We start from the raw sequence: 144179 nt of genomic DNA, 5'->3' as shown, positions 1-144179 counted from the left end.
GTTTTTGCAAAGCTATATGTGGAAGAAAACTGTGACCTAGGACAAGCTGATGGCATAAGATGTAAGTACAACTCCTCCGGTTTCATATGCAAAAAAAATTATTGCTCTAGCTTACGTGGTTGCAGAGCTACCGGGATTTAAAAATAGTTACGCAAAACGGAGCGTGCCCGCTCCGACCGGTTTTAAAAGTAGAATGGGAGGGAGAGCCTTCAGTTCCCCTCTTCTGTGGAACCAGCTTCCAGTTTGGATTCGGGAGACAGACACTATCTCTACTTTTAAGATTAGGCTTAAAACTTTCCTTTTTGCTAAAGCATATAGTTAGGGCTGGACCAGGTGACCCTGAATCCTCCCTTAGTTATGCTGCAATAGACTTTTCACTGCCGGGGATTCCCATGATGCATTGAGTTTTTCCTTTCCAGTCACCTTTCTCACTCACTATGTGTTAATAGACCTCTCTGCATTGAATCATATCTGTTATTAATCTCTGTCTCTCTTCCACAGCATGTCTTTATCCTGTCTTCCTTCTCTCACCCCAACCGGTCGCAGCAGCTGGCCGTCCCTCCCTGAGCCTGGTTCTGCCGGAAGTTTCTTCCTGTTAAAAGGGAGTTTTTCCTTCCCACTGTCGCCAAAGTGCTTGCTCATAGGGGGTCATATGATTGTTGGGTTTTTCTCTGTATCTACTGTACAATATAAAGCGCCTTGAGGCGACTTTTGTTGTGATTTGGCACCATATAAATAAATTTGAATTGTATTAATGTATGAATGAAGCAGTTGTGTAAAGTGTTCAGAGCGGAGAAGTGCAATATAAAAATGAGTCCATTTACCATGTGTTTCTTTCATCTGTTTCTTTACTCAATTGTATTACTGTTCTTTCATTCATTACAGTATAGGGCACAAATAAAAAAAGCATGCACCAACTGCTGCACCAGTAAGATTAAAAAAAAATGGGGAAAAACCCCCCCCAAAACCAAAAGCATATACCACCTAGAACAGAAAAATACAAAAACACCCAGATGCACAAATAAATACTGTTTGTGTGTGTGTGTGTGTGCTAGTACTTCCCAGAAGGAGAAGGAGGGAGACCCATGAGGCAACAGGGCGAGCTTGGCCACCCTGGCCTGTTCTCATGCACCTACTTGGCAGAGAACTGCTGTGGGTGTGAGTATCGGCCTCTGCCTCTGTGGTAACATCTCAGGCCCTCCCAGTCTGGGGGACCTCTCTCCCCCCATCACACTCCCTACCGGGGACTGATGCCCTCAGATGTTGGATCATTGTGTCCTGGGCTGGGCGCTCGGGTGTGTACCCGGTTCACTCCCGATGGCTGCTCGGCAGGGCCCGGCGCCCATGGCCCGGTTGGGCCCCTTCTTGGCGGTGGGGTGCCCTTGGACCTCGGGCCTCTGGGCTCGGTTCACTCTGGCACAGCTGGCTGCTGGCGGGGCCTGCGGGCTTGTCACCACAACCCCCTGTAGCTTCTGCACCATGGCTGCTGGGTGACCCCACGCCTGGGGCTCTCCTCGGCTCTTCCCGGGAGGGTGACGCGGTTGCCTCTCTAGTGGTCCTCCTTGGGCTTTCGCACTCTGGGGGGACCTGAGGCTGGAAAGCCCAGGGGAGGAGTCCCGTCGCACTATAGAGAGGCGGCTACAGCGTCTGGTGACCGGTCTCCCATAACTTTTGCGCTCACTATATCCGTGGGAGCAGGACTTTCTTCTCCGGGAGCTACGCCTTCACCCCCCATCTGCATCCACTTTCAAGCAGCCGGTTGTGGTGAGTGACTGGGACACTTTGGCTTCCCCAGGTTCTGGGACTTTGTGTTCTGGGGCGATTCAGGGTGTGTCTAGAGACAATACGCGTAGCTTACCTACCTTCGTGGTAATGGACCTCTCCCAAGTCGGTATTTTTAAACCTGTGAAACCGAAAGACTGTGTCTCTTCCGTTCCTTCCGAGCCTGAACTTTGTCATTCACCGGCTCAGTTATGTGTTCAGCCATTAGCTTACCTGTCAGTAGCACAACCATTAGCCTCCCCAGTAGATCAATTACCTGTCCAGCTTCCTGCCTCATCATCTGTTTGGTCTACAGTGTTACCACCTATGCAACCACCATCCTCATCTGCTTTTGTACAGAAAGCTATGCCCATACACCCCTTAATGTTTTTCTACCGCTGTTTCTGAACAGGGAGACAAACTGATTCACAATGGACCTGTTCCTCAAAGGCCGGCTGGATTAGAGACTTTGACTCACTCCAGGGCCTCCCCAGAGGCTGAGTTACAGCCCTCAGCTGACTCTGGACCCCTGGAGGCTAAGATGCCAGTTGAGGACTGCACCCGGCTGTTGCTGCCTGAGCAGGGTCAGTGCTCTGTGCAGCTGCAGCATTCCTCATGTGTGCCAGACCACCCTGCGCCTGTTGGCTTTGTTTTGTGTATGCCAGAGGCCCACGCACCTACTGGTTTTCCTTTGTGTGTGCTGGAGACCTCTGTGCCTGCTGATTTTGCTCCGTGTGTGCCAGAGGCCCACGTGCCTGCTGGCTCTGCTCTGTTTGCCAGAGGCCCCTGTGCCTGCTGGTTCTGTGACTGTTTTCTCTGGGGGGTCTAATGGTCCGCTTCAGCCTGCTGCTTTAGCTGGGAGGACTGAGGAGCCCATCCAACCATCACCGTCACTGGCAGCTTCCGCTGAGGGGTCAGAGGAACTGCTTCAGGCTCCTGCTTTCGCTGGGGGGTCCGAGGAGCCCGTCCGGCCATCACCGTCGCCTGCAGCGCCACCACCTGCGGCTCCCACGCCGTCGCCTGCAGTGCCATCAACTGTGGCTCCCACGCTGTCGCTGCAGCGCCACCACCTGCAACACCCACACTGTCGTGTGAAGCATCGGCATCATACTCGCTTGCAGCTTCAGCCTCGCCTGCAGCTTCAGCATCAGCATCATCTTTGTCTGCAGCTTCAGCATCATCCTCGCCTGCAGCTTCAGCCTCACCCGCAGCTTCAGTATCAGCTTCAACCTCGCCTCCAGCGTCAGTGTCAGCCTTGCCTGGTCCAGCCTCAGCATCTGCCTCGCCTGGTACTGCGGGTGTCACGCTGCCATCTGGTCCACGTCTGCTGCCTCAACATCGTCGGCCATCTTCCAGGCTGCCATCATGGACGTCCTGTGGAACCATATCGCCACCGCTGCATTCCGCATGGCCGGCCTCCGGATCTGCTCTGTCACCGCTGCTGCCTTCCACATGGCTGGCCTCCGGACTTGTTTTTTTTGCGGTTTCTGCATTTGTGTCGCCGACGCTGCTTTCTGCGTGGCTGGTTTTTGGAATGGTTTCACCCACGTCGCCGCCGTCTTCCATGCGGTCAACCTCCGAGTGGGTTCTGTGATGAACTGGTGCACAGGCGACCTCCGGGTTCACCTCCTGAACTGTTTCCACGCCGCTGCTGCCTTCCACGTGGTTTTGTGCTGCCCGCGTCGCCGTCGTCTTCCATGTGGTCAGCCTCCGAGAGGACTTCGTGATGAACTAGCGAACTGGCAACGACCAGGTCGAGCCCCTGAACTTTGTTTTGGGACTTTCGGGAATTTGTTTTGGGGCTGCTTCGTGTGTGTTTAGTAGGGTTAATATTTTGTGTTAGAGAAATAGAATTTTAATGCTGTTGTACCAGTGTCATCATGTTTAAAAAAGCATTTTTGCATTCAGTTTGAGGTTTACTGTAAACTGAAGTAAGAAATTAAAAAACAAAACAACATTTGTTTTATGTGAACAAAATTATTTCAGTTTCTTCCATTTTTTATTCATTATATTTTTGCAGGTATTTTCTTCATTTCTCGTGCATTTCTTGGGAATTATTTTAAAACAATGAAAGAAAAAAAATGAAAGAGGTAGAAAAAAATTTAAAGTAGTAATTGACACAGTTCTTTTGTTGTACGATTTTATTTTAATATGTTATTGTATAAGATATTATTATTGTAGCTAAGTCATTGCAGAGGAATTCAGAAAAAAGAAGCTAAATTGACAGTTTTACACATGAGAATCAAGTTTTTGTAGAATTTTAACCAAACGTTGACAATGAAATAATCACATTTTACTGTGAATAAACATACAAACTGCACAAGAAAATGTTTGTATCTAAGAAGCTAAAAGTACTCATGAGCATCTGTAGCGTCTAAAAACGCCACACGATGAGTAAGCTGAGAAAGTCTGAGAAATGTCTTGAAAAATGCTCAGCAGGCCTGTGGTTTTAAACTCTTCTGTGCCTGAGAAAGTTTAACTGCAACCAACCAAGTAAACTGAATACTGCAGGAGAAAAAAAGAAGACAAAGTAAAGACAACTGAAGTTGAAGTTTTTACACGATATGTGGAGTTGCCCTTCATAGTGCATCTAATATCTATCTATTATCGATCAGTTTTCTGTAGTTTCATTCTTTAAATGTTAAAACTTCCAGAAAATTCTCCATTAGTCATCCTTATACACAAATACCATTTATTTCCGTGTGACACTGAGTCTTCCAAAGTGAAGTAATCCCAGTAGCAACAGCAGCAGAAACACCATCACAATAGTGAAAACAGTCCTCAACATTAGGAACACGTGGACGGCAGAACAAGATGAGTAGGTCTCTCTGTGAAATGCTGCAATGATAAAAATGCATCTGCTTTAAAACAAATAAGGTTTAACTTTAAATGACAGAATGGGAAAATGTATTAGCTCTACTTAGTTAGCTAAACTCATACTCATGCTAAAATGAATTTATTTATTTATTTATCTATCTATTCATTTTTTTACCTGTGACAGTCAACAAGCTCTCTGGTGATTCTCCAGTATCAGAGATCTTACACTTGTAGAGTCCTTCATCAGACCTGGAAACTTTGTGGATGCTCATCTCTCCTGTGTAGCTGTTCCCGATGAGGAAGCCATCTTTATAGAAATCAGCAGTGAGGTTAGAAGTCTTTGTCTTGTTCCTGCAGCGCAGAGTCACATTGTTTCCCTCCTCGACGGGGACAACAGGACTCTCTAGGACGACAGAACCACCTGAAAAACAAGACTTTTTATCTGATACTGAAATCTGTAACATTTCAAAGCAAACAAGTAAAACACTGAAATAATAAGTGGTATAATTTTAGTTAACAGCTGCCATGGTAACGAAATTTTTGCCTCATTGATAGTCATTCATTTTACTATTAATTTTTATTAACGGTACATACCAATGAACAAATACTGTGGCTTGATTCATCAATATTATGCCAATGTTTGAATGAATTCGTTCAGATTCATTAAAATATTTAAGTTAAATGCTTTTTGCTATAAATAAATAATAATGACATTTCTGAATGACATTTATAAATCCATCAGGTCATTAATGACCTCATCTTTTCATAATAAAATATTTCGGTCACTCGAGTGTTAAACATACGAGTTATGGTGATGTTGACACTGATGCTTTTCTCTCCTGCTCCAGTCTCACACCAGTATTCACCGCTGTCTGTTGCATAGACTCGATGAATCGCACACAGTAGTGTTGGTGAGCTCTTATCACACACTGAAATGAAGGCCTCAGTATTTCTGATCCCTTTTAACTGAGAAGCTCCATCAAGACCCTCACAGTGAAAGAAGACAGACTCCAGTTCAAAGAACTGCAGTCTTTTTGGGACGATGCGAAACACAGCATCTTAACCAGAAAGAGATCAAATGAAGTTAAAGTATAGAGTAAAGGAACAATCCAACCTTTTCTTTGCTAAACAAAAGTTTGTAGACAAAATCGTGTGATTGCTCAGCTGCTTACCCCTGTTTTCAACACGTGTGGCCAGCAGAAGAAATACAAGTAACGCTGAAAAATTAAAGAAATTATCAGCCAAAGAGATTGTTACTGCAAATATAAACTCAGTTAAAAATGAAATTCTGCATGCGATCTCCTGTTGGATTTTTTATTAAATTATAACATTTTAATCTGTCAGACGTTCAGTGAGTTTTATTTAATGCAAACTGTGAACATACTGACAAAGACTAAACTGACCAAAATACTGTAATTTAATATGTTTCCAATGTTAATGCTGTTAAAACCGTTTGTGGAAGTTTAATTCAAGTACAGAGAAATATGTAAAACCAGAGAACTCACACATTGTGAAGCAGACAGCTGTAACCTTCATGTTGTCCTGCAGCTGAATGTCTAAGCCTGAAATACAGCTGCTCTGTACTGCAGATGAAAACTTCCTCTTCCTGCAGTTTGACTTCAATAACATGAAGCCTGAGTCACTGTGGTTTTACCAGAGAGCAGCTCAGGGACAAAGAGAGCAGTCAGAGGTTTAATACTGACCATGAACTGCAAAAACAAGTCCAATCAAAATAATTCTTTACATACAGATGAGTTACAATATGTCTATGTCTTTGTTTTAGGTTATGAGTGTTTATCACATCCGTTTAATTCAATCTGCAGATTAAACAGCAAATTCAAAGTGTCCCTGAGAAAGATATTAAACCCCACATTGCCCAAATCCATCCACCAGTGTGAGTGAATGTTAAACTGCTTAAGCACCAAGTGCTCTATGAATGTGTGTGTGTGATTGTATCAATGAGACTTGTAGTAAATTTGAGCTATGAGCCCTCAGTCAGAGTAAAAAAGTACTACATAAGAACCAGTCCAGTCATAACATCAGCAACAGAGAATGCATCATCTATATTTATTCAAAAGTATAAAAAAATGTATTTATAAATGTGTCACATGTGAAGTCTATGTAAACCACATTCTCAGTTGTTTTTATTACATGTGGTTAGTTGTTTCCTATGTGACACATCAAACAGTTTTTAAGCCTTGTTTGTCTTCAAACCCTGAGTGACGATGAGTCTAACGGCCTGTGACTGACTGGTATCGTGAAAACAGGAGAACAGTCTATTATACTTTTTTGTGCTTCACAAGATACTTAGAAAGGTTTTTGTTTCCTAGCATTAGTTTTGTTTTGTTTTTTGTAGAAAAACAACAAATCCAGTCAGCCTCTGACCCCACCTCCCCCCCCTTACTTCATGATTTGATTTGGTCCAGGTGCTGCTAGTTGATGCTGAGCAGTAAGATGGCAGGATGGCTCTGTTAAAACTGGAGCCTGAGTTTATAAAAAACAGAGAGACGGGTTGAAATTAAATTCATAGTGAGGTCCACATGAAAGAAACTGCTTGACTTTCCTAGTATCAGTTATCTCACTTTACTTCTAACAGAAAATAATGTGTTTCTGTTATTTTAGCAAACATGCAATTGGTGCAGGCAGACACTTACACCGATACCTGAATAAAAAAAATATTTTTAGAATTCTGTCTTTGAGCTCCACTAATTCTCAGGACAGAGACACATTTTAGTTGGCTTTGCTTTTTTTGAAAACTGATGTACAAGCTGTTGTTTAAGTTATGATTGCCGATACTTTATATTATTTTTAAAAAATCTAAAAAAGTTATATATTAAAATATAAAGATTGTCTTTCACATATCTCATCAATCTTGCACAAAATCAAAGAAAAAATATTTCTCTTAGCACAATATTGATCCATGTCTGCAGAGTGTTATATTTTTAGGGCTGGCATGGTTTGCAATATTAAAGTGGTGGGGGCCCAAAGTGATATGTTTTTTCACAGGGCCCCAGATCCCTGGTGGCACCAGGGATCACTGTAACATGGGGAAAGGCTCCAGCACCCCTGTGTCACTGAAATGGATCATTTAAAATAAACTTATCAGTGTGTACTTCAGAAATCAGTCAGTACTGCCACCTTCAGTATGATAGCTGAGATAACACATAACATGTGAATGTTTCCCCTTTTTTGAACATAGTATGATGATGATGAGAATGGTGGCTAAGCTGTCATCCTTGTTGGACAACATCTCCCACCCCATGCAGGAGACTCTGACAGCACTGAGCAGCTCCTTCAGTGGCAGGCTGCGTCACCCACGATGTGGGACGGAGAGATTTCGCAGGTCTTACCTCTCTTCTGCTGTCAGACTCCACAACAAAGACTTGGCAGCTGATCAAACACACAAACCCACACATGTGCAATAAGACTAAGTGCAATACTCTTTTTCTGACAAAGTTGTATTTTTATGTAGTTGTATATAGCATTTCAATTTTTTTCTATTTTTATCCTATTGTATATATTAATTTATTTTATTCTATTCTCTTCTGTATAGTTGTGTACAGTATCTTATTCTTATTCTATTCCAGTGTTCTCTAGTTTTTGCTATATAACTTTGCACTGTCCACTTTCTGCTGTAACAAAACAAATTTCCCGCGTGTGGGACTAATAACTTATCTTATCTTATCTTAACTGACAAAATTAAATCTGTGTAAATGTAATTAAATGTTTTAGAAATGAACCACAGAGATTTTAGATATTTGACTGGAGAGCAGAAAATAAAGTTTTTAAAGTGAAATTATACTGTATAGGTCTGAGCAGAGTTATTCTATTCCATCCATTCATCCGTCCATCTTCTTCCGCTTATCCGAAGCCGGGTCGCGGGGGCAGCAGCCTAAGCAGAGAAGCCCAGACCTCCCTCTCCCCAGCCACCTCCTCCAGCTTATCCGGGGGAACACCAAGGCGTTCCCAGGTCAGACGAGAGATATAATCTCTCCAGTGTGTCCTGGATCTGCCCCAGGGCCTCCTCCCGGTGGGACATGCCTGGAATAGCTCACCCAGGAGGCGCCCAGGAGGCATCCTTGTCAGATGCTCAAACCGCCTGAACTGGCTCCTTTCGATGTGGAGGAGCAGCGGCTTTACTCTGAGCCCCTCCCAGATGGCCGAACTTCCCGCCCTATCTCTAAGGGAGAGGCCAGCCACCCTTCGGAGGAAGCTAATTTCCACCGCTTCTATCCGGGATCTTGTTCTTTCGGTCACTACCCACAGCTCGTGAACATGTGAGGGTAGGGATGTAGATCGACCGGTAAATCAAGAGCTTCATTTTTACCCTCCTCTCTCTCCTCACCACAACACACCAGTACAGTGTCCGAATGACTGCAGCTGCAGCACCAATCTGTCTGTCAATCTCTGGCTCCCTTCTCCCATCGCTCACAAACAAGACCCTGAGATACTTAAACTCCTCCACTTGGGGCAGAAACTCGTCCCTGACACGAAGTAGGCACTCCACCCTTTTCCTTCTGAGAACCATGACCTCAGATTTGGAAGTGCCGATCCTCATTCCCACTGCTTCACACTTGGCTGCCAACCGTTCCAATGCGAGCTGGAGGCCATCACCCAATGAAGCCAACAGAACCACATCATCAGCGAAAAGCAGAGATGAAATCCTGAGACCACCCAAGTGAAAGCCCCCCGTAACTTGGCTGTGCCTAGAAATCCTGTCCATAAAAGTTATGAACAGAATTGGTGACAAAGGGCAGCCCTGGCGGATCACCCACCAGGAACGAGTCCGACTTATTGCCGGCAATGCAAACCAAGCTCTTGCAATGATTGTACAGGGATCGAATGACCTGTAGCAATGGGCCAGACACCCCATACTCCCGCAGCACCTCCCACACGACACCCCAAGGGACACGGTCAAATGCCTTCTCCAAGTCCACAAAACACATGTAGACTGGTTAGACAAACTCTCATGCGCCCTCAAGTATCCTCGAGAGGATAAAGAGCTGGTCCAGTGTTCCATGACCAGGACGAAAACCGCATTGTTCCTCCTGTATCCAAGTTTCGATTAACGGACGGACTCTCCTCTCCAGCACCCTGGCATAGACTTTCCCAGGGAGGCTGAGGAGTGTGTTTAAAAAGTAACAAAAATGTTTAAAAAGAAATAGAAAAAGAGCGGTCCATGCTGAGTGTCATCTTTAAGTTTTATATGTGTATTCACTCCTGCTGCAGAAATTAAGAGACACATCTTTCTTTCTTTTGTCTCCTGTCTACAGCGGAGTCTCAGGTGGTTGGTCCACATCAACCAGTAGTTGCATTAGTTGATGATGATGTTATTTTACCATGTCACATGAAGCCTGCAGAGGATGTGACAGCTGAGATATTGGAGTGGACAAGATCTGACTTGAACCCAAGATTTGTCCATGTGTGGCGATCCGGTCAGGATCTGGTGAATCCTAGAAATTCTTCATACGGGGGAAGAACATCACTGTTCATCAATGAACTGAAGCATGGAAACATTTCACTGAAACTCTCCAGAGTAAAACTTTCTGATGAAGGAACATATGAATGCAGCATTGCTTTAATTCTTATGTCCTGTTCGGTACTGTAGCAATCAGAATTATTGTCTGAAGGCCAAGAGAAATGCTCAATGGATTTATTTTTCCAAGTGGATCATTATGGCTTTCCTGTATTGGGAAAGGGAAAGACGCAGACAAGAGATTTTAAGAAAAGGAGAGGGGAAAAAACACAGGGGAAGAAGGACAGAGAGAAAAAAACACAAAAATCCGCAAGAGAACAAACAAACAAACAAGAAAACAAGCAAAAAAGACAAAAACACATTAAGGAAACTACAGCAACAACCTACATGAATATAAGTAGCATAAAAAATAATAATAATAATACTAGTGAGTGCTACTGAGCAGCATGTAAGACCAACAATGTACAATATGCATTGAGGCAGCAGCCAAGGCAGATCTAGTTTGTGTCAGAGAGAGCCGAGGAGAGCCCCAGGGGTGGGGTCACCCAGCAGCCACAGTGCAGAAGCCACAGGCAGTGTGGTGATGAGCCCGCAGGCCCCGCATTTCATGCCATCCAGAGGGCACATATGCATATGCAAACAAAGCCTACAAATCTGTGCCTATGTGTACAACGTGTGTGTGTGTGGTGAGGAGGTGGAATTTCTTGTGGACTCAAGAGCCACACACTCCATGTTGCGCTCTGACTCCCTGAAGTTCCAAACTACATTAGGAGCAAGGTACACTCACTCTATCTCTGCAGCAGGGCATGTTCAAAGAGAGAATTTCACCATTCCCCTGTCCTATATTGACGGGCAAGGCCAAACGTTTCAAGATGGTTTTCTATTGTCAGACTTATGCCCTAGTGGATTTACTGGCCAGAGATTTAATGTGTAAATTAAACATAAATTTGATGTCCTGCCATGATGGTATCACAATCACACAGTCAGAATGCGACTATGGAATGGTGAAATACAGCCCTGTGACCCCTGCATTCGTGTATGAATGAAGGCTGGGCACAGGGCCACTCGCTGAAAGTTTTTCTTTTACAAACAGCATGTGACTGCGTGCCTCCAAATGCCTGTTTCATGGCTGCTGAAGGCCTGCACTGCACTTCTTACTATGCTTCATAGGGCCTTGATGAGAGATATGAAGAAGAGTGGTACAGAGTTGAAAATGATTAACTAACTGTGTAAGGTTTATTTTGGAGCTCCACATTTGCTGCGCTTGCGATTTCACTCACTAAGGAACAAAAAAGGTGTTTATAAAGGATGCATCGACCCCACACATTTCCCTTGCAAGGTCTACTGACTGCAGGTGGAAAGACCTGGGAGATTTGTGCACAACTGTAAAAGAGCTCGCGATTGTCAAGTCACAGAGGAGACCAAAGGGGTGTTTTCCCATAAAATTGAAAGCTTATAAAACATCTATGCTGTTTATTGTATTGTGAACTAGTTGTAATCATCTTGTCCTGTCAACTTAGTGAGTTAGGAATTGATATGTAAACTAGTTGATTGTTATTACATCAGCGAAAGATTTCTTGATTATAACACCAGTGAAAAGAATGTTGCAGGGGGTTAAATGAGTGGAGACTCTAACAGACTGAGTTTCCTATTTCTAATGTAGGGGTGAAGCTTGCACCTCGACACACAGACACACACACGATTATATGGGAATAAGCCCGCTTTGTCAAATACATGACAGCTTTTCATGTGTTTTATTTCAAAAGCTAAATAAAACAAATGGGTCTGTGACTTAAATGAGTGCAACAGTACAGATCTGTGTAAGAAAATCACATTCCAGAGATAAAACATTACAATGAGATGTCTGTCAAGCATTAGTGCTGTCTGACTTGTGCAGCTGCTAACAACAAAAAACCTTTTCTGTGTGTATTCAGCAGGAGGAACTAGGTCAGTTGACCCCAGACTCTCCAGAACTGCATGATATCTCTGAGAAGTTGTGGGCAACCAATAAAATATGACGTGGCGGAAATGAAGGGGGTAGTGACACTGAGTCAAGTCTGAGTTCGGACCCAGTAATTATCAGTAACGAATTAAAGCCAGGAGCAGTGAATGCAACACTACATGTTTTGGCATCTGAAGTTCTAATCCTCACATCAATTCTTCCATCAGGAAGCAAAATTTTTCTGTGATTTGTCTGGCTGATTTTTTTTGTTTTTTAGTACCGGGCTGATTCAATCTGTTTATAAATGTGAAGTTTATAATAACTCAAAGATTCTCTTTTTCTAGGTGGAGTTGAACAGAGTTCACATGAAAACCATACTTATTTCATTTCCTAACCCAGTTTTACAGGGTCGGAACAAAGCTACTCCAGAAGAGAAGCTCTGAGATTGTTTAAGAAATGATGTACCTGACTTTTTCTTTTCCTGATTCTCCTAATTATGGTAAATTTTCACATGGGAAGGACCAGGTGTCAAAAGGAGGGATTCCAGGTTTAAAATAAAACAATGTTTTCTAGTCTGTTGCAACAGACTGGCGACCTGTCCAGGGTGTACCCCGCCTCTCGCCCTATGACAGCTGGGATAGGCTCCAGCGCCCCCGCGACCCTGAAAAGGATAAGCGGAAGCAAATGGATGGATGGACAATGTTTTCTATGATTTTTCCATATTTTTTTTTTTTTTTTTTTGTATGATATGTGTGATTAACAATTCATGTACAGGTATTAAAACCCTAAACGTGGTACAGGTAAGCTTTTGATAGCCCATAAGTAAGGTTCACTGAAAGTAAAATGTTGATTGATGATGGTTGACATGCTTTCAAAATGGTTAGAAGTTTTTCTCTCTAGTAAAGGAGATACAGGTGCTGTAGCCAAAGTATTGCTAGAAGAAATCATCCCAAGGATGTAAGCTCCAGACTGAGACTGGGTGCTGATCAGAAATCTTCGGAGACCCAGCAGGAAGAATGAACCTAGAAAGCGGTTAAGGTCAAGAGTTGTGGCGTTTGGTATCCTGCTAGTCATCACAAGAAGATTCCACAGCAACAGCAATAACCACAAAGGTTGAGAAATATCCCTGCGTTAGACACTGAGGAAGACAACAAGGGTGTACAACGTGCTTTGCCCTTCCACCCTACAGCTGCATTAAAATGAGAGAGAGTGAGGGGTGAAACAAGCACCCTGCTCCAACAGGGGCATGTCAAGCTCCAACTTAGTAACATGCAGAGAGAGACTCTGTGTCACCCACAAGGGATCAGCGATAGAACACAGACAACACCTGATAAAACAGTCAGGCAGTTTTGCCTGAGAATTTCAGTGTATTTTTAAGTTATGGTGGTCATTGGTGTGACTTTTCTAATTGTTTCACAAATGATATAAATTTACATGACTCTTCAAACATTGCAAACACAGAAAAGGTGTATATTAATTGCTGAGTTACAAACATTTCTCTAGTTCTGATCTGATTAAAAGTAACTAGTGTAAATATAGTGTGCAAATTTCACAGCTACTTGACTGACAATTATTTGTGTACACTCTGCATGACAACAATGTTGCTTCATAGGGTGATGCCAGCTCCTGACACATAAGAAAGCTGTGCATTAGATCTTAAATACCATAGAAAATATATCAACAACTGTTTGCTAAACAGTAAGTGCCTTTGACATATCTAATAAGTTCTGACACATTATCTGACACTCTAGATAGGATTTTGGGGTCATTACACATAATTAAGGGATTTACTAGGCCTGAAACATGCTTTGAGCATCTAGAGAGTTAACTTGTTCTTTCAGAGATTGATGTGATTGTTTAGGTTTCCCCAACAGGCATACTTGATGATGTGGGGACAGTAAAGATAACGGTACAAATTCCTTTGAGATGTTTAAACTGTTTTAAACAAACTGATTACCTTACAACAACAAAGGTCACATAGCACTGAATAGATAGAAAATGGTGATCTATCACTATGCTACAAGATTTAGATTAGCGGTGTTTGATGTATGGTGGTTGGAAGTGTTGGGGAGTAACGGAATACATGTACCCCCGTTACGTATTTAAAATACAAAATATGAGTAAATGTATTCTGTTACAGTTACCGTTTTAAAAGGCGGTATTCAGAATACAGTTACTTTGTTGGAATGAATGGATTACATGGCGGTATTTTTCTGTTTCATAAGGCTATGAACTCTATATTTTTGGTGTCCACACCAGTGGAAACCCAAACAAAACACGCATTAAGAGGCTCTCATGTCTGTGTGTCAATCTCGCGGCCCATGTCACCTGTACTTGCAGCCCGCATAATGACATGAAGAAATATTTTTAAAAATTTTTCACAAAAATTATTTAATATGAAGGCAATAGTCAGAGGTTACAGGCATAGCCCCAAATAATGTAGCCTCATGGGCAGTGTAGTCCAGCTGCAGGGAGAATGGACTGCTATGTGTCTGTGAGCGCCAGGGAGGGAGAAAAAGAGTCGAAAAGTAAGAGATGTCAGCGACCAGAAAAGGGAGATGGAAGCATCTAAATATATAATATATATATACAAAGTTGAGCCAGACAACAAAGTAAAGCTAGTTTTCGGCTACGAGCCCAACATGGAACCCGACGTATTAGCCAGAGGTCCCTTTAAGGTTTTATGCCTTTACGGTTCGGAGCCGTGGACCGGTTTTATATTCGCGTGGAATAGTTTTCTATACAAGATCTTTGCAAAAAGCGCAGCCTTACCTATTATCCACCCTACTGTTACTCATTTTATATTAACATTTAAAAATCTAGTTGGTATTGGTATGGCGAGTAACCTTCAGTAAAAGTAATAAATCACACAGCAATAGTACATTCATGTAGTTGTAAAAAGCATGATAATATATTAAGTAATCCAAAGTATTCAGAATACGTTACTCTCGTTGAGTAACTTAATGGAATATGTTACAAAATACATTTTGGGGCATGTATTCTGTAATCTGTAGTGGAATACATTTTAAAGGTATCCTTCCCTACAATGGTGGTTGGTAGGGTGAGAAAAATTATTGACTTTTATTTAAAGTATTAAATGCAGCTGTTATTTTATTATATACACAATGCAAATGTGCTCATAGCTGAGTTGGCAGTCGATATTTTGAGAGTAAAGAGCTTCATTCAGCACTTCTGTCTGGACTGATATATTACAGGATGACAGAGTGCAGAGGATTTTTGCAGCATGCTTACACTTACACTTACATGACAGTAGGTTGTGTAGACTCTGGGTCAGGAAGTCCAAACAAGATGTCCTGAGTTAGCAGTAGGATAATATTAAATAATCACAGCTAGACAGGGAGTTTTTCTTTTCTGTCTTACAGAGGGAGCAGATAAGAGTCAAGGTAGAGACATGGATTGCAGAGTATCTGCAGCTTTGTGGAAACACTGACATGGTCCCCGTGCCTCACCGGCTGACCCCGTGTTAGGCAACATGTTTTGTTTTCTGCTCTCTCCCTCTCCCGTCTGCGGGGGCGGTGCTCATTATGGGCTCCCACCCCTGGCCCACGCACCTGTCTTCAATCTCCACACCTGGTGCTGATCTCCACTAATCATGAGCCCTACTTAATTCAATTCAATTCAATTTTATTTATATAGCACCAAATCAAAAACAGCAGTCGCCTCAAGGCGCTTTATATTGTACAGTAGATACAGAGAAAAACCCAACAATCATATGACCCCCTATGAGCAAGCACTTTGGCGACAGTGGGAAGGAAAAACTCCCTTTTAACAGGAAGAAACCTCCGGCAGAACCAGGCTTAGGGAGGGGCGGGGCCATCTGCTGCGACCGGTTGGGGTGAGAGAAGGAAAACAGGATGAAAGACATGCTGTGGAAGAGAGACAGAGGTTAATAACAGATATGATTCAATGCAGAGAGGTCTATTAACACATATAGTGAGTGAGAAAGGTGACTGGAAGGGAAAAACTCAATGCATCATGGGAATCCCCGGCAGCCTACGTCTATTGCAGCATAACTAAGGGAGGATTCAGGGTCACCTGGTCCAGCCCTAACTATATGCTTTAGCAAAAAGGAAAGTTTTAAGCCTAATCTTAAAAGTAGAGATAGTGTCTGTCTCCTGAATCCAAACTGGAAGCTGGTTCCACAGAAGAGGGGCCTGAAAACTGAAGGCTCTGCCTCCCATTCTACTTTTAAATACTCTAGGAACAACAAGTAGGCCTGCAGTGCGAGAGCGAAGTGCTCTAATAGGGTGATATGGTACTACAAGGTCATTAAGATAAGATGGGGCCTGATTATTTAAGACCTTGTATGTGAGGAGCAGGATTTTGAATTCAGTTCTGGATTTAACAGGAAACCAATGAAGGGAAGCCAAAACAGGAGAAATATGCTCTCTCTTTCTAGTCCCTGTCAGGACTCTTGCTGCAGCATTTTGGATTAACTGAAGGCTTTTCAGGGAGTTTTTAGGACATCCTGATAATAATGAATTGCAGTAGTCCAGCCTGGAAGTAATAAATGTATGAACTAGTTTTTCAGCGTCACTCTGAGACAGGATATTTCTAACTTTAGAGATGTTGCGCAAATGGAAGAAAGCAGTCTTACATATTTGTTTAATATGTGCATTGAAGGACATGTCTTGGTCGAAAATGACTCCAAGGTTCCTCACAGCGTTACTGGAGGCCAAGGTAATGCCATCCAGAGTAAGAATCTGGTTAGATATCATATTTCTAAGATTTTCAGGGCCAAGTACAATAACCTCAGTTTTATCTGAATTAAGAAGCAGAAAGTTAGCGGCCATCCAGGTCTTTATGTCTTTAAGACATTCCTGCAGTTTAATTAATTGGTGTGTGTTATCTGGCTTCATGGATAGATAGAGCTGGGTGTCATCAGCATAGGAGTGAAACTGTATGCTATGTTTTCTGCCTGAGGGAAGCATGTATAGTGTAAACAGAATTGGTCCTAGCATCGAACCCTGTGGAACACCATAATTGACCTTAGTGTGTGAAGAGGACTCTCCATTTACATGTACAAATTGGAGTCTATTAGATAGATATGATACAAACCACTGCAGTGCAGTACCTGTAATACCTACAGCATGTTCTAATCTAATAGGATATTATGGTCAACAGTATCGAACGCTGCACTGAGGTCTAGCAGGACAAGCACAGAGATGAGTCCACTGTCAGAGGCCATAAGAAGATCATTTGTAACCTTCACTAAAGCTGTTTCTGTGCTGTGATGAGCTCTGAAACCTGACTGAAACTCTTCAAATAAGCCATTCCTCTGCAGATGATCTGTTAGCTGTTTGACAACTACTCTTTCAGGATTTTTGATATGAAAGGAAGGTTGGAGATTGGCCTATAATTAGCTAAGACAGTTGGGTCTAGAGATGGCTTTTTAAGTAAAGGTTTAACTACAGCCAGCTTGAAGGCCTGTGGTACATAGCCGATTATTAGAGATAGGTTGATCATATTTAAGACTGAAGCATTAATTAATGGCAGGACTTCTTTGAGCAGTTTTGTAGGAATGGGGTCTAAAAGACTCGTTGAAGGTTTGGAGGAAGTAATTATTGAAGTTAACTCAGAAAGATCAATTGGAGAAAAAGAGTCTAACTTAACATTGATGGTACTAAGAGTAGCTGTAGATAATATTACATCTGTGGGATGATAATTGGTAATGTTTTCTCTAATGATAAGAATTTTATTTGTGAAGAAGTTCATGAAGTCATTACTAGTTAACGTTAAAGGGATGGTTGGCTCAAAAGAGCTCTGACTTTTTGTCAGCCTGGCTACAGTGCTGAAGAGAAACCTAGGCTTGTTCTTATTTTCATCAATCAGTGACGAATAGTAAGATGTTCTGGCTTTGCGGAGGGCTTTCTTATAAAGCAGCAAACTATTTCTCCAGGCTAAATGATGATCCTCTAAATTTGTGACACGCCATTTCCTCTCCAGCTTACGAGTTATCTGCTTTAGGCTACGTGTTTGAGAATTATACCACGGAGTCAGGTACTTGGATTTGAGGCCTTAGTTTTCACAGGAGCTACAGTATCCAGAGTCGTCGCATGTTTAGTGAGGAGGTAAAATTATTAACAAGATAATCGACCTCTGTTGGAGTAGCGTTCAGATAGCTGCTCTGCTCTATGTTGGTACAGGGCATTGAAGATGATAACAGTGGGTGGATTATATTCTTAAACTTAGTTACAGCACTTTCAGAAAGACATCTACTGTGATAAAGTCTACTCCCCACTGCTGTGTAATCAGTTATTGTAAATGTAAATGTTAGATTTGTATTGTTATTGTCATTTATGCTTAGAAATATCTACTTATATATGCTTAGAGTTTTATAATTAGGTGTAGAGTGATAGGAGGTTTGATCCTTAATAGTCTGCAAGCTTTGTGTGCATTCCAGGGTGTTCTGGTATTCAAACCCACATCCTGGGAGCATGGGAGAGGTCGTACCTTGTCTTATTGTTTTATGGTAGGATAAACGTATCTATGTCTGTTTTAGGCTAAGTGCATTTTGTTTAGATGAACTGCTGGACTTCCAGGCCAGTAGGTTTAGGAAGTCATTAATGGGTTCACACACACACACACACACACACACACAAGGTATGTTATATGTTAATGAACCTATGCATATTCATGTAACCACAATAAAAGAGCAGTGTTACGGGGGAGCGGACGAGAGCAACTGGGGTCAAGCGAAGGAACGGCGCCTGTCCAGTTCTCTCCCGTGCACGTGAAACATAAAGAATGTTGCCTACTCGTGTCTTGCTTTGCTGTGTAATTACATTGCCTTCAACGTTCCAGCGAATAGGTTTAAGCTACAAACCTATCATTAATTGGTCCTTGACGCGGATCCCTGGAGTCGGCATTCACCGAGAGAGAACCCTGACGTCAGCGAGACGTGAGAATTTGTCATCGGGCCGGTGGATGAGCTGTCTGTTTTCTCTCTTCGATGAATGACGATCGGCGGGATCCGAGGCTGATATTACACGCTAAGCAACGCCGAGTAAGTTTCAAGTCTTTGCCACTGAGTGCGGCAAAGCACGCATCCACTGTGTGAGGTTGCGTAGAAAGTCTTTGCCACTGTGTGCGGCAAAGCACGCATTCACTATGTGAGACTGAGTTGAAAGTCTTCATCACTGTGTGCGTTAAAGCGCGGGATCACTGTTATGCAAGTCTTTGCCACTGAGTGCGGCAAAGCGCGCAGCCACTGTGTGAGACTGCGTTGAGAAAATAGGCCTAATTTTTGTTGTTTGTGAGCGAGGATATTTGTTGTGTTGTGTTAATGACTGCGGAGCAGGCGTGGTCTGTGACACGTTTGTTGTTATCATGGGTTCCCGAGCAAGTAAGACTGGCTCACAGGGAGACAACACATTTTTGTAAGAATTTACTCCCAACAGTGCGAGGTATTTATATTCTCATAATTGTCATGAGCGTAAACTGGTCGCGGGAGAATCTCAAATGTTAGAAGTTTTCAGAAAACACAGCAGCCTTGAAGAGCGTGTGGAGAAGACCAGCTCACATCAGCAGCAGTTAAGCTATGCTCTGGTGAATGGCTTTCCCCCACCCCTTGCTGACATAAAATGTTTAGATTATTTCCCTGATCAACAACAGCCTGTGCTCCAGACCATTAATTTAACCGGTTGTTAAAAGTAATCTGCATTAAGCTTAAGGTTGCTCAAATTCAGTACAATGACATATGAGATGAAGTAAAATAGGCAAATATTCTAACTAATGAAGTGCATAGAGGCACTTAACCTGTTTGTAAGACTGTCGTCTTATTATGAGCCATTGTTGAGATATAGAGCACACCTATGAAAACAACTATTATGCTGAACCCTGTATGAAACAGCTGAAAACTACATGATGGAGAAGCTGAGTTGAATATGAAAGTGTAAGTCTTTGCCACTGTGGGCAAAGCACACAACCACTGTGTGAGGTTGTGTTGCTGTCTCTTCTGAGCTGATGAGCAAGCTACACATTATCAGATCAGGAGCTGCTGAGAACTCATCAAAGAGAGAGAAACAGAACTATGATGACTCGAGTATGTAGCGTATCCGTGAGTTCAGCTTCTTCTTTCAGATGCGCAGCAGTTTTCCTGGATCTTGATTCATGTGTGTAGAGTGTTCATAGCATCAGCATCATGTTTTTGTTTATTTGCTTTGTTGGGTTGAAAAATAATTAAATAAACTTGTGATCATACTTATGGATCACCATGGCACATGTCATCAGCCATATGATTTATTTACGCAGATGAAAAGAGTGAGTGTGAATGTGCCTGACGTCGCTGTGTGTGTGTGCGCTGTGTAAAAGTAATTGTCACAAATTGTGAGAGCGGTGATTCTGCAGGTCACCAGCTAGTGTAAAGAAAGAAAGAGTAAAAAAGAGACGAAGTTTATATTGTAGATGAAAACAATAATAGGAAAAAGGTTTTGTGTTTATCAGCCAAGAACAACTACAATCTCACTTTCTGCTTTTAAGAAAGGAGAGTTCACAAAAAACAGAGAGAGTTCTGTGTGTTGGTTAAGCAGTGATAATAATAATGAAATGTCTTAGTTTTGTCACTTTCAGATGAAAAGCAGACCTGGATCATTTTCCACATGCAGCAGTCGGAATAAAGTTATAGTTTAATATCATTGGAAACATTCAGGCCAAGTTTCTGGCTAACTTATTTACAGCTCCATGTGTCCCTCATCCTCACAAGCGAGCTCTCACTCCTCCCTGAAGACAAGGAATGCAGTTCCAAAGAGCAATAACATGGCAGATAAAGAGACAGCAGCAAAGTCCTGAGCAGAGAGACCCAGCAAGCAGCAGCAGTGTGGACAAACAGCAGTGGAGAAGAAGAGCAAACCATCATCCTGATTGGATGAATGACACTGTGTTTCCAGCAAGCTGCAACTTCACTGTGCCTGTGAAGAAAACTTTTGAAAAGAACCTATGAGGAGACTGTTGGAGTTTGACATTTGCCACTTTCGGAGTAAAATGGCAAGAAGAGACAGTGGAACACAGGACAAAGCTGAAGAAGAACTGCCGGCTGTTGGACTGTTGAAGTGGGAGAGGACAACAGAGTGAGAGGAGGTAAGGACACAGAGGAAAGCTGTTGTTTAATGTGGGAAATCAAAATTTGGGTTAGCAAACCTGGGGAAAAGAAAACTGACTGCTTAAGTGGAAAATTGTGAAGGAATCTGAAACACTGCAAAAAGAAACATATACAAAATCACACACACAAGCAGAACATGCATTAACCCTACTAACACAAACACAAGAGAGCTCATGAAGATTAGGCAGCATCTTGAGCATGTGAGTCTGTTTATCATCTTGTCCAAGTCACTTAGTGTGATGCAAAGATCAGTGGACTCATAGCACATTAGTTGAAAATGATGATCAAATAATAGCAGAGAAGTGTGTAGGAAAGGCAGCTTTAAGAACATGCCCTGCTGGAGATGCAGCTCCACAGGCACATTGATTAAACCTGCCTAATAACACAAACATACATGCAATGAAAATCAGCTTGTTATCTCTCATCAGTGTTAAAATAGTGTCAATTTAACAGACACTGGTTATCAAATGCTGAATTTATCCAATGCTGACAATTAACTAACTATGTTGCAGGACAACAGTTTAATTTTTGTGGGAAAAAAAAAAGATTCTGGGTTGACCAACCAGTGATCAGACAATAAATTTAGTTGGTAATATAGTAAATTGGGGGATGCTTTCTGCCTGATTGATGCAGCACAAAATATTTTACTGTATGAGGGAAATTCTATTTTTGTGATAATATTTTGAACATGCATTTCTGTTGTCCTGTCATCTTAGTGGGTTAATAGCTGATATGCAAATTAGTTGATGGTTCTTAGGTTAATGAAAGGTGATTGAATTCTAGCACGAGTGAATGGGATGTGTTGGAGTTTGTTAGAGTGGAGACTCTAAGACACTGAGTTTCCTGTTGTGATGTGCGAGTGAATCCTGCACCCAAATACCAAACTCTGAATACATGAGAACAAACTTCTTTTATGAAATGCATGACAACATGTCACATGTTTTATGATGATGGGGAAAAGGAAAACTAAATAAAATTTGTGGCCTAAATGAGTAAAAAGTACAGTCCTGGGGATTAAAATTCATAGCTAATAAGACATGAGGCTTATGTTGTGTGTTGTGCGGCTAATGGTTGGTTTGGAGTTAATCTAGCTAATGATTTTTCTTTTGTTGTGAAGTTGAGCCTGCCAATTAGTATGATGGTTTGATAAACCATGCTAATGGTGTGATTTACCCTCCTGAGATGAGGAGCATGTGTCATGACTTAACGAGGCCTTTTTATTTTGATACTTTCACAGTGCACTGAAAGTTTTATTGATAATCTCTGTTTGAGCAGATCTGCACGATTAGAACGGAAGCGCTATACGACGCGTCGTCGAGAAAATTGTTGCAAGTGAGTTTCTCCAAAAGATTACAATGGGCTCCGGAGAAAGTCACTTATATGGGACAATTAGAAAATAGGTCCCTACCCAAAAAAGGATTAAGCGAGATAATCCAATATAAAGTTCTTCTTTTCTTTTTGAAATGACGTCATTTTGCTGAAAAGTGGAAATGAAAATGCGACAATAATTTCCACTGTCAGCAAAGAACGAATGAATGAATGTATGAATGAATGAGTGAGAGAAAATAAAACTGACTGACTGGTAAAAGCGGACAGAAGCTGACAGACTGACTGACATCACTGTGTGAAGTTAACCCCCACCTGACAAAGGTGCAGATGAATCTATGTGTGTTTCTTTTTACAGGAGCAGAAAGATGACGGCAACAATCGAGGTTGCGTGATGATTTAACCTTTTAAATGCCACTTTCTGTGTCTGTGCATCTACCAGGGGTGTTATTCACTACCTTGTGTTGCTCACAGAGGTGACTGTGAGAAAGTGTGTATACACCTGCGCAGCGCTAACTTTTCTACAGCATTACAGTCTTCATGTGATTTGATCATGTGATTTATACCAGGATAGCTGGTTGATGTTTCCTACTACAGGATTTCTGGGTTCATGTGTGAAGAAAACTGTGTTTACAGGTTATGAGTTGGTGATGCTGTTACACTGTGTTGTTGGGGAAATGTGAAGGTTACTTTGATGATATGAATAACATGTGAAACATTCCCTGTGTTGAAACTAGTGCCACTTCTGTCCACAGCTATGGTCTTTATGGTCGTTTTATAGCACCTCTGGACCCTGTCAATTTGTGCCTGACCTCCAGGATTGTCCATGTGTGTTGCTAATGTTTGTTTTTCTAAGAGTGCATGTAGAGGATTCAGCAGAGACGGACAAGTAACATGAGAAAGCAACTAAGAGATGCAGTGTTTATGGAATAGTTTAATATGGGGCTCAATAGCTGGCCACTACTGAGCTCCTAGTGTTAAATACATGGAGTGACTTTGCTTCAGGGAAGTCACTGATTACATTAATGTTAACTGAGTACATGGGATGATCCATGTCTGAGGCAAATTATGCCGATAATTGTAGTTTACTGATTTGAGAAAACCTGCACATGATACTTGTCCTGTTGATGCTTTATTACTCTTATTATACAATTGTTTATAAGTGTGGAGTTTGATTTCACTTCCAGATCTTGTTTTCCAGGCCATGATGGTGTGTATGATGGCTCCAGGCGGAGCCAGACGTTGAGCACACTTATTATGCAAAACACACTAACATCTTTTACTGCAGGGTTATAGGTCCGGGGTGGTGCTGCTCCAGAGGAAATGCCCTGATGTTGCCTGGGACGTAATCTAGCTAACCTTTTTCTTTAAGACAGGAATCTGGGTTTGATGAGTTGACTCATGGGAGTGTCCATGCGTCAAGAGGAGGGGTCCAGAATTATAGAGTTACATGAATGAAACTATCTTTTTTATGTTTTCTAAACTATGTTTTTATGATTTTTGTGTGATTAACAGTTAGTCAGCGGGTATTTAACCTATGCAAAGTGGTGCATCCATGTTCAGATGAGACTTTGATGGTCCATAAGTGAAGCTCACTGAACTAAAGAATGTGGTTTGATGATGGTTTACATGCTCTCGAAATAGGAGTTTTCCCTCCTAGCAAGGAAATATAGGTGCAGCAGTCAGAGTATTGCTGAAAGGAATCTCCTGAGAAATCTTCTGAGGCCCAGTGAGAAGCAAGAACCCATTCCAGGCAGAGCTGACAGTCCAGGCAGTGGTTGAGGTCAAAGGTTGAGCTGTTTGGGGCCCATTGGGAGATCAGATTCCACAACCACAGCAAGGACCACGAAGCTGCGTTGGAATGAGAGCTGTGCCAAGGGGGCTTTCCAGAGGCCAACAGAGGAGATTGTGGATGACAGACGGGCACCTGCAGGATGAGGGGAGCGTGCCAAGCTCCACCGACAGCGCAGGGGGAGTTCAAGGATGACATCATGATTCTGTGAAAAGCACAGGAACCAGAAGCTATGGTGGTGATGACAGCAGTTTCCTATGAACATCACCTAATGCTGTGTCACTATATTGTGCATACGATGACACACTGAAGACTGCTGGGATCATAACAGCAGTAAGATAACTGGATCCAACACCCTTTCCACAGAGGGTTTTTCCTGTAGAGGATGGACAATGGAGGAGTCATATGTATCCCCCACAGGACAGAGGCCTGAAGTGAGGTGATGGGGGTTGGCAGAGGCCATAAAACTAGAGTGCTGAAGAGGTCTGCAGCTTTCACGATAGCTGAGACCCATGTTAACAAACAATAAACTCAACTGGTATGTTTGAATGTCTATTCTACATACATTTGGACTCTGGTCCTATGGACGGTGATGGAAACAACTGGAAGAGATATTTATGACGCCCTGCAGAACTTAAACCACTCTGCAGAGAGACGTGAGATTTACATGTCTTGCAGAGGAGCACCACCAAGCTGGAGTGTTTTGAAAATGTTAATTTCTCTTTTGACTGTTAACAATTCATCTGTTTACTTGTAGGATGCAGTTTATCATTGAATGAGATTAATGAGAACTTGGATAACTGCTAATATATTTGTCAGACTGTGTACGTTTACATATGCTGAGTATAAAATGTTTGCATTGACACTGTCAGACGTGACGTGATCATAACTGGGGACTTTTCTAGCATAATTGCCAAAAGGGGGGAAATGTTAGATTTGTATTGTTATTGTCATTTATGCTTAGAAATATCTACTTATATATGCTTAAAGTTTTATAATTAGGTGTAGAGTGATAGGAGGTTTGATCCTTAATAGTCTGCAAGCTTTGTGTGCATTCCAGGGTGTTCTGGTATTCAAACCCACATCCTGGGAGCATGGGAGAGGTCGTACCTTGTCTTATTGTTTTATGGTAGGATAAACGTATCTATGTCTGTTTTAGGCTAAGTGCATTTTGTTTAGATGAACTGCTGGACTTCCAGGCCAGTAGGTTTAGGAAGTCATTAATGGGTTCACACACACACACACACACACACACACACACACACACACACACACACACACACACACACACACAAGGTATGTTATATGTTAATGAACCTATGCATATTCATGTAACCACAATAAAAGAGCAGTGTTACGGGGGAGCGGACGAGAGCAACTGGGGTCAAGCGAAGGAACGGCGCCTGTCCAGTTCTCTCCCGTGCACGTGAAACATAAAGAATGTTGCCTACTCATGTCTTGCTTTGCTGTGTAATTACATTGCCTTCAACGTTCCAGCGAATAGGTTTAAGCTACAAACCTATCAGTAAATGTTATCAGGAAATGATCAGACAGCAGAGGGTTTTCAGGAAACACTGTTAAATGTCCAGTTTCTATGCCATATGTTAAAACGATCTAGAGTGTGATTAAAGTGGTGGGTGGGTTCTTTTACATTTTGAGAGAACCCAATTGAGTCTAATAACAGATTAAATGCGATGTTGAGGCTGTCATTTTTAGCATCTACATGAATGTTAAAATCACCCACAATAATTATTTTATCTGAGCTGAGCACTAAATCAGATAAAAAGTCTGAGAAATCAGAGAGAAACTCTGTGTAAGGCCCAGGTGGACGATAGATGATAACAAGTAAGACTGGTTTCTGAGTTTCACAGCTGGGGTGGACAAGGCTAAGCATCAGGCTTTCAAATGAATTAAAAGTCTGTCTTGGTCTTTCGTTGATTAATAGGCTGGTGTGAAAAATTTCTGCCACACCGCCCCCTCGGCCTGTGCTTCGAGATTTCTGGTAGTTAGAATGACTCGGGGGTGTTGATTCATTTAAACTAACATAATCATCATGTTGTAACCAGGTTTCTGTAAGTCAGAGTAAATCGATTTGCTGATCAATTATCAAGTCATTTACTAACAGAGACTTGGAGGAGAGAGACCTAATATTTAACAATCCACATTTCACTGTTTTACTCTTTGGTTCAGATGTGGATACTGTATTGTTTTTCCTTTGTGATTTTTTATGTTTGTTTGGTTTTTTTTTTATGTTGGTTTTTAGTTTGTTTTTTGTCTGTTTGGGAGCTGACACAGTCTCAATGGAAATGGAGTTTTTGGGGGGGGGTAGCAGGAGGAGAGAAGCTGCAGAGAGGCATGTAAGACTGCAACTCTGCTTCCTGGTCCCAACTCTGGATAGTCATATTTTGGGGGGGGGGTTAAGACAGCAGCACTTTGCTACTCATTGCTGGATTGTTGAGCAATATGCGTCACTCTGAAGTCTGAAATGTAGAATCTGTGTGTTGTTATTCGTGTTACTCGAGGATCTGTGTGTAGATCTTTCCCGGACCCATCCTGCCTACCTGAAATCCTGGAAGCGAGTATGTGGACGCGTGAGAGCCAGAGATCCCTTCCTTTTTCCCCCACGGGCCCTGGAGCCCTGAAACCCCCCTCTAGAAGATTTCATATATTATCACCTGGTGTTGTCACTGTAAATAAATTTACTGTCTTTTCTGCAAGGATCCCTGTTCTGCGCCTGAGTCCGTTTACGAACTCTGACAAACACATGACTACATGTGGTTTTATTTTAGACTGACTTGGATCACTAATATCAAAGTTAGATGGCTTTTTGCATTAATTTATCCACAGGTTCAGTTGTGTTCACTGTCCCTGACGGTAGACATTAGGAAATGACAAAATAGAACAGCACAAAGGAGTGTGTGATGTTTGGCGATACATGTGTTCCCACATCGCTAACAATACTGATGATAATGCTTATTTTACAGAAACAGTTGCTAAATTGGAAAATTGGCGGGTGGAGTTAAGATAAGGTTTGATTAATATGTCTCACACCAAATGGCTTCCTTGTCTTAACAACAGTCTCTCATAAATGAACAAATTAAAGTGTGAAAGCTCTTTCTTTTGCAGGTGAACAACAAATATTCATGAGCTCAGGAAGTAAAGGAAGTAATAAAAATATGATATTCATAAAAATATGATATCCATAAAAAGTATGATTTTCATAAATGATGATATTCATCCAAAATATGCTAGTTCATAGGTTATTGCTTTCCCCCCCCCCCAAAAAAAATAATTAATTGATTATTTAGAAAGTTCATGTATCAAATAGCATTCCTTTATTTTTAAGCCATTAAAATGTTTTTTTTACTTTTTATGCTTAAAAAACACCATCTGGTGGTGGGTCAGTGCGTGCGCGCCTGTGTGTCTGTAGCTGTGTCCCAAAACGTCGGCTGCATCCTTCGGAGGACCCGGCCTTCGCGGTGTACGTGGGCCGGGTCCTTCAAAGACCGAGAAGGCCGGAAGTGCGAGGCTGTGAAATGGGACGTTCTAGCCTTCAGATTTGCGTCACCGCTGTGTCTGTGGAGTTTAATAACCTCGGCCGTCTGCTCCTTGATATCTAAAATATAACAGGACACTGGCGTAAATTCTCGACCCTCTCACACTTCGGTTTAATCAGTTTTCTGTTTAACGTTTATTCAGCTGAGTGAAAATCCCGGAGGAACCCACCCGATGGATTAATAAAGTTTTATTTAATCTAATAATCTAATAACTTTGATCTCAGCCAAACCGATTTACTCCGGAACAAATAAAACACCGAAAATAGGCAAACAATTACATTTTCAAGTTATTCGAGTGACTTATATATCATGTTTAACCTGAGTAGCGAAAGAGCGGAGGTCTGAAAACGATGAAGCCGGGAGTCCGCTGCTCTTGCCGGCTGGAGTGACCATTGACTGCTGTTCTCTTATGGTATGTTCACACTGAACGCAATAGATGCGATCAAAACGCGCCAGAAATATGGCAAGCCATTAGTGCCAAATATCACCACTTTTCTAACCCGTTTGGTTAAGAAATGGCGTAAAAAACAGCATTTAATTATTTAAAACGCCAAAAAAAACGGCGTTTGTCCCGACAGAATGCCGTTTTTGTATGTCTCTGAATGCCGCTTTTTACGTCACTCGACAGAAAACGCCGTTCAAAGACAGTCAGTCAGCTGTAACGACGTTTAAAACGGCATTTTATTGAAATTATGCAGGGAACTCCCCATGGTTCCCTCATCCAATTACTTTCAACTCATTTCACCCAATCAAAGAAGAGGAAGTGCAGACCACACTAATGCATCACCGATTCACCTTGCTGCTAAGTGATTGCCTATTCAGTACCAGTGCTTGTCACAGTATTGACTTGTATTATAATCCCACTATGCATTTTGACTTGTTTAAAGCATGATCAAGCAAATAAACGACAGAATGCTTTTTCCGAAACCTTAACTGTGTTACCTGTTATGGCAGCTCTGCTCATTTCTGAGCTTCTTTCTTATTTTCCTCTTTACTTCTCTTAACCTTTAACTTATGTCTTAGCAATCAGATTCTGCCATCATGCATTACCGCTTCGTGCTAGTTATGTTGACTTTTCTCTTCTTTTGTGTCCTCTTTTTTCCCGTATTTGGACACTTGGCGCATATGGCTCTTTTGTTTACCATAGGGATCAGCTGTTAGCGCTGCGCCCTGCAGTTGCGCTACCGGCAGACAGACCAGACATCTTCAGTGAGGGAAGAGACGTGGGTGATGTCTCCCGAGAAGGACACCTTACACACCATCTCTCCTTCCTGTAATCACTGTAGATGTGAGATCGCTCCCTGATATGATTGAGGAGCTAATGACGCTAACCCGGTCACAATGGCAGTACCCCGACACTGCCCGGTACTCCCTCTGTGAGTAGGCTGCCCAGCTTCCAGCTGCTGCAGGCGAACAAGACGAGAGACAGCGGTGAGAGGAAAGGAGGGGGGCTGGCAGTGTTTGTTAAAGACAGTTGTGGTACCCCTGGGCACATTTCTGTTGTTCTTTCACAGCAACAACAAAAACAACAGAGACATTGAGCTATTAGCCGTTAGTATCCGTGGAGGCAGCCTGTGACTCTCTGTGGTCCGCAGACTCCAAACGCAATCTCCAAGATCTCTTCTTCTAATATCAGGGGACTTTAATCATGTCTCGCTGGACTCCACACTGCCCACCTTCACCCAGTATGTGACCTGCCCCACCGTAGGCAATAAAACATTGTACTTAATGTATGCCAATGAAAAAGTGGCATACAGTTCATCACCTCTCCCTGCCCAGGGAAGATCTGATCGTAACCTAGTGCGCCTTGTCCCTGTGTGCAGCCCTTAGTGTGCAGGGAGCCACTAATCACCCACGCAGTGCAAAGATGGTCCACAGAGGGCATATAAATAAATAATAAAAGCAAATAAATGACAGTGTGCTTTTACTGAAACAAACGGAGACCTTAACTTTTATCAAAATACCGTTTTACTCAGTTTAAAGTAATACCACTGTATAATAGCCTTCAAATTTAATAATGTTAACAGTATCTCAGGAATATTTTTGCCCTTTCAACATGCATTAAAAAAATAGATATGCAGTTTTGAATCAGACCTGTATGTACGTTTTCTGAAAAGTGATGTAAATAAGTAAACTCAAGAACATGAAACAATTGTTTCCCATGTAAACTGGAGATGTCTTTGTCAATGTCATCAGAGTACTCTGGATGTCTTACACGAATTTGAAACATAAAACCAGAGAGTGGCACATGACAGCGTTGCACATAACATAACTAGTTTACCTGTATGACATGAAGTTATAAAAAAAAAAGAATCCATGTAACTTGGTTATGGCTTCTTTCTGATAACTGTAGATACAAATCGGCTGCAGTGTGCATTATCTTGACATAAGTATAAGATACTGAACCCACTGATATGATGTGGTGGAGGAATACAAATACCTGGACACCCACATATATACATTTGCTGAACTGGAAGATCAAAACAGAGGCTGTACACAAGAAGGTGATGGGCAGGCTGTTTTTTGTGAGCAAGCTTGTGTGTGCATCAAAATGTTAATGACAGGTGTTCTGTCAGTTCAGGTGAGTGCAGTGAACTTTGATGTGTTCTTCTTGGATCAGGAGAGCACGCTCTGTGATTGGCTGCGCTTCGGAAGCTGTGGTGGAGAGGAAGTGAGTGAACAAACTGCCATGCATCATGGATATTCCTCTCAATCCACCTCACCATGTACTTCTCTAAAAGTGTGACTCAGGTCTGTTGCCCCAAAGGATACAGGAAATACACTGATTTCCATGACAGAATCATGTCTGTTTAATGCTCCATGATTATAACTTTCCTATGAGCGTTTGAAGATAACTGACATCATGGCTTTTAGCCTCATTGTTTCTGCAAAGAGATTTCTCCAGTCACTGAATCTTTTGATAAAATATATTTTGATGCCTCCAGAGGATGCAATATTTCAAGTCTTCACAACTTAACCCTGAGAAACATTATTCTGAAAGTTTGGCACAATTTGTTAATGGAGTTTTTTGCAGATTGACCAACCTCTGCCCACATTTCTTTCAGATCATCTCTGCTTCTCTAAAATGTTATTTTAATATCGAATCATGTTACTGACCTGTTGCCAAGTAACCTAATTACTTTTAAAATGTCCCTCCAGCTGTTTCTTTTTAGAACCACTTATGTTTCCAGCCTTTTCTTGCCCCATACCAACTGTTTTGAAACATATTACTGCCATCAAATTCAAAAGGAGTTATTTTTAACGACATAGAAAATATGTCATATGTTTAAACATAGACTATGTTACACTGTGAATAAATAATGGCTTTGAGATTTGCAAATCACTGCTTTCTTCTCTCTCTCTCTCTCTCTCTCGCTGTTGTCTTTTTTTTTTACATTTTACACAGGAGACCAGTATTTTCAGAACTGGGTTTGTACAAAGTCTGTCTGGGGAAAAGTGATCTGCTCTCTAATGTTAACACTTTTTTTCAGCTGTGTACTGTCACAACATCAAACACACAATAAACCACTTTATGTCCACTGCACTGTACTGAGCCACTTCAAGACCTACTATACCGTTTTTTCTTCATCTAATTCTTTACTGTAAATGTTTTATAGTTGTTTATCATTATCAGCTGCTGTAACGTTTACACAAGTTTAGTTTATGATATATATGATTTATGTACGCAATATTTTAAATTAAGTATCAGCTCATTCGCCTACATTACTCATAAACCAAAACAGGACAGAATAAACAATAAGATAAGCCTTTATTAGTCCCGCACGTTAGAGATTTTTAGGTCATGGCAAAAAGTACAAGTTTAACAGCAGTAAACATTAGGAAAAACACAATAGGCTCAGGTAAATATAATACAATACTATACAACAAGAATGAAATACTCTGTTATAGTAGGAAACACCGCACAGGTGGGTCCGGTGTAATCCACCCAGAAGTTAATGTAGCCCGCAACACAGGTCACAACGCTGTCAACGTCCTCCCCCACAATAGAATCAAAAGAATCTTTAAGAGCCTCCCCGCTTTCCTCCGACCATCTGTGTGGGGCAGGTCACATACTGGGTGAAGGTGGGCCGTGTCGAGTCCACTGATGTGTGATTAAAGTCCCCTGATATTAAAAAAGGGCTCTCGGAGATTGCGTTTACAGTCTGCTGACCAGAGTGGAGAAAGTCACAGGATGCCTCGACACAGGCTAACGGCTAGCAGCCCAATGTATCTGCTGCAGAGTTATTCTTTCACAGCGGTGTGCCCAGGGTTACACTATCTGTCGTTCACAAACACTGCCAGTCCTCCTCCTTTCCTCTCATCGCTGTCTCTTGTCCTGTCCGCCCGCAGCAGCTGGAAACCGGACAGCTCCACACTCATGTCCGGAGTTTGCGGTGTTAGCCAGGACTCCGTTAGCATCATAATGCTACACTGCGGTAGCGCAGTGCTAATAGCTGATCCCTCAAGTAAACAAGGGAGCCATGCGCCACACAGTTAAGGTCTTGTTTCAGAAAAAGCATTCCGTCGTTTGCTTGTTTGATCATGCTTTAAACATATCAAAATGCATAGTGGGTATCACTTAGCAGCAAGGCGAATCTGTGATGAATTAGCGTGGTCTGCACTTCCTCTTCTTTGATTGGGTGAAATGAGTTAAAAGTAATTGATAAGGGAACCATGGGGAGTTCCCTGCATAATTTCAATAAAACGGCGTTTTAAACGCCGTTACAGCTGACACAGAACGCCGTAAAAAACGCTGTTTTTATGTGTCTTTGAACGGCGTTTTCTGCCGAGTGACGTAAAAAGCGGCGTTCAAAGACAGACGAAAACGCAGTTTTTTCTGCCACTCGGATGGTGCGTTCAGGGCGCTATGTGAGTGGCGGAAAAAACACCGCTTAGGGCATCGGGGGGTTCCCCGGGAGCATCTTCCTTGGGGGGCTCAACCCGGGGTAGCGGTCATGGCCAATTAGGGGCTCTGTTGGCTCTTAGGTGACGGTTTCCTCGTGGCTGCGTGCAGCAGGGCTAGGGGAGGGTCTGTGCTGACGGACGTGGGTTACTGACCTGGTAGCCTGGCTGCCCCTGGGTGGGTCCGGGATGGGCGTGAGGTTCTGGGGGCGCTCCGTCACTGGGCTGGGGCCCTGGCCAGCCTCAGGGGCTTGGGTCCTGGTTGGTGTGTTGCCGGGTTGTGGGGGGGTGGGTGTATGGGGGCCCAGTCCTGGCGCAGGGTGCCGCCTGTGCATCGAACCACCTGGGGGCTCTTCGACTGGTGGGGAGGTTGTCACATCCTGCAGGAGCCTTCCTCTCTTCAGGAACTCTCTCTGCAGGAGGGGAGATACAGGAGAGGTGGAGGAAGATCTCAGCCTGGGCGTCTATTGTCTTGTGTAGTCTGGAAGATGAGTGGATGATGGGGTGGGTGCAGTTTTCTCTGTGGTGGGGTCAGGTGGACTGTCCCGGGCTCTGTGGGGCAGGCGGGCGCTGCTGCACTGGGCCCCGGTCTGGATGGGCCTGGGCCCCCCTTTCCCTGGCGGGTTGCAGAGTATGGGGGTGCCTACTGGGGTCAGCGGGGAGCTGACCCCAGGAGAGGTCACTGCCCCTCCCTTCCTTCCCTCCCATCTCCTGCTGCCTCCCTCTTCCCACTCCACCACAATCACCCACACATGCAGGGCCTTGGGGTAGGGGTGTGTCACCAGGGTGCAGAGGAGACATCCCCCCTCTGTCCCCTTCTGGCTGCCTCTGCCTCAATTTTATCCCACAACTTAGACATTCACATTACTCACACTCTCATTACACATACATATAGGATCTTGGGGGTGGGCACGCTACACGGATTCCAATCACCACCAGGGTGTACACCTTACCCCTGGCGTCGCTGCCCACCTCTCAATTTTAAATACACGTAGACATTGAGGGCTAGCAGGAGGGGCTATACGCTTACCTGCTGCTCTGGCAGGTAGCTCCATGCCCTCCTGGGTTTTAAATGCACCTTAGAACACACATACATCAACACTACATATGAGCGGGTGGAGGGAGGTTTGAGTCTTCCTACACCCCGTTCTCTGCGGCCTGCTGGAGCGGGGGGGCTAGGAGGAGGAGTTGGCCGTCCGACTGGGGTCTGGAATGTGGGGCCTCCCTGCTGCTGCGGAGTCGGGGCGGTCTGCTTCTCCCCACCGCAGGGAAAAGGGTAACACATGAAAATAAAAATTTTTAAAAAAAAAAGGAAAAAACACCGTTCTGTCGGGACAAACGCCGTTTTTTTCGGCCTTTTGAATGATTAAACGGCATTTTTTACGCCATTTCTTAACCAAACGGGTTAGAAAAGTGGTGATATTTGCCGCTAATGGCTTGCCATAGCTTGCTGCTGAAGTCAAAGTCAACTTTACTGTCATCTCCGTTACATACAGTCCAGTATATAGAGAGACGACACGACGTGGCTCCAGTTATAGCAGTGCAAGTAAACAAACAATATATATAGGAAGAGTAAGAAAATAAATCTACACTTTAGGACTCGGGGTAAAGGAATCAATAACAATTTTAAATTTATATCTTGCAGTTTGATGATTTAAAGTCTCACACACAACCTGTCGAAAGGGGAGGGGGCTGGCTGCTTCCAAATAGAGCACATTTCATTCATAATGTTGTAAATCCAAGCCCATTATGTATTCATGATTTGAATCCTGGGTTGTGCGAAATCCCAGAAATAAACCCTAGACAAAGCAAATCTGTTAACTAAGGTGTAGGTCTATTAGGTTATGCTGTGGTGATCCTTGAGTTGGGGGATGGGTGTTTATACTGGAGTGCAAAATTAAAACCAACGGAAGAAAATTTCAAAGCCATCAGGTGCTCAGTTTAGAAAAAAGAGCAGGAGAAACGAGCAAAAGATACAGGTAAGCAGATGTGTGATTGGATAATGGCAGGTCGTGTATCCTTAAACAATCAGAATCAGAATACTTTATTAATCCCTAAGGAAATTATGTGGGTTACAGTTGCTCCAAGAAGAAATGGTAAAAATAGTAACAGTAAGAGACTAAACTCCAAAGAATATGTTACAGATTTTAATATTAATTAGTCATTGTCAATTGTTGATTTGTCCTGTTCTCATTGTATGACGAATTATGATGGCTGTTTGGTAGCCGTTTGCATAGAATGCATACTCTCTCTCTCTTCATGTGTGTGTGTGTATGTTTCTCTGATGAAATTCAGTATGGTTCCGACAACAGTTTTATGTTAATGTACAATCCTTAATATGTTTTGTGTGTGTGTGTGTTCACCCAAGAGGCTAGGACCGCCACTGCACATCCCCCATTTGTCACCCTGTGCTCTCCCCACAGTTACATTTTTCTTGCACCCTCATTCCTCATGCCTATGGTTATCCCCACACCTAGGACACCGTTGCCGTCCTCTGCACACTGCTGCTATATGGCCATATTGCTGACATTTTAGCATCTATAGAGGGGAGGGATATATGGCCTAAATGTGAAACACATGCATCCTATGTTACGCCCCAGTCTAGGGGTACAGGAACATAACATAAGAGTTAAAAAAAAGGAAGTGACCCCGCCCTGGTCCCCAAAACCATACACAGAAAAACCAATTTCTTAGTGAACGGTGGTTTATTCGTCTACACAATGAAAATGAAGCTCCGGGATGAACAAAGGCCAAAATAACAAACAAAACAAGCTAAGTCAGGAGAAAACAGTGCAAGGAAAAATAATAAGGCAGCTCACCCCTTCTGTTCCAGTGCTATTTACAATGAAAACTAATGTACACACTATATACAGAACTCAGAAAGTTGCAAGAGTCACAAGCACAAATGTCACAGGTTTTGGAAGCCAGGGCCAGGTCTGTGACATTTGTCAGTGGCTGCCCCGGGACAACTGCTGGTGAGGGATTTTGAAAGCAACCACATGATCAGGGGACCAATCAGCAGCCGTCAGCTAACACCCCCCTTCCCAAGACCAAACATCTCCCCTATAGATGTTGGGCACTTAGGAGTGGAGAAAACCACGTCACAGAGCATCTGCCATTACATTTTCAGTTCCCTTTTTGTGATGGATCTCCAAATTAAAATCCTGCAGTAAGAGAGACCATCTCATGAGCCTCTGGTTAGAATTTCGCATCCGAGTCAAAAACACGAGGGGGTTGTGATCGGTGTAAACAATGACAGGCGATGAACTAGAGCCGACATAGACTTCAAAATGCTGTAGTACAAGCAACAGAGAAAGAGCTTCTGTGAGATTATTCTGTTATCATATGTTACCATATACAGTTAAGCCCATAATTATTCATACCCCTGGCAAATTTTGACTTAAAGTTACTTTTACTCAACTAGCAAGTTATTTTTTGACTGGAAATGACACAGGCATCTCACAAAAGATAATAAGATGATGTACAACATGCATCATTGTGGAAAAAAATATTTCTCAGCTTTTATTTACATTTGAGCAAAAAGTATCATGTCCAGAATTATTCATACCCTTTACAAACTGTCACAGTCTCTGGGAAAATCCAAAGTTCCATACCATTCCAAATACTCAAAGCTGTTCTAAAGCATCCTAATTACCCTGATTAATTGGAAATAGCTGTTTTGATCAACTCAACAGGTGAAAAACAGCAGCTCTCTGCAGGTGGTCTGTGGACATTCATGGCTAAGACAAAGGAACTCAGTGAGGACCTGCAGCTGTGCATTGTGGCTGCTCACAAGTGAGGAATGGGCTACAAGGCCATATCCAAATGTTTTCAAGTTCCAGTGGCTACAGTGCAAAGTATTATTAAAAAATACAAGATGTTCCGCACTGTGGAAACTCTCAGAGGACGTTGTCAGAAGCCAAAAGTGAAACCTGTGTTGGCCAGGAGAATAGTGAGAGAGGTGAAAAAGAATCCAAGGATCACCACCAAGGCCATTCTGGTGAATCTGGGCTCTGCTGGTGGCAATGTCTCAAGGCAGACAGTCCAACGGACACTGTTGGGTTCCACGGATGCAGACCAAGGAAAACGCCACTTCTCCAGGCACTTCTAAGGCATGCCAAAGCTCATTTGGCCTTTGCAAATGCTCATCTGGACAAAGAAGAAGGTTTCTGGTCTTCAGTGTTACGGTCAGATGAAACAAAAATTTAATTATTTGGTCACAATGATGTTGCCTTCATTTGGCATAAAAATGGAGAAGCCTTCAACCCAAAGAACACCATCCCCACTGTCAAACATGGTGGTGGGAACCTAATGCTTTGGGGGTGTTTTTTAGCCAATGGACCATGGAACCTAATCACAGTAAACAGCACCATGAAAAAGAGCAATACATGAAGATTCTCAACATCAGGTAGTCTGCAGAAAAACTTGGCCTTGGGAACCAGTGGACATTTTAGCACGACAATGACCCAAAACATACAGCAAACGTGGTGAAGAAATGGTTAGCAGACAACAACATTAACGTTTTGCAGTGGCCTAGCCAGAGTCCTGACTTGAATCAATTGAGAATCTGTGGAGGGAGCTAAAGATCAGGGTGATGGCAAGGAGACCCTCCAACCTGAAAGATTTGGAGCTCATTGCTAAAGATGAATGGGCAAAAATGCCTGTGGAGACATGCAAAAGCTGGTCTGCAATTATAGGAAGTGTTTGATTGCTGTAATAGCCAATAAAGGCTTTTTTCTATTGATTATTGAGAAGGGTATGAATAATTCTGGACATGATACTTTTTGCTAAAATATAAATAAAACCTGAGAAATATTTTTTTCCACAATGATGCCTCTTGTACATCGTCTTATTATCTTTGGGGAGACACCTGTGTCATTTCTGCTCAAAAAATAACTTGCTTGTTGAACAAAAGTAACTTTAAGTCAAAATTTGCCAGGGGTATGAATAATTATGGGCTTAACTGTATATGTAATCAAAGTAGTTGAATTACGATACTGCTGTAGATCATATTATACCCCTTAATATAGAGTGTGTGATCAGTATGTAGTTTTAGTTTGCATTATACTTCTGACTTAAAAGAGTGTGAAAATCATTAGATCTATTGGATTGACCTGTATTACTCAACACTGTTGAATGTGTTACACTGTTTCTTGACATTGCATACTGCTGAATCATGAAGAGAATGTTGTGTGCAGAAGACCTTGTACTGATAAATGGGAGAAACAGACTACATTCCATACCCCCACCTTTACAGAGAGCAGAAAGACAGGGAGCCGAGGTCATAACTTGGGCGCCGTGTGAGAGAAAGAATGTGAATGTTTAGGGTTTCATGACTAGGTGGGGGCTACTAGAGGCTATAAAAGGCTGAGTAACCCGTCACCATTTTGAGACTTGCTGTGACCCTCTGCAGGCAGGTCTCCCCATCATGATGGTTCATATGCTCATAAGTGTTGAATTGTATGGAATAAAATATTGTTGATTGAGCATTTATACACCGAGTATTGTCCTTCCTTCAGCCCAAAGATTAAAAGAACTGGGAGATTTTAACACTTCTTTTTCAATGGTGCTGTATTTTTGCTGGTAAATGTTGAACTTCTTTTAACAACTTGGTGCCGTGACCCGGATCTTTGGTGTGCTGAGGAGGGGCAGATTTGGCCTGTGGTGAGATCGTGGGGCGAGGCGAACAGAAAGGACTGGTCCAAACAGAAAGGTAAGCACAGCCTGTTGTATTATAAATACCAAATGTGCATATTGGGCTTTCCAAATTAATCTGTTCGCTGAGTTACACGTATTTTCACATTAAATTTGTCGGTGTCTGGTTTTTGGCGCAAGATACTAACAACAAAAGTTGAGGCTGAATTCCAGTGTGTTAAATAAACTGCATCTACCAAGAAACTAATAATATACTACGTTGAGCTAGTTGCAACCCACTTTACCTTCCACATTTAACTTTGTCTAAGACTGGCTTCTGTAGCAATAATACATTAGAATCTTTGGAGACGCGGCCATACGTCCAGTACATTGAATAGAGGTTTGAAGTGGGTTATGGTGTCGGATATAAGCCCTCGTTGATGCGGTCATAAAATTAGTACAGAATTAAGGTTAAGCAGATACTGGCTTATGGTGTCGGTTAAGCGCTAGCAACGCATAATGCGAAACACGTCCGTAGGTTTTGGTTTATGATACGGCCGTGTTCTGGTGATGCGGCCATAAGTACAGTAGTGAGGGGTTGCTGGGTTCAGCACATTGAATAGAGGTTAGACGGTGGTTTATGGTGTCGGTTAAGCCTCAAGGGTTGCGGCCATAAAATTATAAGTAAAACATTTACTTCACCCCGATTAAAGGTAAAGCAGACGCTGGCTTATGGTGTCGGTTTTGAGCCTCGGGGACGAGCATCACTTCTGTTTTATGATGCGATTTTGCCCCGTGGTGGCGGTCATAAGCGCAGTGAAAAAAAGGGTACATGGTGTATGGTGCGGTTGTGCTTGGAAGAGTTCTAACAGTTGAGCTCAGAGGTTTCTGTGTAAATTTCCGCTGATGAAAAGCGCTCTCTGTGGGTCTCACGGCTGGTGAGGCGCGCTCTGGGTGTTGTGTGTGTGAAGCGCGCTCTGGGTGCTGTTCTGTGTGTGAAGCGCGCTCTGGGTGTTCTGTGTGTGAGGCGCGCTCTGGGTGCAGTTCTGTGTGTAGGGCGCGCTCTGTGTGTGTGAAGCGTGAACACAGTGACAGTGGCGGTTGATGTGTGATTAGGAGGACATTAGAGTAAAGACACATTTTAGGATCAAAGGTTGATACCTAGTGTACCTGTGGAAATTAAGTTTGTCCTGGGGTTGGCTCCCCCACCGTGTGTCGGACGCGACGCACGGACCAGCGGCGTCTGGAGGTCCAGGTTTATCACCTGAGAACTCAGGGCCCTCAAACGATAACAGAATAACACTGGAACGGCCGTGTAATCACGGGTTCACATTTATTCTGGAATAGACCAAGACACATTTTGCGATCAAAGGTTGAGTTCTATAGTAGTCAAAAAGAAAACCGAGGTTAAAGTCCTCATTTCTTAAAATAGAGGTTAGAGTCCTCGTTTCAGTGACGTTTCAGTGGTTAAAATTGTTGTGTGCCTGTCCCCTGATAACGTGAAATTAAATAAAGAGGGAATTTGGAGCCACATAGAGATAGACGGGCATAATTGGGTGTATTACTCTGTGGTGTAATAAAAAATAAAAGAAAAAAAAGGAGAGAGAGAGAGTAAGAGGTGTGTAGTGGAGAATTATTGAGAAGCAGAGAGAGGAATGTGTTGGGAGACTGGCGTGCAGTTTGCGCTGTCAAGGTGGGCGTGTTGCCTGCTTATCTGTTTAATAGTGATGAAAATGAAATTAAATAAATCTCTTAGTGTGTTAATACAGGAAGCTACGGACCTGGACCAACTGCCCCCACAAGCACAGCGGCCGAAGCAAAATTATAAGTAAGGGGAACCACACCCAGCAAGAATCAGCAGCTGTGAAACAGACAGCAGCGAGGAGAGAATTAGAGGAGAAATGAAGGTTTTAAGAGCACATGAAATTGGGTTGAATTTTGGGGCCAACGGACTTGTGGAGGTTGGGAAGGCGTCCGGAGCATCACAACAAAAGGTGAAACAAAAACACACACAAGCAGAGAAATGTGAGAGAAAGGCTCCTTTTAAGGTAATGCCTAGTTTGAGAAAAAGTAAAAAAAAAAAAAAAAAAATGATGAAATGACCCGCCTACAAATGCACACACATGCAATGAAGAAACAGCTTACACTCATGAACATGTGAAGATTTTCCAGCAAGGTTAAAGCAGCAAAAAATTAACATACATCTGTTGTTAAATGATGAAGTTTATCCATTACTAACAAATAAACCCTCTAGGTTGCAGGACAACAATTTAGCTTCAAAGAAAAAGAAAATAAAGAGACTGGTATGACCAACCAGTGATGAAACAACAAATTTAGTGGTTAACAGTCAAATTGTGAGATGTTTTCTGATGATTGAACAACACAAGTGATTACTGACGGGAAGAAAATTTCTCTTTTGTGAGTTTAAACATGATCTTAGGAATTTGAACATGTGGATGTTGTCCTGTCAACTTGGTGGGTTATGAGTTGATTATATCATGAAAAAAAAAAATAAAAAGGGGGGGAGAGAAGGCTGACACAGGGCCTGGCCCGGTGTTTCTCCCCTCTCGTTGTAACACAGCCAACACAACATCATTTTCCTGTTCGTACACTTCTGTTTGTTTTTGTTTTGTTTTGTTTTTTGTTTTTGTTCTTTATGTTTAATTACAGGCTGCTTTGCCGGCCCTGAAAGCCGAGGCTGACCTGGACTCCTGCTCTCCCCTCTACGTGACCCTGACCAAATGCTGCAATAGCTGGACCCACAACAACAACCGGAAAATCCCAGTGCTGCAGGAAAGCGATCTCATGCAGCAGAGACAGAGAGCGTTAAAACCAAGGCCCGTTTCACTACACGGGGGGAAAATTTCCAGACTACGTCAGCTGACAGAGCTGTGACGAGACGCCCACCAAGCCCGAATGAAAAGTGAGGCCGAGCAAAAGAATGCTGACCTTAACAACTCTGCATTAACACTGTGCAGGACAGTGATGGACCAACACGGATGATCGGGCAGCAAAAAGGGCGCGACAGAGACAGGAGGAGCAACTGAGGTCAAAAGGCACCTCAGAATGGACAAAAAAACACAGAAGAAGAAGATGCAGGTGTCACCTACGGTGAGCATGGACATTGGAGAAAGGACTGCCCCAATTGGGGTCAGAACCAGGATGGACAGAACTTCGAGCAGCAGCAGCAGCAATGGTCGCAAACAGACTGAAAAGGAGGAGGGCAGGACCCCAGGGCATGCTTCAGGCCGTGGTTTACCCAAGACACCAGAACAGGAAAGTGATGAGCACACACACACACACACACACACACACACACATTGAAATGCTGATTCACTGAGAAGTGATCCATACACATACACATACACATGCACACGCTTGTGCAACGAAGAGTGATGCGCACACACACACACGCTGATGCAATGAAGAATGCTTTGCTAACAAATGCTTATGCTGATATGCAAAATGCTGCACACAAATATTCCAAAAATAATTTTTATGAGGAGCCATTGATTATCGTTGATTACTTAAAATGTGTTTTATGTCACCCAGAGTACATTTATGTAGAGTTAAGGAATAAGGTCTAAAACAGTTTGGTTATGAAAACAATGTCTGTGCGTGATGTCTGTTTATGGTTCAAGGCCTTGACTGAATTCTTTGCTGTGCTTCACACAGCCTGGTGAGGAACAGTGGCACAGAGTGAAAATGATGAATTAATAGTGTAAGTTTTAGGTCGCAGTACCGCATTTTCTGTGATTGAGATTTAATTCAAGGAGGAACAAAAGGTGCTACGGTACCTGAGGTTCTCATTCCCACACAATATTGTCCCGGCAGGAAGCAAAACGTTCCTGTGAATTTCTGGTTGATTTTTTGGTTTTGCTTAGCGCTAGGTTGATTTTATCAGTGAGCTTTGGGTTGTTTTCTTTCTCTAACTGAGAGAGAGATGATTTTATGTTTGGACATGTCTGCAACGGGCCCTAGTTTGTGTTGTTTTTTAGTATTTTGTTGGTTAGGTCTGTTTTCGTTTTTGTTACAGTGCACTGAGGAAAAACATCTGAGAGGTGTGATCCACCGGTGGTGATATTTTGATATTTTGTGAGTTCATGATTTAACAATCAGCTCTTTAAACCAGGCCTGAAAGATTGAGATTTAAAGCGCTATAAAATATTATTACTGTAAACAGTTGCAAAGTGTGCTTCTCCATGATTGTAATTGGCTTGGGAGAAATTCACTTATATGGGACACTGATCACATAAGATAGTCCTGAGTCTAAAAGGATTGCAGCGAGTCAATCCACTCCAAAAAACAAGGAATTGTTTTCCTTTTAAAATGATGACGTCATCTTGCTGGTGATGGATGCTCGAATAGGTCACGCGTGAGACTCCATTATCAGCAACATCTGGTATGAATGGGTGTGAATGAATGCATGTGACTGGACGGTGATGGACGGACTAAAAGTTTTGACTGACTTGATACTGAGACAAAGACTGCACGAACTTTAGGATTAGTAAATGCCAACAAACAATTCACCCAGCCGGCAAGACAAGGGTGGATGCTTCGCTTTGTTTTGTTTTGTTCTTGCAGGAGCAGAAGGATAAGAGAGACTGGAGGAGGAGACGGTAGCTTCACATGAGAGTGTGGAGCTGCAGATTTAACCCTTTGGTTGCTAATTTTGAGTTCTGAGATATGATGTCACTAACCTTCTCTTTTAATTTTCTAGCTCCGATGGATTGACACATGGGAGTGTGTCAAAAAGGGGGAGGTTGAGTCTGAACATCAAACAATGGTTTTATGAACAGTTTATGACTTTATTTGTGTGTTTAATAATTTAGGTATGGTAAGACTTAAGCTTATAATGTGTTAGAATAAAAAAAAAAAAATGGGTAATTTGATTTTGTTTTTGATTTCTTGACTAAACTAAGTGGTTATAATCACTTTCATAAACACATGGCAAATGTGCTCATAATGAGTTAGCACTCAGTCTTTTGAAGGTCATAAGCTTCGTTCGGCGTGACTGTCCGGACTGATAAATTGTAGGTATTGACTTTGAGTGCCGAGGGCTAAATGCCAACACGCTTACACACACATAAATTATGATTAGAATAAGTTCCTTGGTCAGAGAGTCCTGAACATAATATTCTAAACCAAATTTGAATCATTAGAAGAACAATGGATAACAACATTAGATTATCAAGTCTAGGGAGAGAGGTGTTTTGGTTTTCTGTCTCTTACAGAGAAAGGAACAGACACCAGACGAGGTTACGGAGATACGAGGATCCTTCACAGCAGAGACAGATGTAGGGACTCCCGAGACAGCAACTGGGGTCAAGTGTCATGGCGTTTGGGCTCCTTGAGAAGATGGATCCCATAAACACAGCAATAACCATGAAGGGGTTGGCGAAAATCTAGGAACACCAGACCAACGAGGTTCGAGAGGCTCTTGGCAAAAAGGGGGACACGGCGGTGACCCCAAAATACACAGATCTTTGTTTAAAATCGGGGCAGAATAATCCCCTGATCTGTGCACCGACTAAAGGGTGGTCTAACCCCTGAGGTCGAAGAGAGAAGCTGAGAATCACCCAACTGGAAGATACTGGTAGCTGCAGCAATAAAAATAAAGGTTAAAAGCTCCTTAGACAGAGGTTCTAGTCTGAGTACATTTGAAAGGTATAAGAGGGCACCAAAAATGGGAGTGGGAAACTGTAGCACCAAAATAAAGCTGTGGGAGAATTGGGGAGTGATGGGAGTGTCATCTGTAACTGCTGTTATTGTTGTAAATCTAATTTTTCTTGCATTTGACCTGCGCAAACACAGAGGTCATTCCACATATGGTCGACCCGTTAAAGGGGGACAGAGGGCCTCAGGACCAAGAAGAACTGGACCTTGTAACACTGGAGTGTATGTTTTAAGTGATCTCTTAAAAAAGAGATCAAAAGGGGGAATTGTGAGATTATTCTGTTATCATATGTTACCATATATATGTAATCAAAGTAGTTGAATTACGATACTGCTGTAGATCATATTATACCCCTTAATATAGAGTGTGTGATCAGTATGTAGTTTTAGTTTGCATTATACTTCTGACTTAAAAGAGTGTGAAAATCATTAGATCTATTGGATTGACCTGTATTACTCAACACTGTTGAATGTGTTACACTGTTTCTTGACATTGCATACTGCTGAATCATGAAGAGAATGTTGTGTGCAGAAGACCTTGTACTGATAAATGGGAGAAACAGACTACATTCCATACCCCCACCTTTACAGAGAGCAGAAAGACAGGGAGCCGAGGTCATAACTTGGGCGCCGTGTGAGAGAAAGAATGTGAATGTTTAGGGTTTCATGACTAGGTGGGGGCTACTAGAGGCTATAAAAGGCTGAGTAACCCGTCACCATTTTGAGACTTGCTGTGACCCTCTGCAGGCAGGTCTCCCCATCATGATGGTTCATATGCTCATAAGTGTTGAATTGTATGGAATAAAATATTGTTGATTGAGCATTTATACACCGAGTATTGTCCTTCCTTCAGCCCAAAGATTAAAAGAACTGGGAGATTTTAACACTTCTTTTTCAATGGTGCTGTATTTTTGCTGGTAAATGTTGAACTTCTTTGAAAAATAACCAATTGGGTGATCGACACCCTGCTTGTCCTCCTGCAACAGCACTGCACCTGCACCGTTGGCACTGGCATCCACCTCAAGTTTAAAAGGACGTGTGAAATCAGGAGCGGCAAGTACTGGTGTGCTGCAGAGGAGAGCTTTGGCAGACTCAAAAGCATTCTGGAATGTGGTCGACCATATGAATGATTTTGACGCACTTGTGAGACTGGTGAGAGGTGCAACTACAGCTGCAAAATTCTTACAGAAGCCACGATAATAGTCGGCCAATCCAAGGAAACTGAGAAGCTCACATCTAGTGCGAGGCACAGGTAAATCTAGGATAGCCTGGATTTTGGCCAGAAGGGGGCGCACCTGACCCTGACCCACCTGCTTCCCTAGATAAGTCACAGTGGCCTTACCAAAGTCACATTTGGCGAGATTTAGGGTAAGGGATGCTTCTTTTAACCTTTCAAAAATTTCAGTGAGTGTTCCAAGGTGTTCTGACCAGGTCTCTGAATAGGCTACAATGACATCTAAGTACACTTCACAATTTTGGACACCACCTAAGACAATGTGCATAAGGCGTTGGAATGTGGCAGGGGCATTTCGAAGGCCAAAAGGCATGATGGTGTATTGGAGGAAGTGATCAGGGGTGACAAAAGCAGAAATTTCAGATGCACGTGGAGTGAGGGGAACTTGCCAATAACCCTTTAATAAATCCAGCTTGGTGACAAACTTTGCAGAGCCAACCCTATCAACACAATCTTCCATGCGGGGAAGAGGGTAGGAGACAGGTTTGGTCACACTGTTCACTTTTTGAAAATCAGTACAAAACCGTGGGGTTTTGTCTTCCTTCGGCACAAGAAGGCATGGGGAACTCCAGGCACTAGAACTAGGGACAGCTAGACCATTCCACTCCAATTTTCACCGACAAGCTGTCCACTGTTTCCCCACTGACTGATCTTAATAGTATTTTAACTCGACTCACTCCAAACCTTGAACGCTCTGATTTAGTTTTTCAAGATCCTCATCCACTGGAATCCTAGCCGGTTTTCAACTTGGCGTTCCAACCAAACTTTCATCTTCCCCCCACTTCCTACCTCGTCTTTTTCTACCAGAGACCTTCGACAAGTTCTAAGAATAAGAGTTCATACTGTAAATGTCCTCCATGCCTGCAGAAGGCTCTAAACAAACCATTTGCAGAAGATGAATGCAGTGAATTTTAAAGTGTTTTAAAATTAATCTTAAAGATGACATAATTTTGAGTACAGTTACTTTATTTTTAGTCAAATTTATGAAATTTTAATCAAATTTCATTTCATTTTTAGTCAAATTCAGATAAAATTTTATAAAATAAATATCAAGTGAAAAAAAGGTTTTGATAAGAAACATTTTATTAAAAAAACATTCAAGAACATTTTACATGTATTGTTTTGTATTTAACTGGTTGTAACCTGTTACTATGATGCACAAAACAAAGCCATGAAACAGTCACCAATATAAAGGCAGCAGAACTTGAAGCATAGATGAAAAATATTTTATAAAGTTTGACCATATTTGACCCTAAAGAAGAGGTCAGAGGTCCAAAGTAACCTGATACAGTGGAACCCCAACTTACGAAACTAATTCATTCCCGAGGGTCTTTCGTAAGTCGAAAATTTTCGTAAGTCGAAGCACCCATTGCGCGTTTTGAGTGAGGCGATGCGGAATGATAGGCTATAGGCTAATTGCTCACTAGAACGTCGTTCAAGTGGAACAGCGAAGCGCAAGTACGGAAGCCAAGGGGTTGTCACATGATTCGGAAGGCATTGTGGGCATTGTAGGCTTAGCCAACCAGAGCCAGCGGATTTCGTTACTCGGGCATTTTGCTGTAACACGGGCAGAAATATTGCCGTTCAGTGCCTTCGTAACTTGAATTTTTCTTGTTCGGGGTATTCGTAAGTCGGGTTTCCACTGTATTTACAATCCCCATGTATCATTCCCTGTGTTGTCAATACCAACAAATACACAGTTTTAAATAAATCGCTCTGTATAGCATCATCATGTCTTTGACTTTCAGGTTTATCTGTTGAACTTAGGGAGAGGTCAGAGGTCAAATGTTGATTTTTTTGGGGGGGTCAATTTTCCACTAAGTAATTATTAAGTTTACTGTGAAGACCTCGATGGATGTAAGCCAGATTTTAATGGATTGCTATAACATGATCCTGCTCTACACAGAGTTTTATCAGAATACATTCAAAACTTTTGGAGATGTTGTGTTTACAGACAGAATGAAATGCAAATGCTACCAAAAACATGAGCTCCTTGTTGAAGGTAATAAGAAACTGCTGAAAACATTTTGAGCTCCTTTTTGGTTTACACATGATCTGTACTGATCTCATGCAATCAAGTTAAACTGTCTCTGTGTTTGTCATGCTCAGTGTTTATCTGATACACCAAGGAATGTTAGAAACTGGTCCAACCGGAGTGTCTGGTTTGCAGTAACTTGTTAATTCTTGTCTCAGTTTTTGTTTCCTGCTGTGCTCCAGTGACTCATTTCAGTTTGACAGCAACAGTCTAGATCACTGTGTCAGAGGCTGGGATCTTGATCTGCGGTAAGTCTTTTTTAAATTATTTTTGTTTTATTTGTTTGTTTGGTTTTTGTGTTTGTTTTTGAGTCAGATAAGAAACAAACAAGAACTTTATAACAAAACAATAAAATATGTGATAAACTGGGAGTTTTTTCTACATGTTACTGAATAAACTGAATAAAGTCAGACTGTTGTTTCTCTGTCAAACTTGAGCACATACAAGATGACAAATGTCTGTCAGTTGTTAAAAGCTCTGACAAAGCTCCAAATGTGGCACCAAAGTGTGAGAAAAGGTGTATTTATGTTTATAAAGAACTGTGCTTGGAAAAAAGGCAGGAAAAGGACCCAAAGTGCCCATTCCGGAGACAAACATGAACTCAAACAGCTTTAATGCTGAACTCAAACAGAACAAAACTAAGAATCCAAATAACTTACACGGGCAGACAGTGCACACAGCATGGTAGATCACGACACCGACACAGAGCAACACAGGGCTTAAATACACAGAGGGAGCAATCAGGGAATGGGAAACAGGAGGGAAACACAACTGGGGCAAATCAGGCCTAACGAGACAATGAAGCAAAACCAGACGCATTAACATGAGACACAGACAGGAACAGGAACAACAGGAAACATAACACAGAGTCGCAGACTTGACACGGGGATACAGCAGACAGGGGAGACAGCAACTATGGATTACAGACAGAAAACCAGAACACTAAAACACTAACAAAACCCACACAGAGAACCTAAACTAAGAATAAATCCTATAACCCATAAGGCAAAGCTAGAATATAATGAAATAAACAAAAACAAAGAACCAAAAACACAAAACACTGAGTCGACGACCCAGGCACCCTAACAGTTAGTTGTTTCAATGAGAGCATCCTCCAGCTCTCTTGATATTTTACCTGGATCTTTGTTTAAAAATGTCTTTCAGTCTATCAATACCTCACTGATTTCGGGTCAGGTCCCTGTTTATTGTAAGAATGCTGTTATTCACCCATGTTAAAAAAAACAGGCTTGACGCTTCTCTTCTCAGTAGCTACAGACCAATTTCAAAATTGCCGTTCATTGCTAAGATTTTAGAAAAGGTTGTGGCTAAGCAGCTTATAGCTGTTTTAGATGAATATAGCATTCTGGATAAATTCCAATCTGGCTTTCAGAGAGCTCACTCCACTGAAACTGCACTTCTTAGAGTCTCCAACGACATTTTGATGAGATGTGATGCAGGAGAATGCTCCGTTTTGTTGATGTTGGACCTGACCTCCGCCTTTGATACTGTGGACCATCATATTCTGCTAGATAGGCTGAGATGCTGGGTGGGTATATCAGGGGCTGCTTTGGACTGGTTCGAATCTTATTTGCATGAACGATCCTTTTCTGTGGCTACCTCTAAGTACAGTTCCTCTTCTACTTTTCTTGCCTATGGTGTGCAACAAGGTTCAGTTTGGGGGCCTTTATTGTTTTTGTTGTATTTACTTCCTCTTCAGCACTTATTGCCCACTTTTATGGACATTTCGTATCACTGCTATGCAGATGATATTCAGTTATATATCTCCTTTAAGCCCCAAGATGTTTCCAAGCTACAGGTTTGGCATAGATGCATAGACTCCATTAGAGGTTGGATGGCTGGAAACTTTCTTCAACTAAATTAGGAGAAGACTTAAGTCCTTGTTTGTGCTCCTAAAAAATTTGTACCTAGTGTTATGGAAAACTTGGGTCCACTTGATACATTTGCCAAACCTTCTATCAGGAACCTTGGTGTTACTATTGACTCAGCTCTGACTGTGGACGCTCATGTTAAATCTCTGGTCCGCTGCTGTTTTTATCACTTGAGAAACATTGCTAAGCTGAGTCCCATTGTATTGCGCTCCGAATTAGAAATTGTCATTCATGCATTTGTTTCATTTTGTCTGGATTATTGTAATTCTTTGTTTACTTGTTTATGTAAAGCCTCTTTGGTGCATCTGCAAGTTGTTCAGAACGCTGCTGCAAAGCTTTTGACCTAGTCCTCCAAGTACTCCCATGTCACACCCCTGCTGATTCAGCTGCACTGGCTCCATATTAAATTCAGAATCCACTTTAAGGTTTTGACCTTGACTTTCAGGGCTCTGCACCAACTGGACAAGCACCAACATATATCAGTGAACTTTTACATCCATACATTCCCAGGAGGTGTGATCAGGGCTTGCTGGTTGTCCAACACACGAGGCTGAAAACAAAAGGCAACAAAGCTTTTGTAACTGTGGCCCCCAGATTGTGGAACTCTCTCCCTTTGAGCCTGAGATCTGTGGACTCAGTGGTCGCTTTTAAAAAGCAGCTAAAAACTCATCTTTTTAAACTTGCTTTTGGTTGATTTTTGTTTTTATGTTTTAGCTTCTGTGAAGCACTTTGTGATTTTTATCTTGAAAGGTGCTATATAAATAAAAATTTTACTTACTTTACTATGGAGCAGGTTAATTTCAAAATAAAAGGTCATACTCTAAGCTGATCTGTGTTCCTGGTGAGTGTTTGATGGGTCACCTTGAGCCTTGGCTTAGCCTTTGTGCGTTTCTTTAATGTATTTGCCAAATAGAGATAAAACACAGGGCTGATTGCAGCAGCAGGTTTCTCAGATTTTCAGCTACATACCCACAGACTGCTGCTGATTGGTCTGCTGGTTACAGAGTGGGTGGAGTCAAATCACATGAATTGTTTCGGTTTCTCCTGTGAAAATGACTGCTTGATACAAACGCAGGAGCCCAGCTGTCTAAAATGACTGAAAATGAAGTACGTTTCCTGAATTTACATAGATTAAACTGAGTTTGCACCTGTCAATGTTGTCATCAGTTAACACGACTTTTTAGCTGTTTGGGGACAGAGTCAGTTTCCTCCTCAGAAAAAAATTCTTAATATCTGGAGGTCTCTCATTGATTCTAAGCTTTAGACTCATGAGGTTTGTTCTGCACTCTGTCAATCAAAGCTAGAGAGCTCGCTTTTCTATTTTCAAAGGAAAATATTGTAATGGCTCGAGGAGAGGAAGCACTAGCCGGAACACTCAATGTTCATGCTGAAAAAACAAAACAAAACCGGTTATCCTGATGATGACATATCACCCTTGATCAGTTGTGGGGGTGTGGTAGTTAGGCATTAGTACCATGTCAGGAACTCTTGTGAGTGAACCAGAGGGGTGCAGCTACTGTTTACTACACTGTTAAAACCCTCATGCCCTTTTTTTTAGTTTGGCGAACATGTTGGCTGTGTGTTAGCTTGTGTCATGGATTTTTGCAGGAAATCAACTTTTTTTTAAACTGAGTGTATTTTACTCTTACATAGGTAATCTCTTTGTTGTGTCCTCTCAAGCCTGCATAAACAACAAAAAGGCAACAAGGTAGAATGCTTTTACTTATTGTCTGGGCAGTCAGCGTGAGACTTCAATGGGAATCCTCAATTACTATGAGTATTACATTTACACTGGCATTGTGATCATATAGTGGTTAAATCCATATTAACACAATAAAAGAAATCTTAACAAGAATAATCTACATCCTAAATTCTCCGAACTAAAGGAATACAAAAAATATTCCAAACTATACAATAAAACAATGTGCATTATTTTTTAAATAATGGTATACAGTCACATACCTGCATTCACAACAAAAAGGCAACAAGGTAAAATGCTTTTGCTTATTGTCTGGGCAGTCAGCGTGAGACCTAAATGGAAAAGTGACATCAGCATTAGCTAACTATACTCCGGGGTTTTTTTCCTCTTCCCAATAAAGAAATCTCACATAAACGAGCATTTGATTCAACATAAGGATGGGAGAAATGACCCACAACAAATGTTTAAACAACAAAAATAATCGGGTCACCTTGTATTATTGTTACAACAAGCGATATGATTTTTCTTCCCCACAACATTTGCGCATTTCCTACCTCAACGGGAATCCTCCGTTACTGTGAGTATTACCCAGAATCACTTGCCCTTTGTAACTATTACAGGGTGACTTTTACAACAATAGGTGGTGCCAGTGTCCCATTTAGCGGGATTTAACTTCAACTCTATTTACACATGTCATCCATATTCTGCTGATGCATTTTGCACCCTTTAAACACCTTTGTGTAAATTAATTTACAGACATAAAATCTGCCGAAAATCCTCAAACAACAACTTTTGTTTTGCTTTTTTTCATGAATCACTTAATCAAATTGAGCCTTTTCAAAATTATTAAACACTAATTTTTTTTTTTTACAATTTTAAGGCTTTAAATGTGAGTTTTAAACATTTGAATTATTAATTATTTATTGAAAAGACATTGACTAGTTTCTTTGACATGTCAAAGAACAGAAACAAAATTGACTTGATTGCATTATTAATTTTGTGTAGTGCCTCTCGACACAAAAATGCTCTGTTCACTTCCATTGAAACCACTTTTTTTTTTTAACTTCTCTGCTATTGTGGTATAAAACCATGCATCCTGTAATGTCAGCATTTTATTTTGAAGAAAAATAGTGATTTTTGACATTTTTACTGTATTCCCTGACATTCAACCATTTTGCGATTGTAGGCTAATGCATGAAACTCTTGTCTTTTTGACACTTATATTATGGAGCTGTGTGACCGCCAGGGAGCCCCAAGAGTGATTTATATGGATGTGTGTGAAACAATTTTTAGATCAACATCTGATTCATCAATGAGCACATTTATTATACAAACTGTACCAACACTGAAAACTTCAACAACAAAAGATAAATATAAGAGAACATATGAAATATGTATAAATTTGATGTATAAATGTGACTGATGAATGTATAAATGCATGTGTGGGTTCTGGACAAGGAGATAAATGGATTGTGTGTGTGATGTTTATGCTCATATGATATATCACCATCACTAAAGATTTGACTTTCTTTATGCTGAATTAGATCTTGAAATATATATATGTTAGGGATGGACCGATCCGATATTACGTGTCAGTATCGGTCCGATAATGACCTAAATTACTGGATCGGATATCGGATAGAAGTAAAAAAAATGTAATCCATTAAGTATCACAAAAGCACCTCACAAAACTTGCGACATGGCATAACTCAGCTCATAACATTGCACATCGGAGCAGTATGCGTCACGTGATAGAGCGGCTGAGTGAGACTTCTCGGTGGTCTGGTTGGTATGCCGTTATTTTTGTGCCACTATTCTGAGTGCACGTGAAAAAAAAAAACCATTTGAGCACACGTAAAAATATTTGCAGGTGCAAGCGTTGCATTTTGAGGAGAAATTTTTTTTGAGCGAAGAAAAGCTAAATTTGAGTGAACAAAATTCATTGCTGCATGCAAAAAATGTATTTCACTGTTTGCTATTATCCATACACACACACAATAGCAGCTCCTCTCGCTCAGTTTTTGCATTTGCTCTCAACATTTCTCTATTTGTGCCACAAAGCCAGCCAATCACAGACTTGGATGCAAAAAAATCTGATTGGCTGTTTTGGTCTCCAATCAGCTCAAAATGACGAAATGCAATATCCCAGAATCCATTTTGTCCAAAACTCAAACTTAAGATATTTTCATGCGAGAAAGGTGCTGTGTAAGCTTCAAATATCTGCTCGATTTATCAAGACATCACATATTTGCATAAGTGCTCTGTTTTCGGAGATGCCTGTTACCCACCAGCTGACCGGGTGGTCACTCCGGTTAAACATGATATATAAGGCTGAAAAGACGAAAAAAATCGGCCGACTACACCACCAGGTATTATAGGAAAAACGATAAAGCCTTTGAACTAAAACAAACGCTGTTGTGACCAGTGTTGATCAAGTTACTTTGAAAAAGTAATTAATTATAGTTACTAGTTACTTCTTCAAAAAGGTAACTGAGTTAGTAACTGGGTTACAATATTCTAAAAGTAATTAATTACTTGAAAAGTAACTATTACGTTACTTAAAAAAAAAATGTTTAACCCTCTGGGGTCCAGGGTATAATTGGCCATTTTTAACTACTTTTGATTTTCCCTCCACATTTTACCTTTTAAAACGATTTACTTTGCCTTATTTGGTATCTTTCTTTTCAGCACAACCCCATGTGTCTGAATTTACAGTTATGTTTTCATTTTGAAATACTGTATTAACACAATTGATCTAAAATCAGACAAAAAACATAAAATGAGTAGAAAAGTTGAAAAAGAGAGTAGAAAAAGTTATATTTTTTACCATCAATCAATCAATCAATCAATCAATCTTTATTTATAAAGCACTTTTCATACAAAAAAAAATGTAGCATGCCTCTCCATGAGTATGTGTCCTGACTTTAGGGACAATCAAAAGGCCAGTACCAGAGGACCTCAAGGTCTGCGAGGGTTCATATGGTAAAAGCAAATCTGAGAGATAAGAAGGCCCAAGACCATTAAGACATTTAAAAACCAATAAAAGAACTTTAAAATCGATCCTGAAACACACGGGGAGCCAGTGCAGCGATTCTAAAACCGGTGTAATGTGGGCCCGCCCTCTGGTCTTTGTCAGCACACGAGCTGCAGAGTTTTGTAAAAGTTGTAAAGGTGAAATATTCTTTTTGGGGAGACCAGAGAGAGCAGGGCATTACAGTAATCAACGCGACTGGTAATAAAAGCATGCATCAGCATCTCCGTGTTGGCCCGAGAGAGAATAGGGCGGACTCTGGCTATATTTTTTAGATGATAAAATCCAATTTTGGTTACGTGTTTAATATGTGGGATAAAACCAAGCTCAGAGTCGAAAATAACACCCAGGTTTTTCACTTGTAGCGAAGGACATAGTGAAAATGCCTGTAATTTAGACAAGAGTTTCTCTCTCTGAGCCTCAGGACCGATGATTAAAACTTCAGTTTTGTCCTGGTTAAGCTGTAAAAAGTTTTCTGCCATCCAAGATCTTATATCTAAAATAGAGTTAAAAAGGGCATCCATTGGTCTGGTGTCATCACGAGACACGGAGATGTACAGCTGGGTGTCATCAGCGTAACTGTGGAAGTTCACTCCATGCCTCCTGATGACACCGCCAAGAGGGAGCATATACAAATTAAAAAGTACAGGGCCTAAAACTGACCCTTGAGGCACACCACATGTCATTTTATGGATCTTAGAGGAGCTTGTATCCATACTCACCATAAAAGTTCTGTCCATAACAACCACAAACATGTTTAATGAATCATATTTCATAACTTTAAATGCAAATATAAATAGTCAATTTTAAAATCCTATGCACAAGTTTTGCAAACAACAAAGTTATTTGCATCCATTTACCTTTTACCTTGATTTTTTAAATAACCATTTCAAACTATTTACAGAACAATCAGCTGTTCTTCAATAATATGCCACACAAATTATTTGTGCCACTCCAATAAAATAATTTCTGTCCACTATAAAGGAGAACATCACAGCCTGATACCTGCAGGTCTGACAGCAGCAGGTGTATCACTCCTGTTTCTACCTGGAGACAGCAGTCGCCTCATTGTTCTGACACACAACACAAAACTATCCACAACACTACACACTAACTACACAAGACAACACATTAACTACACACTCCAAACACACTAAACGTCACAAATCTCACAGCTCAAAACTCGCTCTCCCTCTTTTTCTCCTCTCTCTCTCTCTCTCTCTCTCTCTTTTTCTGCTGTCTCTCTCTCTCTTTCTCTCGCCGTCACTCCCGTTTTGTTTTGTTTTTTTGCTCATAAGCAGAGAGTGCTTGCTAGCGCTGTCCTTAAACAGTAAACGTGACGAAACTATTGAGGAAAAAACGCCGCGTATATATTGTTTATCATGACTCTGGTTTTACGTGGCCTATCAACACAGTTTATAAACTGGTATATATCACCTTGTTGCTTTGTCTTTAAGTGGTCATGTGATTGACTTACCACGACTACTTTATTCTTCCTCAGTCAAACAGCAGCACTCATTCGATTGTTTTGCCCCCTGAGCTCCAGGTGTTGTACTAGACAGCGATCGTGATTACCGTCCGTGGGAGCGCGCAGCTGCTTAAAGCTGTAGCATCCAGATTACTTACAGCTACTTCCTGCAGCTGATATAAGATGCGGTAAGCTGAACACAGCTTCAACTGTCGGTTTGTTGAAAAATAGTAACGGACCGCATTTTCTTGTTAGTAACTGTAACGGCGTTGTAACGATAGGAATAGTAATTAGTTAGATTACTCATTACTGAAAATAGTAACGCCGTTACTTGTAACGCCGTTATTCCAATCACTGGTTGTGACAGTGATGTACACTGTCTTGTTGGTATATATGTATGATTTGTATCACCTTCATGTTTCCCTCTCACCACATATCCAAACTGACATCATGACCAGCAACTTTTACGGCTGTGGCTCCAGCAAACATCAGCTGATACTAGAAAGTAATATTAAATTCTAACAACAGCTTATCAAGCTTGAATGTGCTGCTGTTGTTTAACACGACATCTGCTGGTTTCCTCTTTCTGGCGCAAAGTGGGCGATAAACAAACAAGAGAGACGGGACTTGTGGCAGAAAAGCCGATCAGCTGTTCATTGATCAGTTTCATGATTGAAGTAATAACAGGAGAGGAAGGGAGAGAGAATGAGGGGAGAAGAGGCAGCTGTGCCACGTAAAGACAGAATAACTCCAGCTTTGTCTTTTTTTTCATTCTAGCTGAAGTATGGGATGAATCGCATTCCTTTTCCCCTCAATACGGATGTATTGTAATTGGTCCAGCCCAGAGTTGATCATGACCAAGTGGCTAATCCACCACCTTTCATTGTTTATATTGTTACAAAAACAAACAAACAAACATAAAAATGAAAAATCACCATCGGCCCACCGGGCAAATGCCCGGTATGCCCAATGGCCAGTCCAGCTATGCGGTCACCTGGTGGGTAACAGGCATCTCAGAAAACATTAGAGCGCAAGTAACACATTGCGAGCAAGCGCAAATGCAAAAACTGAGCGAGAGGGGCTACTATTGTGTGTGTATGGATATTAGCAAACCCTGAAATAAATTTTTTGCAAGCAGCAATGGATTTTGTTCACTCAAATTTAGCTTTTCTTCGCTCAAAATAAATTTCTCCTCAAAATGCAACACTTGCACCTGCAAATTATTTATACGTGCGCTCAGAATAGTGGCACAAAAATAACGCCATAGGTTGGAACCTCGCTACCAAACCGGCATTTCATCTCTGAGAAAGTTATCCCAGAGAGAAGTAAAGCAATGTGTAAGTTCATCTCTGAATGTTTGTAAAGCATTCCCAGGTTAAGCTTAATAACCGATATGTGGAGCGACTGCCTCTTCTCTCTCTCTCCCTTCCTCTCCTGCTGCTACTTCAATCAAGAAACTGATCGGCTGATCGGCTTTTCTGTCGCAACTCCAGTCGCTATTGTTTTTGGCTCACTTTGCAGAGGAAACCAGTGGCTAAACAACAGCAGCACTTTTAAGCTTGATAAGCTGTTGTTAAAATTTATTTAATATTACACCAGGATCCTTTTCTACGTAGCTGACGGATGGTAACTGTGGAGGGGTGAGTCTAGCAAAGTTTTACCAGGGGGGCAGGTAGGGCATTAACAGGGAAAAGGGGGCACAAAGACATATTTTTCTGTCTTATTCTCATGTAAAATGTCTAGCTTTTAATAAATAATTATCTGAATCTTACACCCAAAGTTTTAATCTGATGTAAAATGTATAGAAGTCTGACAGTGGACTCATCTCTGTGCTTGTCCTGCTAGACCTTAGTGCAGTGTTCGATACTGTTGACCATAATATCCTATTAGAGCGATTAGAACATGCTGTAGGTATTACAGGTACTGTACTGCAGTGGTTTGTATCATATCTATCTAATAGACTCCAATTTGTACATATAAATGGAGAGTCCTCTTCACACACTAAGGTAAATTATGGTGTTCCACAGGGTTCGGTGCTAGGACCAATTCTGTTTACACTATACATGCTTCCCCTAGGCAGTATCATTAGAAGACATAGCATAAATTTTCACTGCTATGCAGATGACACACAGCTCTATCTGTCCATGAAGCCAGGTAACACACACCAATTAGTTAAACTGCAGGAATGTCTTAAAGACATAAAGACCTGGATGGCCGCTAACTTTCTGCTTCTTACTTCACATAAAACTGAGGTTATTGTACTCGGCCCTGAAAATCTTAGAAATATGGTATCTAACCAGATTCTTACTCTGGATGGCATTACCTTGGCCTCCAGTAATGCTGTGAGGAAAAGCCTTCAGCTGATCCAAAATGCTGCAGCAAGAGTACTGACAGGGACTAGAAAGAGAGAGCATATTTCTCCTGTTTTGGCTTCCCTTCATTGGCTTCCTGTTAAATCCAGAACTGCATTCAAAATCCTGCTCCTCACATACAAGGTCTTAAATAATCAGGCCCCATCTTATCTTAATGACCTTGTAGTAACATATCACCCTATTAGAGCACTTCGCTCTCGCTCTGCAGGCCTACTTGCTGTCCCTAGAGTATTTAAAAGTAGAATGGGAGGGAGAGCCTTCAGTTTTCAGGCCCCTCTTCTGTGGAACCAGCTTCCAGTTTGGATTCAGGAGACAGACACTATCTCTACTTTCAAGATTAGGCTTAAAACTTTCCTTTTTGGTAAAGCATATAGTTAGGGCTGGACCAGGTGACCCTGAATCCTCCCTTAGTTATGCTGCAATAGACGTAGGCTGCCGGGGATTCCCATGATGCATTGAGTTTTTCCTTTCCAGTCACCTTTCTCACTCACTATGTGTTAACAGACCTCTCTGCATTGAATCATATCTGTTATTAATCTCTGGCTCTCTTCCACAGCATGTCTTTCATCCTGTTTTCCTTCTCTCACCCCAACCGGTCGCAGCAGATGGCCCCGCCCCTCCCTGAGCCTGGTTCTGCCGGAGGTTTCTTCCTGTTAAAAGGGAGTTTTCCCTTCCCACTGTCGCCAAAGTGCTTGCTCATAGGGGGTCATATGATTGTTGGGTTTTTCTCTGTACCTATGAAGCGCCTTGAGGCGACTTTTGTTGTGATTTGGCGCTATATAAATAAAATTGAATTGAATTGAATTGAACTCAATTACTGTATGTATTGAGTCTAATATATACCCTAGTGAGCAATAGTACTTTTTCCTTTGGGAAGCTACCATCTGTGCAGTCTGCAATTCTGTTTATGAAAGATCTTGAATCTATTTAATTATTGTAGAAAAATAATTGATTTCTGTGCATTTTTTTTACACGTACGTTAAATTAAATTTGATTACATCAACCCTATTAGTTAGGTTGTTTAATATTTCTGCTAAGAACTCTTTAAAATACCAGAATAGGGAGGATGGAGTAGGTTTAAGTTTATTAGACTGATCAGTGTTGCTGAACTATGAAATATTTTGGGTGCAGTGTATTTTTTGTATACAGATATAACAGAATAGCTTTAGTGTTTTGTTTTTTAAAACTTGATGAAAACTTATGAACTTACACAAAATGCAACAAGATATTAAAAAAACAGTTTTATTGATTAAAAAATACACTATATCGGATTCATATCGGTATCGGCAGATATCCAAATTTATGATATCGGTATCGGACATAAAAAAGTGTATACATAAAAAACATGTAACATGTAAAATATGTTCTTTGTCTTGAATAAGCTGACTTTAAATGAAATGAACAAATTCTTATTATTTCAATAACCTCTTGTGGCCACACTTGTGTGTGTCACTGATGTATTTTCAGAGGAGGATGCTTCCACAGATAGATGCACTCTCCCTTTCTCCAGACAAAGTCTTCAGTATTTTGGTTTTCCATCTTCTAATACACTTAAATAAAGGTAAGTTTGATGCTACATGCATAATATTTTTTATTATAGTGCATATAAACAAAATGGTGCATGTTTGCTACATTTGGTACAAACAGTAGTTTACAGTTTGATTTTTATGATTTGTTTCCTGCCTGTATGTGTTTATTTAATTCTTTAGCGAAACATCAGTTTTTAACAGTCTTATCTTCACCAAAATAAAAAAAAAGAGAAAGAAAAATAATGCCTTATGCTGAGTGTCATCTTATTCAAACTGGCTGCAGAAATTAATAAACACATCTTTCTTTGTTTTTTCTACAGCGGAGTCTCAGGTGGTTGGTCCACATCAACCAGTAGTTGCATTAGTTGATGATGATGTTATTTTACCATGTCACGTGGAGCCTGCAGAGGATGTGACAGCTGAGATATTGGAGTGGACAAGATCTGACTTGGACCCAAGATTTGTTCATGTGTGGCGATCCGGTCAGGATGTTGTGAATGCAAGAAATCCTTCATACAGGGGAAGAACATCACTGTTCATCAATGAACTGAAGCGCGGAAACATTTCACTGAAACTCTCCAGAGTAAAACTCTCTGATAAAGGAACATATGAATGTCAAATTCCTTTAATGGGGAAAAAATCTGTAGTTGAACTTGTGGTTGGTAAGTAGATCCACATCGTATGTTCATGGTGTAGTTTGATATAAATTTTAAATCCAGCCCACAGGATTTTGGTGGGATTGTCAATTCGGAGCAAATGCTGAGACTCTTATTTAGTTATAGCGAAAATTCATACCTATGAAGGATGAGCAATTATTTTATCCCAGAAATGTTTATTAGTTTATTATTATGTTATTACTCATTATTGACTTTACAAAAGGGAACATACAAAGTGCATCTGAATTTTTTAATATTAATAATTGAATAATTGTGAATTACTGTCCATAACAGGAGTTTTTTTTTCACCCACTAACATCTTTTCCAAACTCTTCTTTTTGCTCAGCATCAGATGCTTCCACCTCACCTGTCATCAGTTTATCAGGGATTGAAAAAAACAGAGGAGGAGTGGTGTTACAGTGTGAGTCTGCAGGCTGGTATCCAGAGCCTGAGCTGCTGTGGTTGGACGGTGAGGAAAACCTCCTCTCTGCTGGACCTACAGAGATCCTCAGAGGTCCTGATGACCTCTATACTATCAGCAGCAGAGTGACTGTGGAGAAGAGACACACCAACAACATCACCTGCAGAGTCCAACAGAGGAACACCAACCAGAGCAGAGAGACACACATACATGTTCCAGGTTCAAATTATATTATTACATTTATGATAGAAAGACTTTGAATATCTGAACTCCAGTTTTCTTGAAATATTGTTTTTTTATGATTTCAGAGGATTTCTTTGATATCCCATCCAGTTCTTCCTCTGCCATCATCGCTTTGGCTGTTTGTTTGGCTCTTTGCATCATCCTGTTAATTTTATCAGCTGTTGTTCTTTTATGTAGAATAAGGAAACATATGATGAGTGAGTCACTAATTAATTATTTACTGCTACTATACATCAATGTTTTCATTGAGGCTCTAATGAGAGCTTTAATATTTAAATCCATGTTTGGACATTTCCTTCTTATTTAATTTTAATTTCAAAAAGAGATCATCAGAAGGCCAAAGGATCAGACTGACCGGGGAGATGACGTTTCCTGCGAAGAAGCCAGAGAGAGAGAGCAACTCAATACCAGCAGCTCTTCTATCAAAACTAAGAAACAGACCTCATCCGTGAGTAGATAAACATGAATAATTTAAATATCAAGATGTTCATTGTTTTTCAGAAATGAAATAAAATACAAATCAGGATTTCACAATAAAACTACCTGAAATACTACTCAACAGAAAAAAAAAAAAAAACCTGCACACGGTTACCACACAGACATCATGTACATTATGTGCAATTACCAAGTGTGAGTAGAAAGAACTCTCTTTTGATTTTAAAGGTATGAAGCAGAAGTAATGTGAAAACATCAATGTATATTCCTTTATCATTATCAGATTACTACTTTAGTAATGTCACCATAGTCTCTGTTTTGGTAAAAATGTTGCTACTCATATAATTATTTTATATAATCAAACCTTTCCTGGATGGGAACTGGACTTTAGGTGATGACAACACACATCACAAACAGAGACAGTAGGTGTGCTCGTAAATAAAAAAAACATATTGCTTTAAAAATTCAACCCAGCATGAAAAACACCTTTTTTTCCCCCCTCACCATTGTGTTTTATGTCATTTAAGCAGATGTACTGATTGTGGCTTTAACCAGTGTTGTACTCGTGCTGTAATTTACATTACACTTTAAAGTAATGTGTTACATTATGTATTACCTGGAGTGAGTAATACATTAGACTGTGTGTTATATTAGTTTTGTGTTTCTCCATAACAACGTCTGAAATGTACTATCACACAATCACTATTTAACAATATAAACCTTAAGAGTACAATCCCACAGACTGACACAAATCTTCATCCTAATGATGACACCAGAGGTGATAAAGGTACAAACATTTTGTACTGGAGTAGAAGTACAGATACTAGTGTTAAAAAAAATACTACTGAACTACTGACTCAATTTCTTTACACAAGTAAAAGTGAAAAAGCACTGGCTCTGAGATGTACTGAGAGTAAAATCTAAAAGTAGGATGATGTTTCTCTTAGCAATTTTTGTGCAAACCTAACTAATTATGAAATAATATGAGTAAATGGGAATACAAACATTAGTTCAGTGTAAATTTTAATTATGATAAATGTACATAGTTTGATCACTGAAGTAGAAATTGAGCAGACATCCATCAATTCACTTCCGCTTATCCTTTTCATGGTCGCAGGGGGTGCTGCAGCCTATCCCAGCTGTTTTAGGGTGAGAGGCAGGGTACACACTGGACAGGTCGCCAGTCTGTCATAGGGCTAACACGTAGACGCAGACAACGATTCGCACTCACATTCACATCTACGGGCAATTTAGAGTTACTAATTAACCTATCCCCACTAAGTGCATGTTTTTGGACTGTGGGAGGAAGCCGGAGTACCCGAAGAGAACCCACGCAAACACGGGGAGAATATTCAAATTCCACACAGAAAGACCCTGGCCATTTGGTGGAACTGAACTCAAGACCTTCTTGCTGTGAGGCAACAGTGCTAACCACCGCGCCACCAGACAAAAATACAGACACTCAAATAAGCTCTATTTTCTGTTGCCTCTGTAGAGGGTTAGACTTTTCCTATAAACAGAAGATGAGCATGGAAGAGGTTAAATTGGGATTTCTCCATCTCTGAGTGGAGTTAGCTCTTTCTTTTCTCTCTCTGTGAAATACAGCAGCTGGTCCTTTAGGAGGACATGAACACTACACATATAAAGGCTAATTTACACACTAAGCCCTCAAGCACTGACACAGATAAAACTGTGACGCTGGATTTAGGAAATAAGTGCTTAAAGTTTTTAAAACATCTTTAGCGCCATCTTCTGTCAGTACGGAGAATGACGTCATGTGGTTGGTCGGTAGATATACATTAGTAGTTTATGTAACTAGAGAAAGAATCGAGAACTGAGAGGAAAATAATGACAGTAAAAGTAAAAACCAGTTCACGGGGATCACATTTGTGCTGTTTGTTGTTGGCTAGCTGAACTCAAACGTTTGGTTTGTAAAGCGCTTTATACATGAGGAGAGCAAGTCTGAGTCACGTGACAGGTGGGTCACATGACGACACAAATTGATTTTTCCTCCTCTGGCTGAGTGCACCGAGTTCTGCAACCAGCTGCTGCCACCAGCGCTGTTTCTCAACATAACAGCACCTACATGCACATCACAGCACAAATATAACTAAGTTTCTTACTGAAGCACGATCGGGAATCCCATCAAAGTAGGTCAATGTGTGGGAAGGAAAAATAGCGGAGGCTTCAGGAAGAGATGCCACATTTGTTGGAGACCCTTTGTTTTTTCCTCACATCATCCACTGACTGGATTACTTCATATTAGAAGTGAGGAAACGTGAATGTAATGTAAGTGAAGCAGACTGTAACTTAGAGATTAATTTCCTGCGGACATGGATGTTAGGATTTCCAATCGTCTTCGGTAAGAAATAGTTATGTTTTTGGTTTGATGCTCGTGTTTATACGGTTGGAAACCTGCAGTCAGCTGAGACTGAAGAAGTCATTTGGATGAGTCACGAAAGTTTCTCCCACTGAAAACATCCAGATGAACAGAATCTACTTTTTTTGGTGCACACAAATATGTTTTGTTTGCTGATGTTTGTTGAGCTGCCAGAAATGTTGCATATGAAATTACCTGACACTTAAAAAACAAATTACTCTCGTTATGATCGCTTCTCTTTTGTAGGACTAGCTAGATGCTGAAGTACCGCAACTGCAATATGGGCAAAAAACCAAATGCAAAGCAAAAAAAGTTAAATAAACAAAACAAAACAAAAAATCCCCAACAACTTTACTTTAACTCCTGACGACTGTACTCAGTTTTGCCTCTTGTATGAAAATCAATTAATAAATAATTAATAATAAATTAATAAACAAACAGGCACATGTCATCTCTTTTTAGCCGACATCCCTGGTTCAAATCGGTTTGATTTTTCGGTTTGGCTGGCAGTGATGTTAAATAACTAATCTCCAATGCACAAAAACAAAAGTAAAAAGTTTTCAGAAAAATAAATACTCAGTAAAGTACAGATACCTGAAAATTCCACTGAAGTACAGTAACAAAGTATTTGTACTTTGTTTGTCTGCCATCTCTCAGTTGCCAATAACTTCAAGGAGGAAACTCCTGGAGGAGCAACAGAGGAGGGAGGAAGCTGAAAAGAAACTGCAGGACATTAAAGAAAAGGTTTGTATTTGTTATTTGTTATATATATTTGTCATATGTGTGTATGTGTGTGTTCCTATTAAATGTCTCTTTTCTCTGTATTGCAAAGAGTTATGAAGGAGATTATTTTGTTTATTTGGTAACAAATGTCTTTAAAAGTAACTTTTTCTATATATTGAGCAAAATTATAATTCATGTTGACATTCAAAGACATTACTGAAATGTAGCAACTTCCTTTTTTCATTTAGTATTTATGATTATAGAATAGAATAAAATAGAATCGCCACGTTATTGTCATTCGGAATAGTTAGTGCACATCAGAATGAAATTCCAGTGCATTTACTCATCATCAAATAGAAAAATAAATACATAAATAAATGAAATAAAAGTCTAAAGGTATAAAATGTAATAAAAATTCATGTAAGAATATAAAATAAGAAATATTTTAGTTTATTAGTAAGGAAATTATTAAGGAAAAGCTGTGCGGAATTTTTAATATATCGAACAGGAATAACAGCAGCAGAACAGTTACAATCATCATTGCTGCCGTGAAATGACACTGCTGTAAATATACAGTCACGGGGGACAGAGGGGAGCAGGGGCGGATCTAGAATTTTCTTAGGGTGGCAAAGAAATCAAATGGGGTGGCAAAATGAAAGCCTTTTTTTTCAAACACATATGCAGGTGGTTATATCTGGTTCAAATAATTCAAATGCAGTAAGTATACACGTTTTTCATATAAATATAGTCTATAACTTAATTATCATCTGTAGCCCACATAATTAAACACTTTAGTTACATAAAACATGTGAGTTTTGATCTTATGTACTGTATAGCCTGTATAATAAATAAACATGTATCCCAATAAATATAAAATCCAGAAAGCTACACAACATGGGGCGGTTCATTTACAAACACAAGTCATTTCATTTCTTTATTTATTTCACACATGGTTCAACAGTGTTTCTTTTTCTACATACAGAACCTCCTTCCCATTAATATGGCACTGCACCCATGGGTGAAAAGGAGCAGGAAGAAGAATAAATTCTTGTTAGCACCTGCCCCCTATCTGCAATCCAAAATATTCTTACAAGACGGCGCTAATAACACCCAAAAAAAACAACAACCCTCTAACATGTATCTTTATGTGACAATGCAAAACTAAACAACAAATCAATATAATCAGCAATATACAGCATTAAATGGCAATGAAAATGTTTTCTTCCACATTTAGTCCTAATTACTTTCATGTTCTTCATATTGATTTATCCTTTTAAATATGTAACACATTTTAAAACTGTGCATGTTTGTACAGCTCTTGAGATTATCTTCAAGAGAATTCCATATTCTTATACCTTTAACTGTCGGACACATTTGCCTTTGTGTGGTTCTAGCAAACTTATGCTTAAAGTCAAACTTCCTTCTACTGTCCCCACTTCCTGAACACAACACAAACAAACTTTGTAACTTAAGAGGTAATGTATTATTTTTTGCCTTGCACATGAATAATAATGTCTGTAATTTCACTAAGTCTTCAAATTTCAACAATTTAGATTTTATAAACAAATTATTTGTATGTTCTCTATATTTAACATTATGAACCATTCGTACCACTTTCTTCTGTAACAAGTATAGAGGATGTATATAAGTCGCATATGTATTCCCCCACACCTCAGCACAATAACTGAGATAGGGGAAAATTAGTGAGAAATATAAAATACGCATTGCCTTATAATCTAGTACATCTCTGACATTACCCAGAATATAAATATTTTTAACCATCTTTTTTCTAACATATTCAATATGAGATTTCCATTTTAATTTATCATCCAATACTACCCCCCAAAAACGGAGTTCAGTAACTCTCTCAATTGGAACTCCATCAATGGACAGAATTACTTCATCCTCTTTTACCCGATTTCCAAAAATCATAAATTTCGTTTTTGTCAAGTTCAAAGATAATTTGTTTACATCAAACCATTTTTTTAGTTTTTCCATTTCAGAAACCATTAATTCAGCCAATTCTTTCAATTTATCCCCAGCACAATAAAAATTTGTATCATCTGCAAACAAAACGAAATTTAACATATTGGACACATCACAAATATCATTTATATATAAATTAAAAAGTTTTGGTCCCAAAACAGACCCTTGAGGAACCCCACATTCAATTTTCAATCTTTCAGAGGAATTGCCTAAATAATACACATACTGGGTCCTATTTTCTAAATAACTACTTAACCAGTTTAATGCAATTCCTCTCACCCCATAAGTATTAAGCTTAGAAATCAAAATAGAATGTTGCATCGTATCAAAAGCTTTTTTTAAGTCAATAAATACTCCTATTGTATATTTATTATTATCTGTTGCACACGAAATATCGTCAATAGTAGTCATCAGTGCTAATGCCGTTGATCTGTTTTTCCGAAATCCATATTGATTTTCACTTAGTAATTGATGTTTTTCAATAAAGCTATCAAGTCTTTCCACAAACAGTTTTTCAAGTACTTTAGAAAACTGTGACAGAAGTGACACTGGCCTATAATTATTAAAACTATGTTTATCTCCCTTTTTATACAGAGGTATTACTTTTGCCACTTTCATTCTGTCAGGAAATACGCCAGTATGGAATGAAAGATTGAAAATATAACAAAGAGAAGTAATTATACAGTCCAATGTCTTTTTAACTATTACCATATCTAAACCATCGCAATCAGTAGAGGTCTTATTTTTAGTCTTGTTTAAAATTGCTGCAATTTCTTTTTCAGTGATATCAGCTAAAAATATAGACTTAACTACTCTGCTTTCACCTTTCCAATCATCCTTTTGTTCTAACTTATCATGTTTTCTAATTAGATTTGCCAAATTAGGGCCAATATTTACAAAAAAGGAATTGAATTCATTTACCACTTCATTCATGTCCTTTATAATCTTATCTTCCTTATGAAAATACTTAGGCAAATCTAAGGAATCATTCTTATTGCCTAATATCTCTCTGAAAATATTCCAAATACCCTTCATATTATTTGTCTTTTCTTGAAATAATTTGTTATAGTATTCTTTCTTGGCCTTCCTCAATATTAATACTAGCCTATTTTTATAGACTTTATATTTCATTTCAGCAGTCTTTGTTCTGAGTTTTATATAATCGCTATACAGTTTGTTCTTCTTTTTGCACGCGTTTACTAGCCCCTTAGTTATCCATGGTTTAAAATTAGTTTTCTTCTTCTTAACCTTAAGCGGTACCAGTGGACAATGTTTTCCATACAAGGCCAAATAAGTATTTAAAAACGTGTCATATGCGACATTAACATCATTTACATAAACCTCCTTCCAATCCTCTTCCATGAGGTCATGTCTAAATTTATTTATTGCATCCTCATTTCTTATCCTTATACATCTGTCCAATTGCTCTTCCTCCTCCTCCTTACAATTTCTCATATTATAATCTAAGGTAAAAAAAACAGGTAAATGATCACTTATATCATTTATGATAAGGCCACTTTTAATATTATTCCCTAAACTATTAATAAAAATATGATCAATTAATGTTGCTGATGTATCCGTTATTCTACTCGGCTTTGAAATCAGAGGGTACAATCCATTTCCAAGTAGTAATTCTAAAAAGTCTGATGCCATGTGATTAGTCTCTTTTAGAAAATCAATATTATAATCCCCACACAAACAGAAAGTCTTATTTCCCTTAAGTCTAACTTAAATTTCACACTGTTTTTTGTTAGAAAACAATCACATTGTTATATGCTTAAATTACACAAAATGTCAGAAATCTACTGTCATGAACAAAAATGTAAACCTAATTTTTCATGATTTGTTGGATTAACCTCTGAGGGTTTTTTTTTTTTTTTTTTGACTCCTTTGACTCCTTTTGAGTTTATGTTTGTATTTCACCCTCAGACTGTTTCATTTTATTTTTTTCCCCCTTGCCTTGTTTGGTATCATTCTTTTCAGCTCAACTGAATTTAGTTGTTTTTTTCACTGACATACTGCATTAGTATTACTGATCTGAAATCACACAAAGAACTTAAAATGCTAGTAGTATTTTTTTACTGTAAAAAAACCACAGACATGTTGAGTAAATGTTTATAACTTGAAATGCAAATATAAATTCTACATTTTGTAAACATATACAACTATTTATCTAAAAACGCAGCCAATACACCTGCCGTTTTTTTTTTCCATTTTGTACAACCATTTAAAAATATTACTAAAACTAAAATGAGAGAACAATCAGGTTTCGCAATAAGATGCCCCACAAATGATGTGTGCCAGTAAAAAAAAAGTTTGTCCACCAAACGACAGAGGAGAACAGCACAGGGATAAACCTGCAGGCCTGATAACAGGAGGTGTATCACTCCGCTGGTTTTCTACTTAGTGACAGTGTTTACATTGCAAATGTGCCTTTGTGACATTCATTAGTGCCCTCACTGACACACAAAACAACGACTACACAACAGAACAACTACACAAGACAACACACTAAGTATACACTCCACACTAAACGTCACAAATCTCCCACATCTAAAAACTCTCTCTCTCTCTCTCTCTCTCTCTCGCTCGCTCTGTCTCGCTGCCGTTACCGTGACTCCAAAAACGTTCCCCTCTTCCTAAACAACCAAATCCCACATGTTGACTTTTTTTTTTAAATTGGTCGACATGGTACATTTCAACCTTTTTTTCCTTTCTTTCCTGCTTTTGCGCTGTCCTTAGAAAACGCTTAAAACACACACAGACACAAACGTGACGACAGTATTTAGAAAAACGCATGGCTTATATATATTATCATAACTCTGGATTTATTGGGCTGTAATTAAAGGCTACATTCACACTGCAGGCGAAAGCGCATCAAATCCGATTTTTTTGACCCTATGCGGTCCATATCCGATCATGGTATGACAGTGTGAACGGCACAAATCCGATATTTTCAAATCCGATCTGGGTCACTTTCGTATGTGGTACTGAATCCGATACATATCCGATGTTTTAGAAAGCAACTGCTGTTTGAATGGTCATGTCGCATTAAATCCGTCTTTTACATCACTGACACAAGACAGACGCCAATTATCAGCGCCGGAGAAGCGCCCGAGAATCCATCGCGAACGCTTCCTGGCCATCCAGTGTAAATGTTAGTGAAACTGTTGGGTAGACAACGTGAACATTTTATTTGTACTGTATAATCTGCAGATTCTGACAGATTTCTGCAACTATCCTTTGAAGTACCGCTTCTCTCTAAAACAGCAATAAAGATAATTATTAGGTTATTTACATTATTATGCAAATAACAAAATAACTTAAAGCAAAAATTGGGAAACGTAAAGCCCGAAGTGAAGGTCCTGGAGCCATTTTTCATCCACTGTGTTTTTTAATTTCAGGCCATTTTCACTGTGTTGAATAGAATATAGCCAAATTTGCCAAATATTTATTTATTTTTTTTTTAATTTTTAGAATTGCGGTCTGAGTTCATTTTAGCTTAAAGTGGCTAAGCTACAAACCGCCATCCACCTTTGGTCCTAGAGCCAAAAAACGCCCCATTGAAACCCATTATAAACGCTATTTTTCATTGCACGATCATTATAACTAAATGTAGTGCCATCCTCCAAGTGAGGGTGACACAAAAATTCAGATTTTGAGCGTGTCTTTCTGCTTTAAAAAGTGGGAAAAAAGAGTAGTGTTGTGTGTCACTATCATTGATCTTTATATTTTAAAAAAATATAAAGGTCTTTATGCCTAAAAAAAGAAAAAAAGACACAAACACACTTTTTTTTCCAAAAGTATTCAAAAGTATTTTCTCTCAGACGGCCACACTCCAATACAAACAAATTAAATATAAAAGCAAGGACCAAAACCAAATTAGATTTTATTTTTCCCTTCAAGCTCGTTTTTTAAACACATCTGCGCTTGAATCCCCCCTGCCCCGGAAGTAGTCACTGACGGAGAGCAACACAGGCACAGAGCGCTTCGAACGCCATTACGCGGATGCAACGGAGAACAAAGCGAATCAACTGTTACGGATCAGGTAGCGACACCAACGATCTGCAAATTGTGAGCGAAGAGGAGATCGATGGGAACAGCCACAGGATAATTTCAACAAACTGACGGACAATGGCGAGGCTCGCACCGTACTGTCAGCGTAAAGGTATGCCGTGTGCCAAAGTGCGCTCTTCCGACAATAAAAGCCCCGCTCCCGCTCTCGGGAGTATGAAAAGTGCTGATGTTTTCGTTTGAAAAAGTGAAAAGTAAGTATCGTTACATTACCGTTGAGTTTGAGGGTTACAACAAAAAAAAATTTTTAACCCTTAAGATGGCACAGTGACGTCACGACGACTTCCTTCCGGTCTATGCGTCTTTTTATTTGTTGCTAATTTTTTCCTCTGTTTACATCCCCAAATCCTCTAGTTTTATAGACAACGACAGCAGATCACTTCTAAACGTCGGTGATAAGCTTGCACGTGTAATCTTGGACACTTTTAAACCCGACCGAGCCTGCCCGCCTGGCCGTCTATTGTTGTTCCACGCTGACATGCCGCTAAGCGCAGGAGCGCCGGTGGGTGAAACGCGCTGGCTTTCGGCTCCTTTTTGATACATTTCAGTGCGTGTTGTACTTGTATAACTATGCATGTGACAAAAAAACGAAAGAATCTTTCTTGCTATCGTGCTATGTGACCTGCCGTGCCAAATTAGATGTTGGAACATGTTTCCACTAGTTTAGGATTATGCGCGATCTTCATGACACAAAGACACTACGTGTTTGTGTCATGAAAAACAAAAATGAGACATTGGTATCGTTACATTCAGTTTGGATGGTTCAAAGATTACCACTGACATTCATTTTGATACATTATTATTTTTTGGCAAAAGCACACTAAATGTCATATAGTGCCATATCAGGTTTATCATGTTTTGCTTACACTAAATGCTTATTACCTTGTTTTGTTCTAAAATAAAATAAAAAATTGTCTAAATAACAATACAAGATCACTTTGAACCAGAAAAACATTTATTTTACAAGGATGAACATAAACATTTATGTTGCTGGGAATTGGGAAAGTTGTGCGTCCGGCAGCGGCTGTCAGAGGCTCAAGCTGCCGCAGGCAGCAGCTCCAGTGCCCGCTGCCAGTAGCTGCAGCGGTGAGATAGTGTTTGGTGTCATGAACTCGCTGTGTGGAGGCAGATGAGGACCCAAACGCAAAACTCACGGAGACAGGAACTGAACTCAAAATCACTGCTTTATTGCAGGCTATACAATGAAACAGAACTAAACTGGGAATGCTAACAGAAGACCGAGGGAACACAGGGAGGCACACAGGTTCGGGAAAGAGACGTTGACGAAGCGACACTGAACTGAGAGAGACATGCACATAAATACACAGAGGCTTAACGAGGGAAGTGGGGACACACGGGGAACACAGCTGACACAGATAACCGTAACGAGACATGGCAGGAAAAACGCGACACTGACGGGAGACTGTCAAAGTAAAACAGGAAGTACAGAGGTGCAGACGGGAGGAGAGAGAGACAGGAGAGCACGGGGAAAGCACAGGCGTAGCGGGCTGGGGAGACATGGAATGAAACACAAGGAGGGGAAACGAGGGCTCACAGATACACAGAGGAGCACACAGGGGGTAACCAAAATAAGGGACATCTTAACAGAACCTAGGAATCATGGCATAATGAAAGAACAAAAGTACAAAAACACAGAATACTGGGCCAACGTGGCCCAGGACCATGACATCACCCCCCCCTCAAGGGCTGGCTCCCGACAGCCCAAACCCAAGAACCAAAAGACAAGAAAAAACAGAAAACAACCCACCCAGGGCGGGAGGCGGGGGACCAGGACGGAGGGAACGAAACCAAACAAAAGACAAGGAGCACGAGACCAAAACTGAGTCCACAAACACACAAAAACAGTTCAAAACAGGGAAGCGGTGTCCATAGAGAACAGGAGGTTGACCCGGGGGGCGACAGCACAAAAGTTCAGTTCGGCTGTTCCGGGGGCCGGCCACGTGGAAAGTGGCAGTGGCAGCAGAACGGGTCCGGGGGCCGACCGCGTGGAAGACGGCGGCGGCAGCAGAACGGGTCCGGAGGCCGACCGCGTGGAAGACGGCGGCGGCAGCAGAACGGGTCCGGAGGCCGACCGCGTGGAAGACGGCGGCGGCAGCAGAACGGGTCCGGGGGCCGACCGCGTGGAAGACGGCGGCGGCAGCAGAGCGTCGGGCGTACTGGTCGAAGCTTGGTGGGCACAGGACCAGACGAGGCGGGACCAGACGGTGGCGTGGCAGCCACGGGCGACGATGGAACCGGACCAGACGGTGGCGTGGCAGCCACGGGCGACGGCGTAGGCGGAGCTGAAGCAGAAGCCGGAGCCGGCGTAGGCGACGCAGAAGCCGGACCAGGCGACGGCGAAGCTGAAGCAGAGGTAGAGGCCGGGCCAGGCGTGAGCGAAGCTGAAGCAGAGGCCGGACCAGGCGATGGCGATGGCGTAGGCAGAGCAGGAGCAGAAGCCGGAGCTGGACCAGGCGGAGCAGAAGCAGAAGCCGGACCAGGCGACGGTGAAGTGGACCCTCCAGCGGAAACTAGGAGCGGCTGGAGGGGTTGACCAGAGCCGCCAGTGGAGACGAGGAGCGGCTGGAGAGGTTCTCCTGAACCCCCAGCGGAGACGAGGAGGTGCTGGCCGGGCTGACCAGAGCCGCCAGCGGAGACGAGGGACAGCTGGAGAGGTTCTCCTGAACCTCCAGCGGAGACAAGGAGGTGCTGGCCGGGCTGATCAGAGCCGCCAGCGGAGACGAGGGACGGCTGGAGAGGTTCTCCTGAACCCCCAGCAGAGACGAGGAGGTGCTGGCCGGGCTGACCAGAGCCGCCAGCGGAGACGAGGAGCGGCTGGAGCGGTTCTCCTGAACCCCCAGCAGAGACGAGGAGCGGCTGGAGAGGTTCTCCTGAACCCCCAGCAGAGACGAGGAGGTGCTGGCCGGGCTGACCAGAGCCGCCAGCGGAGACGAGGGACGGCTGGAGAGGTTCCCCTGAACCCCCAGCGGAGACGAGGAGGTGCTGGCCGGGCTGACCAGAGCCGCCAACGGAGACGAGGGACGGCTGGAGAGGTTCTCCTGAACCCCCAGCGGAGACGAGGGATGGCTGGAGCGGTTCTCCTGAACCGCCAGCGAGAAGAGGTGCAGAGCCAGCAGGTGCGGAGACCTCTGGCTCAGTGGACGCTAACTGTAGCTGCACAGGGCACGCAGTCGGCTTGGGATGCAACGGCTGGGGCTGTGCAGTGCAAACAGTCTGTCCAAGCTTTGTCAGCACCACGCAGTCCTCAGCTGGCTGAGTGGGCTCACAAGAGCTTCTAGCAGAGGGTGGCAGTAACTGAACGGGTTGCAGAGCCACTAACTGAGCTGGTGACAGAGTTAATGACTGAGCTGATAACTGAACAGGCGATGGAGCAAGAAACTGAGGTGGCAACAGAGCGAATGACTGAACAGGTAATGGAGCTGATAACTGTGCTATAGACTGAGCTGGTAACAAAACAGGAAACTGTGCTAATAACTGAGCTAATGACTGCGCTATGGACAAAAGTGCAAGTTGTAGCGGTGGTTGCAGTGATGGTGGATCAGCAGGTAGTTGAGCTGGTGACTGAGCAGGTATCTGACTCTTGGCTGCTCTCCTCCGGGGAACAGGAACGGGTGCAGGGCCTGGCCGAACACCAGCCATCCCCACCCGAGGAACAGATACGGGTGCAGGGACGAACTGGGCTCTTGCAGCCTTTACCCTGGGAGCCGGCGTAGGTGCAGGAGCTAGCTGGGCCTCTGCTGCTCCCACCCAAGGAACTGAGACGGGTGCAGGAGTCGGCAGGGTCACAGCTGACCTCACCCGGGGAACCGGAACAGGTGCTGGCAATGGCTGGGTGTCCATCAACCCCACCCGGGGAGCAGGTATGGGTGCCGGGATGAATGGAGCCTCTGCCAGGCTGGAGACAGAAGCAGGGACCAGCTGGACCTCAGCCACCCTCACCCGAGGAACTGATACGGGTGCAAGGGAAAGCTGGGCCCGTGCTGCCCTGGGTACAGGAACCGGAGTTGGAGAGCTGCGCCCAGGAGCCGTAACAGGCATAGGGAAAACCAAGTTCGTGGAGCCAAACACAGGTTCAGAAAACAGAGACTTATGGCAGGCCAATCTTAGCAACTCTGCTGTTCTTAATCTGTCCATGTTAGAAGTAGCAGTCTTTAAAACAGTCATTCTACAGAAGGATCCAGGCTTAGCAAAGTTAGAGTCTGTAATCCTTGGCTCAGAAGGAGCAGTTATAGAAATAGGAGCATTCACATAGCCTGTTTCTACGTATGCAGGCTGGTGAGCAACACAATCCAGGAGTGAAGAAACACCATACACAGTCTCATGTTCAGCAGGTACAGGAGTAGGGGAGTTAACACAGGCGGTGTCTGAAGCAACTGGGTGCGAAACTAACTCAGGAATAGGCAACTCGGGCTCCCCTAGCAGTTTACACATGACGGACGGTAGCTTGTTGCCCTTAACCTCAACAACAGTAATTGAATGCACAGTTTTAGTATTTGCAAAACCTGAGTTAACAGACCTCGCCTCAGCTATTGTTAACTCGAGAGGAGCAACATTGTTTATCCCTGGAGACACAGTTTCAGAGCTAACAGACATGGTAGGAAAATCTAAATGCGGCAGAGGGTCAGAAGCAACCTGAAGAACAGAAAGCGCAACCCTTAAAGGCTGGAAGACACACAGTTCATTCACCAGGGGGTCCTTTCTGGTTTCAGCAGGAAGAGGAACCTCAGGACTGTTTGTTTCAATATTTAGTTCACGGGTATGCAACTCAAAAACAGTCTTTTGTTTATCGACGGTGAGAGTATCAGTCTGTGTGTTAATTACTGCTGACCTGGGAGGAGCAAAGGAAAAACAGTCATTCTCAAACATGGGTGTGAGGGTAGGTAATGCAGGCGCTGGTTTAACTGACCCAGAATTACTAGACACAGAGTTAATGGCCTCTGGGATGACATGCACAGAGTTTACAGTGTCAGAATCTTTCAATGCAGCCTGAAAAGCAGTCTCTAGGGGGGCGATGAACTCAGTCTCATGCTTAATGGGTGCAGAGGTGAACTTAGGAACGTTATGAGACCTGGAAACACAGTCACTTTCAACCTTACTATTCCTCTCTGAGTTACGGACATGAAAAACTGCGGACTGAGGAATAGAACACTGACCGAGTCGGTCCGGCTCGGAAGTGGCATGGAAAAAACAGTCAGCTTCACTCACCACCGGAGTTTGCTCAGTAACACTTGGGTAGCGACGGCGTGAGCGCCGCTTTCCTGGGAACTGTGCCGTGAGTTCCCGGGCTGTAGACGCAGAGCACCTCTGAGACGTCGGCTGACTGGGCCGATGACGGGTCGAGCTGCATCGAAGAGCCAGGGAGCTTGTGCAGCTCCGAGCGTGGAAGTCCCAGGAAGAGCGCAAAGGACTGTAGTGGAGATAGGCTGCTTGTTGGAGGCACGAAATCCCTCTTCGGCCGCCGAGTAACCTTCTTCTTTGCACGGGACGTGGGCGGCGATTGGGGAGGTGAACCGGAAGTTGAGAAGGCCGGAGGAGTTGTGGCAGGCGATAGGCTGAATCCTCCAACTCTTATCACCGGGGGATGAGATGGGGAAAAGGCAGTAGCGTTTGCAGTTTGGAGGCTGCGCGGCCCACCTAGAGCCAGTCGAGTCCCATAAAAGGCAGACTCGGGCTCCCGGGCATGCCGAGCCTCCTGCCTTCTCCTCTCGTTAGGGAAGGCGGAGTCTGTACGCTGCCGATTCCGTAGGGAGTTTGCTGGGTCCATTACTGGTCGCTTCGTACTGTCATGAACTCGCTGTGTGGAGGCAGATGAGGACCCAAACGCAAAACTCACGGAGACAGGAACTGAACTCAAAATCACTGCTTTATTGCAGGCTATACAATGAAACAGAACTAAACTGGGAATGCTAACAGAAGACCGAGGGAACACAGGGAGGCACACAGGTTCGGGAAAGAGACGTTGACGAAGCGACACTGAACTGAGAGAGACATGCACATAAATACACAGAGGCTTAACGAGGGAAGTGGGGACACACGGGGAACACAGCTGACACAGATAACCGTAACGAGACATGGCAGGAAAAACGCGACACTGACGGGAGACTGTCAAAGTAAAACAGGAAGTACAGAGGTGCAGACGGGAGGAGAGAGAGACAGGAGAGCACGGGGAAAGCACAGGCGTAGCGGGCTGGGGAGACATGGAATGAAACACAAGGAGGGGAAACGAGGGCTCACAGATACACAGAGGAGCACACAGGGGGTAACCAAAATAAGGGACATCTTAACAGAACCTAGGAATCATGGCATAATGAAAGAACAAAAGTACAAAAACACAGAATACTGGGCCAACGTGGCCCAGGACCATGACAGTTTGGGTCCCGGTGTCAGCACGACACGTCCGATACCACGTGAAAACAAATATGTAATATTCTGTTGTAGCCCTCAAAGGCCTAATTATAATAACAATCAAATATTACTTCAAATGTATTTCATGGAAAATATTTAAGTTTTTTGTTTTTTTCGGCTAAAAACCCAGTGCGCTCATGTAACGAAACTGGGATTTAAAGGGTTAAAACCCCCGAAATATAATTAAAACTTTATATGAATATTTCAGGGAGAAGTAGTTTTAAAAGACTGACTAATTTAAAGTGGAAAAAAATATTAATATAATATTTTTATAGCACTTTTTATGGCGTGGTCGATTTTTGGCTCTAGGACCAAAAAAGGGAGTATTTTTTTTCATGTGCTCCTGCAAAAAAAATAACGGCAGATCAAAATGAATGTCAGTGGTAATCTTTGGACCATCCAAAGGCCTAATTATAATAACAATCAAATATTACTTGGCTCTAGGACCAAATAAGGATGTGTTTCTAAGGACCTTCCAAATTATATTAAGGGCCATCAGCCAAACAATATTGTTTGCTCTGGGTCTAAACAGAACGCGTTGTGTGTGACATCTTCTTTTGCGCATGCAGGCCGCTTTGAGCGTTCACACTAGAGCGCGTTTGCTGTCGCATTTTATTTGTAGTGTGAACAAGCAGACAAAAAAATCAGATTTGATCAAAATATCGGAATTGAGCATTACGACCTGCAGTGTGAACGTAGCCAAAATGCAAAAACTTTGAAGTCCGAATTTTCAATGTGGGCTGAAATAGAGACTCAGCGTGGCTGCAGCTTGTTGCTATGTCAGCTTACGTCAGTCATGTGATTTGGAGGTACAGCGTGTCTGTGGACCACAGAGGGTTAATAACACTCATCTTCCTTCCATTTCCAGAGTGTAACATCCAACCACCTGTGTAAAAAGCGAAATTCCCATGGTGTTGTTCAAAATGTGCTCTGGCACAATCATAAGCATCGGTTGCTACTGAAAACAAGAAAAAAGCCAGTCCTGCTATGGGCTGAACAATTTGTTAATGGTGGAGGGGGGGAACACTATGCAATATATTCAGTTTTAGCATTTATATTCACTGTTGACTGTAACTATGCTCAAACTGTCAATTTTAATAAACAACACTGTCATATGCAAAACTGGTGTGGCACTTGGGGTGGCAAGGGATCATTTTAGGGTGGCACTTGCCACCCCATGCCACCCTTCTAGATCCGCCCCTGGAGGGGAGGGGGAGGCAGTCAGGGTGGGTGGTTGGTGTGCTGGTGGTTGGAGAATGAAACTATTGTAACATCTGGCTGTCCTGGTCCTGATGCTGCTAAACCTCTTTCCAGAGGGCAGCAGGTAGAACAGTGCATGGTGGGGGTGGGCGGAGTCTCTAATGATGTTATGGACTCTGCTGAGACAGCATCTGTGCTCGACATCCTGGATGGGTGGAGGAGAAGTCCTGATGATCTTCTCTGCAGTGATTTCCTCTCTGAGGCCTTGAAGCTGTCAAACCAGATGGAGACACAGCTGCTCGGCACACTTTTGATGCTGCCTCAGTAGAAAGTGGAGGTGATGGAGGAGAAAGGTGTGCTCTCCTTATCCAAACTGCAACGTGCAGATACTGCTGAGACTGTTTAACCAATGCTGTTTAATGGCCAGTCCAGACTGTCAGTTATCTTAACCAGTTGCCTACACTGAAATACGGCTCAACTCAATTGAATGACAAAGAAACTGTGAATAGTTTAGTCTTCTCTTTTTTGAGTCAAGCTAGATTTGATAAATATTAGATTTTGTGCAATTATGTTTGAATTAAAGGCTGCTTTTAGTTTGGGAGACAGTATATCCACATGGGGCAGCACAGTGGCATAAGTGGTTAGCACCATTTCCATGAGGTAAGAAGGTCTTGGGTTCAAATCTACCATCTGGCTGGGATCTGCATGTTCTCCCCGTGTCAGCATGGGTTCTCTCCAGATAATCTGGCTTCCCACCACAGTCCAAAGACATGCGGTGGGAAGCCAGACAATCTGACTTCTCACCACAGTCCAAAGACATGCAGTTAGTGTGGTTAGCTTAACAGATGATTCTAAATTTCTCATAGATGTGAATGGTTGTCTGTCTCTGTGTTTAGTGGCGATTGTGGCTCAAGAGTTGGCAGTTTGTCTTGCAATCGGAAGGTTGCCGGTTCGAGCCCCGGCTCTGACAGTCTCGGTCGTTGTGTCCGTGGGCAAGACACTTCACCCATTGCCTACTGGTGGTGGTCAGAGGGCCCGGTGATGCCAGTGTCGGGGAGCCTCGCCTCTGTCAGCGCGCCCCAGGGCGGCTGTGGCTACAATGTAGCTTGCCGTCACCAGTGTGTGAATGGGTGGATGACTGAATGTGTAAAGTGCTTTGGGGTCCTTAGGGACGAGTTAAGCGCTATACAAATGCAGGCCATTTACCATTATTATCAGGATGTCCTAAAAACTCGCTAAAAAGCCTTCAGCTAATCCAAAATGCTGCAGCAAGAGTCCTGACAGGGACTAGAAAGAGAGAGCATATTTCTCCTGTTTTGGCTTCCCTTCATTGGCTTCCTGTTAAATCCAGAATTGAATTAAAAAAGGCCATTTACCATTTATTGAGGAGTAGCGACACATGCCGCGGCAAACCTTGAGTTTGCAAATAAACATATTTAAGGTAACTTTCAGGCATTAACTTAACAGTTAAGTACCACAAATTTCGTCGTACTTGATGTACGACATAATTGAACTGCAGAATGACAGAAGGACGTGGCAATCTTGATGTCCAACTATTTGTCACTTAGCAGACTTGCTGCTAAAACTTGATGCACATCTGTGACCGATTGTTTCCAATGGTTTGCTAACCAAATGTGGTAGCCCAGATGTTGCACACTCATCCTTCTGGGGTACACATATTTGCAATCAGTTACCAAAAGCGAAAAAAAAAAAAATCAAAGCAATAACTGGTAAAAAATAATTTTTCTCAGATGAGGTTGACGTCCTAGTTTGACTCTAGTGTGACTCAAACTATGAAATAAACCTGACACACAAAATACTGGAAGTCAAGTCCACAATAATGAGTAAGAAGACATAAAGAGAAAATATTAAAATTAAATCCATTCGAGAACTCAGATAATTATTAGAGATTTATCAACCCAGGATTTAAAAAATAGGCACTTTACATTGGGGAATGGCTGACTTAAAGAAATAGATGTGTTAAGGCTGGGCGGGCTGGTGTGTTTGCAGTGTGGACCCAAAAGCATACACAGGAGAGAGAAAACTAAGGTGTAACAAAAAGTGAGGGGTTTACTAGGCTGATAGCAAAAACAAGGCAAGGCAAACTGGGGAAAAATTAACCTGAAACCTAAACTGGTAAAAACTAAAACTAAAACATGAAAAACTATGAGATGAACATGGCCTGAACAGGAACATGAGGAAAACCCAAGAAACGAAGAGCTGAGACTCACAGAACCTGTAGTGAGACAAGTGTCGCTCTGTGGTAGAGTATCACTTCCTGTTCTTGCTCAAACACAGTGGTGTTTCTGAGTAGCTTATCTGCTAAGCAATTTAATTAAAAACTTTTAAATACATTCTTTTTTCATGGTATAATCTTCACGTGCTTCATCCGAAGCACACTTTTTGTGTACTCACTACCTAATTTATAGCCAAAGTATTCACTCACTGTGTCTGTACTGTTTCACTAGCTTAGTTTAGCTCGTAGCCGACTCGTTAGCACCATGGCTACTTCACCTGTCCCTCCTGCACTTTCCTGCTCATTGTGTCAGATGTTTAGCTACTCCTCGGCCTCCTTTAGCAGTAATGGTACCTGTAACAAATGTAGCATATTTGCAGCTCTGGAGGCCAGGATTACTGAATTGGAGACATGGCTTCGCACCCTTCATTCACCCGTAGCTAGCCAGGCCCCTGCAGCTGGTGCAGCTACAGGGGCCTGTAGCGTAGGCCCTGCTAGCTGTTCCCTGGCAGACCCCAAGCAGCTGGGGAAAAAGAGCGGCTGGGCGACGGTGAGGAGGAAGCATAGTCCTAAACAGAAGCCCCAGGTACACCACCAACCTGTTCATGTGTCTAACCATTTTTCCCCACTCGGCGACACACCCGCTGGGGGTCAAACTCTGGTAATTGGCGATTCTGTTCTCTAGTGATGGGTAGATGAGGCCTCGTGAAGCGTTTCAGCACATTCCCCAAACTGTATCGATACTGTGTCGACACAGTGTTGCTGTTTTGCTCCATACTGACACCTGCTGGACCTTAAATATCATTGCAGGCAACTGACTTGAGACTCACAACAGACACTGATTCAATGACCTAGTCATACTTGTACACTGTAAGGTATTGTACTTTCCATGGAATCATTTTATATCTTTTACATTTCAAATATTGTAGACATCTATAAAATATATTGTGAATGACACTAAGTGAAAATTTAAATGAAAGTATTGTGAATGTAATATTACCCATTTGACTCAGAGTTTATTATAAAATTCTATTCAGAAAAATAAGTTTATCCAATGTTTTTGCATTCAGTCTATTGCGTTTTTTTGACACCATTTCCCCAGCTTTGGAAAACTCACAGGCACAGATGAAGCTGGGGTACACAAAAGCTGTAAAGCCAGGTGGAAAAAGTTCTGATAAGATGTCTTCCTATTCCCCCAGTACCTTAAAGGATCCTCTGATCTTGGAATGTTTCTCTCCAACACTCTCCACAATACTAAGGGTTGGCAGTCCCTTATAATAAAATTCAGGACTGCCTGGTCCAGAACAGTCTTCCTAGATGCTTGATTTCAAAATAATAAAACACATATTAATAAAAAAAAAAAGATGATAAAGCTGTTCAGTGTCAATATAGGCTGACCTGTGTTCATTCTCAGTGTGTTTGTCTCCTCATTTTCATGTTTGGCTCTGTAATGCCTCTGTAACACTGAGGAGGTGCTTTTGTTTGTGTAAGAAAGCGCCGCAGAACAGATGCGACATTTAACCTGCATAAAATGAAATAAATAATTTTCACTTCAACTCACATTGCTGTTTTTCCTATTCTGATAGATTCCACTGAAACAAAGACAGACAAACTATTACCTTATTTGCAGTTAAAAGATCAAAATGATCCCGCACAGCAGAAACATTTATTTTTCTTTCGGGCTCCATTTTGTTATGGAGAGATGTGTATTTTTTTTTTTTATTCTTTGCGAGAGTAATTTCGTGTTTTTTTGGTGGTGACTCATTCCGTTGACAGATGCGGTACTTTTTAAACACAGTTTGGCACGTTGGCAATGAGCGATACAGCAGCTGTATTGATCACGTGACTTTTTCTTAAAGCGACGCACGCACCGATACAGGCTTCGCTAGGTGAGCTTGATACAAGCGTCGGTGCGTCAGTGTTGCAGGACCCATCACTACTGTTCTCAGACATGTGAAGCTAGAGACACCGGCAACCATAGTCAATTGTCTTCCAGGGGCCAGAGCAGGCGACATTGAGGGAAATTTAAAACTGCTGGCTAAGGGTAAACGTAAATACAGTAAAATCATAATTCACGTCGGCAGTAATGACACCCGGTTACGCCAATCGGAGGTCACTAAAATCAATATTGAATCGGTGTGTAACTTTGCCAAAACAATGTGGGACTCTGTAGTTTTCTCTGGTCCCCTCCCCAATCAGACCAGGAGTGACATGTTTAGCCGCATGTTCTCCTTAAATTGCTGGCTGTCTGAGTGGTGTCCCAGAAACGATGTGGGCTTCATAGATAATTGGTAAACCTTCTGGAGGAAACCTGGTCTTGTTAGGAGAGACGGCATCCATCCCACTTTGGATGGAGCAGCTCTCATTTCTAGAAATATGGACCAATTTATTAAACCCCCCAAAATATGACCATCCAGAGTTGGGACCAGGACGCAGAGTTGCAGTCTTACACACCTCTCTGCAGCTTCTCTCCTCCTGCTACCACCCCAAAACCCATCTACATTGAGACTGTGTCAGCTAGTGATGCGCGAATCATGAACGAATCGTTCAATACTCGAGAATCACTTTACTGACTCATGAATCATGATTCACAAGCGCAACTGACTCACTGACTCATCCCTGTTGCTGTTAGCAAACTAATTTCATTAGTAGAAATATATCTAGCTTATAATTCAAATTGTGAAGAAAAACACAACATCCAGTATCTTAACAAAAACATTTCTGCTCTGAACTGGAAGAAAAAACCCTAAGTAGAAGCTCACATCAAGACAATAGCTCCTCGGTTCACAGTAGCATCGCTCTGCTAACATGCTAACAGCACATTTGAGCTACTCACCCCCTCCCTTCCTGCGCTGAATCGTAGGGGAAGCAAATCACTCATGACTCACTAACCCCCTCCCTCCTGTGCTGAATCGTAGTGTAAGCAAATCACTCAGGACTCACTAACCCCCTCCCTCCTGTGCTGAATCATAGAGCGAACGAATCACTCACTCACTCACTCACTCACTCACCCCCTCCCTCCTGGCTCGCAGCTACTTCTTCTTCTTCTTGGTTGGCAACCAATGTTAAGGTGCACTACCGCCCCCTGGTTCACAGCGCCAGTGGACATTTAGATGAGAAAATATATATTTGACACATGTAAGGAAAATACTAATAAAATAAAAATAAACAAAAGAAATGTTCCCTTTAGAAATTCTTTTGCTCTTTTTTGCTATATAAAATAGTTTTCTTTAAGAATCATTCATCTTAGCAGTAGGATTTACATTAAAAGAGAAACAAATTAAGTTTGAGTGAAAATGTACATTTTTTGCACTCTCTGGTCAACTGACTCAGTGACTCAAATGACTCAAAAACCCGATTCACTTTGGTGAGTGACTCATTAAAACTCGATTCAGTAAAAAGAATCAAATTTACCATCACTAGTGTCAGCTCCCAAACAGACAAAAAACAAACTAAAAACCAGCAATAAACCACTTAAACATAAAAAATCACAAAGAAAGAACAATACAGTATCCACATCTGAACCAAAGAGTAAAACAGTGAAATGTGGAATATTAAATATTAGGTCTCTCTCCTCCAAGTCTCTGTTAGTACATGACTTAATAATTGATCAACAAATCGATTTACTCTGACTTACAGAAACCTGTTTGCAGCAGGATGATTATGTTAGTTTAAATGAATCAACACCCCCGAGTCATTCTAACTACCAGAAACCTCGAAGCACAGGCCGAGGGGGCGGTGTGGCAGCAATTTTTCACACCAGCCTATTAATTAACGAAAGACCAAGACAGACTTTTAATTCATTTGAAAGCCTGATGCTTAACCTTGTCCACCCCAGCTGTAAAACTCAGAAACCAGTCTTACTTTTTTATCATCTATCGTCCACCTGGGCCTTACACAGAGTTTCTCTCTGATTTCTCAGACTTTTTATCTGATTTAGTGCTCAGCTCAGATAAAATAATTATTGTGGGTGATTTTAACATCCATGTAGATGCTAAAATGACAGCCTCAACATGGCATTTAATCTGTTATTAGACTCAATTGGCTTCTCTCAAAATGTAAAAGAACCCACCCACCACTTTAATCACACTCTAGATCTTGTTTTAACATATGGCATAGAAACTGAACATTTAACAGTGTTTCCTGAAAACCCTCTGCTGTCTGATCATTTCCTGATAACATTTACATTTACAATAATTGATTACACAGCAGTGGAGAGTAGATTTTATCAAAGTAGATGTCTTTCTGAAAGCGCTGTAACTAAGTTTAAGAATATAATCCACCCACTGTTATCATCTTCAATGCCCTGTACCAACATAGAGCAGAGCAGCTATCTGAATGCTACCCCAACAGAGGTCGATTATCTTGTTAATAATTTTACCCTCACTCACGCGTGCGACTCTGGATACTGTAGCTCCTGTGAAAACTAAGGTTTCAAATCAGAAGTACCTGACTCCGTGGTATAATTCTCAAACACGTAGCCTAAAGCAGATAACTCGTAAGCTGGAGAGGAAATGGCGTGTGACAAATTTAGAAGATCATCATTTAGCCTGGAGAAATATTTTGCTGTTTTATAAGAAAGCCCTCCGCAAAGCCAGAACATCTTACTATTCGTCACTGATTGAAGAAAATAAGAACAACCCCAGGTTTCTCTTCAGCACTGTAGCCAGGCTGACAAAAAGTCAGAGCTCTTTTGAGCCAACCATCCCTTTAACGTTAACTAGTAATGACTTCATGAACTTCTTCACAAATAAAATTCTTATCATTAGAGAAAAAATTACCAATAATCATCCGACAGATGTAATATCATCTAAATCTACTCTTCGTACCATCGATGTTAAGTTAGACTCTTTTTCTCCAATTGATCTTTCTGAGTTAACTTCAATAATTACTTCCTCCAAACCTTCAACGTGTCTTTTAGACCCCATTCCTACAAAACTGCTCAAAGAAGTCCTGCCATTAATTAATACTTCAATCTTAAATATGATCAACCTATCTCTAATAATTGGCTATATACCACAGGCCTTCAAGGTGGCTGTAGTTAAACCTTTATTCAAAAAGCCATCTCTAGACCCAGCAGCCTTATCTAATTATAGGCCAATCTCCAACCTTCCTTTCCTTTCAAAAATCCTTGAAAGAGTAGTTGTCAAACAGCTAACAGATCATCTGCAGAGGAATGGCTTATTTGAAGAGTTTCAGTCAGGTTTCAGAGCTCATCACAGCACAGAAACAACTTTAGTGAAGGTTACAAATGATCTTCTTATGGCCTCTGACAGTGGACTCATCTCTGTGCTTGTCCTGCTAGACCTCAGTGCAGCGTCCGATACTGTTGACCATAATATCCTATTAGAGCGATTAGAACATGTAAATGGAGAGTCCTCTTCACACACTAAGGTCAATTATGGTGTTCCACAGGGTTCGATGCTAGGACCAATTCTGTTTACATTATACATGCTTCCCCTAGGCAGCATCATTAGAAGACATAGCATAAATTTTCACTGCTATGCAGATGACACGCAGCTCTATCTATCCATGAAGCCAGGTAACACACACCAATTAGTTAAACTGCAGGAATGTCTTAAAGACATAAAGACCTGGATGGCCGCTAACTTTCTGCTTCTTAATTCACATAAAACTGAGGTTATTGTACTCGGCCCTGAAAATCTTAGAAATATGGTATCTAACCAGATTCTTACTCTGCATGGAATTATTTTGGCCTCCAGTAAAGCTGTGAGGAACCTTGAACTTATTTTTGACCAGGACATGTCCTTCAATGCACATATTAAACAAATATGTAAGACTGCTTTCTTCCATTTTCGCAACATCTCTAAAGTTAGAAATATCCTGTCTCTTAGTCGCTGAAAAACTAGTTCATGCATTTATTTCTTCCATGCTGGACTACTGTAATTCATTGTGGGGGCGATCGTGGCTCAAGAGTTGGGAGCTCGCCTTGTAATCGGAAGATTGCCAGTTCGAGCCCCGGCTTGGACAGTCTCGGTCGTTGTATCCGTGGGCAAGACACTTCACCCGTTGCCTACTGGTGGTGGTCAGAGGGCCCGGTGGCGCCAGTGTCCGGCACCCTCGCCTCTGTGGCTACAACGTAGCTTGCCATCACCAGTGTGTGAATGTGTACGTGAATGGGTGGATGACTGAATGTGCAAAGTGCTTTGGGGTCCTTAGGGACGCTATACAAATGCAGGCCATTTACCATTATTATCAGGATGTCCTAAAAACTCGCTAAAAAGCCTTCAGCTAATCCAAAATGCTGCAGCAAGAGTCCTGACAGGGACTAGAAAGAGAGAGCATATTTCTCCTGTTTTGGCTTCCCTTCATTGGCTTCCTGTTAAATCCAGAATTGAATTAAAAATCCTGCTCCTCACATACAAGGTCTTAAATAATCAGGCCCCATCTTATCTTAATGACCTTGTAGTAACATATCACCCTATTAGAGCACTTCGCTCTCGCACAGCAGGCCTACTTGTTGTTCCTAGAGTATTTAAAAGTAGAATGGGAGGGAGAGCCTTCAGTTTTCAGGCCCCTCTTCTGTGGAACCAGCTTCCCGTTTGGATTCAGGAGACAGACACTATCTCCACTTTCAAGATTAGGCTTAAAACTTTCCTTTTTGCTAAAGTATATAGTTAGGGCTGGACCAGGTGACCCTGAATCCTCCCTTAGTTATGCTGCAATAGACGTAGGCTGCCGGGGATTCCCATGATGCATTGAGTTTTTCCTTTCCAGTCACCTTTCTCACTCACTATGTGTTAATAGACCTCTCTGCATCGAATCATATCTGTTATTAATCTCTGTCTCTCTTCCACAGCATGTCTTTATCCTGTCTTCCTTCTCTCACCCCAACCGGTCGCAGCAGATGGCCCCGCCCTCCCTGAGCCTGGTTCTGCCGGAGGTTTCTTCCTGTTAAAAGGGAGTTTTCCTTCCCACTGTCGCCAAAGTGCTTGCTCATAGGGGTCATATGATTGTTGGGTTTTTCTCTGTACCTATGAAGCGCCTTGAGGCGACTTTTGTTGTGATTTGGCGCTATATAAATAAAATTGAATTGAATTGAATTGATTTGAATTAAATTGAATTCAACAGACAACCCAACACTAACAGAGGAAGACACGGGAGGGTAATGAGAGAAGTGACAATACCTGGGGAAAACACAGGTGACACAAATGAACCCGAATGCCACAGAGGGGAGTCAAACTAAACACACTGAACATGGAACACCAGACTCTTCACAATAAAACAGGAACAAGGAAGGGATGTAGATGCATGAGCTTGACAAAAACAACGCTGAACACGCAGATATGAAATACATTGGGAGATCTGACTGTAATTGGCCCCTCACCTTCTTTAAATCAAACAATATTCATGTCAAACTTTTGTGCTGCATTATATTTTGTTTGTGCTAATTCATATATTTATTTTTTAGCATATAACCCTTTTAAAAATATGGTCAGTGGTCTTTGATCAGTGGTTGTTGATCAAGGAACTGACCTCCCAGCCCATTGTTCCTTCACTGGGCTGGTTTCAGTCATTATGCAAATATACTGTTTATAAGATTCAGGGAAACCTGCAGTCAGGTGAGACTGAAGAAGTCACTTGGATGAGTGATGAAACGTTTCTCCCACTGAAAATGCAACGTCCAGATGAACAGAATCAACTTTTTGGGGTTTACTTACCTGGATGATTGAGCATGCATCAAGACGATGACACAAAGACAAAAGTTTTTACATTTAATTCTGACACTGATGCTTTTAAACTTAACCGACCAACGCAAGACACCAAAAACCTTTTAGTGACACTGAAATCCAGCTTCATTCAAGTAATAGATTAAAAAAAATTGTGAATATTTTGAACTTTTCTTTGTTTTATAAATCAAATTTGCTAAAAGTTATATTTTGCGCATTTATCTTATTAAGCAAAAATCACTTTTATTTTGGGAGACACTACATTCAAACTCAAATATTTCCTTAGTGTCGTAATTTGTTTGCTTTTTGTATCAGCCAATTTATATTTATATTTACATAATACAGCTTTTATTCAGAGCTTTAATGTGACTCTGGATGTGTTTTCATAATTGTGTCTTAAACATGAACATTTCTTCCTTCTGGTCTTTCTTCATGTAACATTTCAGCTGCAGTTGGAGAAGAACAATACTGAAATCACCAAGCAGCTCAAGCAGGAGAAAGAAACAGCAGAGGAGCTGAAGAATCAGCTGGAGAAAAAAAATCGTGAGGTTTGTGTTTCCGTTATAAATATTCAGAATTTACTGACCCAACTCTCTTTATCTCTGTATTTTAAAGAGTTATGTTATTTTGTTTATTTGGCAACAAATGTCTATAACAGTGACTGTTTCTATATACTGAACGAAATTATAATTCATGTTGACGTCCAAAGAAAGTACTGACATGCAGAAACTCATCATCCTCATTTTTTCATTTATATCAACACTTTTAATTTAAAATGCTTAATTAATTAATAACTAATAATGAAATGCAAATATATTTGTTTCTTTGGGATCACCCTTTTGTAATTTTTTATCATACCAGGCTCTTAATTCTACATAGAACTGAATGAATGTGTGATTGTGTAACACACTTTTTTTACTTTACCACTACAGAATGTAGAGAAAGTTAGGATCTTGGGCTTATGTTCTCTAGGAATCGACTAAGGAGCGAATGACACACAGCTAAAAGAACAGTCAACATTTATTCAAAACAAAACCAAAAACAGTAACAGTTCACAACAAGAAGTTCCAATAATTCATATTTGTCAGTCCGTGTATTCAGTTTCATAGTCCAAAGTTCAGAGTTCAGTGTTCAGAGTTTAGGATAAACATAAGAAAAAAGTAAGAAAAATGTAAGAAAAAAGGAAAAGAAATGTTATTAGGATTATGAAATATTTTTATAAGTAAGGAAAGCTGTGCAGGATCTTTAATATATTGAAGCAGCAGAAAAGTGTACAATCATCATCCAGCCATGAAATGACACTGCTGTAAATATACAGTCATGGGGGACAGAGGGGAGGGGGAGGCAGTCAGGGTGAGTGGTTGGTGTGCTGATAGTTGGAGAATGAAACTATTGTAACATCTGTCTGTCCTGGTACCCTAAAGTCAACAAACAGCATTCGTACACGACTGTGTCCTCCAGATCTGTAAAGCTCAGGTGAAGAGCAGAGGACATTGCTCTGTGCAGTGGTTTGGCCAGTACAAAGACTGACATGAAGGGGCAACATAACCTCTACAAGAACTTCAATATCATGGGCAGTTGTCATCAAAACATGTGATGGTGGCAAACTTGAGACATGATGGAACAACAGTCTGCTCCAGCAAAATGTTAAAGATGTCTGTGAGGATGTGTGCTAGCTGGTCAGCACCAGTGTTGATCAAGTTACTTGAAAAAAGTAATTAGTTACTAATTTCTGATTACTCCTCCAAAAAAAGTAAACCTGTTACATTACTCGTTAGTTGAAAATGTAATCAGATTACACGTTATTGCCCATCTCTGGTCAGCACACTCTCTAAGTACTCGTCCTTGAATGTTGTCCTGCTGCCTTTCATACATTCACTCTCCTCAGAGTTTTACAGACATCAGTCACTCTGAGATTCAGTGTTTTCTCATCAGGGTGAAGACTGTCTTTTATTGCAGGGTGTTGTTGTTTGCTGAAAATGTACAGAGAAATTTGTTAAGTTCATTGAGATAGTGTGGGTTGTTGTCACACATACTTGCTTCATTTATATGAAATCTTTTGATTTGAGATGATGCTTAATTAATTTGCCCACACCTTTGTCTTCTCTGTCTTTGTTTCTTTTTAATTGCAGCTTTGTGAAACCATCAGTCAAGTCCAGAAAGAGAAACAAAACATGGAGAGTGAAATAAAGACCCTGAAAAATGACCTCGATTCCACAAAACAAAAGGTTCAATTTTTATACACTAACTTCCTGCATTTACATGACTGACATGTTTAATCAGCTCTTTCTCTGGTGATCTAAACACTCTGAAGAAAAGTTCAGAAATTCAGAGTTTATATAATTAATTGAAAATAAGCAGAGATGTAATGATTGGAACTTTCTAGGCTGATTAATCTGCTGTTTGCAATTTATTGGCAAATTCATTATGCTGTTACTTTCTCAGTGCTTGAAGGCATTTATTTTATTTTATTTTCCAGATGCTGCCTCATAAATTTGAAGCATAAATTCAGAAATTCATCCACAAATTTAATCGTAGTTGCTGTAGGACATAAATGAACTGCAGAATGACAGAAGAACATGGCAACCTTGTTCTTTATTTATTTTTTATTTAGTAACATATTGATCTCCAACTTTTTGTCACTGAGTAGACGTGTTGCGAAAACATGATGCACATCGTTGACCAACTGATTGCAACGTGTTGGCAATCTGTCTGGTGTTCCAGTTGCCTGCTACCAGGTCATCTGTGAAACTGCCTTGCAATCAAATGTGGTTGCCCAGATGTTGCACACTCATCCTCTGGGGTATATATATTTGCAATCAGTTACCAAAAGCAAAAAAAAAAAAAAAAAAAAAAATCAAAGCAATAACTGGCAAAAAACAATTTTTCTCAGATGAGGTTGACGTCCAAGTTTGATTCTAGTGTGACTGAACCATTAAAAAAATCCATTTGATAAATCTGACGAATATTAGAAATTTATCACCCAGAATTTCAAACACCAGTCTAATTTATATATTTATTTTTTGCCATATAACCCTTTTAAAAATATGGTCAGTGGTCTTTGATCAGTGGTTATTGATCAAGGAACTGACCTCCCAGCCCATTGTTCCTTCACTGGGCTGGTTTCAGTCATTATGCAAATATACTGTTTATAAGGTTGGGGAAACGTGCAGTCAGCTGAGACTGAAGAAGTAACTTGGATGAGTGATGAAACGTTTCTCCCACTGAAAACGCTACGTCCATATGAACAGAATCAACTTTTTGGGGTTTACTTACCTGGATGATTGAGCATGCATCAAGACGATGACACAAAGATTTGATAAATGTTATATTTTCTGCATTTATTTTTTTTAAATCAAAAATAATTTTATTTTGGGAGACACTACATTCAAACTCAAATATTTCCTTAGGATCTTCATTTATTTGTTTTTTTGTATCAGCCAACTTATATTTACATAATACAGCTTTTATTAATCATTAATTTGATTCTGGCTGTGTTTTCATGATTGTGTGTGAAACATGGACATTTCTTTCTTTTGCTCTTTCTTCATGTAACATTTCACCTGCAGTTGGAGAAGAGCAATATTAAAATCTTCAATCAGTTCCAGCAGGAGAAAAAAACAGCAGAGGACCTGAAGAATCAGCTGGAGAAACAAAATCATGAGGTTTGTCTTTCCACTATAAACATTCAGAATGTACTGACCCAACTCTCTTTATCTCTGTATTGTAAAGAGTTAGGAAGGAAAATTTAGATATTATTTCGCTTATTGAAAAAAAGTCTGTAAAAGTAACTTTTTTTATACATTGAACAAAATTATAATTCATGTAGACATCTAAAGAAAGTACTGACATGCAGAAACACATCTTCTTCCTTTTTCCATTTATACCAACACTTAAATTAAAATGCTCAGTTCTTAGCTAATAAAGAAATGCAAATACAGTTGTTCCCTTGGGATTTTCCTTTTGTAAGTTATATCACACAAGCTCTCAATTCTACATAGAACTTATTTTTTTAATTTTTTATAAATGAATGTGTGATTGCCAGTGTTGGGTAAATTACTTTAAATTAGTAACTTGGTTACATTACTAGTTACTTCTATCAAAAGTAACTCGGTTACTTCAAGTTACTCGTTACTTTTAAAGTAACTAGTTACTAGGGAAAGTAACTTTGGTTTTACTCAGACTTCTCTTGTTAATGTGTTGCTTCTGTAACTGGATACCCAGCCTGATTGCCAGTCTTCTAGCTTGCTTACTTGCCACAAGTGCACTGTGCCACCTACCAATAGAAAGGAAAAAATAATGTGCACATTTCCACGAGAAAAATCCCACGCCTGGACCGTCTTTGGCCACCGCCATGATTCTAGCCTACGTTACAGCGTTATATGCGCTTTTTACATCCAACACAAAAACTGCAGTCGTGGTGCTTTTGATTGTACTCAGAACTCAGAAATTCTGCCTTCCGAATAGGAAGATGTAGGTAACACCAGACTGCAGATGAGCTGCATACAGGGCTGGACTGGGACAAAAAATCGGCCTGGGCATTTTTTTTTTTTTTTTTTTTTTTTTTTTTTTTTTTTTTTATATAACCTGTCCCGTTTGGTTCTTTTGCCATCAGAATTATTGTCTAAAGGCGAAGAAAGATGCCCAACGGATTTACTTTACCAAATGGACCATCCCAGCCTTGCCGTAATGGTCCATCTGATTCACCTTTTATTGTTTATTTTATTTTCACTTGCTGAATACGGGACAGACTTGACTGGTGGAAAGAAAGGGGAGAAAGAAAGAGGGAAAGAAAAAAAAAAACCTGAGAAGAGGGACGGGGAAAAAGGGCAAAAAACAAAAACCAACAGAATAAGCAGACAAAAAAATACATATCGATCACCTGGATCACCTGTTGAGAAAGAAAAAAGAAAGCAAGCAGAAGAAGACGAGAGTAATAAACAAGATCACAATGATATATGGGAATATGACAGTAAATACTAAATATTAAACATTATGGTGCAGCACGTGAGATCGACAGCGCACAGTGTGCTTTGAGGTAGGAGCCCAAAAGGGTGTAGTTTGTGTGTGTGATCACCCGTGTGTACACCTGTGAGCATGAACGCGCTTGTTTTTAAAAGGTTCCTTCATGTAATGATCTGCTAGAGCAGTGGTTCCCAAACTTTTTTTGCCAGGCCCCCCTTTTTTACAAGAAAAATGTTCGCGCCCCCCCACCACCTAACCCCCCCCCGCACAAACACATCCTCCAAACACACACACCCATATTTTGTTTACAAACTCCATTGGGGTTTATTTCACACCTCAAACATTTAGTAAACAATTAAGCAAATACAAGTAAACGGCAATAAATTACAGGTAGTAATAAAATACTCTTTTACGCTACGTCCACAACTACACGGGTATTTTTGAAAACTCAGCTGTTTCTATGCGTTTGGGCTTTTCGTCAACACGTAAACGGCGTTGCGATTCACCGAAAACGGAGATTATTTAAAACTCCTTTTTTGCGTTTACATGTGGACGAGGATTACAGAGTTCGTCACGCAATGTCAAAGGTATGTGCCTTTTTTCACGTCACGCTGTGAGCCACGTTATTGTTTACATGAGATGAATTGCAGAATGGCAGATAGAGACAAAATACTGTTACTGTTAATCTGACTATCTTCAGGTTTTACACGCTTACATATACACACGCAGTTACTGTCCCTCCATTTAGAAAGCATCACGGTGTAATTATTTTACGTGTAGTTGTTTTTTTTTCCTGTGTAATAATATTCAACATTGCTATCAATACATTTTTCAAAAAATGCCTCTCTGTACAAAATGGGTTTAAACACATAAACAGCTGTGAGATACTGTTTGTCCTGATTTGAACCGGGGGAACAAATTACAGCAGGATCAGCCTGATATTATTTGTATCCCACTGTAACTTTACCGCATAAAGAGCTAGCATCATGTTAGCTCTTGATTTTTAGTTCACAAACACTTCTTGTAATAACTAACTACTCCTGACATTAATGTCAGGAGTAGTTAGTTATTACAAGAAGTGTTTGTGAACTAAAAATCAAGAATGTGGGATACTGTTTGTCCGTGATTTGGAGAGCACAGCGCGTGCTTTGGACATGTTAGTAACATGTCCAAAATATCAGGAGTAGTTAGTTATTACAACAAGTGTTTGTGAACTAAAAATCAAGAATGTGGGATACTGTTTGTCCGTGATTTGGAGAGCACAGCGCGTGCTCCCGACGCAGGGAAACTAATTTTGCAGGGAGACCTACCTCGGCACTTGTGCAGGTGAAGCCAAAGGAAGATATGCTTCACCATATTTTCCTGTCTTTGGCTTGGAAGGAAGTTGGTTTGGAAACATATTTGGCGATGCTTCATCTCCTGCTTTATGCGTTTGTGTGGGAGCCCGTCAAAAAACCTGTCCACAGTGTCCAAGCGCTCTTTTTTTTTTTTTTTTTTTTTTTTCATACCGCGCCCCCTGCAATGGCTCTGCGCCCCCCCTAGGGGGCGGGCCCCACACTTTGGGAACCTCTGTGCTAGAGGGTGTGGGGGGCCACTGCCCCGACCTCCAGGGCATGAAGCAGGTATGGAGGAGATCAAAACTCCAGACATCCAGAGGCCCCCAGAACACAAGAGACCAAGGAAGACCAACAGAGGGGCAGCCGCGCCACTATCCCAGAAAGAGCTGAGGAGAGTCCCAGATGAGGGGTCACTCAGCAGCCGCGGAGCAGAAGCCAGGGGGTTGCAGTGACGTGCCCGTGAGCTCCGCCGGCAGCCAGCTGTGCCTGAGTGACCGAGCCCCGGGCCGAGGCCGAGGCACCCCATCCCGAAGCGGCCCGAGCGAGCCCCAGGCTCCATGCCCGATAAGCAGCCGCCAAGGAGTGAGCCGATGGGTACCTGGGCGCCCACCCCGGACACAAAGAACCACCAATGCACCGATGTCTGAGGCGTCTGCCACCGGCAGGGGAAGTGGTGGGGAGATGGGCCTCAAACCTTGGAGGGCCTGAGATGTCCCCAGAGAGGTGGCGTCTGATACCCAACCTGACATATAGACACAGACAAACAGGCACACACAGATACAAACATCCATTCCCACCCTCATGCTCTCAACACTCACCCAACGTGGAGACAGACATAGAGACACTGTACACACAATCACACTCCCCAAGCGTACTCTAGGCCCCGGGTCTAGGTACCCTTGCCCCTGGAGGGGGAAACTGCGCCCAGACCCAGGTGGTGTTACCCTTTTCCCTGCGGTGGGAGAAGCAGACCGCCCGACTCCGCAGCAGCAGGGAGGCCCCACATTCCAGACCCCAGTCGGACGGCCAACTCCTCCTCCTAGCCCCCGCTCCAGCAGGCCGCAGAGAACGGGGGTGTAGGAAGACTCCAAACCTCCCTCCACCTGCTCATATGTAGTGTTGATGTATGTGTGTTCTAAGGTGCATTTAAAACCCAGGAGGGCATGGAGCTACCTGCCAGAGCAGCAGGTAAGCGTATAGCCCCTCCTGCTAGCCCTCAATGTCTACGTGTATTTAAAATTGAGAGGTGGGCAACGACGGCAGGGGTGAGGTGTACACCCTGATGGTAATTTGGATTCTATGTAGCGTGCCCACCCCCAAGATCCTATAAGTATGTGTAATGAGAGTGTGAGTAATGTGAATGTCTAAGTTGTGGGATAAAATTGAGGCAGAGGCAGCCAGAAGGGGACAGAGGGGGGGGATGTCTCCTCTGCACCCTGGTGACACACCCCTACCCCAAGGCCCTGCATGTGTGGGTGATTGTGGTGGAGCGGGAAGAGGGAGGCAGCTGGAGATGGGAGGGAAGGAAGGGAGGGCAGTGACCCCTCCTGGGGTCAGCTCCCCGCTGACCCCAGTAGGCACCCCATACTCTGCAACCCGCCAGGAAAGGGGGCCCAGGCCCCTCCAGACCGGGGCCCAGTGCAGCAGCGCCGCCCGGCCCCACAGAGCCCGGGACAGTCCACCTGACCCCACCACAGAGAAAACTGCACCCACCCCATCATCCACTCATCTTCCAGACTACACAAGACAATAGACGCCCAGGCTGAGATCTTCCTCCACCTCTCCTGTATCTCCCCTCCTGCAGAGAGTTCCTGAAGAGAGGAAGGCTCCTGCAGGATGTGACAACCTCCCCCACCAGTCGAAGAGCCCCCCAGGTGGCTCGATGCACAGGCGGCACCCTGCGCCAGGACTGGGCCTGGGCATTTTTACTAGAGAGCGGCCCACCAGGTATTATAGGAAAAGCCATAAAGCCTTTGAACGAAAATAAACGCTGTTGTGACAGTGATGTCCACTGTCTTGTTGGCATATATGTATCAATCTATCAATTGTTTGTTGTAAGACTCAGATAATTATTTTTTAAAAGCTAGACATTTTAAATGAGAATAAGAAAGAAAAGTATTTCATTGTGCCTCCCTTTCCCTGTTAATGCCCTACCTGGCCCCCTGGCAAAACTTTGCTAGACCCGCCCCTGCATAGTTACCAGTTGTCAGCGTAAAAAAGGATCCTGGTGTTATTTGTCTCTCAGAAACAGCTCATAACTTCGCTTCAACTCATCCATGTCACCCAAAAGGTAAACCTGTTTCTCCATCACCTGTTCAGCTCTGATGATTCAGTAAGGACATCTCCTGGTTTCATCTTCATGTTTCCCTCTCACCAGATATACAAACCGATATCATGACCAGCAGCTTTTACAGCTGTGGCTCCAGCAAACATCAGCTGATACTAGAAATTAATATTAAATCAATTCTAACAACAGCTGATCAAGCTTAAACGTGCTGCTGTTGTTTAACACGACCTCCGCTGGTTTCTTCTTTCTGGTGCAAAGTGGGCGATAAACAAACAAGAGAGAAAAGCCGATCAGCTGATCACTGATCAGTTTCATGATTGAAGTAGAAACAGGAGAGAATGAGAGAAGAAGAGGCAGCTGTGCAGCTTCAGCTTTGTGTCTTTTTCATTGTAGCTGAAGTCCGGGACAAACTGTGTTCCTTTTCACCTCAGTACGAAACGCGTAATATTTTCTCCGAACACAAGACGATTCCGTTTTTTACGGGATGGTTGGCAACTCTAATAATTAACCTTATGAACAAAATAAAGTTCCACATCAGTAACATAGCACCCACCCAGCTGTATAGAAACTCCGTCATGCTAGCTAGCACGCAGTACGAAAAAGTCAGCATAACAAAAATAAATTACACCTAAACTTGGTTTATATCTGACCCAGATAGACTGCAGGTCATAACTTCTTACCTGAAGTTCAGTTCACCTGACACTCGGACGGCAGCCGCCTCGGCTCTCTCTTCCTTCTGCCTCTCCTTTCTCTCATCCACCTGCTGGCCTTAACCACTTGCTAATGTTACTGAATCTGTGGAAGCTCCGCGATACCCATCACACGAAGTAATGAATAACGAGCCTATCTAAATCCCAGTAACGATTAACGCGTTCCTGATTTTGGCATAATAACTAGTTACCGTGCTCGTTACCACAACAATAACGTAGTTACCGTAACATGTTACTTAATAACGCGTTAGTCCCTACACTGGTGATTGCATTGTGTAATCACCCACATGTGTTTTGCCTTCCATTGTTGCCATTTCTGTATCATTAACCACAAAAGCACTTATAAATCCACCTTTTATTTAATCTCTTTATGTAAAGTGAGTAAACTAGAATAGAATCACCACTTTATACTTATTCAGAACATTTAGTGCACATCAGAATGATGATTCTGGTGCATTTACTCGTCATCAGGGTGGGTGGTTGGTGTGCTGATGGTTGGAGAATGAAACTATTGTAAAATCTGGCTGTCCAGGTCCTGATGCTGCTAAACCTCTTTCCAGAGGGCAGCAGGTAGAACAGTGCATGGTGGGGGTGGGCGGAGTCTCTAATGATGTTATGGACTCTGCTGAGACAGCATCTGTGCTCGACATCCTGGATGGGTGAAGGAGAAGTCCTGATGATCGTCTCTGCAGTGATTTCCTCTCTGAGGCCTTGAAGCTGTCAAACCAGATGCAGACACAGCTGCTCAGCACACTTTTGATGCTGCCTCAGTAGAAAGTGGAGGTGATGGAGGAGAAAGGTGTGCTCTCCTCATCTGACGCAGGAAGTGCAGACACTGCTGAGACCGCTTAACCAGTGCTCATGTGTTTAGTGACCAGTCTAAAATCTTAGTTATCTAAACCCGTTGCCTACACTGAAATCCAGCTCAGCTTAATTGAATAATAAAGAAACCGTGTATAGTCTTTTCTTTGCTGTGTAAAACTAGATTTCATAAATATTAGATTTTACGCATTTATTTTTTAACTTAAGGCTGCTTTTCATTTGGGAGACGCTATATTCACATGGAGCAGCACAGTGGCATGGTGGTTAGCACCATTGGCAAGAAGCAAGAAGGTCTTAGGTTGAGCTCCACCATCTGGCTGGGATTTACATGCGCTCCCTGTGTGTGCACGGGTTCATGTAATCCAGCTTCCTGCCACAGTCCCACGACATGTAGTTAGTGGGGTTAGATTCTCTCTGGTTCTTGACGAAGGCGGTCGCATTTTCTTCCTCTCCCTTCCCTTATCTTTCCTGCTTGGCTTTCTCACGTCTCTGTCTAGTCTTGTCTACTTCTCTCGGAACTGGCTTGGCTCTGGCTTATTGAAGAATAAAGAAAACGGAAACAGCTGTTCAAATCCCCACAAGGCTGCCCGCTATGTTGATTGGAACGATGGAGCAAGCCGTGGCTTCTCAGAATGGGCTCATTAGATGCAGCACGGATGACATCCTGGAGAAGCTTGTGGCTGCTGTGAGACTATGACAACATCTGACAACATCTTGTAGAGGCTCACGGCTGTCGTGAACACTCATGCACTACGAGCAAACTGGATAACATCTCGGTATGGATGGATAACATTGTAGAGAGGCTCACGGCTCTCCAACGGGAATGGTGAGAGACCACTGATGAACATTGGGTACAACATCGTGAAGCACAACATCATGCTTCACGATGTTGTTGTTTTCTGTTCTCATGCTGTCCTCCCATAGGAGCCCAGCATGAGTAGAGGTCTCTTTTTTCCGTCCTCGTCTTGCCCACTGTATTGTACATTTCAGTGTTTTTCCATAATACTACTGGCCTCTGACCTGGCTCCCCATGTGATCTCTGTGTTGTGTATGTAAGGTTGGGGGGGGGCATTTCGCTGCAGGGCAACTTGCATGTGACAAATAAAGGCTGACTTAAAGATGACTTAAAGATAGTTAGTTAGTTAGTTAGTTAGTCAGTTAGTTAGTTAATAGATGATTCTTAATAGACCCTGTGCACGAGAAAATGCTAACTTCCTGGTTTGAGACCGGATGTGGGGTTGTACATTTCTGGTAGCTTTACTTTGCAGTCAATCGCTACTGCGAAGATATACTCCAAAATCATGTCTATAACTCGAAAACGGAAAAATCGCGTTAAGTTACAAAGAACAGAAGGTGGGAACACTCACCACTGTTGTGTCATAAAAAATCTAATGATCAATTTTGACGTTTAAAGAGTTTAGATCGATCAGTTGTTTACATCACTCAACACAAGCATTACAGAATCAGAAGACACATCATCCACATTCAGAAGCACATCTCTGTATAGTGACTGGTCTTGTGATTTAAACAGGCAAATGTTCAGCATTCAAACTACAGGTGAAGAATAGATGTTTCCCCCCATTATGTCGATATCAGCTACTCAAGTACACACCTACACAGCATGCTAACAAACCGTGAAAAAAAGCCACACAAAAAATGAATGATTGCTGGTAAGGGTTTCTATACATTAGTATTTACGAAGGGTGTGTTGTGACTTACCTTCAAAATTACAGTGGTCCCTCGCTATAACGCGGTTCACCTTTCACCTCGCTGTTTCGCAGATTTTTTAGTGCAAGTTTGCATGCTTTTCTTTTTTTTTTACATCACATTGTGTCCTGCGTCCTGATCGCTGCAGACGATCTCCTCCGTGACGTCTCTCCTGTACAGTACAGAATCGCTGCATCGATCGCTAGCAGTGTGACTCTGAAGTGCAGTACTGTATGTCGATGATGTCGACGAAATGTTTTGCACCATCAAAAAATAAAATTGGCTACTTGATTTCACCTATCGCTGGTTATTTTTAGAACATAACACCCGCGATAAACGAGGGACCGCTGTTTACAGATACTGAGAAATATAAAATTTGAAACCCTTTTCTCTTTTGCTCTGAGGCGCGGGGGAAAAAATTTCAACAAGTCGATGAACATCATTTACAGATATATTGGGTAAATGCCCAAGACACCTATAGAAATGTAAATCGCCGCTTGATTCATTCATTTGCTTAACTTGTTTTGGACTGTAAACAAGGCGCGAATAGGACACCGGAAACAAAGCTCCCCACAGGAGTTTCCGCACCGGAAATAGCATATGCTAACGTGCACATAGTCTATTGCCCGTAGCTGTGAATGGCTGTCTGTCTCTGTGAGACACACTTGTCACTATCCTGGGTCTGCGACCCAGTGTTTTGAGTTGTACTATTATTGATCTTTGATTTCATAATAATTTGTCACTGCTAGTCTCTTGGTTTTGGTTTTCAGTGTTTCTAGCTCATTGGTTTCTTAGTGTATCATGATTTCTAGTCTTTAGGTTTTGATTATGTGCATCCCCTGTGCTCCTTTTTTTTTTTTTTTTGTCTACTCTGTGCCTTCATACCCCACATTAGAGGTCTCTGTGTTCTCTGTCTTCTTTGTTATCCTTGCTTCTGAATTGTTGTGTTTCCTTTTTTACTTTCAAAGTCCATGTTCTATGTCATTGTATTCTGTTTTGCTTCCTGCCTGTCCCGTCACGTCTAATTAGGTTCAGCTGTGTCTTCCTCCTGTTGTGCATTCCCCTCGTGTGTATATTTAGTGTGTGTTTGGGTCCACTCCTCATTCTCTTTGCATGATTTACCTTCGCGAATTGTGACAGCGATAGACTGCTGACACAGTAAATATCTGGGCAGCAGGAATGCAAGAAGCAGTTGATGGGTTTGTGGACACCACAGAAGCAGTAGGAGTAGTGCGTCCATCAGTAATTTTTATTTCCTTATCCAGTGCAGGAAGTGCAGCCACTACTGAGGCCATGTAACCATTGCTGATGTGTTTAATTACCAGTGCAGATTGTCAGTTTTTTGTACCTGAGAAACTTGATGCTGCTGACTGTCTCCACAGCAGTTGTCAATGATTAGCTGTCAATGAATGGGCTGTCAGTCATCTTCTTAGTCTTTTTGATGCTCTGAATAAGATTGTTGACACTGCACCTGGTCCACTGATTGCTTCACCTTCTCTCTATAGAACAGATCTATGTTCTCCCTAGTGAGACCCACCTCTGATGTGTCATCTGCCTACTTGATGATGTAATTAGAGGGAAATGCAGCACTGCAGTCATGTTCCAGCAGCATCAACAGCAGTAGGTTCAGGACACAGCCCTGCAGGGAGCCAATGGAGAGGGAAATTAAGTTAGAGGTGTTGTTTTCCACTCTCACTGAGCGAGGTCTGTCAATGGGGAAGACCAGCAGCAAGATCCACATGGGGATGGAAATACTTGGGGGGTCAGTTTGCTCACCAATTCCTGGGGGATGATCAAACAACAAACATCCATTCATGCCCAACTGTTCTCTTCCAGATCTGTCACACTTGGTGAAGAGAAAAGAAAACATTACTCTATTACTTTATGATCGTTCCTGTTTCATTATGTTACCTAGATGCAGAAGTACCATGACTGCAATATGGACATCTGCACTCGTTCCGGTGTTGTGCCAAAAAAAACCCCAAAAAACAAAAAATAAAAGAACAAAAAACACCGGCTCACTGTAACCCCTGACTTTGCCTCTATAATCTTCAGTGACGCATCCCCTCATGATTAATACACAAACAGGGTTGCCTTTCATGTGTTACTGTATAGTGACATGAAAAAAAACTTTCCCTCAAATGTGTTTAAACTGAAGTAATGGGTCTGTTCTGAAAATGTAATGAGTAGAAAGTACAGACATTTGTTTAGAACTGTAGGGAGTAAGTAAAAAGTTGTCAGAAAAATAGGTATGTATACCTGAAAATTCTACTTAAGTACAGTAACAAAGTATTAGTACTTTTTTACTTCCTACTGCTAGATGACACAAAGGCAATTTAGTGTATAAGGAAAACAGAATCTGGCAACACAGAGAAATGTCAAAATCCACAATAGAGAGACTTCAAATAGATCACACTGAATTTCGTAGAAACATGTACAGGTACAAGAGAACGCTACAGTACTACAAAGCCTAAGCATCCTCATTACTGCTTTTATTACCTGTTAATGATCAGAAACCAAAAGATAGAAAATCTGTAACATATTTCATGACATAAATGTAATTGTAATTTAATTACTACATTTAGAAAAGTATTTTGGGGCATTACTATGCTACAGCAAAATGTAATGGGATTTCAGTAGTGAGTTATAAACTCATGTGTTAGACCCAATCCTGGTTATATCTCGGGTTATTACATAGTATTTGTTATTCACTTTATTCTCACTTTCTCTCTTTCTCTTTATTCTTTTTAGTATCATATTATCACCGCTGGTTAGCTGTAGTGTAAAGTACTACTGTTATGTTATCCATGTTAGCTCAAAATTTGAGCTTCATATTAAATATTGACGTTATCACACACCTGACAAATAGCACTAAGTGGAAGTGAGATTTAAAGCTTCTGTTTATTGTTACGTTTGATGTGATTAACTGTGTGTGAAGAGACAACGACAAGAATGAGAATATTGACATGTTCATTTCATTAAAGATACGTTACTGTATCCTTGTAAAAGCTGTGGTTATGTTTAAATTCATCATTACTCTATAAACCTTAAACTGACAGTAAAAATAAATGTGCTGTCAGACTTCAGAATATGTGAGATCACTATTTATTTATTTTTTTTAGTTGTTTAATTTTTTATTTAATTTTTGGTTCAAGGTCATATGCTGAATCAAAGTAACACCAACGTCAGTAGTTGTATTTAAATAAAGAAGTGCTGGAGAAATGATCTGACTTTAATTTTTATGGATTTATGACTGTAATTAAAGTAATTAAGGCTATTTATATGTTACTCTATACAGTCTGTTTCATTTATAAAAAACACAGCAATCAGATTGAGTAAGGGGACACAATGGTTGGAAACATGTTGCTCACACTGTGAAGCTTGAAGAATTTTGTCACTGTGCTGCAGAAACATCAACATCTGTCTGTTTTTCTTTCTGACAGATGATCAGATCTGAGAGGGAGAAGGATGAAATCATTCAGAAGCTGATGCAGAGATATCTTACAATAGAATCAAAATTCAGTGAAAGCATCGTTCAGCAGACAGAGGTAAACATGGACATATGTGATGCTGTCATCCTCCCAATGATCACAGACCTGTGCACTTATATTCCTGCAGTTTTGTCCAGCAGCAGTTTCTGTGTCATTAACCAAACACAACTTTGAAATCCTACCACTCCAAGATTGTTGACATCATCCCACAACACTTAATGTTGTTAGCATCATCAGCTTCATCATCATCATCAGCTTCCTTATATTTACTTAATACAGCTTTAATGTGACTCTGGTTGTGTTTTAAACATGAACATTTCATCCTTGTGCTATTTCTTCATGTTACATTTCACCTGCAGTCAGAGAAGAACAATACTGAAATCATCAAACAGCTCCAGCAGATGAAAGAAATAGCAAAGGACCTGGAGAATCAGTTGGACTTCAAACATCAGGAGGTTTGTCTTTCCATTATAAACATTCTGAAATTACTGACCCGATTTTTACTTATGAATACAATAATAGTTTACATCAGTATTTACTCACCACTGGACTGCCCAATATAAATAAATACATCTAAGTCTAAAGGTCTAACTATCTAGGATATTTACATATAAGAATATAATAAAACAAGTGTATATGCACATTATTAGTAAGGAAAAACGGTGCACAGTCTTACACTATAAGAAAACAGTACAATAAGAGTAACAGTAAAATACTGGCTGCACGGTTGCCAGCACTTCATTTTAAAATTTTCAACCACCATACTATAATTTATTTTAAAGGGGGATACTGTACTTTTTACAGGACAATACTGTAAAACCCAGTAATGCAGTAAATACAGTATTTATATAACTTTTATTAGCATAACTATTATATTATTTATATAACAGTTATATTTATAATATTATTGTAATTGTTCAAATGTGTATATAGTGATACTTTATTTTTACAGTAAATTACTGTGTGAAGTTGATTTATTTGCACATCGAACTTACTGCGTAACAGCACAAAATTCAGAGTTTTACGCATCCAAGCTTGCTTTCTTAACTACATACATACCAAATTTGTTATGATTATGCAGAAAATATGTCCTGGAAAAATGCACTATTAAAAAAAATGACATGAAGCCATGATGAGACAAAGATTAGGAACAAATTCAGCTGAAAAACACCCCCACACCATGATGCTGCCACCATCATGCTTCACTGTTGGGACAGGTCATGAGCATTGTCTGATTTTCTCCACACATACCGCTTAGAATTCAGGCCAAAACGTTTTATCTTGTTCTCATCAGACCACAACAATTCTGTGTTTTTCTGTCAATATGGGGTGCTGTGTGTACATTGTTGAGGATAAAAATGAACTTAAATCAGTGGAAAATTTAAGCGGAAACAAAAAGCCGTTTGTTTCCACGCTGGGCAGGCCGGGCAGGCACAGGGACCATGACACAGAGTGATGCTGAAAAACTAGTTCATGCATTTATTACTTCCAGGCTGGACTACTGTAATTCAATTATTATCAGGATGTCCTAAAAACTCCCTGAAAAGTCTTCAGCTAATCCAAAATGCTGCAGCAAGAGTCCTGACAGGGACTAGAAAGAGAGAGCATATTTCTCCTGTTTTGGCTTCCCTTCATTGGCTTCCTGTTAAATCCAGAATTGAATTCAAAATCCTGCTCCTCACATACAAGATCTTAAATAATCAGGCCCCATCTTATCTTAATGACCTTGTAGTAACATATCACCCTATTAGAGCACTTCGCTCTCGCACTGCAGGCCTGCTTGCTGTTCCTAGAGTATTTAAAAGTAGAATGGGAGGGAGAGCCTTCAGTTTTCAGGCCCCTCTTCTGTGGAACCAGCTTCCAGTTTGGATTCGGGAGACAGACACTATCTCTACTTTCAAGATTAGGCTTAAAACTTTCCTTTTTGCTAAAGCATATAGTTAGGGCTGGACCAGGTGACCCTGAATCCTCCCTTAGTTATGATGCAATAGACGTAGGCTGCCGGGGATTCCCATGATGCATTGAGTTTTTCCTTTCCAGTCACCTTTTTCACTCAGTATGTGTTAATAGACCTCTCTGCATCGAATCATATCTGTTATTAATCTCTGTCTCTCTTCCACAACATGTCTTTCATCCTGTTTTCCTTCTTTCACCCCAACCGGTCGCAGCAGACGGCCCCGCCCCTCCCTGAGCCTGGTTCTGCCGGAGGTTTCTTCCTGTTAAAAGGGAGTTTTTCCTTCCCACTGTCGCCAAAGTGCTTGCTCATAGGGGGTCATATGATTGTAGGTTTTTCTCTGTATTTATTATTGTGCGATCTACTGTACGATATAAAGCGCCTTGAGGCAACTTTTGTTGTGATTTGGCGCTATATAAATAAAAGTGAATTGAATTGAATTGAACATGCAGACATGCACATATAGTGACATCTTATACCTTCCGGTCTGCCGTCAAGAGCGAGCATTGATGGTGGTCATGTAACTGATGCAAGCCAGATCCTTTTATTTAGGAAAATTGTGATTAATAGTTAACTGTTATTGTTGAAGGGCACAGGCAGGACTCCACACGTGCACACACATTAAAAGAAATGTGTCTCAAGAAAATGGCACATTGGGCACCCATCAGGAAAGGGGCAGGTGCCCTGTGTTATTAATTAATTAAATGTGTCAGAAATATCTAATTATTTCCAATTTTAATTATTTATTGCCACATTTAATTAATTGTTTAATGGTCTATTTATTTAATTCAATATGGCAGTCCTGGCATTCCATAGCATAATATAAGTAAGGGAAATGTAAAAGCTTAGTTTTGGAGACACTGCATTGAAAGTCAGATATTTCCTTAGCATTTCCGATGATTTACAAATACTTATTCATGTATTACTTATGATTATTGTTATTTATTATTATTATTTTGTTGTTGTTGTTGTTGTTGTTGTTGTTATTTTTTATTATAATAATAATTATTATTATTATCGTTGTTGATGTTGTTATTATTAATATTTGTAATAACATTTCACCTGCAGGTTGAGGAGTATACTGAAATCATCAACCAGCTTCAGCAGGAGAAAGAAACGATACAGAAGCTTAAGAGGCAGTTGGAGTACCAAAATCAGGAGGTTTGTCTTTCCATTCTAAGCATTTTGAATTTGCTGAGCCCAAAATCTTTATGAATATAGAACATAATTGACACATTATATACAGGTAGTGTCAGTATTTACATTGGTAAATGGCCTGGCCTGTATTTATATAGCGCTTTCTAGTCCCTAAGGACCCCAAAGCGCTTTACATATCCAGACATCCACCCATTCACACACACATTCACACACTAGTGATGGCAAGCTACATAGTAGCCACAGCCACCCTGGGGCGCACTGACAGAGGCGAGTGCAATATAATTGGATTGTGCAATATAAATAAATATATTTAATTATATGCTTCGCTTAAAATCTTTCTTTGTAAAACATCCCATTACACAGACATTCCAAGGAAATGAAATACATATCAATGTCTCTTTTGTTGAATGTAGAATCAATTATTGTGCATCCCAAACATTTTCATATAACTGTAAAATTCAAAAACTAAAGAATGAACTGATTAAATTTTACGAATAATTCCAAAACTATTTTGGTCACACAAAATAAAACTGAACATATATGTATGAATGCCTGCTCAAAAATTTTGCGACTGAAAACGTGATAATTGTCAACTTTCAAATGAAATGCTTAACTTTGGAAAAATATAAATAAAGGGAGGAAAAGCTTGAATTTCTCCTTTTGGTTTACATCCTTACTGAATGGTGTCAACTTTACAAATAATAAATCTCAACACAGTTTAAGAGATGAACAGTTTTAGAGGCTCACTTTCTTCCCTCTTTTAATCGACTCCCCCACTTTTTTGCTCAGTGAGAGAATTGAGCTCTAGGTGTTCCTGCCAGGATTGTAAACTGGGGCTTGAATGGAGTCAGGGCCATTCTCATACACATGTGGATGTGATCATTGATGAGCTGGGAACAATATTTCGTTTTGATTATGTTCACTGTGGGGAAAACTGCATAGATTTTGGGTGTGGAGCCAAACATGGTCAACTTGCAGAGGGCTACTTTCCTCAAACCTGGGAAATTTGTCTCAAGGACTCTTTGGAAACAGAAAGTTCAAACTGCTCTTAGGGTCCACATCTGCTTGGAGATCAACCTGTTGCATCCACAGAGGGCCAGCATTCACCCATTGCATTTTCACTGTCCATTTTTCTTTTTGGCACAGCTCCATTAGTTCCTTATTTTCTCTTCCTCTCTCTGAATCATCTGTCTGTTTTTATTATATTGATTAGTTAATTTTTTTGTGGTTCAAATTCATAAATTGGATTTAAAGCACAGAGAGCAGAGTAGTGGCAACCCCAGGAGCCGAATATTAAATCGAATGTCAGTGAAAGCAACACTCAGAAGACAGAGATAAACATGGACATATGTCATGGTTGTCATAGTAACAATGATCATAGACCTGTATTGTTACTTCTCTGTGACTTTCTGTTCAATGTAGTTAATGACGATAATATGATGCTGATATGATTTGTTTGATGTGATCAACCTTCTAATTTCTGACTTTCTGTTGAGAAACAAGAAACACAAATTAAAAAAACAATACACAACACAGTAGTGTTAGCCCCAATACTCATATTTAAATAAAGTCATTTATTAATGAACTGGTTTATGTAAACTGGATTAGTGTAAGAAAATGGATCAATGGACAGTTCTTAATTAAATAACTTTTATTGAAATAAAAATGCATGAGTACTGACTGCCACTACTTAGAAAGATGTTTTTTTTAGTCATATTTTTCCTATAAGCAGGCCTGAAAAATGACATAAACCGTTCACAAATTTTCAAAGCATGAGACTTTTCTAATGTCTTTTAATGTGCAGTTAGAGAAAATAATTCTAAAATTAGCATTAGCTTCATCAGGACAAAGAGAAAAGATGGGATGCTGGGAGGAAAATTTGGAAATTGAGGGATTTGAGTTAATTTTTTTACAACTCTTGAGGTTCATCTTTCCATTATCAGCTTTCTGAATTTGTTTATTCAACTTTTTTTTATTAAGTAATGTAGAGAAAATTTTAGAATTGAATCTTTTTTTAATAAATATTTTTTTTTAATAAGGAATTTCTATATACTGATGCAGATTATTTTAAACTGCATAAACTGATCAGTGATGTCAATGAAAATATGTTCAAAGAAGCCCCATAATATATCCACCATCCCGCAAAAAAGAACGTGTTAATAATCTAGGCGCTCATTAAATTAATCACCTGAAATTAGATCTGTTCCAAAACCTTTTACTGGTGATCTATATTAAGAATCCGTTTTATTTTACTTAATTAAGTAAAAACTGATCTAAATATACTCGTATATTGCAGACATAATTATTTTGAAGAATATTTCTGGAGTTTTTGTTTAAATATATATATATACACATGTATATATATATATACATATATATACACATGTATATATATATATACATACATATATATATATACATACATACACATATATATATACATACATACACATATATATATACATACATACACATATATATATACATACATACACATATATATATATATATATATATACATACATACATACACATATATATATATACATATATATACATATATCAGGTCGGTTATATTTAAGTAAAGTGGAGCTGTAACTGGAGCTTTAGTGAAGTGTGGTAAACATACTGCAAATGTTTAATTACAAACATTTCAATTTTCAGTTCTCTTTCATAGCTGTAATCTTTTTTTTAAAAATTTCTCTTCTGTCTTTTAGTTGGTAACGGAGCTCGAGGAGGAGAAGAAGAAAACTGAGGAAAAACTCAGAAAAGGGTTTGGGGCATGTTTTGGGAGGGGGAGAAAGTGTAATCAAAACTAATTTGGAAGTTGCTTGACATATAACTCAGGAGTGCTTGGGGTTAAACTTGATGTCTGTTATCTGACTGATTCATGTTTAAATATTAAATAAAAAATTATTAAAAATTAAATATTAATTGCACATAGGTTCATGACAAGAGCTTTTGCTTACTTCACTTAGTCTTGATTAAATATATAGTGTTTCTTGTGTTTAATTAAATATTTCTAAATATCCCAAATGCTAAAGCCTATCTCTCTGTTTAATTTTATAGAAAAATTAACAAACCTTACTAAGTAAAAATATATTGATAATACACTGCTGTTGTCTGATTTATTTATTTTATTATTATTATTTTTTCAAAGATTTAATTGATCAGGTAACAACTCATGAGCCAAAGCACTATTCTGGGAACATTTGTGTGTCTGTGTGTTTAATAGGGTTAATATGTTGTTCATTTTTCTGTGTCAGACAAATAGAACTGTAATGTTGCAGTACCTGTGTTATGGTGTTTCAGAAACATTTTTATATAAAAGTCTTAGTTTTAATGTTAACTGAAGTAAGAAATGGAAAAAACAATCTTGAATCGTTTAACACTAAATTTCAAACTTATTACTAAGATAAATGAAGTTCCAAAACAAGTTTCTCATTTTTCTTCTGCTGTATGTAAACATATTTTATTTATTTATTTTCTCATGCATGATATTTTCACTGGGTGTCGCAGAAATGGACCCAGAAGCAGACAGGATGCACAGAAGCGACAAGTTTACAGTGAGTTTATTTACACAAGTTCACGGGGGGAGTCTTGCGGGGCAGAGTGTCTGAAACGGGAGAGAGAGTAGAATTAGTCCACGGTGAGGCTTGTGGCCACGAGAGATTACAGTGATATATATATATATACATATACATATATACATATACACACACATATATATATATATATATATATATATATATATATATAGATAGATAGATAGATAGATAGATAGATAGATATAGCAAGGGTGTAGATTTGGTTTTGGCATTGGTGGGGACGGATGATTCAACCACCGAACCCTGCCCTGTTTCTTTTTTTTTTCCTTTTTCTCTTTGCTTCTTGATAAAAAAAGGAAAAATATACTTGCCCTACATATGCTATTCTACATGCATTTAAAATTACAATTGATAGTTTTATATGTGAATTATATAATGTTAAATTACTATTAAATTACTATTAACCTCTTCTCCCCCACGCCCCCGGCATTGGGGGCAAAAAAGGAGGAGATCACGTTTAATCGGTTATAACGCCGGTTGAGAAATATGAATCCAGACATGTGTGGTATCCACAGAAACCTCAGAATCTCAGCTAAAATGTCATATAAACCATTTCTACAACCACCAAACACACCGAAAACAAGCCGCGATTAAACGAGCAGTTATGTAAATGCGCAGAAGTCCGCGAAACACGCGAAACCGAACCAGAAATTCTTCAGACTTGATGTAACCGGTTAAAAATAGGCTGGTTAGCTTCCAGTGCTATCACTGACTGCACACACCAATTTTGACCATGATCAGACCAAAATTCACTGAATTAGCCGCAAAAGAAGACCACAAAAACACAGCGGCGCAAATGCGCTACGACAGAAATTGCCTTACCGTCCCGATTTCCTCCGTTATTTTCGCCGGTAGCCGGTAGCCACGATAGCAGGTAGTTACCATGCCAACCTAGCCGCATCAGAGCCGTTTTTCCGTCAACAACCTCCATTTTAGACCCACCTACAGACACCTGACTGGACAGACGCCACATGCAATAAATTTGGACACACGTGGGTTTTGGCATTACAACGTCTGATTGGTTGAAGTGACGTGAACGTGGCATCGTTACTTTGAATCTATTGGCTAAAACGATTAAAAAGAGGTGTCAATCATGCAAATTGACCAAAAGAAACCAAGGTTACAGCCCATCAGAATTTAAAGGACCAGAGGCCAATGAAGCGCACAGCAGAAAAGGGGCATTACATGTAAATGTGTGGTTAATTCTTCAAAAATATATTTTAAAAAAAAAGCATTTTTAGGCCTGTTAATAAAATTTATTAATTTCTGCTCTTTAATACCTAAAAAAATTAACTGGCATGGTGTCCAATTGTATGCCAAAATTGGACATTTTTGTACAACGTCTGGATATTCATGTATTGACAGGGCTGTAGTTTTTCACTGTTTTACTTTAGAAACACAAATCTTTGCATAGATTATGCTTATATGTTGGTTACTGGATTTCTGGAACCAAATATGAGCTGAGCCATATTTTTAAAAGGGTTATATGCTAAAAATTACAAAAAAAAATTAGGCGAGAATAAAATCTACTTACTTTTTCTGTGTTCCAGTCTCAGTAACTTTGACACAGTAATATCTGCTTTAATATTTACACCTCTGATTAAATGTCCCAAGTGTTAGCTTCATTTTGATACCAAGATTGTAAGGACAGAGTTTGTAATTGCAGAGAAATAATCAATTTAATTTAGGCATTGCATTTTCGAGCAGGAAGCTCACAAATGACTAAGTATTTTAGACTTTAGTTTACTTCAGCCATATTCCATATACATCAGGTATCATACAAAAATAAAAATAGCCTAAAATACATTCATTTGTTAAGGACTTAACACCATTACTTCAGTTATAGTACACCAACATCTCTTATAGCACTAAGGGAACACTGAATGACCTGGTGCTTTTTGTCCAGGTAAGATTACCACAAAGTAAAAGATCTCTCAGCAAAATTATGCAACATTTTAGGCACTATTGCCCCGATCAAATCAGTGAGCTGGGATTTTTTATTCTAAACATGAACTACTGTTACAGCAACAGACATGGACTACTGGAGTCCCACACAACAACTCAATGTCCACTATGTGAAGGAGCCAAACACATGCCTTCTCCTCTCGTTAACTGAGATAAACTGCTGGCATATTTGTTTTACATCTATACTGTCCAGTCTCTCCTGGTGGACATGGCAACACGTTATTCATGGTTACATACAATTTTAGACTGATGTGGGCCAAAGCCTAAAACGATGTGCCTTGCTGTTCTCGTCGGCTCAGATATTTGACGTTTACACAGCTACATTCTCACCTGAAAATATGTTAAAAGTTTATTTTGCGACCCAGAAAGAGTAATAAGAGTAATACTAAAACTAGTAGCTGCAGTAGTAGTAGCCATTGTTGGAAACTGGAATTGGCTGGGCCAATCTGGGATATGGTTTTTCAATTTTGTTGTCCGGGTGGAAAAACGGGAGAAATTGAGGAGAATGGTGGCTCCGGGAAATTTTCGGGAGGGGCACTGAAATTTGGGATTCTCCCGGAAAAATGTATGGAGCATAGCCTGTAACATTATTATGACGGACACATTTTATGACTGAACTTGACTTTAAGTGACTCACAGGCAATGTTCCCTCTAAGCTGCGCACGTGCGCAATTGCGCACTGTTGGCACGGTCTCTGCGCAGAGAAAATCTGCGTTGCGCACACAAAAAAAATTCTAGCCTGAATTGAAATTAAAGTAAATACGTGCCGACACCGGTGTTTTAGCTAGCAAAGCGGCGTGGCTGACGTGGAGTGAAGCCACGTTAATGACAACGTGTACAACCTTTGGAGATGTGAGCAGGACAGACGGAACAATTGACGGAAAAAGTGTGGACTTTATACCAGTTTTTAAATTTGTTGATAGGCCACGTAAAACCACAGTTATGATAAAAAATATCTGCAATGTTTGGTTTTCTTCCTGAATACTGTTGTTGTTCATATTTACTGCGGGAAGAAACGGTAAAAACTGCGTTTTATAAGGAAAACGCTCGAAAGCCTGTGAGCAAAGACGAAACCAAAACACCCCGCCCTTTCCCATTGGTTGAAAAATGTATCATGTTGACCAATCAAAACATGACATGTAGTTGTTAAGAAACGGGAGGAAGTTTTAGGAGTGACGGCGGTATTTTGAGATGTGAGAGATTTGCAACGTTTAGCGCAAATCTTGTGTCTTTAGTGTGTAGTGTAGTCAATAGTTTTGTTGTGTGTGTCAGAACAATGAGGCGACTCCTGAATGTTACAGGTGTTACAGGAGTGATACATCTCCTGTTGTCAGGCCTGCAGGTATCAGGCTGTTGTTCTCCTTTATCTCATAGTGGACAGAAATTATTTTTTGGAGTGGCACAAATAATTTGTGTGACATCAGATTTGATGCAGAACAGCTGATTGTTCTGTAAATAGTTTGAAATGTTTATTTAAAAAAACTCCTTGGCTGCATTTTTAGGTAAAGAGCTGCAAAAAACTTTGTTGTTTGCAAAACTCAGTAACTTTTTTGAAGAAGTAACTATATAATTTATGTTATCGGATGCGGAGTTAGCAACAACCCCCAAGAACCCGAAGAGTAGAGTCCTGGCCCCTAGCCCTGCCAGTGTAGCAGAAATGATGACGGATGATGATGGCAGCAGCAGCCGTTCTTCTCTGGGTGAGTAGCTTCATGTTGTTCGTGTGTAATTAACGTTGAGTAGGCTAACCACATTATTACATTAATGCATGTAAGGTGAACTAGCAAACACCGTCGTAGTTACATGCGGCTGTCTTCTTGTTTGATGGCAGATACTCCCTTCACCCTGGCCAAAAAGGCTAAAATGACCAAAGAAAAAGTGGAAAACAGTTAAACATGAAAGGCACTGCTTCCAGCCAAGAGTGATACCATATATGCCCTATAGCTGCAGAAAAGGCTAACATTGTTATCTTTTTACAAAAAAAACCCAGCTAAACATGAGAGGTTTTTGGACAAAGTGTGTGTTCTTCATTCTTTAAGCACCGGTTCGAGCACCGTTTAAGCAACGGCACCGTTTCAAAAGTACCAGTTTGGTACTGGTATCGGATAAAACCTAAACGATACCCATCCCTACTTGCCGCTGCTAAAATTAAACAGAGCTCCCTGAAAGGTAGTGATGTGACGTTCTGTATCGAGGCTTCAAAGCTTGTGTCGAGTAATGGAGGGGGCATTTCCGCGATGCGCGTATCGAGGCTTGCTTCGTTTATGGGAGGAGCTGAAAATGATGACGTCCGAAGTAGAGATGGACCGATCCGATATTACGTATCGGTATCGGTCTGATACTGACCTAAATTACTGGATCGGATATCGGCGAGAAATAAAAAATGTAATCCGATCCATTAAATATCAAAAAAGTACCTCACAAAACTTCCGACACGGCGTAACTCGGCTCATAACCGTAGCACGTCGGAGCAGTATGCATCACGTGATTGAGCGGCTGTGTGTATTTGGAGCCTGGCTAGCAATCCAGCATTTCATCTCCGAGGAAGTTATCCCAGAGAGAAGTAAAGCAAGTGTGTAAGTTCATCTCTGAATGTTTGTAAAGCATTCCCACGTTAAGCTTAACAACCGATATATGGAGCGACTGCCTCTCTCTCTCCCTCACCTTCCTCCTCCTACTTCAATCATGAAACTGCTTAATGATCAGCTGATCGGCTTTTCTGTCGCGAGTCCTTCTCTCTTCTTTGTTTTTGGCCCACTTCGCACCAGAAAGAGGAAACCAGCGGCTGAACAACAGCAGCACGTTTAAGCTTGATAAGCTGTCGTTAGAATGTATTTAATATTACTTTCTAGACCAGGATCCTTTTCTACGTAGCTGACGGCTGGTAACTGTGCAGGGGCGGATCTAGCAAAGTTTAGCCAGGGGGGCCGATAGGGCATGAACAGGGAAAAGGGGGCACAAAGACATACTTTTCTTTCTTATTCTCATTTAAAATGTCTAGCTTTTAATAAATAATTATCTGAATCTTACACCCAAAGTTTTAATCTGATGTAAAATGTATAGAAGTCCATTACTGTATATAGTAACTGTTAAGTCTAATATACCCTAGTAAGCTAAAGTACTTTTTCCTTTGGGAAGGTACCATCTGTGCAGTCTGCAATTCTGTAGAAGAAAGATGTTGAATCTATTTAATTATTCTTGAAAAATAATTTATTTCTGTGCATTTTTTTTTCACACTGCATCAAATTAAAGTTGATTACATCGATTAAGCATCATGAGGTGGAGGGTGGGGGTGGTTCCCTTTTTTTTTGCTGGGAGTTTGCAACCCTATTAGTTAGGTTGCTTAATATTTCTGCTAAGTACTCTTTAAAATACCAGAATAGGGAGGATGGAGTAGGTTTAAGTTTATTAGATTGATCAGTGTTGCTGAACTATGAAATATTTTGGGTGCAGTGTATTTTTTACATACAGGTATAACAGAATAGCTTTAGTGTTGTTGTTTACTTAAACTTGAGTATGAACTTATACAAAATGCAGCAAGATATTTAAAAAACAGTTTTATTGATTAAAAAACACACTATATCGGATTCATATCAGTATCGGCAGATATCCAAATTTATGATATCGGTATCGGTATCGGACATAAAAAAGTGGTATCGTGCCATCTCTAGTCCGAAGCCTCGCTGCCCGGCTGTACCACGTGACTGGTTCGGGAAGTGGTTCGAACTTTGCCGCGAGCTGTGACAGCGATATAAAACCCTCAGACTTCATTCAAAATGTGGGTGTTTGATGGAGAGTTGCGGTTAGTGAGAGTTTGGAGACAGTTTGGAGGTTTAGGAGAGTGAGGAGAGAAAGTCAGGAGAGAATGGAGCCAACTAAGAAGAGGAGGATGTCCTCCCCTGTGTGGGAACATTTTGATCTTATTCCTCCCAACAAGGTATGTAAATTTCTACAGAAGATGTATTTTCATAATACTGATGGTGCAATACAATTTATGTTAAGCTGTCTTTACCTTTGTACAAGGTGAAGTGTTTGCTATGTGCCAGGGAGCTGGGATATAACAACAACACCTCATCCATGCTTCGGCACTACAGAGCTTTGCATAAGAATAAGGGGAACACCGATTGTGGAGCAAGACCAGGTGAGCCATCAAATGCCATGATAATATAGCATGCAGTAATCTTACTAAATGATAGAACAATATTATACAACTGTAATAAGTTATGTGTGTGATATTTATATTTGTGCTTTGTTTTTATTGTCTTTCCTCAGGAGAACAATCTCCAATAGATGAAGACCTGGTTAGCATGGTGATTGAGGACTCCCAGCCATTTAGCATTGTGGAGGACAAAGGATTTAAAAGATTTGTTAAATCATTAAATCCTAGCTATGTTCTCCCCACTAAAAAGGTCATAAAAGCAGTTTAGTTTTTACAGAATAAAATGTGAACAGGCAGGACTGAGGCTCAAATCCTCAGTGTGTAGCTGCCCATACCTCAACGTTACAAAAGCACAACCACTTTCCACACCCCAACCGCACCTCACCTCACAGTAAATGATCATTTCCATTTTAAGCATTTCCAAATAATCATTTTCCATACTGCCAGTATAAATATACACAGTATACTGCCATCACTACAATATACATGTTTTACACGCTCCTTTTGTTGTTGACATTTACAGGCTGTGTGCAAAATGCCACACTATTCAAAAGCATGCCAACTAATATTTTTACGTCCACTAGATGTCCTACTAGAGCAAATGAAGCTTCAAGACGCTTTGCGCTGGGGTGAACCAATTGGATGAAAAGCTTCAGTGCTTCATGAAGCTTCATCTGCCCATCACTACTGAAAGGCACAGCCAATCACATTGGCCATATTTGTCACGTGACGTAGGACTCCAGTAGAGAACGTAATTTAACTCTTTCTGCACACCTGGGTGAATGAGACGTTGACAGATCTTTTTTTTTCTTCTTTCTAACGGTTTTGTTTTTCTTTACTCAAAGAGATCAGATTATTGGTGGGGAAAATTCAATCATCGCTGGATATTGGTGGGGACATGTCCCTTCCGTCCAATGTCAAATCTACGCCCTTGATATATAGTCAATTATTTTAAAACAGTTAACAAATTTAAAGGTGAACAAATGAAATGAAAGTAGTAACTGACATCCACACCCCTCTGTTGGGTCATTTTATTTTAAAATATGTTAATATACATATATATAAGTTATTATTCTTGCCATGCTCACTATTTAGATGCAGAGGATAAACTGACATGTTTACAGCTACAAGGTTTATGTAGAATTTTTAAGCCACAAGCTGACACTGAAATGACCACGCTGAAGTATTTTAACTCTGCTGTGAAAAAACACACAAACATTTTCTCGTGCGGTTTGTATCTAAGAAGCTAAAATTACTAGAGCGTCTGCAGCATCTAAAATCACCACACGCTGAATAAACTGAGATACTGAGTGGGCTTTAAAAATGCTCAGCAGGCCTGTGGTTTTAAACTCTTCTGTGCATGACAAAGTTTAAAGACAACCAGCAAAGTCAGCTGAATACTGCAGGAGAAAAAGTATACAGTAAAGAGTCAAAGTATTTTTACAATATTTACAATCACCCGTCATAGTGCAGATCTTATGATTGTCCAATTTTCTGTTTCATTATCTAAATGTTAAAACTTCCAGAACATTCTCCATTAGTCATGAATCTGTCATCTTTATACACAAATACCATTTATGTCTGTGTGACACTGAGTTTTCCAAAGTGAAGTAATCCCACTAACAACAGCAGCAGAACCACCATCACAATGGTGAAAATAGTCCCAAACATTAGGAACATATGGATGGCAGAACAAGAAGATGAGCAGGTCTCTCTGTGAAGTGATGTAACAATAAAAAATACATCTGCTGTAAAACAAATAAGGTTTTACTTTAAATGACAGAATGGGAAAGCTGATTGGCTCCACTTCCCACATAGCAAGCAGGTCTGGCCCGGATCTGGTGTCAAGCCGGCACTGCTGGCTGACTTCTGGCATGGTAAATGGTATGTCATCCAGATATGGGCCAGGCTTGGTGTAGATGTCAGTGTTTATGTGATGGCATGCCACATCTGGCCCGATTGTGGTTTGGTTTATGTGTCCCGGGCTCATAGAAAACAGGTTCTCCCTGGATCCGGCATCAAGCTGGCAGATGTGGGCCAGACTGGCAATGAGGCACAATTTATGTTCCTATTTTCTGAATTTTAGTTAGAAGACCCAAATACCATGTTGCAATACTATACTGCTATGGTAGCCAGCGTTTCAAATGCAGGTTTGACAGGTTTGTGAGTGTACACTTTATCCAAAACCTAGTGAGGGTTTACTCATGCTTACCACTGGGTGGCTGTAGCTCAGGAGGTAGAGCAGGTCACCTACTGATCGGAAGTTTAATGGTGTGATTCCTGGCTCCTCCAGTCTGCATGTCGCGAGTATGAATGTAGTTAGGAAGCACGCCATAGAGCACTTTGAGTAATCAGGACAGTAGAAAAGCAATATGCAAGAATCAGTCCATTCAGTATCTGAACAGAGTTTTGTCATGTCCCTTTTGCACTATTATGTTCCGGTACATGTTGTTATTACACAGAGCTGAAACTGTTCTGGGCCAGCACAGGACCGCCAGTGTGTCTGCATATGGCCTTGTGCTCACCCATGTGTGGATTACCGCAGGCAAAACATCCCCCTGAAAAACGAGACTTTTTATCTGATACAGAAATCTGTAACATTTCAAACCAAACAAGCAAAACACTGAAATAATAAGTGGAACTATTTTAGTTAACAGCTGCCATGGTAACAAAATTTTGGCCTCATTGATAGTCACTCATTTTAATGTTAATTTTTATTAATAGTACATACCATTGAACAAGTATTGTGGCTTGATTAATCAATATTGTAGCAACATTTGAGTGTAATCAATATGACTCGTTAAAAGTTTAAGTTAAATGCTTTATGCAATAAATAATAATATTAGTTCAGAATACTACAGCTATAGATACAAATAGAACATTTACATTTTAGAAAATGTTTCTGAATGACATTTATAAATTCATCAGGTCATTAATGACCTCATCTTTTCATAATAAAATAGCTCGGTCACTCGAGTGTTAAACATACGAGTTATGGTGATGTTGACACTGATGCTTTTCTCTCCTGCTCCAGTCTCACACCAGTATTCACTGCTGTCTGTTGCATAGGCTCGATGAATCGCACACAATAGTGTTGGTGAGCTCTCATCACACGCTGAAATGAAGGCCTCAGTATTTGTGATCCCTTTTAACTGAGAAGCTCCATCAAGACCCTCACAGTGAAAGAAGACAGACTCCAGCTGAAAGAACTGCAGTCTTTTTGGGACGATGCGAAACACAGCATCTTAACCAGAAAGAGATCAAATGAAGTTAAAGTACAGAGTGAAAGGACAATCCAACCTTTTCTATGCTAAACAAAAGTTTGTAGACAAAATCGTGTGATTTAAGAGAGAAACTTGCCCAGCTGCTTACCCCTGTTTTCAACATGTGTGGTCAGCAGAATAAATACAAGTAACACTGAAAAATTAAAGAAATTATCAGCCAAAGAGTTTGTTACTGCAAATATAAACTCAGGTAACAATGAACATCTGCACACGATCTGCTGCTAAATATTTATTAAGTTGTAACATATTCATCTGTCAGACGTTCATTGAGTTTTATTTAATGCAAACTGTGAACATACTGACAAATATGAAAAAAGACCAGGTTGACTAAAATACTGTACACAGAAATATGTAAAACCAGAGAACTCACACATTGTGAAGCAGACAGCTGTAACCTTCATGTTGTCCTGCAGCTGAATGTCTAAGCCTCAAATACAGCTGCTCTGTACTGCAGATGAAAACTTCCTCTTCCTGCAGTTTGACTTCAATAACATCACTGTGGTTTTACCAAAGAGAGCAGTTAGAGGTTTGATACTGACCATGAACTGCAAAAACAAGTACAGCCAAACTAATTTGTTACATAAAGATGAGTAACATTATATTCAAACACCTAGCACTCTACGAATGAGTGTGTGTGATTCTATCAATGAGGTTTGTAGTAAAAAAGAGCTGTGAGCGCTCAGTCAGAGTAAAAAAAGTACTACATAAGAACCAGTCCACTCATCATATTTATTCAAAGTATATACAAATGTATAAATGTGTCACATGTGAAGTCTCTGTAAACCACATTCTCAATTTTTTTTTTTTATTACATGTGATTAGCTGTTTCCTATATGACACATCAAACAGTTTTTCAGCCTTGTTTGTATTCAAACCCTGAGTGATGATGAGTCTAAGGGCCTGTGACTGACTGGTATCTAGAAAACAGGTGAACAGTCTATTATACTTTTTTATACCCATCTCCCCACACCTGACACTGAACCGGCTCTACTGATACCTAAGAAAAAAAATCCTTTTTTAGATCTCTGTCTTTGACCTCCACTAGGTCTCAGGACAGAGACATATTTTAGTTGACTATAGTTTATTTGAAAACTGACATCCAAACTATTGTTATATTTGACAGTTCTTAATATTATTTTTTTTTAAATCTAATAAAAGGTAAACGATGGCACATTTCTCATCAGTCTTACACAAATCAAAAACTCTATTTCTCAAAATATTGATCCATGTCTGCAGTCTTCTATTTTTAGGGCTGGCATGGATTGCAGTGTCAAAGTTGTGGGGACCTAAATACCTGGTGGCACCCCTGCTCACACTGTAACAGCTGGGAAAGGCTCCAGCACCGCTGTGACACTGGAATTGATTATTTAAAACAACAGTGAGTATCTTATCAGTGTGTACTTCAAAAATCAGTCCTGTACTGCCATCTTCAGTATGATAGATGAGATAACACATAACATGTGAACACTTCCCCCTTTTTGAACACCATAAAGACAGATATGGTTTCAGCTCGATTATTTTATAACAGGCTCAAAGTTCAGCATTTGACACAGTTTATACCTGATCTAACCAGATTCAACAATGTGTGTTAATCTGATAAATTCATATTTTTCCAGCAATATACTTTGATTAACAAGAACTTGGAATCTTAAGAAGCTATTTTTTTTCCAAAACTCTGACCATATATGAGGGATCTGCAGTTGATAAGCCGGTAAGACGCAGTTTAATGATTTTCAGACTTAGTCTCACAGAACTTTCCACAGGTAAGTCTCTTTCAAATTCGGTATTTGTAAGTTCTACATGCTTTTCTGATGTCTAGTTAAAAAGTCTAATTATAATATAATTTATTTCACTGTCATAAATAAATCTTTGTAAATGTAGTGAAATGCTTTAGAAATGAATCGCTGAGATTTTAGATATTTGACTGGAGAGCAGAAAATAAAGTTTATAAAGTGAAAGTATACATTAAAGGCCTGGGCAGAGTAATTCTATTGTGGACCAAAACCGTATCTATCTATGAAAAGTCATACAAAGGTAATTTCAAGAACAGAGTTAGCACTGATCAACAGTTATTCTCTAGGCTGCGATTTGCTTTAATCAATAACTTTATGTCTGTTGCTTTAACTCTGGAGTTACGGCAATAACATGTTAAGTGAAAGTCATGTTGACTGGGCGTAGCGTTTTGTGGGAGAAACGTTTTGTCACTCATCCAAGTGACTTCTTCAGTCTCAGCTGACTGCAGGTTTCCCCAATCTTATAAACAGAACATTTGCATAATGACTGAAACCAGCCCACTGAAGGCACAATCCGATCGAGAATCTGTGGCAAGATCTGAAAACTGCTGTTCACAAACGCTGTCCATCTAATCTGACTGAGCTGGAGCTGTTTTGCAAAGAAGAATGGGCAAGGATTTCAGTCTGTAGATGTGCAAAGCTGGTAGAGACATACCCTAAAAGACTGGCAGCTGGAATTGCAGCAAAAGGTGGTTCTACAAAGTATTGACTCAGGGGGCTGAATAATTATGCACACCCCACTTTTCAGTTATTTATTTGTAAAAAATGTTTGGAATCATGTATGATTTTCGTTCCACTTCTCACGTGTACACCACTTTGTATTGGTCTTTCACGTGGAATTCCAATAAAATTGATTCATGTTTGTGGCTGTAATGTGACAAAATGTGGAAAAGTTCAAGGGGGCCGAATACTTTTGCAAGCCACTGTATGCCCTATAGCTGCAGAAAAGGCTAACATTGTTATCTTTTTACAAAAAAACAGCTGAACATGAGAGGTTTTTGGACCAATTTTGTGTTCTCCATTCTTTAAGCACCGGTTTGAGCACCGGCACTGGTATCGGATAAAACCTAAACGATACCCATCCTTGGTCACAGACACTTCGCCTGCTAGTTTGGCTCGTTGCATCATCCTGTTAATTTTATCAGTTGTTTTTCTTGTACGTAGAAAGAGGAAACACCTGATGAGTAAGTCACTGGTTAATTATTCTTTACCTTAACAAAGCATCAGTGTTTTCACTGAGACTCTGATGAGAGGTTTAATATTTCACAAGTTTTAGCATTTCCTTCTTGTTCAATTTTAATTTCAAAAAGGGACCAATAGAAGGCCAAAGGATCAGACTGAAGATTTTCAAGTGTCCTCTGAAGAAGACAGAGAGAGAGAGCAGCTCAGTATGATGGTAAGAGGAAAAATTGAGAAGCAGAATTTACATGTGAGTAGATAAACATGATTAACACGTTAAATGTCAAGATGTTCATTGTTTTTCAAGAAATTGAATACTAATCAAACAAAATGTTACAGATTTCTCACTTAGATAGGCAATATTTGTGCTCCAAAAATACCCCAGTAGAAAAATAGAAGACACAAAAGCAAAACAACTCAGTCAAAATTAAACACATTTAGTGACGTGATTGTAATGTGACTACTGGAAAAATAATTAGAAAAGTACTACAGCAAAATGTAATGTGATTACACTAATATTTTACAAAGTCAGACGCAACCCTGGTTATAACTCTGGTAATTAAATGGTGTTTGTTATTCATTTTATTCTCTCTTTCTCTCCTTCCGTTTATTAATTCTGTTATCAAATTATCACCCCTGGTTAGCTGTACTGTAAAGTACTAATGTTATGTTATCCACATTAACTTAATATGAATTTGAAAAACTTTATTATCTTGTAATCTCTGCCATCTCTCAGTGGAAGTTGCCAATAACTTCAAGGCAGCAGCTTCAGGAGGAACAACAGAGGAGGGAGGCTGCTGAAAATACACTTGGCGACCTGCAGAACGATAAAGAAAAGGTTCATATAAATAAATAAATTAATTAAATAAAATTTTATTATTATTGTGTCTTAACCATGTCTTAACCAACCATTTCTTCCTTCTGGTCCTTCTTCATGTAACATCTCACCTGCAGTTGGAGAAGAAGAATACTGAAATCATCAATCAGCTCCAGCACGAGAAAGAAACATTAGAGGAGCTGAAGAAGCAGCTGGAGTCCAAAAATCAGGAGGTTTGTGTTTCAATGATAAACATTCAGAATTTACTGACCCAACTCTCTGTATCTCTGTATTGTAAAGAGTTATGGAGGAAACTTTATATATTACAATAAAATGATCAGGCTCTTAATTCTATATAGTACAATCATTCAATTAATCAAAAAAATGTTTTTTCATCTCATCTTTCTTCTTTTATCTTCTCAATTGCAGCTTTCTGACAGCATCAGTGAGCTTAACAGGGAGAAAAGGATAAAGGAGAGTGAAATAAACACCATGAGGGTTCAGCTGGAGTCCAACAAACAGGAGGTTCATTTCATCATTTGATACTCAGCTGTCTGTCACTGTCATATGAAATATATTTAAACATGTCCAGCATGTTTTTCATCTGCTAAATAATTTTTCATCACTGATGGAGAATGTTATTGTCTCCGGGAGCTAAAGGATCAATTCTGCTCCAGATTTTTATTGAGCCAAAAAGCTGCTGTTTCAAACATAGGTTATGTTAACCCTTTAAAGCCGTTTTGCGTAACTATTTTTAAATCCCTGTAGAACCGCAACCACGTAAGCTAGCGCAATAATTTTTTTTGCATATGAAACCGGAGGAGTTGTACTTACATCTTATGCCATCAGCTTGTCCTAGGTCACGGTTTCCTTCCACATATAGCTTTGCAAAAACTGCATAAAAAGCGCTTGCAGGAACAAAAACATAACATTACAGAAACACTCTTTGCTGATCCGATCAGCTGTTCATAAAACTTCCTACATTGGAATAGACGTCAGCGCATGTCCGCCATTACCTGCCCGAAACCGGAAGTGATGTCATTTTCACGCAAATGTAGTTTTTTACCATCAGGCCCTCATAAGCCTATACTGGTGTTTTTAAAAGTTATGTTTGACTTTATGACTTTCTGTGTCGTTTCTGGGATGCTTAGAACTCAAATTGCACTGCTGGAAATAGTTTATTTTGATGCATATGCTGCTTTTTTGCAAATTTGCACTATAATATTTATTTTCGTTTTTCCTGCATTATATAAAAATTGGTGTATTTCAAAAATAAAACTATGAAGACACTCAAAATAAATTTCCTGTGGTGGGAAACTATTTTGTGCAACTTTTTTGTATTTACAGTTTTGAGGGATAAGCCCCTTAAATTTCTCTAAGTAGAAATATATGTTAAAAAAACAAAAACGATTTTCAAATTTTTTGTAGTTTATTGCACTTTTTTGCAATTTATGTAATTACTATGCACTTAATGCATACATATTATTAAAATTTGGGCTATAATGGTTGTATTGATGTATAGCAACTTGAAATGCTCCCAAAAATGGCACTACAGCATGTAAAAATATAATATAAGCTCTGGTGGACTTAGTTCTATGGTAGGTCTTAAAGGGTTAACCAGTTATAGAGAGAAAGGACCAGGGGAGCACATAAAATTCATAGAAATATCACCACTTGCCTCAACATTGACATAATTCAGAGCAAACATGAATTATGCAGCTTGTTGTTGTTCATTTTGTTGAATTACAGCTGTGCGTCAGGCTGCTGTCTGCAACATCCTGCAGACATTAGGCGCATGTTTTGCTGTCTTTGCATGAAGGTGCAGCTGATGGAGAGGAGCGAGACACTCATATGAAAAAGACTGACCCTAATTTGGGCGTCATTTATTGCATCAACTCACAGTTCATTATGCTGTAGAACATGTTACATTTATTTCAATATTAACTCTGAAGCACTGTGGTTGGAAACATGTTGCTCACAGTGTGAAACTTCAATAATTTTGTCACTTTTATCAACAAAGTGCTGCAGAAACATCAACATCTGTCTGACTTTCTTTCTGACAGATGATGAAATCTGAGAGGGAGAAGGATGAAATCATTACGAAGCTGAGGCAGACGATCCTTACACTGGAATCAAAGGCCAGTGTAAGTATCTGAGTATATAGAGATAAACATGGACATTTGTAATGGATGTCATACTCCTGATGATCATAGACCTGCACTCTGTATGTACCTCTCTGTGGTGAAGTAGTTGGTAGCATAGCAGCTGATGTGATGTGTTTAATGTGATCAACCTGCTAATTTCTGACTTTCTGTTGAGAAACAAGAACAAGAAACAAAAAGTTTCTTGAACCTTCACAGACAAAAAGTGTTAACCCAGTTAATAAATACTTTAAGACAGGTGTGATTTCATTGTATTATGACCTTTTAAAAGAACATGTGTGTAGTCTGTTCTTATGAGTCTTTTTCACTTTTTCTTCAGCTCCAGGAGGAGAAACAGAGAAGGGAGAAAGCTGAGAAACAAGTTCAGATGTTGCCAACAGAAACAGAGGTTTGTGTTTTTAATTTGGTCCTGAGCCACTTACCTGCTGTCATCCAGCTTTTATCTCTATCTTTATGACACTGACCAAGAAAAACTAAACCATCAATGACAACAAACATGAGACTGCAATGGACTTAGATTACTAGTGACCAGAGATGGGCAGTAATCAGATTACAGTAACGCGTTACAAGTAACGCGTTACTGTAATCTGATTACTTTTTTCAAGTAACGAGTAATGTAAGGGATTACTATTGCAAAAACGGTAATTAGATTACCGTTACTTTCACGTAGGAACGCTGCGTTACTGCGTTACTAAAACCGTGATTTTTTGCGAGAAACGTCTCATGACAGTGGCGTGGCGAGTGCGACGTTCGTGACAACAGCTGTCTGCAGATCATAATATATCGAGTGCGGGACAGAGTGTAGCATGCAGCGTTTAAAGCGTGGAAGTACTGACCTTATTTTGAGTTTGATTCTATAAAAGTGACAAAAACATTAGTGTCCGTTGTGCGTGGGAAGAAAACTTCTTTTACAGCGAAAAAACCCTAAACTTCCAAGCAAGCACCGAGTGCGCTTCTGACGTAATGTGAAATTCACAGAGAAACTCATGGATTCTTCCACTGACCGCTGCAGCACACCTGCACCAGGGTAAACCTCCTCCGCCTACCCCAGTCCTGCTTTACAGGTGAAAATAGAGCAACAGGACCGCTAGTCTTTGATTTTATTTATTTTCTGCTGTGTTTTACTTGCATCTATTTGAAAGAGTGAGTGTAAACACAAAAAAATATTTTATGTGCTGGAATGTGCAGAAAATAGGTTTAAATGTTAAACAAATTTCTTCCAGTCAGAGAATGTTGCATATAATTTAATTTTTGCTTGATGCATAAAGTTAAAAGATTAAAACTAATAAAACAAGTTTTAAAAAGAGACTTTTCCATTTGATTACATTTTGTATGATGAATTATGCAGAAAAAGTAGAATTGGGCTGAAAGATCTATCGCTTTATCACCTATTCAGGTTGTAAATCGTGTTTTTAAAAAGTAACTAAGTAACTAAGTAACTAAGTAATTGATTACTTTTGAAAATAAGTGATCAGTAAAGTAACGGGATTACTTTTTGGGGGAAGTAATCAGTAATTAGTAACTGATTACTTTTTTCAAGTAACTTGACCAACACTGCTAGTGACAATGAAATCCAGTGTAATTAAGCAATATATAAATCAAGATTAGTTTAATGTATTTGTTGTCCTTTGAAATCCAGTTTGATAAAGGTTAGATTTTTTGAATTTATGTTTGAATTCTTTCCCCAATAAAGATGACAGCCTCCCTTATTAACAGGTTTACTGAATAACGTCTGATCAAATCTTTTATTTTATAAGCAGAACTATGATATGATATAAAATATGATTTAAAGGGAGTCTCCTTATAGCTTTTGGAGAGGAAACATAACACAGTCTTTAAGATAAAAGCAATAATAAACAAACAAAAAGACAAAGACCATGACAACAAGTGTATAATCTGCTCTCATGAGTCTTTTCACTTTTTACTAAACTCCAGGAGGAGAAACAGAACAAAGAGGAAACTGAGAAAAAAGTTCAGACCTTGCAGATCAAAACAGAGAAGGTTTGTATTTTTAATTTGTTCACCAGTGAGGAGCGCACACGTATTATTTTATTAAGTTTGACAAAAGGAACTGTAATTAACCAATGCCAACAAAGAAAACAACCATTTATTATTAATTAATGAACTGATTAAATGTCAAATAATTGTGGATAAAACGTCTGTTTACTTTAAGGAATAAACAAATCTAAAAAAATAATATATGTTAATTAATATATATCACCAACTTTTAAAATTTAAACTATTGGCATGTGTGACTGTTGTGTAATTGTTCGTGTACCTTAAAAACAGCATGTGTCACATTCCTTAATGCTTCTGACTTGCAGATTTCTCACATCAACAGTCCGTCCAAGCAGAAGAAATAGACACTGAAGGAGCCTCAGAAAGAAGTCAAGGAACAGCCCAAGAATCAGTGCTGTGCTTTCTGATTTGATTTTTAAAGAATTAGTTTACATTTATGTTTACATCAACAGCTGGTGTGACAAAGCAAATTGCAAGGCACCCATATGTGTATGCTTGTGTGCAGAACAGAGAGCAATTTTAAAATGTGTAACTTGAATGCTGTTATACCCCCAACTGGTCACAGCAGATGTCCACCCCTCCCTGAGCCTGATTCTGCTGGAGGTTTCTTCCTCTCAAATCGGCATTTTTCCTTCCCACTGTCACCAAGGAACTGGACTCACATTGAGGTTTTTTGATTGTTGGGGTTTTCTCTGTATTATTGTACGATCTTTACATGACAACATAATGAACTTTGACTTTGTGACTGTTGTTGTGATTTGGTGCTATATAAATAAAATGTAATTGAAATGAATTATATCTAAATTTTTTCATTATGATTGAAATTTATTTTATTTTATCTGTTGAGGACATGTTTTAGTAATATCACTTTTGTGTCACTTAATTGTATACATGTGGGATAGCATTCAGTTTACTTTATACCACAATCTGTTAGGCTTTGTGAGAAAATTGGAGACACTCAGGTCCCGACAATATAGAACAACAGTAGAACAATCAAAATTTGTCCTCTCATCCACATCAGGTTGAGGCTGCAGGTCCCATAAAGGTACCCCCCCCCCCAAAAAAAAATACAGTCAAAATTACAGGTACAGTTTTATATAAACATTTGTCTTGTTCTTTTTCCGATTTTCAGCATAGCTTTAAATTGAGAATGCCTTTTGGCGTCAGGTGTCACTGCTCTCTGTGGCCTGTAAGACAGAATAAAATATCATGAAATAAAGATGTACAATAAAGACAAGTACATAACGTCACTCACACCCTTATACCAGCACTTGTTAATTCCACTACACACTAATATGACATCTGTTTTAGTCCTAGCACACTTACATGTCCACTTCACTGAAAGTACTACACATGACAACCACTGCAAAAGGAATACATTTCTCAGAATGGAAGAGGCTAACTTGCAATATAAAGAATATACATTAATGTTCAAAAGGCTTAAGCCACTACTCATTCCTTTATATTTTACTAGGGAAATTTGAAATAAGCACAGCAATTTATTGAAATATGTAGTGTAGAACCCCCAGAATGTCTGTGAAGGTTCTCAGTCATCCAGGTCATCGTAGTCAAAGGAGTTTGCAAAGAAAAGCGTCTGGACTTCTTTGAGTTGCTTGAAGACGTTTCACCTCTCATCCGAGAAGCTTCTTCAGTTCTAAGGTCAAATGGCCGAGAGTCCCAGATTTAAACCCAGTGGGAGTATCCCCCCAAAGAGGGACAAAGGACCCCCTGGTGATCCTCTAATCACATGCGACAAGGTGTGAAAGCGGGTGTGGTACCTAATCAGCCAGGGTTTCGGGTGAGCTCATTGTGAAACCTGGCCCCACCCTATCATGTGATTTCCTGAGGTCAGATGGCCCAGGATGTGAGTGGGCGTTAAGGCGTCTGGGGAGGGAACTCAAAACTGGATTATAGATGGCAGACAGTTGGTGTCGTAAACCACCGCCTCTGTTCAAAGATGGTCGCTCACAGTGGACATAGATGGCCTCTTTCACTCCTCTTTCAAACCATCTGTCCTCTCTGTCTGGGGGTTTTCTTTGCAAACCCCCAGAATGCCAAACCTAGGAAAACCACCAGGGGGAGCCATTTTGACCCTGCAACATCAGCAGTATCAGCAAAGTCCTTTCTTCAAGGAGTGGTTAATTTTCACCTCGTACTCCTAATTAAAATTAGAAGTTACAATTTTAAAAGTATTCAAGATGAATTTTGAGGTGTTTAGTTTGATTTTATCACATTTTTGACATTTGTCAAAACTGGACTGAACAGCTCATTGTCTACATTTAAAACTAACCTCATAGTTGGCTCCAGCAAAGTAAGAAACACATTGTAGTAAATTAATTACTGTAAAAGTATAACAGTCAAAGTTTATCACACCCTCCACAACTGCCTTCGATCACCAGACCTGGAGCCTCTCTCAGTCTCCAGCCCTCGACCTACTACTTTACCCTTCACTTCACCAACTCCTTGGTTTATGCAGATTTCGCGTCCAGAAAACAAGAGAATCAGCCACATCAGACCCAATGTTCCCTCTAAGCTGCGCACGTGCGCAATTGCGCACTGCTGGCACGGTCTCTGCGCACAGAAAATCTGCGTTGCGCACAAAATTTTTTTAACCTGAATTGAAATTAAAATTAACACTTTAACAATTCTGTTTTGCAGTGTTAGTCAGTGAGTGACTGGCTGCTCCCGTATGGGATTAGAACGATGCCACCTTATCCCATAGTCCAGCCAATAATGCGATTTACATTCGTATATACGCAGCTAATCAACGTGGTTGACAGGCTATGACAGCGTCCTTATGTGCCGACACCGGTGTTTTAGCTGGCAAAGCGGCGTGGCTGATGTGGAGTGAAGCCACGTTAATGACAACGTGTACAACCATTGGAGATGTGAGCAGGACAGACGGAACAATTGACGGAAAAAGTGTGGACTTTATACCAGTTTTTAAATTGTGTTGATAGGCCACGTAAAACCAGAGTTGTGATAAAAAAAAATATGCAATGTTTGGTTTTCTTCCTGAATATCGTTGTTTATATTTACTGCGGGAAGAAACGGCAAAAACGGCGTTTTATAAGAAAAAAGGCTCGAAAGCACTCTCCCCCTGTGAGCAAAAACAAACTCCACCCCCCTCTCCCTTTCCAATTCGTCCAAAAAAGTACCATGTCCACGTATACCAATCAAAAAATGATATGGCAACGTGGCATCTAGTTGTTAAGAAACAGGGGGAAGTTTTAGGAGTGACGGCGGTGTTCTGAGATGTGAGAGATTTGAGACGTTTAGCGCAAATCTTGTGTAGTTAGTTTGTAGTGTAGTCAATAGTTTTGTTGTGTGCGTCAGAACAATGAGGCGACTGCTGAATGTTACAGGTGTTACAGGAGCAGTGTTGGGTAAGTTACTTTAAATTAGTAACTTAGTTACATTACTAGTTACTTCTATCAAAAGTAACTCAGTTACTTCAAGTTACTCGTTACTTTCAAAGTAACTAGTTACTAGGGAAAGTAACTTTGGTTTTACTCAGAATTCTCTTGTTAATGTGTTGCTTCCGTAACTGGATACCCAGCAAGACTGCCAGTCTTCTAGCTTGCTTACTTGCCACAAGTGCACTGTGCCACCTACCAATAGAAAGGAAAAAATAATGTGCACATTTCCACGAGAGAAATCCCACGCCTGGACCGTCGTTGACCGCCGCATGATTCTAGCCTGCTTTTTACATCCAACACAAAACTGCAGTCGTGGTGCTTTCGATTGTACTCAGAACTCGGAAATTCTGCCTTCTGAATAGGAAGATGTAGGTAACACCAGACTGCAGATGAGCTGCATCCAGGGCTGGACTGGGACAAAAAAATCGTCCCGGGCATTTTGACTAGAGACCCGCCAACCATTATAGGAAAAATCATAAAGCCTTTGAATGAAAACAAACACTGTTGTGACAGTGATGTACACTGTTCTGATGGTATATATGTATCAATCTATCAATTGTTTGTTGTAAGACTCAGATAATTATTTTTTAAAAGCGAGACATTTTAAATGACAATAAGAAAGAAAGGTATTTCCTTGTGCCCCACTTTCCCTGTTAATGCCCTACATGGACCCCTGGCAACACTTTGCTAGACCCGCCCCTGCACAGTTACCAGCTGTCAGCTACATAGAAAAGGATCCTGGTGTTATTTGTCTCTCAGAAACCGTTGATAACTTCCCTTCAACTCATTCATGTCACCTAAAGGGTAAACCTGTTTCTCCATCATCTGTTCAACTCTGATGATTCAGTAAGGACATCTCCTGGTTTCATCTTAATGTTTCCCTCTCACCAGATAACCAAACCGACATCATACCAGCAGCTTTCACAGCTGTGGCTCCAGCAAACATCAGCTGATACTAGAAATTAATATTAAATAAATTCTAACAACAGCTGATCAAGATTAAACGTGCTGCTGTTGTTTAGCGCGACATCTGCTGTTTTCCTCTTTCTGGCGCAAAGTGGGCGATAAACAAACAAGACAGAAAAGCCGATCAGCTGATCATTCATCAGTTTCATGATTGAAGTAGAAACAGGAGAGGGAGGGGAGAGAATGAGAGAAGAAGAGGCAGCTGTGCAGCGTAAAGACAGAATAACTCCAGCTTTGTGTCTTTTTCATTGTAGCTGAAGTCCGGGACAAACTGTGTTCCTTTTCACCTCAGTACGAAAGGCGTAATATTTTCTCTGAATACGAGACGATTCTGTTTTTTACGGGACGGTTGGCAACTCTAATAATTAACCGTATGAACAAAATAAAGTTCAACATCAGTAACATAGCACCCACCCAGCTGTATAGAAACTCCGTCATGCTAGCTAGCACGCAGTACGAAAAAGTCAGCATAACGAAAATAAACTCCACCTAAACTTGGTTTATATCTGACCCAGATAGACTGCAGGTCATAAAAGTGCAATCTTTCAATTTGATAAAGATTAGCCAGTAGCAGTGACTTTAATGATATCCAAACATGATGTAGCATCTTTATGATTTTGTGGCATTAAACATGTTCCATTGTCTCCAAGGGGTGGAAACCATAACTTACTATTGAAAAGAAGTGAGGTGTTCTGGATATTCTTTTTGCAGACATTGTCAGCTAAAGGATTGAATGATGACTAGTACTCAGTGTTATGTTGTAGTTTCTTCATGACCTTATTTTTGGGATGTATTTGGTTTAACATTTAATTTGTAGAAATTGCGATGTTTGCATTTTTCTAAAACATTGCACGCCACTGACTAAAGAATGTATAGAGCATTTTTGTAAACTTTATTCATGGATTCAAGTGATGTTTTTAGAGTTTTTAACATTTTTGGATCAGAGGATGATGTAAAATTATTTCTTGCGTATGTCTAATAGCCAGGAATCCCTAATGGCATGAATCTTACTGATTGTATGTGCAAATGTTTGTATGCCCTTCAGGGGGAGTTGTGCACTATGCTCTTGTTATTATTATTTTACATTTCTTTAAAAAAAAATCCAAACTTGGCTCAATTCTAACTTATCAGCTTTGGTGATTTAGTCTTCTTTCATTTAACTCGTGACAGTAATTTCGACTGCTCTAATAAGTAAATAAATAAATATGGAAAGAAAAAAAGAAATATTGTCATATTTATACCTTTAACTCAAGAATATAAATGACAAATTCATATATTTTGAAATGAACCCTCAGGTCTGCTGTCTTTAAAAAAATGTTCACATTGATGCACATGATAGAGTTAAAAGGAATGACAGCACATTTGCCTGCACTGATGTGTTAATACTGTGTGATGACAACTAACCACTGGCATTGGTATACAGGGATGTTATACCATAGCAGTTGTTTACAGTAAGTAGGAATGGCTGCTGAAGGCCAAAGACCAGTAGTCTTACAATCCGGATAGAGGAATAAATTTCTTCCTTCACTGGGAGGCCTGGGCCTTCACCTTCTCTGGAATTCATTGTGGAGCTCAACAAGTCTGATTCTGCTAAAAAACAAAAAGATCACATGTTTTACTTTAATGGAGAAATGATACAATAATCTGAGAAGATTCCCATAAAAAATAATGGGACTGGCATTTCAGTTTAACATCTTCAGTAAGAGGTTGAAATTAAAGTTGACTTTAAAGATGACAATGATTTAAATGTGCTGGTATCATTTTGAAAAGATCTGAAATGTAATAAAATCTCTGTATGTATTCAAGATACTAACCTGGCTGGCAACTTTGTTGTGCCCCACGAATGGTTAAAGTGGAGTACACAACTTCATCCGAATCATCTGAAGAAAAAAAAAGCTCTATATAACCAGTGTTGGGAAGGTTACTTTTAAAATGTATTCCATTACAGAATACCGAATACATGCCCCAAAATGTATTCTGTAACGTATTCCGTTACGTTACAGTATGACAGTAACGTATTCTGAATACTTTGGATTACTTATTATATTATCATGCTTTTTACAACTACATGAATGTACTATTGCTGTGTGATTTATTACTATTACTGAAGGTCCGCGGCTCCGAACCGTAGTAAAGGGACCTCTGGCTAATACGATGGGTTCCGTGTCGGGCTGGTAGCCGAAAAATATCTTTACTTTGTTGTGTGGGTCAACTTTGCTTGCGAGAGACAGAGAGGCGTTGAAAGGCTGCTCCAACGGAACTTATTGTTTCGGAGGAAAACACGAACAGAGTGTGCAGTCGAGTCTTAATAGCTTACTTACAACTGGGCTCGTCAGGCACTCTTCTTGGCTGCAGTGGTTATTATTATATTTACATGCTTCCAGCTCCCGTTTCTGCTCGATGACAGAAACACCTTTTTCTCCCTCCCTTGCTCACAGACACATAACGGGTATAGTAGTCCATTCTCCCTGCAGCACGGACTACACTGCCCATGATACTACATTCTTTAGAGCTATACCTGTAGCATTCTGCCTATTAGCTTAGCACAACAACAACAACAACACAAAAGCACTCTCTCACCCAGGAAACACGCAGAGAGAGAGAGAGAGCGTCACCCTGTAACCATGGCAACCGTAACGCTGCTGCCTGGAACAACAGAACATAGCTGTCGAACAAAGCCCAAACAGTCCTGACCCGCCACAATATGAAACAGGAAAGTACCGCCGTGTAATCCATTTATTTCAACAAAGTAACTGTATTCTAAATACCACCTTTTTAAACGGTAACTGTAACAGAATACAGTTACTCATATTTTGTATTTTAAATACGTAACGGCGGTACATGTATTCCGTTACTCCCCAACATTGTATATAACACAACCAGTTATAAATACTGATATTACAGGCTGAACTTTTATGCATTTTCTGTCTGTGGATTTATGCTGTGGTTTGACCCAAGGCAGGTTCACATTAACACAAACACCAGATGGGTGGAAAACAAAACCCTGCATATAACACATAGAGGAGAGGTAAAAATATCCTGCGTGTATGCAGCGTATCACAAACGTCACACTTCAGCTGCCAAATTTAACTCTCGTGATTCTCAAGTGTCAACCTCTTATAAATATTAAAAGTATTCCAGTATCTCAAAAGAAGCAGTGCATGTTTAAAAAAAGTGTTATTAATTTAGGCATACACATTTTGTGTTTGTCACAATGAGATTAAAAAAACATTTATGCAAACATCATATACAACAAAATACAAAGAACTACGTCTTTCTAGCAATTTAAAAACAAAAATCAGTTGACACAATGACACTATTTTGCTCTAAACTACTGACCTGTTGTATTGGCTTCAGCAGAGTGTGATGTGCTTGTAAGTATCCTTTGTAAAAGCGATGAACAGAAAACCAGAAATCCTGACATGAACAGAAAAAGAAGATGGATTAAAGCAGGGGTGGCCAACTCCAGGCCTCGAGGGTCGGTGTCCTGCAGGTTTTAGATATCACCCTGAGTTGAGGAGGTAATTTAGCCATTTAAATAAGCTGTCATGGATCAAGGACACATCCAAAAGCTGCAGGACACCGGCTCTGAAGGCCTGGAGTTGGCCACCCTGTGGTATATATATATATATATATATATATATATATATATAGGCTAACCAAAGGCCGGACAGTCCTGATCCTCAAGGACCCCCAGAAGGGACCGGTCCCCTCCAATTACCGACCAATAACCCTCCTCAGCACGACGTGGAAGCTCCTGTCAGGCATCATAGCACCTAAGATGAACAGGCACATGGGTCAATACATGAGCGGGGCACAGAAAGGGATGGGCAAGAATACCAGAGGCGCAAAACACCAGCTACTGGTAGACCGAGCAGTCAGCCGACACTGCAAGACCAGACTGACCAACCTGTGCACTGCCTGGATTGATTACAAGAAGGCCTATGACTCAATGCCCCACAGCTGGATCCTGGAATGCCTAGAATTGTACAAGATCAACAGGACCCTAAGAGCCTTCATCAGGAACTCAATGGGTATGTGGTGTACAACACTAGAGGCCAACTCCAAGCCCATAGCACAAGTCACCATCAAGTGCGGGATCTACCAAGGAGATGCTCTGTCCCCACTGCTGTTCTGCATAGGCCTGAACCCCCTCAGTGAGATCATTAACAAGACTGGCTACGGATACTGACTACGGAATGGAGCAGTTGTCAGCCACCTCCTGTACATGGATGACATCAAGCTGTATGCCAAGAGTGAACGAGACATCGATTCACTGATCCACACCACCAGGATATACAGCAATGACGTCGGAATGTCGTTCGGACTGGAGAAGTGTAGTCGGATGATAACAAAGAGAGGGAAGGTAGTCAGAACTGAGGGGATCGAACTACCAGAAGGCAACATTGCAGACATAGAGGACAGTTACAAGTACCTGGGGATCCCGCAGGTGAATGGGAACCATGAAGAGGCCACTAGAAAAGCTGCAACCACCAAGTACCTGCAGAGGGTCAGGCAAGTCCTGAGGAGTCAGCTGAACGGTAAGAACAAGATTCGGGCTATCAACACCTACGCCCTGCCCGTGATCAGGTACCCTGCTGGGGTAATAGGCTGGCCAAAGGAGGAGATAGAAGCCACTGACATAAAGACAAGAAAGCTCCTTACCATGCATGGAGGGTTTCACCCCAAGTCCAGCATCCTGAGGCTGTACGCTAAGCGGAAGGAAGGAGGCCAGGGACTGGTGAGTGTCAGCACCACAGTCCAGGATGAGACAAGGAACATCCATGAATACACCACGAAGATGGCCCCAACTGACAGCATGCTCAGTGAATACTTCAGGCAGCAGAAACCCAAGAAAGAGGAGGGAGACGAGGAACCATCATGGAAGGACAGGCCCCTGCACGGTATGTACCACCGGCAGATAGAGGAGGTGGCTGATATCCAGAAATCCTACCAGTGGCTGGACAAAGCTGGACTGAAAGACAGCACAGAGGCACTAATCATGGCAGCACAAGAACAAGCTCTGAGTACAAGATCCATAGAGGCTGGGGTCTTTCACACCAGGCAAGACCCCAGGTGCAGGCTGTGTAAAGATGCCCTAGAGACAATCCAGCACATAACAGCAGGGTGCAAGATGCTAGCAGGCAAGGCATACATGGAACGCCATAACCAAGTGGCTGGCATAGTGTACAGGAACATCTGTGCCAAGTATAACCTGGAAGTCCCGAGGTCAAAATGGGAGATGCCCCCAAGGGTGATGGAAAATGACTGAGCTAAGATCCTGTGGGACTTCCAGATACAGACGGACAAAATGGTGGTGGCTAACCAACCGGACATAGAAGACGGTTCCGAATGACAGCAACATCAGGAAGAAGGAACACGAGAAGCTGGAGAAATACCAAGGGCTCAGAGAAAAGCTCGAGAAGATGTGGAGGGTGAAGGTGACGGTGGCCCCGGTGGTAATCGGAGCACTAGGTGCAGTGACTCCCAAGCTAGGCGAGTGGCTCCAGCAGATCCCGGGAACAACATCGGAGATCTCTGTCCAGAAGAGCGCAGTCCTGGGAACAGCTAAGATACTGCGCAGGACCCTCAAGCTCCCAGGCCTCTGGTAGAGGACCCGAGCTTGAAGGACTGACCGCCCACAGGGGCGAGCGGGGAATTTTTTATACATATATCAGAATCAGAATCAGAATCGTGTTTATTGGCCAAGTATATGTGCAGACAAATACAAGGAATTTGGTTCCGGTAGATGGTGGCTCTCAAGCACAGCAATGTAAAACACACACACACACACACACACACACACACACACACACACACACGTCTATATATACATTACACATGCATACACATACATACACAAAGCTGTGTAAACCAACTATAAATAACTAAACTTATGTACATAAAATACAGAAATGAAATGAGGTGGAATGAATACTACAGAATGTACATAAGGTGCAGTTGCAGTCTGGCAGTGGGAGCAGTGTGACAGGTCAACTGTTTAGGAGGGAGATGGCGAGGGGAAAGAAACTGTTCCTGTGTTGGGTGGTCTTGGTTTGCAGGCTTCTGTACCGTCTGCCAGAGGGCAGCAGGTCAAAAAGTCTGTGTCCAGGGTGTGAGGGGTCTGTGATGATTTTCCCTGCCCGTTTCCTGGTTCTTGAGAGGTACAGATCCTGGATGGAGGGCAGGGGGGCACCGATGATCCTTTCTGCTGCCCGTACAGTCCGCTGCAGTCTGCTCCTGTCCTGTTTTGTGGCTGCACCATACCAGACTGTGATGGAGGAGCACAGGACAGACTCAATGACCGCAGTGTAGAACTGGATCAGCAGCTCCTGTGGAAGACTGTACTTCCCCAGTTGTCTCAGGAAGTGCATCCTCTGCTGGGTCTTTTTGAGGATGGAGTTGGTGTTGGTCTCCCACTTCAGGTCCTGGGAGATGGTGGTACCCAGGAACTTTAAGATCTTCACAGTCGACACAGGGCTGTCTGACATGATGAGGGGGGGCAGAGTTGGGGGATGTCTCCTGAAGTCCACTGTCATCTCTACAGTTTTAAGAGTGTTCAGCTCCAGATTGTGCTGACTGCACCAGAGTACCAGCCGCTCAACTTCCTGCCGGTATGCAGACTCATCACCATCCTGAATGAGGCCAATGACGGTGGTGTCATCTGCAAACTTTAGGAGTTTAACAGCCGAGTTCTTGGAGGTGCAGTCGTTAGTATAGAGGGAGAACAATAGTGGTGAGAGGACACATCCTTGAGGGGCACCAGTACTGAGGGACCGAGTTTCAGAGGTGATCTCCCCCAGCCTCACTTGTTGCTTTCTGTCTGTCAGGAAGCTGGTGATCCACTGACAGGTAGCTGGAGACACGCTGAGCTGGGAGAGTTTGGAAGAGAGAAGTTCAGGCACGATGGTGTTAAAAGCCGAACTAAAGTCCACAAACAGGATCCTGGCATAAGTTCCCGGGCGGTCGAGGTGTTGCAGGATGTAATGCAGCCCCATATTCACTGCATCATCCACCGACCTGTTTGCCCGGTAGGCAAACTGCAGAGGGTCCAGCTGGTGGCCTGTAATGTCCTTCAGATGGGCTAACACCAGTCGTTTGAAGGATTTCATGACCACAGACGTCAAGGCGACAGGTCTGTAGTCATTCAGTCCTGTGATGGTGGGTTTCTTGGGAACAGGGATGATGGTGGAGCGTTTGAAGCAGGATGGAACTTCACACAGCTCCAGGGATCTGTTGAAGATGCGAGTGAAGATGGGAGCCAGCTGTTCAGCACAGGTCTTGAGGCAGGAGGGTGAAACACCGTCTGGTCCGGGGGCTTTCCTGGGCTTCTGTTTCTGAAATAGTCGGCTCACATCCTCAGTGTGTATTCTGAGTGTCAGGGAGGAGGAAAGGGGGGTGGGAGGTGTGATGGAGGTCGTTGAGTCTGGATTGGAGAGGGTGGTGGTGGTCGTTGAGTCTGAAATGGGAAGGGTGGTGGTGGTCGTTGAGTCTGGATTGGGGAGGGTGGGGGTGGTTGTTGAGACTGGATTGGAGAGGGTGAGGGTGAAGGGGGGAGAGGTGGAAGGTGTGTTGGGGGTCAGTGTCTGAAGCGGTGTCTCTGGGGAGGGGAGGATGAGGCGTGGGAGTCAAACCTGCAGTAGAATGTATTTAGCTCGTTGGCCAGGTCTTTGTTTGCTTCAACAGTGGGTGGGGGGCGTCTGTAGCTGGTGATTTCCTGCAGGCCCTTCCACACTGACGCAGGGTCGTTGGCTGAGAGCCGTTCTTCCAGCCTCTGGGAGTAGATCCTTTTGGCTGCTTTGATCTCCTTGGTCAGTGTGTTCCTGGCTTGCTTGTACAGGGCCCTGTCACCACTTCTGTAGGCCTCCTCCTTAGCCTTACGAAGATGTTGGAGTTTAGGGGTGAACCATGGTTTATTGTTGTTGTATGTGCAAAAGGTCTTTGTTGGCACACACACGTCTTCACAAAAACTGATGAATGATGTCACAGTGTCCGTGAGCTCATCCAGGTTATCAGATGCAGCTTCAAAAACAGTCCAATCAGTGCAGTCAAAACAGTCCTGCAGTTCCTGCTTTGCTGCGTTAGTCCACTTCTTCACAGTTTTGACTACAGGCTTGGCACGTTTGAGTTTTTGCCTATAAACTGGAATAAGATGGACCATGCAGTGATCAGAATGTCCCAAAGCTGCCCGGAGCACAGAGCGATAGGCATCTTTTAGAGTGGTGTAACAGTGATCCAGTATGATGTTGTCCCTGGTGGGGCAGTCTATATGCTGTCTGTATTTAGGGAGTTCGTGGTTGAGGTTTGCTCTGTTAAAATATATATATATATATATATATATATATGCAAAACAGGTGATTTTAAAAGTTCTAGCAGTATATGTCAGATTAGCAAATAAAAACGCTGTTTTGCTTTGAAATAAAAAAAAGAAGAAAAACACAGTTGCAAGCTTATGTTCACCTTCTGGATTGGCTTCCGTTGAGACGGACGCTGCTGTTGGTCTCCTTTGTAAAGGTGATGAACAGAAAAGCAGAAATCCTGAAATGAACGAAGACACAAGAAAAGAAGATTAATTAAAGTTTAGCTTTTTAACATAATACAAAGTCAGATATTAAAGAAGACTGAAAGTCATTCATACAACCATTTTGTTTAGTGGATGGTCGATCGTTCCTCATCAATAATTTCCTTAAACATATGGGCACGTAAGATTTCATTAAAAAGTCAAAACACTAATTTACAGAAAAATGGCGTTACAACACCCTTCGATTAAAGTTGTAAGCAAATATAGCAGTAAATTTAAAATAAGTAATCTGTTGTAGTAATCTAGATACTAGATTATTACATGTTTCATACTTTGTGTTTCTTTGAGAGTCTTTTGCCTACAGTTTATTAGCGGTATCAGTCATTTTTACCTCTGCCTTTCCCCGTATGAAGAAATCGAACCAGCAGAGTCACCAGTATCATGATCAAAATGATGATGGCAGTCCAAAGCAGGCCGATGACATAGTTGTAGTCAGAACCATGAGGGCGAGTGTCTTCATGAGGCGATGCAGGTAACGCTACACACAGAATGTTTTTGTATTTATAAATTATACACATTTTAATAAATTAATAAAAAGAAATATGCAACAGTTAGCATTAAATAAGCAGTTTTAGAGAACATTTGTTCCAAAGAATATAAAGCATTCGCTCAATTTTCTTACAATTCCTTATTTATTTATTTTTTGTAGTGAAAAAGCAAACAAACAAACAAACAGACCCCCAGAAAACTGAACTTTTCTTCCAAGTGTCAAATTACTAGGTCTGATTTTGTGTCTATACATTTACATTATTTATCTTAAAGCTAATAATGAGGTTTTTCCATTCCAATCAAAACTGTTACGTTATTATGACTCACCTTTCATGGACAGCCAGCTTTTCGGTGACTCTCCAACATCAGAGATGCTGCACTTGTAGAGACCTTCATTTAGCTTGGAAAAATTGTTAATGTTTATCTTTTCTAGAGCTCTTTTTTCCAAGATGATATTATCTTTGTAGAAAAATGCAAAGTTGATGGAAGTTGTCTTATTTCTGCAGAGAAGAGTGACACTGCTGCCTTCAGGTACAGCAAGAGTCGGACTGTCCAGGATCACAGAACCACCTAAATATTTATAAAACATGATAATAAACAATTTGAAAAAAACATGTCTCCTATGTGCATTCCTTGTAATAATCTGAAAAGATTATGGAAAATTTAAGTGCGATAAAAAGATACAATAAACTACTACTAATATACACAGCAATACAAAGTACAAGAACATATAGTATAATAGTATAAAACACTTAATTGGTAGAAGGTCTTCGTAACTACCAATGGGATGAAAGCAAGTGCAAATCTATATTTCTTTTCACAAATAAATAAGTTTTAAATATACAAATCAATGAATGAATGAAAAGCAAATTAATTTGCAGTATAAACCAGATATGATACACGTACCTGTGACTGTGATGTTAACAGTATTACTTCGCTCTCCTCCTTTAGCCTCGCACCAGTACCCTCCACTGTCTCCTTGATAGACTTTATCAAACACACAGGAGGACCCTGATGATGTCTTCTTTGTTATACATGCTGGACTAAATGCTTCATTATTCCTAAACCCTCTCAGCTGAGTGGAGCCATCACAATGCAAAGACAGAGATTCATATTCGAAGTGCTGCAGCCTGTTTGAAGTAACACGAGGGACAGCGACATCTGAAATTAAGAATATATTAGTTACACAGCCGACTGTTAAAACTGAAACCGTGTAAATGTGTTTTCTTTTTCTTTTTTTTAAACTAAAATGCCGTTTGGTATTATTTAGTAATCCAACACTGACAAATCACTTTACCTTAAAATAATAATGAGATGTCTTAGTGAAAAAAGTAAAAATGGAGGCTCCTAAATGATATTGTAGGTACACACAGGAAATTTTTACTTTGTTTATACAATAGGAATGACTGATTTAATTGAATTTGACTGAATTAATACATAAAAAAATAAATAAACTCACCCGGATCCCACGTACATCTTTTCTGAACTTTCGTTCCCAGCAGAATAAATTCAACCATCACTGGATAAACAAAGAAAAACTAAATAAATCTTTGTTTTTTTTCCTTAAAAATAATCTACTAGTCACATAAACTCATACAGAAACCTGAGACTAGGTACTTACTTATCCTGAAGCACAGCGTTGTAACTGCCATGTTGTCTAGTTGACTGAGCATTAGGCTGAAATACATATGAAGTATTTGAGAGCTTCTTCTTCCTGTGTAAAGTCACACTGACTGTAACCTCAGTCTATAAATAACCACTGCTGGAGTTTATATCGTCCTTTTCCTTTCATTACTTACTGTATGTACTCGTCTCAAGAACAGGCTGTAAGTGAAGGTTCACATTTTCATAAATGATGAAGTTACAGTTTTACTCTAAAGAATACATAGAAAAAAATGATTTAAGCCACTATGACACGGCCAATTAGTTCTTTAATTTTGAGAGCCCATTTTTAGCTTTTGAGCCATGGACATGATAATGGAGAGTTCAAAATGGTGACTTCTCTGACTTTCTAGTGCCAGCTAAGGCTAACAAACTTGCTTAGAAAGTGGTATTTGTGAATTGTAACCATAATAGGGCAATAAAACATGCTAACATTGAACTATAATACCGGTGCAGAGACTTTGTGATTGGGCTGGTATAATTAACTATGCTGCATATTTAACCATATATCATTATTGCAGATAATTAATTGATTTTTGAAATTCTGGGAGTCTATGAGGTTTATCCTACTTTTGGAGCCAGCCTGTCACGGTTCTGGGTCCGTTGGACCCAGTATTTTGAGTTTATTATGTTTTGGTTTATTTTTTGAATTATAGTTTGTTCTCGTATTCTCTTGTAGTGCTGTTAATAATGATAATGATGATGATTATTACTTCTGGTTTAGGTTTTGTTATCTCGCCCTCATGTTTAGTTCAGGTTCCATGTGTTTTATTCTGTCTGTCTCTCAGTGTCGAGTCTGCGTCTTTGTGTAGTGATTCTTGCTTCCTGTTTTATTGTGAAGGTCTTCGTCTCATGTAAGTGTGGTCAGTTTACCTCCCTTGTCTCATCTCATTAATTACTCCCAGCTGTGTCCACCACCTGTGTGTAATCTCCTTGTGTTTCTCTGTGTGTATTTAAGTCGCGTCTTCTGTCATTGTAATGGCTGGTCTGTCTGTGTATCCACCCTGCTTCATCTGTGTGTCTCCCTGCTGTCCGTCGTCATTCTCCGCTGCTCATCCTCCTTCATGTTCAGGTCCTGGTTTGTGTTCAGTAGTTTAGTTGTTCTCAGTTTAGATAGTTTTCAGTCCCGTTTGCTGTTTCTCCATTTGCATTTTGTGTTCAATAAACCACTTCACCTTCACGAGTGCCTGCGACTGGATCCTCCTTTAATATTTCCCCACGGCGAGTGAGATGAGCCGTGACACAGCCTTAATCAACTGCAGTTTGCTTACCCGCACATGGAGAAATATGTAAAATTCACACAGAAAGGAACCAAGTGGTGGAATCAAACTCGGGACCTTCTTGCTGTGAGACAACAGTTCTAATCACTTAGCACTGTGACACTGTGATTAGCACTGTTAGCTCTCCAGGTTTCTTGAAGGACATCCAAGCATCTTGTGATTATAGTAAGTTGATAGCTCTGTGGCTGGAAATCACATGTTTAATGCCAATGAGTACATATTAGCACGTGTATGCTAACTTGTTTTGATAAATAATACAAGTTCACTGAATGTTACGTTTCATGTAAGCTGCTTTGAGTCTCAGCTAACATGTTTATGTTCATGTTCTTTGTTGCTTTAGTTAATTTAATTTTACAAAAACCAAAACAAAACAAAAAAAATCTCAAGGTAACAGGATCTTCAAAAGGGCCTAGAGGCCGGTATGTGAGAGTGGACCCAAATGGCGATTAAAACGGCACAGCAATAAGGTTTCTCAGAAGCTTTAATTTTTCTAAACACAAAGATAAGCAAAACTTTGGCGTGGGTGCTTGGTGGGGAGTCTTAATTTGGCGATACTGTAACAGAGGGAAATTAAGGTTAGGATCTGGGTGTGGAGAACAGTAACTTGTGAGAAAGTGATTATTAAATTTGTGG

At 40.8% G+C, this 144179-nt stretch overlaps 3 protein-coding genes and 1 long non-coding RNA gene across 5 annotated transcripts; 2 read left to right on the top strand and 2 right to left on the bottom strand.

Annotated features, from left to right (window-relative positions):
• Nucleotides 1–3945: 3945 nt before the first annotated feature.
• Nucleotides 3946–9524, bottom strand: LOC120433918 (low affinity immunoglobulin gamma Fc region receptor III-like). The gene is made up of 6 exons (XM_039600985.1): nt 9390–9524; nt 9011–9178; nt 6233–6287; nt 5382–5636; nt 4754–4999; nt 3946–4599 (listed from the first exon to the last, which is right to left on the bottom strand). The coding sequence occupies exons 1-6, from the start codon at nt 9522–9524 to the stop codon at nt 4454–4456; spliced, it is 1005 nt and encodes a 334-aa protein (XP_039456919.1). The 3' UTR covers nt 3946–4453.
• A 37937-nt stretch (nt 9525–47461) lies between these two features.
• LOC120434296 (butyrophilin subfamily 3 member A2-like) lies at nt 47462–109611 on the top strand. Its single transcript, XM_039602110.1, has 14 exons — nt 47462–47521; nt 59200–59293; nt 59582–59923; nt 60264–60557; nt 60647–60778; nt 60905–61029; nt 64054–64140; nt 88179–88280; nt 89865–89960; nt 91302–91397; nt 103004–103108; nt 103411–103506; nt 106074–106166; nt 108881–109611. The coding sequence occupies exons 2-14, from the start codon at nt 59206–59208 to the stop codon at nt 108980–108982; spliced, it is 1758 nt and encodes a 585-aa protein (XP_039458044.1). The 5' UTR covers nt 47462–47521; nt 59200–59205; the 3' UTR covers nt 108983–109611.
• Nucleotides 109612–118590: 8979 nt separating this feature from the next.
• On the bottom strand, nt 118591–120187 carry LOC120437757. Its single transcript, XR_005611389.1, has 3 exons — nt 119550–120187; nt 119268–119312; nt 118591–119139 (listed from the first exon to the last, which is right to left on the bottom strand). It is a non-coding gene; the product is annotated as an uncharacterized LOC120437757 (long non-coding RNA).
• Nucleotides 120188–120372: 185 nt separating this feature from the next.
• Nucleotides 120373–127932, top strand: LOC120437756 (low molecular weight neuronal intermediate filament-like). 2 transcript variants are annotated; one of them, XM_039608303.1, is made up of 11 exons: nt 120373–120557; nt 120796–120890; nt 122003–122156; nt 122283–122368; nt 122888–122989; nt 123106–123201; nt 123398–123493; nt 125032–125112; nt 125450–125518; nt 127066–127131; nt 127455–127932. In XM_039608303.1, the coding sequence occupies exons 3-11, from the start codon at nt 122153–122155 to the stop codon at nt 127491–127493; spliced, it is 639 nt and encodes a 212-aa protein (XP_039464237.1). In that variant the 5' UTR covers nt 120373–120557; nt 120796–120890; nt 122003–122152; the 3' UTR covers nt 127494–127932. The 2 variants fall into 2 exon arrangements, with proteins under 2 accessions (XP_039464237.1, XP_039464238.1); XM_039608304.1 differs by lacking the exon at nt 122003–122156 and having other exon boundaries at nt 120376–120890.
• The last annotated feature ends 16247 nt before the right edge of the window (nt 127933–144179 follow it).

Source organism: Oreochromis aureus, linkage group 3 (assembly GCF_013358895.1).
Source record: "Oreochromis aureus strain Israel breed Guangdong linkage group 3, ZZ_aureus, whole genome shotgun sequence".
Classification (NCBI taxonomy): Eukaryota; Metazoa; Chordata; class Actinopteri; order Cichliformes; family Cichlidae; genus Oreochromis; species Oreochromis aureus.
This window is presented reverse-complemented; position numbering and strand designations above follow the sequence as displayed.

What these genes read in the sequence shown, in the direction of transcription:
- LOC120433918 (XM_039600985.1), bottom strand. Translation starts at nt 9,524, where the DNA reads ATGTGTTTTGTGGACTTGGAGAAGGCATTTGACCGTGTCCCTTGGGGT. An exon ending in ACAATCATTGCAAGAGCTTG is followed by an intron (nt 9,179 to 9,389) that starts GTTTGCATTGCC and finishes GATGGCCTCCAG; the next exon opens with CTCGCATTGGAACGGTTGGC. An exon ending in TGTCCCTGAGCTGCTCTCTG is followed by an intron (nt 5,637 to 6,232) that starts GTAAAACCACAG and finishes TTTCTGGTTAAG; the next exon opens with ATGCTGTGTTTCGCATCGTC.
- LOC120437756 (XM_039608303.1), top strand. An exon ending in GAGAGCAGCTCAGTATGATG is followed by an intron (nt 122,369 to 122,887) that starts GTAAGAGGAAAA and finishes GCCATCTCTCAG; the next exon opens with TGGAAGTTGCCAATAACTTC. An exon ending in TGGAGTCCAAAAATCAGGAG is followed by an intron (nt 123,202 to 123,397) that starts GTTTGTGTTTCA and finishes TCTCAATTGCAG; the next exon opens with CTTTCTGACAGCATCAGTGA.
- LOC120434296 (XM_039602110.1), top strand. Translation starts at nt 59,206, where the DNA reads ATGCTTCCACAGATAGATGCACTCTCCCTTTCTCCAGACAAAGTCTTC. An exon ending in TGTAGTTGAACTTGTGGTTG is followed by an intron (nt 59,924 to 60,263) that starts GTAAGTAGATCC and finishes CTTTTTGCTCAG; the next exon opens with CATCAGATGCTTCCACCTCA. An exon ending in TGGAGAAACAAAATCATGAG is followed by an intron (nt 91,398 to 103,003) that starts GTTTGTCTTTCC and finishes TCTTTCTGACAG; the next exon opens with ATGATCAGATCTGAGAGGGA.